Raw genomic sequence first — 141,533 nt, forward strand, 5'->3', positions numbered from 1 at the left:
GAGGCTCACCCCTGTCACAGAGGGCTGAATAAGGTACTGAGAAGGTGTCAAGTGGCTGTAGCGCTGACTTGGATGGATCGGGTCCGCCCCTATTCGCTTCCGCCTGCCGAAGGTGCCAATGAGTACCCAGCAGTTCGAGTCTATACGGAAAAACTATAAAGCCCAGAAGTCAATGCGCGGGGAGTTAGTACACAAGCACCAATCTAGACTGGTAGGCCCCTCCCCTACAAGCCGAACTTCATTTCCCAGGAGGCTCCGGGGCTCTTCGATTTCTCCTTCCGCCCACTGCCCCGAGCCTCGCGCCAAGTCGGGGTGCGCGCGCGCTCGCGCGCGGGGCACGTAGCACGCGAGTGACGCATAATATGTGGGCCGCTCTGCATCTGTGGTCGCGCTGTGTGTGAGTGAGGGAGAGTGAGTGCGGGACCTGAGGCGGTGTGTGTGAACTGTGGCCGCTGGCGGGGTCAGGGGGGAGCGGCGGAGCCGCCCGGGAAGGTGAGTGGGGGAAGGAGACAGACGGCTCTCTGGGAAGGCCAAGAGAGGACAGGGCGTGTGGCCGGGCGGGAGAGAGAGTGGGCGCCGGACTGGGGGAGGGGCGGCACCTGCCTGGGCCGCCGGCGGGGAGGGGGCGGGCCGGGCCGGCGGGGAGGCTGGGTACGGGGCCTGACAGGACTTTTCCTTCTCCAGATTCTTGGTTCGGGGGCGGGGCCTCCACGGTCTCCCAGTCCTCAAAAGAAGCTCCCCGAGAGTAACTCTTCCGCCCGGATTGGGGGGCAGGGGTGTGCTTGCCCCTGCCTGGAGGAGGGATGCTTCTCATTCCCCTCGTCAACCTTTCTCCTTCCACTCTTTCCATTTGCCGTTCCGTACGGGCTGGGGGGCTCCATCTTCCCTGCCGTACGGCGGCCCCCTTCCCGTGCTGTGTCTCCGCCTCCAGCTCCAGTCACCTGGGCGGGCTCTCCCCTCCCTCGGCCTCGTGCCACCTCCCTTTGCACCCGTCCGGCTTTCTGACCGGGCGAGGGGGGCGGAGCTTTCCGGGCACTCCTCCCACCCCCACGGTGGAGGGGAGGGGTGGAGAGAGAGGTGTGTGGGTTTTGCAGCGTGGAACCAAACCTCAGAGTGCCCGCCAAGCTTCCCGGGAGCCTATTTCCGGGGATTATAGTCGTTTTCATCTGGGGTGACAGGCATTTGCTTAACTCTTCTCTTCCTAGACGGTTTCCGTCTCACTTCCTCTTACACAAGTGTTAGCGCTTGGGTTTCGCATTTGTTGATGAATAATTTTGGAGTGTGTAATGGTTCTTTTTGAGTCCAGAATGAATCGTCTTTGCATACGTCACATTGTCCTCAGTTTTTCTTTACTCTGCCTTTTCTGCGAAGCCTTTTAATTACTATACACGTTTAATTATTAGCATCATCTTCCTGTTCTACACGCTTTGTTAATGTACAGAGTGAGGGGTTCATTGGCAGTGTCGTCCTGTAATTTTCTTTTTCCTGTGTACTGGAGTTTACCTTTAAGGTTTATATAAGCTTGTATATGTAGACGCTTTAGGAATTGATTTGGTATTTTTTTGCTTGATGCTGTGAAGATTTTGGTATCTAACAGTATTATCTATTTTCGAGTCGTAATATATTTTGGATGTTAATAAATACAGAAAGTGGAGACTATAAAGGAAGTCCTCAAAATCTCTTGAGTAGTTGAGCACAGTGTTTTACTGTTCTACCTGTTGTACAGTTATAAACTTAATAGGGGAGGAATCTGGTAGAATGAACCACAGCATGGTTTGAAGTGAAAGAAATTGGGTTTATGTCAGTTTTATTATTATTATTATTTTGTTATTGTCATGGACACTAATAGAAAATTGTTATATGTGATTTTATATGTCATATTAATTATTGGGTAAGTTTTACTTGAAGTTCCAAACTTGGATTTCTCACCCCCTCCCCCGCCCTTTTTTTTTTTTTTTTTTTAAATAAAGAAGAATGCTTTCAGACATTTGTTTCATGATTTTAACCTTATGAGGTCTGTCCTTAACGTGGACTTGATTTTAGGCTTTGGTGTAGTTTATGCTGAATAGGCCATTAAGTATTATGTATTTGGGGAGTATAGACTTTATGATTTAAAGTTACAAAAGTTTACAAAAAATAACAAAAATGATAGAGCTGGGTTAATAACCTGTCCTGGAAAATCTTTATCCTACCATTACCCCTCAGAAAGCTGTTACCTGTGCAAGAGTAATAGGCATTATGTTTCTTGTGTGTTCTTCAGAGTTATTTTATTCCAGGGACAGGTGCATGCATGTGCCAACACACGTTTGGCTTTTCTCATTTGACATATATTTAAGAGCTGGTTCAAATTGGCAAGGAAATGCGTCTTAATTTTTTCAACTTCTTAATTATGGAAATTTTCAAATGGTTGAAAGAATAGTGAAATGAACAACTTGTTCATCCGTCCAGAGTTGATGATTATTGATATTTTGTTATATTTTCTCTATTGGTGTGGTGTGTATTTCTTATTTTGTGGAATCATTGGAAATCAGTTGCATACATATCACCCTTACATATTGGCAGGCAACCTTTAGGATAAGGACATTCCACATATTTTTTGTAGGGCTTTATATTATTTCATTGCATTTAACCCTCGCAACCCTCACAATAGCCATTTCCATTTTACAGATAAGGCAGTTGAGATTTGGAGAAGTTAAATAACTTGACCCCGATTTCACAGGTATTACCATTTGCAGAGTTGGCATATGAATGCTTGAAATCCTCTTCTACCAAGTACCAGTTGATTGGTCTTTGGGACTTCTCTCAGCCCATTCTGTCATCTGCAAAAAAGGGCAGGGTGGTTGTGAAAATTCAGAGTAACATAAGAAATTAGCCAAAATCTGTCCCATATTAATAATCAGTAATTGGTAACTATTGTGTCATTATTGGATAGGCCATAAATTCTGTGTACCACTTAAAGAGCTCACTTTAAAACATGGTGAATTGAGTAATGTACTTTCACTGTTCAATGCGCAGGGATGACTGAACCTTTAACATTTTATATAAATTGTCTTTCATTGATAATGAAATGAATTATCATTATTATTTTAGTCTGAGTTTATATTTTTCCTGGGCGAGTGATCATTCCCAAAGTTATAATTATTCTTAAGTGTAATTCATTGCAGGTTTTGTTTTTTTGTTTTAATTTTTTTTTTAAAGATTTTATTTATTTATTTGAGAGAGAGAGAGTGATAGAGAGCATGAGAGGGGAGAAGGTCAGAGGGAGAAGCAGACTCCCCGTGGAGCTGGGAGCCTGATGCGGGACTCGATCCCGGGACTCCAGGATCATGACCTGAGCTGAAGGCAGTTGCTTAACCAACTGAGCCACCCAGGCACCCTCGTTGCAGGTTTTGAAAATGATGCCAAAAGAATATGTTTTTAAATTGCACTCTAAAATTCTATTATTTAAATGCTCTTGAGTTGACCTTTATTAAACCTAATATTTTCTTTTAACTTCGGTGTTAACTATGTTGATCACTTAAGTTGTCCAAGAGGCATTTCCTCCTGATCTTCCTTTTTTTTTTTAAAGATTTTATTTTCTTTTATTTATTTGACAGACAGAAATCACAAGTAGGCAGAGAGGCAGGCAGAGAGAGAGGAGGAAGCAGGCTCCCTGCTGAGCAGAGAGCCCGATGCGGGGCTCGATCCCAGGACCCCGGGATCATGACCTGAGCCGAAGGCAGAGGCTTTAACCCGCTGAGCCACCCAGGCGCCCCTCCTTTTTTTTTTCTTTTTTTAAAGATTATTTATTTATTTATGAGAGAGAGAGAGAAAGTGCGTGCATGAGCTCTCAAGCTGGCAGAGGCAGAGAGAGAAGTAGGCTCCCTGATGAGCAAGGAGCCTGATGTGGGACTTGATCCCAGGGCCCTGGGATCATGACCTGAGCATAAGGCAGCGGCTTAACCGACTGAGCCACCCAGGCATCCCATCCTCCTCTTTTTTACACTTTATATTTTTATTTTTTATTCGACAGAGAAAGAGAGCAAGCACAAGCAGGGGGAGCAGCAGGGGGAGAAGTAGACTCCCCACTGAGAAGGAAGCCTGATGTGGGGCTCGATCCCAGAACCCTGGGATTGTGACCTGAGCAGAAGGCAGATACCCGACTGAGCCACCCAGGCACTGCTTTATTTTTTTATTTTTATTTTTAGCTTTTTAAAGTAGGCTCTGTGTTGCACATGGACCCCAGTGTGGGGCTTGAACTCACAACCCTGAGATCAAGACCTGAACTGAGATCAAGAGCTGGATGCTTAGCTGACTGAGCCACCTAGGCGCCCTTGTTTTTCTCCATTTAAAAAAAAAAATTTGTGGTGGGGCACCTGGGTCGCTCAGTGGTTGGGCATCTGCCTTCAGCTCAGGTCATGATCCCAGGGTCCTGGGATCAAGCCCCACATTGGGCTCCCTGCTTGGAGGGCAGCCTGCTTCTCCCTCTCCTACTCCTCCTGGTTGTGTTCCCTCTCTCACTGTCTCTCACTCTGTGTCAAATAAATAAATAAAATCTTTAAAAAAATTTGTGGTAAAATTCGCATACCATAAATTGACCACTAACCATTTTAAAATGTTCAATTCAGTGGCATTTAGTAGACTAATGATGTTGTGCAACCATTACCTCTTTTAGTTTCAAGACATTTTCATCACCCCATTTCCATCATTCCATATCTTCCCCTTTCCCAAGCCCTGGGCAACCAGGAGCCAGCTTTCTGATGGATTTACTTATTCTGGATGTTTCACATAAGTAGAATCCTACAACATATAACCTTTTGTGCCTGCCTGCTTTCACTTAGCATATTTTAAGTTTTCATTAGTGTTAACATGTATCAGTACTTAATTTCTTATTATGGCTGAATAATAGGGCATTGTATGAATGTAACTGTTTTGTTTATGCATTCATCCTTTGATGAACATCTTTTGGTTGTTGTTTCCATCTTTTGGCTATTGCAAATATGCTACTTTGAACATTTGTGTGTAAATATTTCTTTGAATGTCTGTTTTCAGTTCTTTTGGAGATATATATCTTGGTGTGGAATTGCTGGGTTATATGGTAATTCTGTATTTAACTTTTTCTTAAAACTTTCTGAGAAGGGGCCAGACTGTTGCCATAGTTGTGCCATTTTATGTTCCCACCAGTAGTGTGCATTCCAGTTTCTCCACATCCTGCCAGTGCTTGTTATTTTCTGGTTTTTTGGTTATAGTCATTCTAGTAGGTGTCAGTGGTATCTCATTGTGGTTTTGATTTTCATTTCTCTGGTGGCTTATGATGTTGAGCATATTTTCATGTACTTGTTAGCCATTTGTCTATCTTCGGAGAAGTGCCCATTCAGGATCTCTGCCCATTTTAATTGATTGATTGATTAATTATTGCGCGAGAGAGTGCGCACACATGAGCGTGAGCACTAGCTACGGGGAGGGGCAGAGGGAGAAGCTGACTCTTCTCTGAGTAGGGAACCTGATCCGGGACTTGATTCCAGGACCCTGGGATCATGACCTGAGCCGAAGGTGGAGGCTTAACCCACTGAGCCACCCAGGCGCCCATCTTCCTATTTTAAAATGAGGTTTGTTGTTGTAGTTGTTGTTGTTATGGAATTGTAGGAGTTCTTTATATATCCTATCCAGAGTCCTTATCAGATACATGATTTGTGAATACTTTCTCCCATTTCATGGTTTGTCTTTTCATTTTCTTGATAATGTCGTTTGATGCACGAAAGTTTTAAAGGTTGAAGTCCAATTTATCTGTTTGTTGTTTTGTTGCTTATTCTTTTGGTGTCACAAGTAAAAATCCCTTGCCAGTTTCAGGGTCATGAAGATTTACCCCTATGTTTACCTCTAAGAATTTTATAGTTTAAGCGTCTGCATTTAGGTCTTTGATTCATTTTGAACTGATTTTTTATGTGGTATGAGTCAAGGATTCAGCTTTATTCTTTTGCATGTGTATATCCAGTTTTCTCAGCACAATTTGTTGAAATACCATTAGACTTTCTACTAACAGTCTACTGGTCTTTCAGTAAATTCTTTCCCTATTGAATGTTCTGGCACACTTACTGAAAATTAGTTGGCCGTAAATGTGAGATTTTTATTTCTGGACTCAGAGTTCTTTTGCCGTGGTGTATGTGTCTTCTGTCCTAACACCTATACCATAGTGTTTTAATCACTGTAGCCTTGTACTAAGTTTTGAAATCAGAAGTGTGAATTCTTCAACTTTGTTCTTTTTAAAGAAGATAGTTTTGGTTTTCAGTGTGTTCATTTTTGCAAAAAAATATCATTAAGATTTTGATAGGGATTGCATTGACTATTGACAACTTTAGAGAGTATTGCCATTTTAACAATATTAAGTCTTCTAATCCATGAACATAGGATGTCTTTCCATATATTTATTTAGTTTTTCTCTGTTTTTTCCCAGCAGTGTGTTATAGTTTTCAGTGTATGTAAGTCTTGTGCTTTTTGGGGTTAAATTTATTCCATAATATTTTATTATTTTTGGTGTTATTATAAATGATATTGTTTTCTTTTTAAGTTTATTTTATTTTATTATTATTATTATTTTTTAGTAATCTCTGCATTCAGTGTGGGGTTCAAATTCACAACCCTGAGATCAAGAGTTGCATGCTCTTCTGACTGAGTCAGCCAGCTGCCCCAATGAAATTGTTTCCTTAATTTCACATTTGGAGTGTTCATTGCTGGTATATAGCAATATACCTGATTTCTGTGTGTTGATCTGTAGTCTGTAATTTTGCTAAAATTTCTTAATTAGCACTAGTAGTTGTTTTTTTTTTTTTGCAGTTTCTGTATAGAATCATGTTACATGTAAATAAGGTTAATTTTACTTCTTCTTTTCCAACTTGGATGCCTTTTCTTCCTTTTTCTTGCCTGATTCCTATGGCTAGAACTCTAGTACAATGTTCAGTACAAGTGTGAAAGCAGGTATCCTTGTCTTTTTTGTGATTTTGGGGGAGAAAGCTTTCAGTCTCACTGTTGAGTATAATGTTAGCTGGTTTTTTTTTTTTTTTTAATGCCCTCTACCACGTTGAGGAAGTTCTCTTCTATTCCCAGTTTGAGTGTTTCCCCCCTCCCCCTAAAGGGATAATGGATTTTATCAGATGCTTTTTCTATATCAGTCAGATGAACATGTATTTTTTTCCTTCATCCTATTATATTACATTAGTTGATTTTAAAAAAAGATTTTATTTATTTATTTATTTGACAGAGAGGGAGAAAGAGATCACAGGTAGGCAGAGCAGCAGGCAGAGAGAGAGGGAGAAGCAGGCTCCCTGCTGAGCAGAGAGCCTGATGCTGCCCGATCGATCCCAGGACCCTGAGATCATGACCTGAGCCGAAGGCAGACACTTAACCCACTGAGCCACCCAGGCACCCTCAGTAGTTGATTTTTGTATATCAAACCACCTTTGCATTTCTAGGATAAATCCCACTTGGTCATGATACATATTTCTATTAATGTGCTGCTGTATTCAGCTTGCTAGCATTTTGTTGAGATTTTTGCATCTGTATTGATAAAGAATATTTGTAGTTTTCTTGTGACAGCTTTATTTGGCTTAGGCATCAGGGTAATGCTGCCTTCATGGAATAGATTAGGAAGTGTCCTTCTATTTTGTGGAATAATTTGAGATTGATGTTAATTTTCTTTAAACATTAGAGTTCACCAGTAAAGCCATCTCTCTCTTACACTTTTAGGATGCGTCTTCAGAGCTTAATTTTGCTATTAACTGCTTTGCATGGTTTCTAGATCTTTATCATAAAATGCCCCCACTCTTCCCTCCCCTCCCCCCAGTATTCCTCAAGATTGTGAAGGTCATGAAAAACAAGGAACAACTCAAAAACTCATAGACCAGAGTACGTGAGGGAGACATGACACCTAAATGCAGTGTAGTATCCTGGATGAGATCTTGGAACAGAAAAAGGACGTGAATGGAAAAACTGGTGAAATCTAAATCAAGTTGAGTTTAGTTAATTAATATATCAATGTTGGGTTTCTTAATTTTGACATTATTCCACTTTAAAATAATATGGTGGCATTAGGGGAAACTGAACTGGGTGAGGGATATATGTGAATTCTTTCCAATATCTTGCAACTTTTTTTGTAAATCTAAAGTTATTCCAAATAAGGTTATTTTATTTTTTTTTTAAAGATTTTATTCATTTATTTGACAGAGATCACAAGTAGGCAGAGAGGCAGGCAGAGAGAAAGGAAGGGAAGCAGGCTCCCTGCTGAGCAGAGAGCCCGATGCGGGGCTCGATCCCAGGACCCTGGGATCATGACCTGAGCCGAAGGCAGAGGCTTTAACCCACTGAGCCACCCAGGCGCCCCCCAAATAAGGTTATTTTAAAAAATGCATAGTCAGTTGCAGTAAAAAATACAGCCTGGGTTTTTTTTGTTTTTGTTTTAAAGATTTTATTTATTTATTTGACAGACAGAGATCACAAGTAGGCAGAGAGGCAGGCAGAGAGAGAGGAGGAAGCAGGCTCCCTGCGGAGCAGAGAGCCCGATGTGGAGCTCGATCCTAGGACCCTGAGATCATGACCTGAGCGGAAGGCAGAGGCTTTAACCTACTGAGCCACCCAGGTGCCCCAGCCTGGGTTTTTAAGTTAAAGTCAGAGGTCCGTATTAGTCACACCTGCAGCATTTCCTTTTTGCGACTCTGGCTAGAAAGACTGAAAATGTGGATTCTTCTCTGTAGAAAAGTAGGCTTTAGGGGCGCCTGGGTGGCTCAGTGGGTTAAAGCCTTTGGCTTCAGCTCAGGTCATGATCCCAGGGTCCTGGAATTGAGCCCCACATTGGGCCCTCTGCTCCGCAGGGAGCCTGCTTCCCCCTCTCGCTCTCTGCCTGCCTCTCTGCTTACTTGTGATCTCTGTCTGTCAAATAAATAAATAAAAAATCTTTAGAAAAAAAAAAGTAGGCTTTAAATTAAAAAAAATTTTTTTGAAAAATTTGTTCTCCTTTGGTGACATGAATCACTATTCACTATTATTGCTTCTACTAGTATTGCCTCTACTTTATTAAAACACCGATGTTTACATTTTAGAGAGTTGATGGTATTTTTCACAAGTATTTCCTTTGGTCTTATGGTAGGTATCTTTAGAAGAGTCGATAATAATCCCAGATCAGTCAGTAATCTCTTTTTCGTGTTAGACTGTTTTTATAGAATTGTTGCTATTTCTGTGAAAATACAAATTTTGGATGGAATGTCTGACATTTTGATCCTAAGACTACTTTGGCAAAGAAGTTGATCTGTAAACCATCTAAACATTTGGGTCTTGTTTATCTCTTTTGGAGCCCCTTATAAATAAGCCTCTCTTCTTCATACAGCTTTCTCATGCAGCTCCTGCAAAGCTTGTCTCAGCTCCCTGTTCTGTATCCCTGGGCTGACCACTCAACCCAGCAACTTCTCTCTGTCTCCAGCCTCTCATGCTCCTAGGAAGTCAGCGATGAGAGATGTTAGGGAGCCTGAAGGTCAGATGGGCTTATTATAATGCTCCTTCCAAACTTTCATGTTGGTAATGATACCCACTTTAGTTCTTGGGTTTTTGTTAACAATTGACAGGGACAGGAGCACCTGGGTGGCTCAGTCAGTTAAATGTCTGCTTTTGGCTCAGGTCATGATCCCAGGATCCTGGGATGGAGCTGTGCATTAGACTCTCTGCTCAGTGGGGATCCTGCTTCTCCCTCTCCCGCTCCCCCTGCTTATGCTCTCATGTGCTTGCTCTCTCTCTCTCTCTTTTAAATAAATAAATTAATTAAAATTTTTTTTATTTACTTATTTGACAGAGAGAGACACAGTGAGAGAGTGAACACTGAGCCGAAAGCAGACACTTAATGACTAAGCCACCCAGGTACTTCTCAAATAAATAAATAAATTCTTAAAAAAAAAAAAAAAGAGGGGGGTGCCTGGGTGGCTCAGTGGGTTAAAGCCTCTGCCTTCTGCTCAGGTCATGATCTCAGGGTCCTGGGATCGAGGCCTGCATTGGGCTCTCCGCTCAGCGGGGAGCCTGCTTCCTCCCCTCTCTCTGCCTGCCTCTCTGCCTACTTGTGATCTCTGTCAAATAAATTAAAAAAAAAAATTAAAAAAAAGTATTGTCAGGGACACGTTATTTATCTTTCATAGACTTTTCCCCTGAAGACTTAGAAGAGAAAAATATTTTGGGAGTGATTTTTGCCACCTTTCCTGTTAAAAAACATAGCTTCAAAGTTTTAGACCTCAGAAAGCTAGAGTAGGGATTTGTGTGTGTGTGATATGTAGGTGTATGCATTTCTTTAAAAAAGATTTATTTATTTTTAGAGGGAGGGGGAGGGGCAGAGAGGGAAGAAAAGGGAGAGGGAGAGAGACTCTGAAGCCAACTCCTCAATGAGCCCAATGTGAGGCTTGATCCCATGACCCTGAGACCATGACCTGAGCTGAAACCAAGAGTCAGGTGCTTAACCCCCTGAGCCACCCAGGTGCCCCAGTTGTATGCATTTTTGAAGAGATAAAGGGACCCAGCTTTTTGTCTGTTTTTTAGAGGGGTTCCTGGTCCTAGAAGTGGTGAGAATCACAATTTTGATCCAGTTGCTTGTCTCATTTGACAGTTGAGCAAACCGAGCTTGGGAGGGGGTGAGGACTTGAAGAGTGTCCTGGCTCCCAATGCTAGGTTTCCCATTGTACCACAAATAAAATTATCTGAATGAAGGGTCTGGGAGTTAAGTTTTTGTTGTTTGCTCATCCCTTTTCTCTCCCCTTTTCAATTTTTGTGGGAAGTATGTCAGGTTTATTTGCCTGTGTTCATGTGCTATTTCTGTATATTTTTGATTCCTTAGGCCAAGCCATGACTACAGTAGCGGTGCATGTGGACTCCAAAGCTGAGCTCACTACCCTGCTGGAGCAGTGGGAAAAGGAACATGGCAGTGGGCAGGACATGGTACCTATTCTTACCAGGTAGGAACAATTATGTTTTTTTATAAATTCGTTTGAAAAAAAGGGACAAATTGGAGGCAAGTATGGGAACATTTTCATCTTGACTGCAAATTCTGAATCCATTTTTTCTTTCAGAACTAGTCTTTATCTCACTACTTCTTGAAACTCTACGTTTCTTCTCAGGCTGTTGGTCCTTATTCTCCTTTGTAGGTTCTTCTCTTGTCTGTGTTTCACCCTTAGGGTTTTGTTGGTGGTTCTTTTTTCTCTTCACCCTAGATAGTCCACCTAGATATTTTCATTCCTATCCATGATTTAAAACATTATTCTTAGGTTAACTTTCAGATCACTATTTCTACTTCAGATCTCTCTTTTTAAAAATTTCAGACCCTTTTCTCAGCTGCTTGGTGTATACATCTTTACCTGGCTGTTTGCAGACACCTGTACATACCCTGTCTACAATAGAGCTTACCATCTTCATCCTGCCTCCTTTCTCATTCACAGTTTGTGCTTTTGTTCTCTCCACTTTGGTGTACAGTGTCTTCTAACAGTTTAGTCCCCATGCCCTGAGGATTTTTGCTTTCTCTTTTTTCCCATTCCCCCTTCCCACTTCCTTCATTAGATACTGATCATGTTTTGACTAGCCTCTTAGGCAGTGTAAATTTTCTCTCCATCTCCAGTTTACCCTCCTCTAAATACATCCGCCTCTTTGCTGAAAGAGTCTTCTTCCTGACACACAAATCTGATTGTTATACCTTTGATCATACTTCTTCTCTGGCTCTATTTTCCCTACAGAATAAAATGTAAACTTTTTAGAGTGGCTTATGAAGCCATTTATGATTTGGCCTCTACCTCCTTTTTCTGCTTCATAGTATTAGTCTCCTTCAGTAAGGAATAGTACCATATTTTCTAATGCCTGTGTGTCTTTACACTTGGCTGTTCCTTTGGCCTGAAATGCCTTTCCTTGGTATGTCTGTCTGCCTGGCAAACTCACATCCTTTCAAGAAGCAGTTTGAGGGACGCCTGGGTGGCTCAGTTGGTTGGGCCGCTGCCTTCGGCTCGTGTCATGATCCCAGGGTCCTGGGATCGAGTCCCGCAACAGGTTCCTTGCTCCGCGGGGAGCCTGCTTCTCTTGCTGCCTCTGCCTGCCTCTCTGCCTGCTTGTGTGTACTCTCTGTCTCTCTCTCTCTGGCAAATAAATAAAATCTTAAAAAAAAAAAAAAAAAGAAGCAGTTTGAGAATCATGTCTATAAAACTCTGTGACTTTGACATCCGCAGGTAGGTTTGGGCACTCCTTTTCTTTTTTTTTTTTTTTTTTTTAAAGATTTTATTTATTTATTTGACAGACAGAGATCACAAGTAAGCAGAGAGACAGGCAGAGAGAGAGGGAGGAAGCAGGCTCCCTGCTGAGCAGAAAGCCCGATGCGGGGCTCGATCCCAGGACTCTGGGATCATCACCTGAGCCGAAGGCAGAGGCTTTAACCCACTGAGCCACCCAGGCGCCCCTTCTTTCTTTTTTTAATACTCCAGTCATTCTCGTGTGTGTGTGTGTGTGTGTGTGTGTGTGTGTGTGTGTGTATACACATGCAAATGTATATATCAAATCTGGTATAATTTTAATTCCCCCCATTTTCACTCTTAACCACATTGTACTATAATTTTTTTTTTTTTTGCATATGTTACTTCACTAAATTGTAAGGCTTTTTTTTTTCTTTGTTTTGTTTTTTTAAATTAAAAGTTTTTTAAAGACATGTACTACACCTTTTTATTGTTGTCTCCTCAAGACGGTGACTTGTGCATGCCTGGTACATAGTAACTGTATGGGACATAATTTTACTGAATGATGTGTGAAACAGGAGAGTGAAAAATAAAGGCTGAAGAGGGATGCCCATGGTTTTTCTAAGGAGGAGGTCACTGGAACATGAGGATCTTTAACATTTAATCTTTGATATAGCAAAGAAAAAAGCCTTTTGTTTGTGCAATGATGTATTCTATAGAAATAAAGAGAACTATGATCTTATGAAAGTTTAAGTGGGGATAAATGCTTTGTTGCTCTCAATATATTGGGAGCATGTGAAAAGCACAGTTTTTTAAGGAACAGTATTATTGCTGACTGGTGGAAAGTGGATTTTAATTTATAGAGTCATTGGAGATTAAGAACTACTAATCACAAGATACTTGGATGCAGCCACAATGAATTTAAAGAATCTAAGTATTGTGCAGTTAAAATGTGGATTATTGGTATAACTGTGAGAGGAGAGAGTCATAAATGGGGATGATAACATTAATGGTAGATTCACTTAATTGGAAAAAATATTTATTGAGTACATATACCAAAGAGAGTGTTTTATTTTCAAGATTATTTCCCATCCATAATCATATTTGACCCTCAGCTTTGTCCCTGTGCTTTGGTATTTAGTAATGTAAAGCCTAAACTAGAGGGGTTCTGTCTTCAAGGAGATAACCATCTGGGAGGCAACTAACAGATATGAAACAATGCAGAATAGTATAAATTAGTATATAATGAGGTGCTAAATTGGGCAGTATGATTCCGAAATATTGCATGAGTTATGAGAATGAAAAGAAGTTGAATGAGTCAGTTTCTTTTATTCACTCAGCAAATATATGAGGACCTTTTGTATGTGGGAACTGTTATATACGTCCCTGAACCTAATTTCCTCATTTGTCACTAAAAGTATCACTGGGAGCTACATTGTTAAATGATAGCTATCCTTGGAGCTATTTGCAAGAAACAACATAGCCAGATAGTGGAAAGCTAAGCTTAGAATGCAGGATGTGGTAAAGGTTTTTGGAATAGGGACTTGAAAGATGGTAGAATGTAGCTTTGGTGAAAAGCAGAGAGGGTTTTCTAGGAAAAGTGAAAAATGTGACCGAAAAAAAGCAATGACTGGAGAAGGAACTGGGACATGTTTTTGTGGCAGTGAAGAAATGGACCTCACCAGAGTGGAGGGTGAGTATAAGGTAGGAATGGAAAATAAAGTTACATGGAGCAAGATCTTTAAAAGGTCTTCAAGGTTAGACAGGAAGTGTTAAGAGACAGTAAAATGAATTAAAAGTATAGTTTATTTTAGAAAGGGGCAATTCCTATCATCCAGATTGTGGGTGTGTTAGTTCACTGAGTGTTTCCTAAAATTCTCTCACATGTCTATAGTCTCTCCCTTACCCGCTCCCACGCTGGCTGCAGGTATAAGTGTTTTGGTATATCCCGTGAAAAGTAGTGAATTTCAGGCTTGCCTCTTATTGGCTGCAGCTTTCATGATTTTTTGGCAGTTTTCCTAAGAAAAATATGTGTGACTTCTTATAACTTTGATTTTTTAATTTATTATTCATATTGTTATTTATTTATTATAATCAAGACTTTGACTTGATTCTGTGAAAAGGAACTGGCATTGGGCCAAGCTATTTGAGCATTACCCAGGTTCTGTGGTTTTTTTTTTTTTTTTTTTTTATATTATTGAGATGTATATTGTACAATACTCTTCTTGTTGGATTCGTTACTTGCAAAACTATCAACTACATCAAGTTAAAGAACTTTTGAATTCTGCCTCCAGAAGGCTTCTTCCTATCCTGTCCCAGTCAAATCTACCTTAAATTGTTTTTCTATTTGTTTTTGATTCTCAGTTTTCATTGTAGCAATACTTATCTAGCTCTTACATGTCAGGTTTTGTTTTAAGCAGAGAACATGTATTACCTTAAACCTCAAGGGAGCTCTATAAGATAGGGACTATTACCCTTATTTTACAGATGAGGCATAGAAAGGTTAAGTAACTTGACCAGAGTTACACATAGTGGAAGAAGTATGATTTGAACCCTGGCCAGCTGGCTCCAGAATCCATTAACTTCCACTGTGGAACATTACTTAGTTTCAGCAGAAGATAATAGTAGATCTTGTAATGCGTAATTTTTTTTATAATGTGTAATTTTAAACATATTTTATGTGGTAGCTCTTTGTGGCAAAGTGAATTTTCAGAGTTTAAAGGGAAGGATAGAAAAGTAGAAATATTTTTTTTTAAAATAAATATTTATTTATTAATAAAATAAAATTATTTGATAGAGAGATTATAATTAATTTATTACTAAAATAAAATAAATTATTTATTTATTTGATAGAGAAATCAGCAGGCAGAGCAGTAGGCAGAGAGAGGGGGAAGCAGGCTCCCCACTGAGCAGAGAGCCCAGTGCGGGGCTCGATTCCAGGACTCTGGGATCATGACCTAAGCCGAAAGCAGAGGCTTAGCCCACTCAGCCACCCAGGCGCCCCAAGTAGAAATATTTTTGAGCCTTAATGGGGAGAAATATGCCAGAGTAGGCAAGAGTTTTTGCAGGGAGCTTAGCTTTTGAGACTAGGACGTATCATTTTGTTTTTTGTTTTTTAAAGATTTTATTTATTTATTTGAGAGAGGGAGAGCACAGAGGGAGTATGAGAGGGAGAAAAAGACTCCCTGCTGAGCAGAGAGCCCAATGTGGGGCTCAATCCCAGGACCCTGAGATCATGATCTGAGCTGAAGGCAGGTGCTTAACCCACTGAGCCACCATAGGAAGTATGGTTTTGTGGACATAGAACATATAGGAGAGTTTGAGTCAGGACAGAGCATGGTAGATGTTGGAGAGGATAATAGCCTTGCATTTGATTGTCATATAATAGGTTAAGTTGTTATTCTTGCTTAGGGTATTCAAAATGTGATTTTTCTTGTTTCAAAAATGTGAATAAAAAAAGACTTGATACACGCAACAAACAACATGGATCACTCAAAATATGCTGAACTAAAGAAGCCAGTTATGAAAAGAGCATATATGATTCCATTTGTATGACATTTTAGAACAGGCAAAACTAATCTTTGGTGAGAGAAAGCAGATAATTGGTTGCTTGGGGTAGGGGTGGGAACTTAGGTGGGGGGAAGACTATTGTAGGCTGAAATAATAGTACTTAGGCCCTGAAACAGTTATGAACTTGGACTCTTCAAAGAGCAGAGAAGGCCATATGCCTGAAGCTTTATGAAGGGAGAATGGAGAGAAGTCCAGAGATGTAGACAGAAGCTGGGTTAGTGTAAGCCATGGTAGTACTTGGGTATAATTGAAGTCAGTGTGGTAAATCATTGGAAGTTGGATAATGAATTTTATGTCAAACATTGAAGCAAGAAGTTGAAGAAAAGGCTACTCTAAGTAGTTCAGGCAGTTGATGGTGTTCTGGGCAAGGATAAGAATCGTCAAGATTGAAAGAAATGATTGAAGTCAGGAAATACTTTGTAGGTAGAGCTAACAGGAATTATTGTTGTGGGGGGTGAGGAGAATAGGTTTTAATGATGACTCCTAGGTTCCTGAGGGGATGGTAGTGCTATCTTTTGGGACAGGAAAGTAGAGAGAAGAATGTGTTTGGGAGTGGACACTCTTTAATGAGATGGTTGTTTAGATCTCTGTGTTCATCGGGAAAATATCTTTTCTAACTTTTTGCTTTTATTTTACACCTTGATTGTTGAATTGACTTTTGTAGGTGGTGGTACATTTTTTTGTATGCTTGTCTAGAGTTGACCCTGTCTTCCCTTTGTGCTAGGATGTCTGAATTGATTGAAAAAGAAACTGAAGAATATCGTAAGGGAGATCCAGACCCATTTGATGACCGACATCCTGGTGAGACCTGTGTTCTCTTAAGCCTGGCTCTAATTTTCTTACAAAAGAAAGTAGCTTATAGGAAAATTTACAGTTGAAATAGCATCTTTCCTGCTAAGTTGTAAGATCATCTTATTGTTAAAATATTGCTCAAGGTGGGGGTAGTGAGGAAAAATCCTGGAAAAATGGAAATATTTGTAATATTTACATATCAAAGAGAAGTAACTAACTTCAAGGAGCTAAATTATGTAGGTATATCTTACTGACACCATTGCACCATTGGTATGTTACCTAAAAAGGGAAAATGTTCTGCCTTTCTGACTTTTTTTTTTTTTTAAGATTTTATTTATTTATTTGACAGAGATCACAAGTAGGCAGAGAGGCAGGCAGAGAGAGAGAGAGAGAGAGGAGGAAGCAGGATCCCTGCTGAACAGAGAGCCTGATGCGGGGCTTGATCCCAGGACCCTGGGATCATGACCTGAGCTGAAGGCAGAGGCTTTAACCCACTGAACCACCCAGGCGCCCCTGCCTTTCTGACTTTTAACCCCAAAGAGATTATCCATTGTGCCTTCATCTTTCAAAAAACAGTTTGAAACAGTTACAAACTTGGATTCTTTGAAGGAGAAAAAGGGATAATTATCCTTTTACTAATGAGGAAATGTAGTTGAAAATGCATTCAGTGCCTTGTTTTTAGTTATGAAATTGATACTTGGAACCTTGAATAACAAACAGGTTTCTTGATGTCTACTTTAGTATTTCAGCAGCTAAAGTGTGCCATCTCATAATAATTTGGCTTTGTTTTAGGCTAATTAGAGCCATGACAAGGCAGTCTGCTTTGGCATGGAATTTGGTATGATACAGAGTTATATGAGACTTGAGACTTTGCCATTTTATGTTGTCTCTAAGGTGGAGTACCAGTGGGCAAAGCTTAAATCATATGTGGGCCCATTGCTGCATATAAACGTCCTCTGTGTAAGATCAGAGGCAGTCCTTTGTGGAAAAAAGAGATACTGTATGTAGAGCGATATGAGAATGAGTGGGACTTACAAAAAAAAGAACATTGTATACCCACCTGAATGGTACAGGATTAATTTCTGTCTTAGACTTTTGTTCTCAAATGTAAGTAAGCTAGGCATTTCAGATTGAGTGTGCAATTATTTATGGGATACCTGTTGCTCTTGCTCTAGACATCCCCACTTGTGACGTTAGAGTATTATTCACCTATTTAATTCTTCAGTAAAGCAATCAGAGCATGAAGAAGTACGAATGTGAATGTGAAATAAGAAATCAGGTTAATGTATGGGGTTATGAAAAGAATTAAAAGAGAGATGATCATGCTTAATGACCTTGGAAAAGCCTTGGAAGGGATGAAATGGTAATGAGGAAAAAAGGGAGAAACAGAATGATACACTTTTTTTCAGCAGGAAATTTAAAGACTGTTTTTTCCTCCCTACCTCTTATGTTAAGCAATGTTTGTCATTAGGCATAATTTCTTTAAATAAAAATGAGGGTGTCAGTTTCATCATTTATAAACAGAGAAAGTTAGGTTATCTGAGGTCCTCATCTAGTTTTTATGATACCATTCTGCAACTTTTCTTTTTGTGATTTACTTTGGAATATTAATTACAGCTTGGTAGAAACTTCGAATCAGTAGCTCACATCTTTTCTTCATCCTAAATTGTATCCTTTGTCTAAATTTGCCACTCTAATGAACTTACAGGAAGATTAAAGTAGATGGTATCTGTTTTAAAAACCAATAATTGTCCCAATCATTAAGTAATTCCTTTACCTGTAGGCTGTGTGTTGAGTAGATTCTAGGTTTCTGGCCTTTCTTTCCTCAGGAACTTGGAAAGTTAAGATGTCCAAGGGTACTGTATCTTTAGAGTTGGTGATTGATTTTAGTGGAATTCCCCTCCTGAGCCCTGCCCCTACAACCTCAGGTATCATTACAGGTTTGAGGATGCATCTCTGGTATTGTTGGCATTATAGTTGAAAGGAAGGTTGGACTTGGAGTCTTTTCTCCTCCAGACCACCCATCAAAAGATGTTTTGCTTCCTACCTTATTCTGGCTTGGAAATCAGGGTTGTTCTTTCTCTTAAGTCTCCTTTATGATTCTTTTTTAGATCTTGTGTACTCTTAGTGATGCTGGGGTGGGTCTAGCGCACATTTATTTAATTTAGCATTGCTGTGTAGGCAATGTGCTGGGTGATGGGGAAGTTAGAGAGCAATGTCTCAGAGTTTTTATATTGTCACTTTTAATTTTAGAGCATGTTTCTTAAGAAATCTAATTCATCAAAAGAATCTTTTCTTTGTTTCCATTTATTTTTATAGCATTTTAATAGTACTTGTACCAATCAGGTGCCTTTCCAGAGGTTTAACTTGCTTGACTGGGATGACTTACTTATTCCTTGTTTGTTCCTCCCCTCTTCTTTTTGGTAGGTCGAGCTGATCCAGAGTGTATGCTGGGCCACTTGCTGAGAATACTCTTCAAGAATGATGATTTCATGAATGCAGTAGGTTTGCTTCTTACTTTTCTCCAGAGATTATCATTAGCAGATGCTATTACTTTATTGTTTGTAAATAGTTTACTTTCTCCTAAGGTCTTGACAGAATTGGGAATAGATTGCATAGATTTTTTTTGGTTTGGTATTAGTTCATTGGGATATGCATCCTGGATTTCTTTCTTACCAAAGTCCTGGTTTTAGCCAAGGTGTTTTCTTTTTGGTGCCTACTTTGTTCAGTTGAATATTGACAAGGACTCACAAGGCATCTGTGCTCATCCCTGGGCAAGAATGATTTTAAGTTTGGGAATATAGACATTTTCTTGGGCTTCTGAATAGAAAACTAAGAGTGATATATGAGGCATGATTCTGCATCAACACTGTGGTGTGTGCATTGGGTATGTGAAGGGAGAGAAAGATACCTTCCCTAACTCTGGGCTGTTGAGAAGTTAATGAGTGGGGAAAATACACCCAGTATACACAGCTCCTTTAACATAGTAATTATTCAGTAAGTAGTAGCTGTTAGGTTTGTTTTTGGAGGCCGGAGTGCATGATGCTTCAGAGTGTAGGTTTTGGGGTCCATGTTTTGGGTTTAAATACAGCTCCACTGATCTTGAGGCAACTTAAGCCTCTAACAACCTTCATTTTCTCCAGGCTTTATTTTCTTTATCTATAAAATAGGGATGATAGCTCTTATCTGTAAAATGATTTTGTAATCTTTGAAATTAATCATGAAAAGCGCTTAGCACAGAACCTGGCAGATGAAAGCTCAGTAAGTATTAGCTATTATTATTGTCTGTATTATATTAACTCCTGGATTTATTTCTCAGTTACTGTTGTCTCTTTTGTACCGCAGATCATTTCCAACTGCCTTCTAGGTATTTCCACCTGGATATCCTCCACAGTCACCTTGAACTGTCTAATTGTTTGCTCTATTATCTGTTTCTTTTGTTCTCTAGCTCAGTAGTGATGTCCTTGTCTAGAAGTTATCCTTTGTTTTTCCAAGCTCTCTTATTCAGTGAACTTACAGGTCTTATTCCCATTCGATTAACCTTTACAAATCCCTCCACTTCTTTCCGCCCTTTTTGCCAGACCTTAGTTTAGCCACTGCCATCTCTCTCTTGGCTATTATAGTCACCTCTTAACTGATTTATGATCTTGTCTTGTTCTCCTCCAACCTATTCACTCTATAGCCCAGAAATATTTCGAAATATTTCTAAAATGCAAGAAGTGATGACACCTTTTTGGTTACAGTCCATTAGTGGTTTCCCGTTGCTCTCAAGATAAATTTTAAATTCCTAGGTTTGAAATATAAACCCAATCTGTCTCTGGCCTTTGTCCTCTCAATTTTAAGTTCTTGCCCTTTGGTTCTCCTCTTGTCCCTACTACACCTCGGCTACTCCTACTTGTCATTTACATTCTGGCCTAGAATCCCTTCCCTTCTAAAATCTTCTCTGATTCTTCTGCAGGAGTTGTGTGGCCTCCTATAGGCTTCTATAGCATCCTTTACTCAATGATATTTGTTTTTCCAGCTGTCACCTCTGTTGGATTATGAACCCTTTGATGGTGGGACTGCGTCTTATTCACTGATGTATACCCAGCACAGAACACAGTGCCACTTAGTAGTGGAGACTGAGTAGTATTTGAATGCTAAAATGAAAGTTTTATTTATACGTTTTCTTACAATTTATGTGTAATATTAAATGTATTTATAGTGTAAGTACGAAATTCAAGTTTACATTAACCATTGCCAAGAATCTTGCCTTATCCTTCTGAAAAAGTGTATGTAAGAATGAAGGGTAAAGAAAAAAATAGGGAGTGATTTCTTCTTGATACTCTAAGCTTTAATTCTGTTGTTGCTGGTTTGTTGTTTTGGGGGGATTTGATTTTAAAGATACAGAAGAAATAATATATGATCCCATCATGGCTCAGAAGGATTATAACGGTTTATAATAAAGGTTTAATTAGTAATCATTGGTTCTTAATACCCCTGAGGTGAGTGATGGGAATTTATTAAGGGTTTATTAGACTTCATTAATTCGGCTGGGTTGAATTTCAGATGAATAGAAGTATTTCTCCGTTTTTTTATAGCTGGTGAACGCATATGTGATGACAAGCCGAGAGCCCCCTTTAAACACTGCAGCTTGCAGACTCCTACTTGACATCATGCCAGGGCTGGAAACTGCTGTTGTCTTTCAAGAAAAGGTATTTAATAAAAAGAAAAGTCATCATTTTATTTTTAAATTGAAGGTTGATCTGTTTGATTTGTCTTTGTTAAGGTAATTATAGATTTTTATAATAGTCATATGTTGTAGAAATGTAAGAAATAAAGATAAGCAATAAAAAAATTTAAGAATAACTTTTTGTGCTGCTTAGGTGCTACAGTGTATCTTAAAATCTTAAGATCATATGTTTTTAGAATGGTTTTATGATCTTACTCAAACTCGTATTCTTGATGAGTTGTCTTCCTTAGTGAGGAAGGAATTTCTGCCCTGAGGAAGCCCATTCTCTTGATGTTATTTATTTTTTATTTTCTTTTCTTCTGGTTGGTATTTCATGTTTAGTTAATATTTGAAGACGTGTTTTGTGCTGTGTTTTATGCTATGTGTTGGTAATATTTTGTCAGCAAGATGGGAACTTACATTCACATAATATATTTGGGAAGGCAGACACAAATAAACTGATAGTTTCAAATAAGGATAACTACTATGAAGACCAGAAAGTGATAATTTGATAGTGACTGTGTATGTCAAAGATTAGTTGATCTATTTTTAGAAGTAATATGGGTGTTTTGTTTTCAGCATTAAGAATTTGTACGTGGCTTTCTTTTTTTTTTCCCAAAGATACTAAAACTTAATTTTCTGAAACAGTCTGGAAGTCTTAATATAGTTAAATATATAAGCCAAATGAAAGATCTAGAAATAGATTTTCATTTAACTTTTAAAGTTTTATTACAGAATTGTATTACATAAAGTCTTTTAGAAAATAACATTGTGTAATTAATGCTATAATTTGCAATATTGTATACAGTATATATAATTTGCAGTATTGTATACAGACTAAATTAAAAAATCTCCAGTTAGTTTACCATTGTGGGAGACCAAAAATATCTATATGCTTGTGAGAAATATTTTAATATGAATTCTTTTGAAAACCGGGATGAAAGTGAAGCATTTGTAGCAGTGTATTTGTATATACAAGATTTGTAGAAGATTACAGATGATTTTACTCTGCTTTGTAAAAGTTTCCTGGTTGTCATTGTAGGAAAATCAACTCTGGTTCTTTATAGTTTCATCATTGTATATTTAGAATTAAGTGAATACCCTTTGGATGTCAGAAACACTAATGGATGTTTTGAATAATAAAGCTTTCTGCAGTTTAAGAACAGCTTTGTTTCTTTCTTTTTTATTTTTATTTTTTTTTCTTAGAGACGGGGAGGAAGGGGAAAGGGGAGGATGGAGAGAAAGAATCCCAGGCAGGCTCCACGCTAGGCATGGAGCCTGATGCAGGGCTTGATCTCACAACCCTGAGATCATTACCTGAGCTGATATCAAGAGCCCAATCGAATGAGCCACCCAGGCACCCCAGCAGTTTTATTAATAACTAATTTCTTTTGGGAGAAGTGAATTATTAAGGAAAATTAGATAGGAAATAACATAACCTTGAATCCAGTGTCCTCGGACGCAGATTACAAACTTCTTTGACATTGTGAGACTTTCCTGTTGGATTACATGATGATCATTATCCTTCAGAAGTATACTATGCAAATTTTCGGTGTGAATCGATATTTTACTTCTTTGAAAAACATCTAATTATATAGTGTTTCTCAAACTTTGTGAAACATGTTTTTACATGCAGCCCATTACATATATGTATGAAAAAGAAGTTTCTTGAGCATTGCTTACTCTTTATGCAGTGCATTCTGATATTTTCTATTTCATTTCCTTTTTATATTTTCTGTTTCATTTCCTTTTTATTTTAGAGGTGGTTGCAAGTTATTAAATTGATTTTATTACTTCTAGCCACTTATTTTATTTTATGTATTTTTTATTTTTTTTTTTTTAAAGATTTTATTTATTTATTTGACAGATCACAAGTAGGCAGAGAGGCAGGCAGAGAGAGAGGAGGAAGCAGGCTCCCTGCTGAGCAGAGAGCCTGATTCGGGGCTCAATCCCAGGACCCTGGGATCATGACCTGAGCCGAAGGCAGAGGCTTTAACCCACTGAGCCACCCAGGCGCCCCTATTTTATGTATTTTTTAAAAGATTTTATTTATTTGAGAGAGAGAATGAGAGGAAGAGCATGAGAAGGGGAGGATCAGAGGGAGAAGGAGACTCCCTGCTGAGCAGTGAGCCTGATGCGGGACTCGATCCCAGGACTCCATGATCATGACCTGAGCCAAAGGCAGTCGCTTAACCAACTGAGCCACCCAGGCACCCCTCGCCACTATTTTAAAAAGTTAATTTTTTAACTTTTTAAAGCAATAGAAATAATCAAATAGCTTTAAATTTTATTTTTGTTTACAATTATTTATGTAGTTTTCTTCAGAACTGGGTACTTTAATATTGTTTGTGTACTAGGTTTTTCATATTGTTAAGTTTGTCAGTATATGCTACTAATCCAGTCAGATCAGGACCTTTGGGGTTATTTTTTGAGTATTGCTTTAACATTTTCCTCTTTGAGGTTGTCTTAAAATATTGGTAGTGGAAGGGATAAAATCAGAACGAGGTCTCAAAGTATCATCTCTAAGTGAGTGTTTCCCAGATTTTAACTCTGCAACAATGATTCCTCTAAACATTTTTTTAAAGATTATTTATTTATTTATTTGACAAAGAGAGACACACAGAGAGAGAGGGAACACAAGCAGGGGGAGTGGGAGAGGAAGAAATAGACTTCCCACTGAGCAGGGAGCCCCATTTGGGCCTCCATCCTAGGACCCTGGGATCATGACCTGAGCTGAAGGCAGACGCTTAACGACTGAGCCACCCAGGCACCCTCCTCTAAAATGTTAATAGGTGCTTTATGAAAAAAGTCATTTAGCTGAATGCCTACTGTTTATTGAGTGTGAGCCCTGTGCTAAGCATTTGTTTTGTATCGTATATTAATCCTCACAGTATTCCATGAGAGGTGGGAAGAAAACCGTGAATATAGGTTTTTCAGAGGCAGAGAGAAAAAAGTGGTTTCAAGAGAGATGGGAGGAGGAGACCTAGATCTATCTTATTGACCGGCCAGGATAACTGGTCAGCTTTCCTGTGGCATGCACATATGAATTCTGGGTAAATTGAATAAACTCTTAGAAATCCCTGTGTGCTCTCTGCTAGGCAGGGAGTCTGCTTCCCCCTCTCTCTCTGTCTGCCTCTCTGCCTACTTGTGATCTCTCTCTGTCAAATAAATAAAATCTTAAAAAAAAAAAAATCCCTGTGTGCCAGAAATGAAGAGGTAATTGTAAAAACAATGTGATAATTGAGGACAGGAGACAAAACCTTGGCTGAAGAGTTGGAACTGGGATCCTTGATCCCTGCATAAAACTGGTACCCCAAAGGACCCTCACTGAAACAGTGCAAAAGAGAAATACCTGCTTACCACCTTGGGGAGATGACAGGTTTCTCAGTTTCTGACTCCACACTAAGGGGTAGGGGTGGATAAATCTCTGAGAAACTCTGGGCATGACTTTTTTTTGGTGCATGTTTGAAATTTCTACCATATGATTAGGAACCCCAAAGCCAAAAAATGAATAACAAAATACTTTGTGATATTCCTTGAGTGGCAAAAGCAAATGTAAAATCACTCTGGGGGGAAGCTCTCATAATCCAGGTTACCAGGGTTTCTCATAGAAAAAGCAATTTCCGGGTGAAATGAGTTCACAAAAACATTACAAAACACACCAGGAATTAGTTCTCCATGATTAGGAGTTAACAATACAATAAAGAGGAGAATTAAATGGAATAGCTATCTGAAAGATATTAGAAAGCAAATATTTTTTAAATGATTGGATGTATTTCCTTTTTGGCTTTTTCATCACTAGTGTATAGGAATGAAACTGATTTTGTATGCTGTAACTTTTTGCTGAATTCATTAGCTCTAACATTGTGGAATCTTAAAGAGTTTTCTATGTATAAGATCATGTCGTCTGTTAACAGATAATTTTATTTCTTCTTTTCCAACATTAATGCCTTTAATTTCTTTTTCTTGGCCTATTCTGGCTAGAACTTACAGTACTGTGTTGAATAGAAGTGGTGAAAGCAGACATCTTTGTCTTGTTCTTGGTCTTGGGGGAAAAAGCCTGTCAGTCTTTGACTGTTGAGTATGATGATGGGTGTGGGTGGGTTTTTCTTACCTGACTTTTATGATGCTAAGAAAGTTTCCTTCTATTCCTAATTTATTAAGTATTTTTTAATGAAAGTGTGTTGATTTTTAGTAGATTCTTTTTGTTGTTACTGTTATCATTTGATATGGTCAGATGGTTTTCTATTCACAGTGATTTCACACTAATTTTATTAGTGTACTACGTTGATTTTTGTATGTTGAACCATATTCCATTCCTGGATAAATCCATTGGTCATGGTGTATAATCCTTTGACTGTGCTGCTGAATTCAGTTTGCTGGTATTTTATGGAGGTTTTTTGCATCACTATTCATAGGGGATATTGATCTGTAGTTACCTTGTAGGGTTTTGGTATCAGGATAATGTTTTGGCTTCATAGAATGAGTTTGAAGTGTTCCCTTACTAATTTTTTGGAAGAGTTTGAGAAAAAATATTAATTCATTTGATACACAAAAATATTTTTTGTGTAGAATTCACCAGTGAATCCATCTGGTCCTGAGTTTTTCTGTCTTGGGAGGTTTTTGATGACTGATTCAATCTCCTTACTACTCATAGATCTATTCAATTTTTCTATTTCTTTATGAATCAGTTCTGGTTGGTTGTGTTTCTAGGAATTTGTTCATTTTATCATTTATATTACTCATTTTGTTGGTGTACAGTAGTTAATAGTATTTTATAATCTTTTTTATTTATGCTAAATTGGTAATAATGTCCCCTGTTTCCGTCTTTTTTTTGGGGGGGGGTCTAGTTAAAGGTTTGTTATTTTTTTTGATCTTCTCAAAAAAACAACATTTGGTTTCATTTTCTTTTTTTTTTTTTTTCCTATTTGCTGTTTTACTTGTCTCCACTCTAATCTTTATTATTGCCTTACTTCTACTAGCTTTGAGTTTCATTTGCTCTTTTTCTAGTTCCTTAAAAACACTGCTTTTGCTACATGGCATAAATTTTGGTATGTTGTGTTTTTCTTTTCATTTATTGCAAGGAATTTTCTAATTTCTGTGTGATTTCTTCTTTGACCCCTTGGTTGTTTAAAAGTTTGTTAATTTCCACGTATGAATCGTCCATTTTCCCTTGGGTTGTTGATTTCTCATTTCATTCCTTTATGATTGGAGAAAAAAAATTTTTAAAGATTTTTTTACTTCATTTATTTGAGAGAAAGAGAGAATGAGTGGGGTGAGGGGCAGAGAGAGAAGCAGGCTCTCTGTTGGCTGGGAGCCCAGTGTGGGGTTTGATCCTGGGACTCCGAGATCATAACCTGAGCCAAAGGTAGACGCCCAACCAACTGAGCTACCCAGGTGCCCTGAGAAAATTCTTTATAAAAGTTTATTCTTTTTTAATTTATTAACCATGGTATTGCCTAACATGATCTATCCTGGAAAACGTTCCATGTTTACTTAAGAAAGTATATTTGGTTTTGTTGCATTGAGTATTCTCAATATGTCTATTTGGTCTAATTGTTTTATTGTGTTTAACTCTTCTATTTCTGTACTGATCTTTTGTTTGGTTGTTCTGTCCATTATTGAAAGTAGGGGTACAGAGTTTCTGTTTGGGATAATAAGTTGTGGAAATATATAGTGGTGATGGTTATGCAACATTGTGAATGTACTTAATCCCAATGAATTGTACACTTAAGAATGGTTTGATAAGGTTTAAAATGATTGGATGTAAAAGAATCAGAACTTTTAAAAAAAGATTTTATTTATTTATTTGAGAGAGAGAGAGCAAGCACAAGTTGGGGGCAAGGAGAGAGGGAGAAGCAGGCTCCCTGCTGAGCAGTCTCAATCCCAGGACTCTGGTATCATGACCTTACGTGAAGGCAGATACTTAACAAACTGAACCACCCAGATGCCCCAAGTATCAGAACTCTTTTTTTTTTTTTTAAATATTTTATTTATTTATTTGACAGACAGAGATCACAAGTAGGCAGAGAGGCAGGCAGAGAGAGAGAGGAGAAAGCAGGCTCTCCATGGAGCAGAGAGCCCGATGTGGGGCTCGATCCCAGGACCCTGGGATCATGACTTGAGCTGAAGGCAGAGGCTTTAACCCACTGAGCCACCCAGGCACCCCAAGTATCAGAACTCTTAAAGTCCAAGACTGTGGGGAAGAATGGCCATTTGGGAAAGGAACCAGAGAACTACTGGGTATAAAAATTAGAGTTCCTGAATTTAAAAGATTAGTAGATGAGTTAGAGTTAAGTTTAGACACAGCTAAAGATAGAATTAGTGAACTGGGAGATCTGATAGGATAGCCAATAATAAAGCCTCTAGAAATAAGAGCTGAAGAATAGGAAAGAATTTGAAATATAGAGATTAGAATTAGAAAGTTCAAAGTGTATCTAAAAGGAGTTTTAGGAGGAGAGAATAGAAAAGAAAAGGGAAAGGCAGTATTCAGGGAGATGAGGTTAGAATTTTACAAATTAATGAAACACATGTCCACTCAAGATTCAGGAAGGCCAAAAGAAATACCAAAGACGGAGGAGATCTTGAAAGCAACCAGAGTAAAAAAGATTCCTACAAATAATCAAACAGAGCAAACTCTGATACAACAGTAATAGAGGCTGGGTAATAGAAGAAAATGTCTTCAGAGTACCTCTGTAAACATAGAAGTATTGACCAAATAAACAAAAGCGGGGACAAAAATTCTGGGTAACATATAGATAGGAGCTCGTTGGAGTTCGTATTTTAAGGTTCTTAGACTGTTTGGGAAGAGGGGAAATAAAAGGCTATTGAATATATTTTAATATATATATAATATATAATAATATAATATAGAATATATAATAATAGAATATAATATATAATATATACATTAAATATATTTTCATGTCAAATATTTTATTAGAGAGAGAGATCTCAAGTAGGCAGAGAAGCAGGCAGAGGGGAGGGGAAGCAGGCTCCCTGCTGAGTAGAGAGCCCGATGCGGGGCTCGATCCCAGGACCCTGAGATCATGACCTGAGCTGAAGGCAGAGGCTTAACCCACTGAGCCACCCAGGTGCCCTTTGTGTCAAATATTTAAAAACAAATTTCTCAAAATGTACTTTTCAGTGTTAATTTTTTTGAAAAGAGATTAAATGTTTAGAAACGTATGGGATAATGACTCCATGACCCTAGAGAAGAGTAAGATACAAAATGCACAAAGTTTAAAAAAAAATATTGTTAAGTCTGATTACATAAAAAGTAAGAACTTGTGTTTATCATAAAACACTGGTAAAAGATGTGTATTTCATAGCAGTGGAAGCCTGAATGGTCAGCAGACATAAAAAATATGCCTAACCTTATTTAATGAGGAAATTCAAATAAATGCATTGTCCCCCCCCTCCTTTCTTTAAGAGAGCACATGAGTGGGGATGGGGGTGAATAGGGGTAGGGAGTGAGGGAGAGAGAGAATCTGAAGCAGGCTCCACACCTAGTGTGGAGCCCAACATGAGGCTTCATCTCATGACCCCGAGACTGTAGCTTGAGCTGAAATCAAGAGTCAGACACTTTACCGACTGAGCCACCCAGGTACCCCTGCAATGTTATTTTTATACCCACCAGACTATGGAAAATAAAAATTGTGACAGTGGCCAGGTTTTGGTAAAGATGTAGAAAAAAAGAACTATTCACTGTTGGTGGAATTGTGAATTGTTGCAGTTACTTTGGAAAATAGCCTAGCACCCTCTGGTAAAGTTGAGTATGCACATATCCTGTGATTTAGCAGTTCAGATCCTACATGTCCACCCTAGGGACATGCTTGTACAAAAATAGTTGTAGTTGCTTAAACTAACAAAATAGCAGTAAGAACATCTGGAGGTACGCTGCCAGCGATCAGACCCCAGCTCTGCAACTCATGTTACCTAAACTTACTGTGATTTGGTTTTCTCTTCTGCAAATAGTTATGCAATCATATCAGATTGTTATGAGAAATTATAAGTTATGTGTAAAGGCTATTTTATGTTGAATGCTCTTTGTGACGGTTACATGTAACTATAGGTGAGTGTAAAAAGCATAATGTTGAGTAATAAGTTGCAGAAAAATACTTATGGTACCATGTGGTTTATACGGTTCAGAGTATGTAACATTTAATAGAAGTTTAACAGGAAAATTGTTAAAATTAAGTAACTGTAGGTACTTTTTGGGGAGGGAGGATACAGGTGTACAAGGAGGAACACATGGAAGGTCTCTGTCAAGTTCAGTGGTAGATCGTGGGTGCTTTTCATTTTCTTTGGACTGTACATGTTTGTATTATTTCTTAACTCATTAAAAATAATTTTGGGATATGTGGAGTTAAGTACTTTTTGGTGGATAACTTCTCATTAATAATGTTAATTGTACATTATGAACTTCAAAGAAGGACATAGAATTTTTAGTGCTCCCTACTTGATTATTGAACATTTTGGGTCTTAAACATCTAAAGTGGGGCTATATTATGTGATTATTGATGGCTAAATAGGAATCTTTTTCACAGATGCACAGCTATTTTAACTAAACCACTTGGACACTTAGCTTACTTGCATTTTTTAATCTTACGAGCAACACTGAAATATTTTATTAAATTTTTTCATGAGACTGGAATCTTTGCTTTTATCTTTAAATATGAAAATGGTCTTTGTTGAACTGTACTATTTCATTTCCTTTACTATAGGAGGGAATTGTTGAGAATCTTTTCAAATGGGCCCGAGAGGCTGATCAGCCATTGAGGACATATTCTACTGGATTGTTAGGAGGTGCTATGGAGAATCAAGATATTGCTGCCAACTATAGGGATGAGAATTCACAGCTGGTAAGGACTACGTTAGAATTAGTTTCTGTATAAGATGGGAGAGTATTTGCAAGTTCTTTCTTGGTACCTGAACTCAAATAGGTAGATCTTATTCATTACCTTGTATTGGAGTGTAGCTATAATTTCGACATTTCGAGATTACTTTTTACAAGTTTTGATTTTACTTTTTTTTTTTTCTTAAAGATTTTATTTATTTATTTGACAGAGATCACAAGTAGGCAGAGAGGCAGGCAGAGAGAGAGGAGGAAGCAGGCTCACTGCTGAGCAGAGAGCCCGATGCGGGGCTCGATCCCAGGACCCTGGGATCATGACCTGAGCTGAAGGCAGAGGCTTAACCCACTGAGCCACCCAGGCGCCCCAATTTTACTTTTTTTAACTTGAAAATAACCATTTTTCATTCTGTCGAGGATCACGATAGTTTATACTTGGTAAAGAATAAGTACCATTCCCTTTCTTTTCCCAACATTTGGATTATGAAAATTTTCAAACATACAGCAAAACAGGATTTTACAGAGAACAGCTATATACGTACCACTTAAATTATTTGTGGACATTTTACTATACTTACTGTATACCCATCCATTCATCCATCCATCCACTTTTCCTCTTATTCATCCACCATTCCGGTTTTTTTTTTTATGTAGTTCAAAGTAAATTACAGATAACTTCTCTCTCTTTTTTTTTTTTTAAACTGAGCATAATACTACATATTAAATACTACATAAGTACTTAAAAAACGAAAAAGCGGTGAATTTGAAAAATAGATTATGTAACTATATTGGTGGCAGTGTCTAACAATATAGTTTACAACAGGTGCAAGTTTGAGAAACTTTTTTTTTTTAAGTCAGGTTTATTGGGGTATAATTTACATAAAGTAAAATAAACTCTTTTTTTCCCCCCTTCCTTAATGTCCATTACTCAGTTACCCCATTCCTTCATCTCTCTCCCCTCCAGGAACTCTCAGTTTGTTTCCTATGATTAAGAGACACTTATGGTTTGTTCCCTCTCTGATTTCATCTTGTTTTATTTTTTCCTCTCTTCCCCTATGATTATCTGTTTTGTTTCTTAAATCCCACATACTTCATGTTTTATTTTCAAAGACATTTTAAAAAAATCATGGATATGTCTGGTGTCTGCCTCTTCAGGTGTTGATGGTCCAGCGTAGCTTGATCCAGATAGATCAGTTGTGAATGATGTGTGATGTGCAAATGTGGTTTGGGTTTTTGGGATATTTTATGAGGAATGAGACTTTTAGCTATTGCTTATTTTATAAAGCTGTAGAAATCAGATAAAAATATTGATCAGATCTTTACCATTTCCAAATATTGGGGTAACTGCCTGAGGATTTAGTTGTCCTTAAAATGGAAATAAGATTTATTTATTAAGAATCATTTAATTAAGATGCAGAAGAAATAAAGCCTTTTATTCCAACATCTGTTGATAGGTGGCAATAGTACTTCGCAGACTGAGGGAGCTACAGCTTCAGGAAGTGGCTTTGCGGCAAGAAAGCAAGCGTCCCAGCCCACGAAAGCTCTCTTCTGAACCTCTTTTGCCTCTAGATGAAGAAGCTGTGGATATGGACTATGGTGACATGGCTGTAGATGTGGTGGATGGTGAACAAGAGGAAGCCTCTGGAGACATGGAGATCTCCTTTCATCTTGATTCAGGCCACAAGACCAGTAGTAGAGTGAACTCAGCAGCCAAACCCGAAGAAGGAGGATTGAGGAAAAATAAGGCAGCAAAACAGGGTGACAGAGAGAATTTTAGGAAAGCCAAGCAGAAGTTAGGTTTCTCAACATCTGATCCAGATCGCATGTTTGTTGAGCTGTCTAATAGCAGCTGGTCAGAAATGTCGCCTTGGGTGATTGGCACCAATTATACCCTTTATCCCATGACTCCTGCTATTGAGCAGCGGCTTATTCTCCAGTATCTGACCCCCCTAGGAGAATATCAGGAGGTGAGCTTATTGGAAAGAATACCGTTCACACTTTGGGACTGTTGTGCTTACTTCTGAGATATTTTATGGTAGCATTTTATATTTTGATGTGCTTTAACTATAACACAGAAGAGTCTTTGCCCCAAACTGGTGAAGTCTTATGCCATTGATAGTCTTAGGTCACTTCTGATGCAGGTCTTTTTTGATAAAAGTGTTTATGTTTTCTAAAGGAGGGAGAGGTACCTCATTTTTAAAAATCTTTTGTCCTCATAATGGAATAGGAAATACGCAAAAATAAAGCCAGTGTTAAGATTTATTTTTGTCTTCATTTCAGTTACTTCCCATTTTCATGCAACTTGGATCACGGGAATTGATGATGTTCTATATTGACCTGAAACAGACTAATGATGTCCTGCTTACGTTTGAGGCCCTTAAGGTAAAATTCTTTTTTTTTTTTCTTAAGATTTTATTTTTACATAATTTAAAAAAAAATTTTTTTATTTCTTTTCAGCGTAACAGTATTCGTCGTTTTTGCACCACACCCAGTGCTCCATGCAATACGTGCCCTCCCTAATACCCACCACCTGGTTCCCCTAACCTCCCACCCCCCATCCCTTCAAAACCCTCAGGTTGTTTTTCAGAGTCCATAGTCTCTCGTGGTTCACCTCCCCTTCCAGTTTCCCTCAACTCCCTTCTCCTCTCCATCTCCCCTTGTCCTCCATGTTATTTGTTATGCTCCACAAATAAGTGAAACCATATGATAATTGACTCTCTCTGCTTGACTTATTTCACTCAGCATAATCTCTTCCAGTCCTGTCCATGTTGCTACAAAAGTTTGGTATTCATCCTTTCTGATGGAGGCAGAATACTCCATAGTGTATATGGACCACATCTTCCTTATCCATTCGTCTGTTGAAGGGCATCTTGGTTCTTTCCACAGTTTGGCGACCGTGGCCATTGCTGCTATAAACATTGGGGTACAGATGGCCCTTCTTTTCACTCCATCTGTATCTTTGGGGTAAATACCCAGTAGTGCAGTTGCAGGGTCATAGGGAAGCTATTTTTACATAATTTCCGCAACTCAGTGTGGGGCTTAAACCCATAGCCCTGAGATCAGGAGTTGCGTGCTTCACTGACTGAGTCAACCAAGTGCCCCACTTGGGGTAAAATTCTTAAAAATATTATGTACTGACTGTTTTATTGACATGGACTCACCCATGTGTTTCTGTATGTAACATCTCTGGGTTTTATTGCTCAGGGCATTTCTGTTGCCAGATTTGTCAAAATAGTAACAAATGAAAATTTCTTATTTAGGTTAAAAAAAAAACTAAGGCTTACCAAATTCTTTCACAGAAATTCAGGGGTCAGTCCTAGGGGATTGAATATTAGTTGAATATTTAATTAATTGAATAATTGAATATTAATGTAGAACCTGGATCTAAATGTGGGAATCGCTTATCTTATATCCAACTACTTTGTAAATATTCCCCCTCTGAGCCAACACCACTTTTTCTGAATTCTTATTTATATATATATGTACATACACATATATATACACATATCCATATGTGTGTGTGTGTATATATATATATACACACACGCCCTGTGTGATGTTAGATCATCTAGCGTGAACAAAATACAAATCAGAAAATGAGTAAAGAAATAGAGGCAGGGCGCCTGGGTGGCTCAGTGGGTTAAGCCTCTGCTTTCAGCTCAGGGCGTGATCCCAGGGTCATGGGATTGAGCCCCGTATGGTTGGGGGGGGGGTCTCTGCTCAGCAGGGAGCCTGCTTCCTCCTCTCTCTCTGCCTGCTTCTCTGCCTACTTGTGATCTTTGTCCGTCAAATAAATAAATAAAATCTTAAAAAAGAAAAAAAAAAGAAATAGAGGCAGACCCCAGTTCAGTAGAGGTAAATGATTTCCTAGGTTGTAGAGGCACTAAATGTGGGAGGGCAGGTTAGTCTAGCCCACTATGATAATAAGGGAATCTGACTGGAGAGATAGAAGTTGAATGAATAACATTGTGGCTGTCATACAGTTCTACCAAGCAGGTAACTTCATGAACAGAGTACCTTTCTGTGCTGTTTACAGTATTAAGATAAATTAATCAAGTCTTTATAGTTTGGTTAAGAGAGGCCATCTATGATTTCTTTTAGATATTTATAGATGTTGTGGAAAAATGTGTGGGGTACAAAGGAAGGGGTGGTTTCTTCTTCCTGAGAAATGTTTCCAGAAAACACCTCTGAAAAAGAAGTGATGCTCCTTCTGGCTCTTTAAAAAGTTACAACTTTAAGGGGGGAAAAAAAAGCTACAGCTTTATTCATGATATTCCAGAGCTGTGCTGTCCAATAGAAGTTTTAGTAATAGGGGCGTCTGGGTGGCTCAGTGGGTTAAGACCTCTGCCTTCGGCTCAGGTCGTGATTCCAGGGTCCTGGGATTGAGCCCGGCATCGGGCTCTCTGCTCAGCAGGGAGCCTGCTTCCCTTCCTCTCTCTCTGCCGGCCTCTCTGCCTACCTGTGATCTCTGTCTGTCAAATAAATAAATAAAATCTTAAAAAAAAAAGTTTTAGTATTAATGGAAATTTTCTCTGTCTTTGCTGTTTAATACAGTGGCAACTGGCTGTATGAGCACTTAAAATGTAGCTAGTGCCACTGAGGTATTGAATTTTTATCTTAATTTTAATTTAATTAGCCACAATGTGGCCAGTGGCTATTGCACTGGACAGCACAGTTCCAGAGTATTTTGAAATGAAATAGAAATGAGAAAAATTGCCTTTCAGATCCTAGAAATTTTAAATTTGGAGGAGGTCCAGTATATAGTGGAGTAACATATATTTCTTTGTGTGGATGCAGTGTGTGTGTGTGTGTGAGTGTGTGTGTAAATTCATTATATATATATATTTTTTAAAGATTTTATTTATTTATTTGACAGAGAGAGATCACAAGCAGGCAGAGAGGCAGGCAGAGAGAGAGGGGGAAGCAGGCTCCCTGCTGAGCAGAGAGCCCGACTCGGGGCTCGATCCCAGGACCCTGGGATCATGACCCGAGCTGAAAGCAGAGGCCTTAACCCACTGAGCCACCCATGCGCCCCGTAAATTCATTATATTTTGAACAATGAAATGAAGCTGGAGGTCAGAATTCTCTCCAGTCCAAAGGTTTTGCTTTTCAGTGCAGCATCCTGTTCTAAATAGGATATAATGGAAGAAAGGATTTGGACAGTTGCTATATCTATAGGTTATGTGTGAGGAATTATAATGGGTGTCATTCATTATTCAACTGTTTCCATGCAGAGTCTTAATAAGGGATTAAAGAAAATGAAATAAGGGTGAATAGGGAAAAATGACAAAAGAGATCTTTCTTATGGGGAAATAATAATGTAGATGGGGCATCTGGGTGGCTGATGACTCTATTTCAGCTCAGGTTGTGATCTCAGGGTTGTGAGATCCAGCCTTGTGTTGGTTCTACACTCAGTGTAGTGTCTGTTGGAGATTCTCTCCCCCTGCTCCCACTCCTCTCCCTGCTTGGGCTCTCTTTCTTTTTCTCAAGTAAGTAAGTAAACAAATAAAATCTTAAAAAAATAATGTAGAAAGATGTGTACTCTTTTATTCAAAAGGAAGACTCAGTTGTATACGAAGAGGGATAGGTGCTGAAGTTAGTAGAAACAAAATGGATTAAAATAGTAATTTGAAGAACCCGCTCTTAAATGGAGATACAACATAAGGAAAGAAAATAGAATCTTTGCTTACACTAGTGAAGTGATCTAGGTCATAGGCTTTGTATTGGTAAAGGTTGAACCTGCTTACTCTGTTTTCCCACCTGCCTATCCTGGCAGTGGAACTGCCACTTAATGGTAGTGACGTGTGAAAAACTACACTCAGTGGCCTAAGGGTTGGAGGGAAACCATATGTGGTTTAGCTACTTCTTGGGGGATTGACTTGTGTAACAGAGAAAAGTAAAGAGGGAGAGGATTTGAAATTACATATAAGGATTAGTCTGAGTATGGGTGTTGAGAAAACTTCTGAAGAAGGTACATGCCTTTTGTTTTTGCCATTGACCTTGGCAAGGTTTGTATCAAATTCCATACTTGTCTTGTTGTACTGTACAACTAGACAACTCTGTGTTGTCTATACTTTGTGCTTTTGTCACCACCCAGAAGACACCTTGGTAAGAGAAACAGGAGGGGGAGCTCTAGTTCTTCTGAGGCTCTGTCCACATTAGCCTGGGTTCAGAGTCATCAAATGTAGCCTGCTGCTCACATTGTACTTCCTGCCTTTCAAATTGCCCAGAAGATCAGGTCCACCTGGGGAGGCTAGTGGGACTTAAACAGGAAGTTAACAAAGCTTTAAAGATAACAAACTTTTCTTTTTTTTAAGATTTGTTTATTTGAGAGAGAGAAAGAACGAGAGTGCCCGAGAGGGCGAGCAGGGGGAGGGGCAGAGAGACGGAGAGAAGCAAACTCCCCGCTGAGCAGGGAGCAAGACATGGGGCCTCTATCCCATGAGAGCCTGAGATCATGACCTGAGCCAAAATCAAGAGTCGATCCTTAACCTACTGAGCCATCCAGACATCCCTAAAGACGACAAACTTTTAAAGGTCAATTTAAGGTGTCTTCTGATAAAGTTCAAAAATTTACTAGTTTTGGTAATTTGCTGAAGATGGAGTCATACATATTTAGGGGTCAGTATAAAAGAAGGCAAAGTTTGTCATTATATTAGATGATGAGTCAGTGACTTAGCCAAAACTAGAACATAGAGCTGATTATGTTCAAAAGAATTGAAATAGAAAGGTTAAAAATTCTTTAGGGAAGCTATGTACTAATAAAGTGGCAATGGAATTATGTTATTATTTATAGCAGTATTTTTCGTTTCTTATTTTTCACCTTTACAAAAACCTTTGGTATTAGAAGGGAATGTTAAGAAATCTTAAGAGTTCTTTGGGTTTTTTGTTTCCCTTAAGCAGTACTAGTTTTACTTCTGTTTTGAGGGAGCGGTTGTCTACTTCAGAGGATTCCTTTTATTTAGCAGCTTGATTTAATGTTTTGTGAAGAGATTTTGTGGTTATTCTAGATTGTTTCACAATGACATGTGTCCTTTTTGCTTAGCACCTTGCATCTCTCCTGCTCCACAACAAGTTTGCCACAGAATTTGTTGCACATGGTGGAGTACAGAAATTACTGGAAATTCCTCGTCCTTCTATGGCTGCAACTGGTGTATCCATGTGCTTGTATTACCTGTCCTACAACCAAGATGCCATGGAAAGAGTAAGTCCAGTGCATTTAGAGTTTGGGAACGGAATTGGGTGGGGAGACACTCTAGCTCATTCACAGAATGACTTTTGGGTAAGAAGGAAATGAGTAGTTGGAGTAAATTTTATTTTGTTTTTATTTTTTTAAAGAGTTATCCATTTATATTAGAGAGTATATGCGAGGGGGAGGAGGGACAGAGGTAAAGGGAGAGAGAATCCTGAAGCAGACTTCCTGGTGAGCTTGGAGCCTGCTGCGGGGCTCAATCCCAGGACCCTGAGATCATGACCTAAGCTGAAATCAAGAGTTGGACGCTTAACTGACTGAGCCACCCAGGTGTTCTTCCTTCTCATCTTTCAAGGGGGAGAACTTAATACCTATGGAACCAAGCCCTGAGAGCATTAAAGGATGTAAATATTTGCAGAATTTGGCACTCAGTAAATATAGCTCAGATTTGAGTATGTATCTAAGTTTAGGTTTTCAGGTTTGGAATAGATTGTTACAGAATTTCATTTGTTAAACTTTAAGCTTTAAACTCAGAATGACTGAATCAGTAATGATTGTTGAATTCTGCAAAGATACCTAGTTATACTGGTGAATATTTTATGTCTTTTGAAGGTTTCTTTGCCTGAAATTTTTAAAAATTATGATTTATTTATTTTTTTGCAGGTTTGTATGCATCCCCACAATGTTCTGTCTGATGTGGTGAACTATACCCTATGGTTAATGGAATGTTCTCATGCCTCAGGGTGCTGCCACGCTACCATGTTTTTCTCAATTTGCTTCTCCTTCCGGGCTGTGTTGGAGCTCTTTGACCGCTATGATGGTCTTCGTCGTCTGGTGAATTTGGTGAGGTTCTCAGTGGCTTCTGCTTGTGAGGAATAGGGGTCTTGCTTCTCTTTGCTGCCTTTCAGTAGTATTGTGGGGAGGAAGCTTTTTTTCCTTTTCTTTTTTTTTTTAAGATTTTATTTGTAAGTAATCTCTGTACACATTGTGGGACTTGATCATATGCTCCACCAACTGAGCCAGCCAGGTACCCTGAGAGGAAGCTTCTGACTGGAGGAATTTTGCTGTCATTGTTTGTTTGTTTGTTTGTTTTTTAAGATTTTATTTATTTATTTGTCAGAGAGAGAGGGAGAGAGAGCAGAAGCAGGGGGAGCAGCAGGCAGAGGGAGAAGCAGGCTTCGTTGCTGAGCAAGGAGCCCGATGTAGGACTCGATCCCAGGACCCTGAGATTATGACCTGAGCCGAAGGCAGATGCTTAACCATCTGAGCCACCCAGGCGTCCCTGTCATTCTTTGTGAATGAAGTTTTTTTTTCCTCCCTGTTTTCACAAGTTTCTCTTCCTCTTAAGTGGTTAGAGAACTCTGCCTTTGTAGACTTGTTTTGAATATAGTAATCTCATAGGGGAGTTGTGTTGATAATCTTGATCTTCCTAAAATCAACGGTTTTGTGACTGAATGTCTTTCAACATGTTTAAAAACTATGTAATCTTTCTTTCTCGCTCTCTCTTTCTTTCTTTCAGGATTTATTTATTTATTTAATTTAGAGAGAGAGAGATTTGTGTGTGCAGTAGGGGGAGGGACAGAGGGAGAGAGAGAGAATCCCAACAGGACCCTGCTGAGCACAGAGCCCAACATGGGGCTCATTCTCCCGACTCAAGAGATTATGACCTGAGCTGAAACTAAGAGTCAGATGCTTAACCGACTGAGCGGCCCATGCGTCCCAAGCTGTGTAATATTTCAGTAACTGTTTATTTCCAGTAACTGGTTTGCTTTTATATGGCTACTCTTAGCATGTTGTATAGACAGATAAGCTTCGATATTGGTCAGTGTTGTTGAGCATAAACGTTTATTGTAATCCTTTTCTTCCTTTTACTTTTCTCTTTTTGTTTTTCCCTTGCTTCCCTTTTGCCCCATTTTATCTCTTTCTTAATAGATCAGTACTTTGGAGATTCTAAATTTGGAAGACCAGGGTGCACTTCTGAGCGATGATGAAATATTTGCCAGCCGCCAAACTGGGAAACACACCTGCATGGCCTTGCGCAAGTACTTTGAGGCCCACCTGGCCATTAAATTGGAACAAGTGAAGCAGTCACTTCAGAGGACTGAGGGTGGCATTCTCGTCCATCCTCAACCCCCATACAAGGTGAGAGAACCTTGTCTTAAAAGGGAAAGTTGTTAGCTCTCCATAGCTAAGTTTCTTAGGCCTGAAACTTGTTCGATCAGTGGTATGTCCAGTATCCAATGTGGATGGCCGATGTTTGATTATACTTGCACTGTGTGGAGGCAGAATACCTGAAAATGGGTGTACCAGGGACTTGTTTTGCTCCCTGTTGTAAGTTGCTACTTCTCTGGGGTATTAGAACTAAAAGATGAAGTGGAGTATGTATAAAAGGGTTTTCTTTTATGAAAAGTACTAGATATTTTACCTCCTCCTGTGTGGAATTTTTTTTTCTGAAAGGATACATCTGTTACTCCACTTCTCTATCATGTTTGAACTTACTTGCTGTGTTTTGGAGTATAGATTAATATCTGCATGTCTTAAAAATCACAAATTGAAATCAGTTTTATGTGGTGCTTCTTTCTTTAGCTGTGAAACATGTACACCAACAGATCGAACGTTTTGTCATATTTGGGGCAAAATGTATTGTAAGTCTGATTATAAATAAAAGGTTACATGTATGTTCATTATTTCACATGTGGGTTGTTGACTCAGTTGTGGAATTTGAAAGCTATTATTACTTAGCTTTATTAAAACCTATTGGCCATTGAACTGTGATGGAGAATTAGTGGGCAGGTGATAGAGTTCTTTAATAATATGTTTCTCTCCTTATAGGCGTGTTCATATACTCATGAACAGATTGTGGAAATGATGGAATTTTTGATAGAGTATGGCCCAGCGCAACTGTACTGGGAACCAGCTGAAGTCTTCCTCAAGCTTTCTTGTGTTCAACTCTTGTTGCAGCTTATTTCTATTGCCTGTAATTGGAAGACCTATTATGCAAGGTGGGATCAGAGAACGGTTTTAAATGAAATTAGATTTTGCTTTTTGGTAAAGTTGATGTTGGTTTGTGTATAGCATATGCTTAGCAAACATTTGTTGAACTGAATTGAAAGTTTGGGCATGAATCTGAGAAACTAGATTAAGAAGGATTTTTTTTTCTTTTTTTTTTTAAAGATTTCATTTATTTGAGAGAGAGAGAGTGGCAAACACAAGTTGGGGGTGGGGAGAGGGAGTAGCAGGCTCAATCTGGGAGAGAGAGCCCAGTGCGGGGCTTGACCCCAGGATCCTGGGATCATGACCTGAGCAGAAGGCAGACGCTTAACTGACTAAGCCACCCAGGTGTCCCAGGAGCATAATATTTTTAATTTATAGAGTACTTGTTTATGGTTGATGATGAATACTACATAATAGGCAGATATCAACATCTGTACTCTCAGAAGTTGTATGATTTAAATAGCTGCAGAGGTGGGGTTGAAGTCCTGTCTTGAGACTGCAGTTCGATATTTTTTGGTATTTGGACTTTAAATATCTCTCTACTGCTTAACAGCCACATGTGATGTTTATCTTCCTCTCATATAAAACTGTATTTTGTTCTGTGAATATCCTAAAGACCATCACATCGTACACTTTAAATAGGTGAATTGTGTAGTATGTGAATTACAGCTCAATAAAGCTGTTTTTTTTAAATAGGAAAAAAACCCTATTTTGTGCTTTTGTTATGATTTTCACAATTAAGTTAAGAGCTGTTAAGACAGAGCAGGATGAGGCTCAGAAAAGGACAGTTGATAGAATCAGGAGGTTGGGTGGGTTCTATTTGAGGATGATGTACAAGAATGAAAATTGTATTTTGGAAATGATAGAATCTGGAAACAACATAGCAACAAAGTTTATAAAGAGTGGTTCTTTACCTTTTTTTCTCTATCTAGCCATTGCCATTAAAGCCAAGACGGGCTTATTTAGGGTGCATATGGCTTGTTTGAGAAATGTCAGGATATTAAATCTAGGGAGATATTTTAGAGCAGCCATTTTTAAACTTTTTGGTCTCAGGACACCTTTACTGTATTAAAAATTTTTGAGAACCTCAAAGACCTTTTTTGTGTTAAATCTATTGATATTTAACAGAAAATAAAACTGAGAAAATATAAAATTATTTATGAATTTACTTAATAATTTGAACTCATTACATATTTAGCATTTTTATGAAAAATTTCCAGAATAAAACCAGATAATTTCGGCAGAGTGTTTTTTTTTTTTTTTAAGATTTTATTTATTTATTTGACAAAGAGAGACCACAAGCAGGCAGAGAGGTAGGCAGGCAGAGAGAGAGGGGGGAAGCAGGCTCCCCACTGAGCAGGAAGCCCGATGCGGGGCTCGATCCCAGGACCCTGAGACCATGACCCGAATTGAAGGCAGAGGCCTAACCCACTGCCACCCAGGCGCCCCTCGGCAGGGTTTTTAAATGTTTACTCAATATCTCATATCTGCTTCTGTATTCATTCTTTTGTGACTTCACACATGACCCAGCCTCTGGAAAGCTCCAGTATCTACTCATGAGAGAATGAGAGTGAGAAAGGAAAATAACATTTTAGTGTTAATATGAAAATAGTTTTTACATCACAGGACCTTCTGAAAGGGCCTCAGAGATCCCTGGGGTCCCCTAAGCACACTTTGTGAACCACTGTTTTTTTAAATTTTTTTTTTGTGAGCCACTGTTTTATTAGAGTATTAAAGTAGGTTATTATATTTACTTGAATTTTGCTGAAAATGATAAAAGCTCTAAATAGAGAACTAGGAAGATTATAAATACATTTTTGAGTGGTAAATCATTATCTGGATTACTAAGAAAATATAAATATGTTTGGAATATATCCTTCAAAAGTTGTTTTTTTTTTTTAAGATTTTATTTATTTATATGCCAGAGAGAGAGAGAGAGAGAGAGGGAGAGAAAAAAACACAACCAGGGGGAGCAGGAGGCAAAGGGAGAAGCAGTCTCCCTGCTAAGCAAGGAACCTGATGCAGGACTTGATCCCAGGACCCTGGGATCATGACCTGAGCCGAAGGCAGATGCTTAATTGATTGAGCCACCCAGGCATTCCTAAATTTGTTTTTAAAAATGAATACTTGTTTCTGTTTAGAATATACAGAACCTTAGAAAAGAAAATTATTCTTAGCCACTGTTAATTTCTCCAGTCTTTTTTTCCATAATGTATGTAAGTATACATAATTGAGATCATAGCATTTAACCAAATTCACGTTTTTAATGAAATAATTCAAAATACAAAAGGGTACAGAGACTACTCAGTACTCAGGGTTGGCACGTGGTGGCATTTCTTCTTTCTCAGTTCCTTTTCCTGCCTCCCCACAGTGACTAGTCTTACTAAGTGCATTCTCTTCATGTTTTTATATTATACATATGTGTATATGTAAACAATAATGTACTTCTTTATGTTTTTAACTTATATAAATGTTATCCTATATGCATCTTTTGCAGTTGCTTTTTTCACCCTTATGTTTCTGAGATTTATATGTGGTATTTATTTGAACTCTTGTATTTCTTTCTTTCTTTTTTTTTTTTTTAAAGATTTTATTTCTTTCTTTGACAGATAGAGATCACAAGTAGGCAGAGAGGCAGGCAGAGAGAGAGGAAGGGAAGCAGGCTCCCTGCTGAGCAGAGAGCCCGATGTGGGGCTCGATCCCAGGACCCTGGGATCATGACCTGAGCCGAAGGCAGAGGCTTTAACCCACTGAGCCACCCAGGCGCCCCTGAACTCTTGTATTTCTGTACTAGTTTATTATCCTATTGATAGACGTTTAGACGTTTAAGTGCTTGTTAATTCTTTTTTTTTTGCTATCAAGTGAATGGTACCACAGACCTCTTTTTCAAGTCTCTTTGAGGATATGACGTATATAATCTGGATTGTAGGGCACCTGCATTTCATATTTAGTAGATGTTGCATATCATTTTCAGGAGGGTATGGGAGTTTTCATTCTCTACCTTTTTCCCAATAATTGGTATTGCCCAACATAAAATTATATCTTATGTTTTGTGTTTCATTAATGTTGTATTCTGAGCCTTTCCCTTTGTCCTTTAGAGTTCTTTGAAAACACCTGTCTGTAGCTGCAGAGTAGTTCATCATATAAGTGTATCATAATTTAACGAACACATATTCGTATTGTCTTTGTAGATTTTCTAATTCTTTTGTTATTTTAAATGATGCGATAATGGACATCATAGCACATAAATGCTTGTTTGTACTTTTAATTAGGACAGATTCCTCCAGGTGAAATTCCTGGGCTAAAGCTTATGCATATTTAAAGAATCTTGTTTCCTGTTTTTAGATTATTTTCTCAAAAGAGGGTCCTATTTCTGTTCCCACCAAAAGTTTGAGAGTTGTTTTTTTTTTTAAAGATTTTATTTATTTATTTGACAGACAGAGATCACAAATAGGCAGAGAGGCAGGCAGAGAGAGAGAAGAGGAAGCAGGCTCCCTGTTGAGCAGAGAGCCCAATGTGGGGCTTGATCCCAAGGCCCTGGGATCATGACCTGAACCAAAGGCAGATGCTTTAACCCACTGAGCCATCCAGGCACCCCGAGAGCGTTTGTTTTTATACATCCTTACCAGCATTGAGGATTATCCTTTGTTTTTAATCTTAGTAGTTTGTGTGTGAAAATCCCATCCCAATTGTTTTGGAAGTAATATCATGGTAACTTACAAATCCTTTCTTGATGTCATGGCTAGGGACAGAGCTACACACGTAGTTCTGATCCTTTGTGTCTCTCTCTCTAACTGTTGTTTTTATTGGCTGTATCCTAGTTTCCATTTGAGTAATTATTTCTCCTGTCCAGGAATGACACTGTGCGCTTTGCCTTGGATGTCCTGGCTATTCTCACTGTTGTGCCAAAAATCCAGCTCCAGTTGGCAGAATCAGTGGATGTGCTGGATGAGGCTGGCTCCACTGTCTCCACTGTAGGTAGGTTGTACCTTTTCGTTTTTGTGATTGCTTTGTCTGGATTTGTTTTTATTTACTATTCTGGCCATGTCTGTTTACTTAATTTGCAATATTAGTACAGAAAGTAGTGATGGAGGGTGCCTTGTCCCATCTAAGTTGTGTGCTGCACACTTTTATATAAGGGAGTTGTGTTAGTGAACTCAGATTTCCTGAATGGTACATTGCTATGATGGGACGTAGTCATTCTTGAAAACCTTGTACTTTGCAGGGTCTTGTGTTAAAATAAAGTTTATGGGAAAAATGGGTTGGGGCAGACAATAAAAAACTTAAAGCAGATTTGTAATCTAAGCCCTAACAAAATCAGTAATTGGCAAGTCACTCAGAATGGACAAAAACTATCATACACAAGAACAAAAGGAAAGTATGGTTTGTTTGAAAATATACTTTATTAAGAACAGGACTGGTAATGGCTCCTGCTAAGGTGAGCATGCAAAGTGGTGTGACTGGCTGTGGGTTTTGGGGTGCACCACCACTTTGGGGGAGAAAGCCTGAGGTGTGCAGCTGCTTTTTTTTTAAACTTTCTTCATATAGCAGAAAGGGTTCCTGATGCCATTGTGGCAATCAGGCTGAGGGCTTTTCCCTTTTCTGCTAAAGGTTTTAATTTATTCCTGCTATTTTTGCTCCCCTTACCAGGAAAAATTGCACATGACCCTTGGTGACTTCCACATATTTCTGACATCATTCCCCTATTTAACAACTGCATATGAGGTATTGCATCATGAAGATATAGTGTAGTAGAATTGATAATATTTTATTCAAGTAATTCCTTGTTCTCTAATAAATAAAAAGGTATAGTAATTTTAAGTGGAATAAAATGAATAGAAGTCTGCATTTTGACTCTGGAACAATGAAGTTGGCTGTTAGTTTTATGAGGAATAATATAAAATGTTTTGAATTTCTCCCCCGTAGGTATCAGCATTATTTTGGGAGTGGCTGAGGGTGAGTTCTTTATCCATGATGCTGAAATTCAGAAGTCAGCACTTCAGATTATCATCAATTGTGTGTGTGGCCCAGATAACAGAATATCCAGTATTGGCAAATTTATCTCTGGAACTCCTCGGAGAAAGCTGCCTCAGACTCCCAAAAGCAGCGAGCACACCCTGGCCAAGATGTGGAATGTGGTCCAGTCCAACAATGGCATCAAGGTGCTCCTGTCCTTACTGTCCATCAAGATGCCTATCACCGATGCAGACCAGATAAGGGCTCTGGCCTGCAAGGCCCTAGTGGGCCTGTCACGCAGTAGCACTGTCCGGCAGATCATCAGCAAACTGCCTCTTTTCAGCAGCTGCCAGATCCAGCAGCTGATGAAGGAGCCTGTCCTGCAGGACAAGCGCAGTGACCATGTCAAGTTCTGCAAGTATGCCGCTGAGCTCATTGAACGAGTATCAGGAAAGCCACTTCTCATTGGCACTGACGTGTCTCTGGCACGACTGCAAAAAGCAGATGTTGTTGCCCAATCAAGGATTTCCTTCCCTGAGAAAGAGCTGCTTCTGTTGATACGAAACCATCTCATTTCTAAAGGGCTTGGGGAGACAGCAACTGTGCTGACGAAAGAGGCTGACTTGCCCATGACTGCTGCCTCTCATTCATCTGCCTTCACCCCAGTCACTGCTGCTGCTTCTCCTGTCTCTCTTCCCCGAACCCCTCGCATCGCCAATGGCATTGCAACTCGACTGGGCAGCCATGCTGCTGTGGGTGCCTCCGCCCCTCCTGCCCCTGCCCATCCTCAGCCACGGCCCCCCCAGGGTTCACTAGCTTTGCCTGGCCCATCTTATGCAGGCAATTCCCCCTTGATTGGTAGGATCAGTTTTATCAGAGAGAGGCCATCACCCTGCAATGGCAGGAAAATCAGAGTGTTGCGGCAGAAGTCGGACCATGGCGCCTACAGCCAAAGCCCAGCCATAAAAAAGCAGTTGGACAGACATCTTCCTTCCCCACCTACGCTGGACAGTATCATCACAGAGTATCTTAGAGAGCAGCATGCTCGCTGCAAGAACCCAGTTGCCACCTGCCCACCTTTCTCTCTCTTTACTCCTCATCAGTGTCCTGAGCCAAAACAGAGGCGGCAAGCGCCAATAAACTTTACCTCAAGGCTAAACCGCAGGGCATCATTTCCAAAGTATGGAGGGGTGGATGGCGGATGCTTTGATAGGCACCTTATCTTTAGCAGGTAAGGAGGGGCCACCTCCTTGGGAAATGGAATGATTCTTCTATTTAAATCAAAGTGTGTGGGTGATACCAGCATAGAGTGATGAATCCAGAAAGCCAGACTATTTCTTGACCTGAAATACCAATGATTGTCACTTTGTGTGAACACGAGTAATGTGGCTGTACCCCCTTTTGCCAACCATGGAGTCCTTGTGTGATTGTTGTATGTTGTTAAGACACTCTGTGTTCTTGTTACAACTAGTATTTTTTTTAGAACCCATGCACCATGCTGTGCCTAACCAGACTCCCAAACTTGTTTTTATGCTGGTCCAAGTTGTCTCCTATTCTGATTCTTCACAAATCTCATATAAAGATGATGGAATTGCAGGTGTTAAACATGGGGATTTTTGTTACTGTTTGAATTTGAGAGTAGAGGTCCTTTTCTCTCGCTTAAAATGGAAATGAACCACTGAAGGTCACTGTGATACTTTGGAAGAACCCATTTGAAATATAAATGCTTTGCGTTTTTTTCTTTCATCCTAGCAAAGTTTTCTTTTTTTCAGAGTCCTTGTGCATTCTTTGTCTCTGATTCTCTTTTGCTTAGGTTCCGTCCTATTTCAGTGTTCAGGGAAGCCAATGAGGATGAGAGTGGCTTCACTTGTTGTGCATTCTCAGCACGGGAGCGGTTCCTGATGCTTGGCACCTGCACTGGGCAGTTGAAGCTCTATAATGTGTTTAGTGGACAGGAGGAGGCCAGCTATAACTGTCACAACTCGGCTATCACACATCTTGAACCTTCCAGGGTAAGGGTCCCCAGGTTGTTTTCACTTATTCTTCTTAGATGGGTTGGTGAACTATCAGCTTGTGGGTTGGCTGTTTATTTGTATATAAACTTCTACTGGAACATAGCCATGCTCATCCGCATGGTCTGTGGCTGCTTCTGTGCTACAATGGCAGAGCTGAATAGTTGTGACACAGACCATATGGCTTACAAAGCCTAATGTATTTACCATTTGGACCTTCAAGTAAAAGTTTACCAATTCTCTTCTAAGAAGGGGAGGTGTGTGTGGATGTGATTTTTTTTTTTTTTTTTTAATTTGCCTCAGATGGAAACAGAGTCTATCAACTATGATTACAGAAGTTTTCCTTTTGTGTCAGGAATAGATTTCAAAGTACTGTGAGTTTTTAGAAAAAAAGCATTATAGGATTCTAGTGGGTCATGGTTTATTAGTATTATTCTGTGGATGGAATTGATACCTTTGTTATTTCTAAAAGTCAGGACTATTAAGATGACAAGGATAATTTTCCTGATTTTCGAGTAAAGAAGACTCAGTTTTTATTTTATTTTATTTTTTTTTTGTTTTTGTTTTTTAATTTTAAGAGTTTTAAGCTAAGAAAGTCTAGCAAATGTTTTCAGTTGACTGATACTTCACGTGAGGGGAGACTGAGGAATATGGCCAAATATTAAGAAAGGAGGAACCACACCGCCAGCTTTGCGCTTCAGCGCTCCGAGCCCGGCTTGGCTTTCATGCCCCCCTCTCGCTGTTACCCGGGGCCGGGTGCAGCGCTGTCCGAGCCGCAGGGCTGGCTCAGGTGGCCCTAAGGGAGCCCCCGAGGGAGGGAGAAGAGGATAACAGCACATGCTTCCTGGCCCTCTCCCCCTTCCTGTCCATCCTCCTTTCTGAAATTACATTCTAGAAGCTCCCCTAAAAAAAAAAAAAAAAAAAAAAGAAAGGAGGAACCACCTTTGATATCTTTCCAAGTTTTTTCTTCCCCTACCCTTGGAACTATTGTATTTTTTGTTACTAGGTCAGGAGAATTTAGTATTTTTTTAAAATTCAGGTATTTTTAGGACATTGCATGTGCACATACTTAAATTCTAGCAGCTTCAACCATTTCTTGGTTCTTTGGAGCTTTTCTATTTTCTATATGATATGACAATATTTTTTAAGCTTGTATTTTAAAATGCTAAGGGCAAATAGCCTTTATATAAATATGTGATTACCCACTGTGGGCCTCCTCCTTCTTTTAGGATGGTTCCTTACTCCTGACATCTGCTACTTGGAGCCAGCCTCTGTCTGCACTTTGGGGAATGAAATCAGTATTTGATATGAAGTATGTAACTACTTTTATAACTTTAGTCTTTCTGTTCTGCAATTTACCTAATTTATATTCCCTTCATCCAATTCTTCAACTTGAAGCCTTTTGGGAAAAGATGAATGCTGTGAGTTATTGCTAATTTCTTTCTTCCTCATCTGTGGCTTATGTTTAATAAGACTGTATCCTTTTTAGTTCCAGGATATTCTTAACAAGTATTCTTACCACTCCCATCACACAACTGACCCTTCACTAATCCAGAATGGCACATTTGTGTATTTTCTCATGTTCACATATGATAGTGGCACTTTTTGCTGGGGCATGTTTCAAAGACATGTGTGGCCTATTAGCCATTTTTTTTTAAACCAAGTAACTCCTGTTAATTACTTACAATTAATTATTTTGGATCTTCTTGGTCAAACATGGAGGAAATTTTTTTTTTTTTAATCTTAAGTATACAGTCTTTCCTCTTTGGTTGTTGGGAATCCTCAGATGGGTATGGTCAGGCAGCAGGGTGAGAATCATGTTTATTTTCAGTCAGTTGAGTATGTTCTAAGGGTCCATCACTTAGGTACTTCTATTGTTTGTCTATAGGCATTCCTTCACAGAAGATCACTATGTTGAGTTCAGTAAGCATTCTCAGGATCGGGTCATAGGTACAAAAGGAGACATTGCCCACGTAAGTACTTAAGAATCCATTGCTTTCAAGCTAATTATGCCCATTTGTTTGTACTCAAAGCTTCTGGACTGAAGGACAGTCCTAAGGGCAACAACAAATTATCTAGTGATATTTTTTTAAATAGAATCTAGCAGTGTAATAAAGTAATTCTAAGCTACATGGGACCAAACATGAACTAATCTGGCAACTTGGGAGAGATGTCATTAGCATAGCAGTTATTTTCAAATACTTAGTTTTAGGTGAAATGTAAGTCCGTGCCTCTATGAAGCCTCACCGGGGAGACAGTTAATAGAGAAGCAAATATATGGTATGTTAGATGTCGGTGCTGCCAAGCAAAAGAAGCAGGGTAAGAGGTAGGAAGTGGCGGTGGTGGTGTGGAGGGCTTGTGTGTTTTATCTAGGATAATCAGTATCACTGATTGGGTGATTTGAAGGAAGTGTGGGTGTCATGTAGCTGTTTGGGAGGAAAGTGTTTTAAGATACAGGGAATGTCAAGGGAAAAGCCCTTAATTGGGAGGTGGGAGAGAGAGGAGGGGAGAACAGGTCAGTGTTGGGAAAGGGGGCGACACATATCATAGTAGCATCTTACAGGGTGTTGTTAGGACCTCTGACTTTTCCTCTGAGATGCAGATACTGGAGGGTGAGCAGAGGACACATGATTAGATGTAAAGTTCCTGAAGTGTGATCCTGGCTTCTGTGAGAGAAGCAAGAGCAGGCCTTGAGAAGCAAGAGCAGGCCTTCCAGTTAGGATGTTGTGTCAGCACACATGTGAGGGCTGCAGGGGGGCTGGGCCCAGGTGGTCATGGCACAGGTGATGAGAAGTGATACAGCTGGGCCCTGGGATTCTGGACACATGCAGTTTGTTATTCTATTAGACATTCAAGTAGGGAATGGGCAGTTGACTATACAAAATGGGAGTTCGGGAGAGAGGTCTGGGATAGGAGATACAAATACAGAAGTTATCTACATGTCGATAGTCTTTAGAGCCATGAACCTGGATGAGATCATTAAGGAGGCTAGGGAAGAGAACTGTAGGGACAGTCCTGGGATGTGCCAATATTTCAGATTTGCCACATGAGGAGGGACTTGGGAAGGAGACCAGGGGGAATGGCCAGTAAGAGAGAAGACCTTAGGAAAAAGATGTGCCACAGAAGGCGAGGGATTATTCTTTTGAGGAATACTTGATCAGCTGAGTCAGAAACTATTGATGGGTATGTAAGATGAGAATTGAGAGGTACTGTTGATTGAATAATATGGAGCTTACTGTTAACTACATGAGGAGCTAGTTCTGTGCACCAGAGTGACAGTCTGATTAGAGTAGGTTCATGTGAGAACAGGGAAGTGGAGACAGTGAGTAGAGACAGATTTTATAAGTGTGTTTGCTGAAAAGCAGAATTGGGGTGTAGTAGCTTGGAAAGGGGGGTGTGGGGAATATGGGAGTGTGAAGGGAGGGTTTCTCTCTTTAATATTTGAAAATATTAAAATAAATAAAGTTGAAAGAGTAGTGCATATACCTACTACCTAGATTCAGCAGTGTAATGTTTTACCATTTTCTGTCTAAATACGTATGTTTGTGTTTCTGAATCATTTGAAAGTAAGTTGCAGATATCATGACATTTTATCTCTGAGTCTTACAGAATGCATATTCTAGCAATAAGGACATTTTACTGCATAATCACACTCTATTACCAAATATAAGAAAATTATACTAATTCCCAAATATCATCTGATATCCATTTCATACTCAGTTTTCCCCATTGTTCCTGATATGTTTGGTTTCAAATGCTTTTTGTTTTTTTTGAACCAGGATCCAGCCAAGATTCACATATTGCATTTGGTTGTTATGTCTCACTAATGTTTTAAAGCCAAGAACCATTTCTCCAGTTTTCATGACACTGACTTTTGAAGAGACCAGGCTAGTTGTCTTGTCCCATGATCTCGATTTGTTTGTTTTCTTGTGGTGTCTCCTTATTTGTTCCTACATTAAAGGAGGATTTTTTTTTTTTTTAAAGATTGGAAATATTACAGCATATGTGTAAGCTGATGGGAAAGATCTGGTCTCTGCATGGGTTGCACATTGTAGACTTTGGAACTTCTGATATTGCAGGGCTAAAATATTGGGAGATTTTAAGGAGAAAGGGTATTTCATTGATGCCTTTTTTCAAAAAGTGGTCCTTTAATAGTATTTCATGAGTAATTATTGGTCAATCCATATGAATTTCTCCATTTCAATCATAGAAACATTTTCTGTTTATTGAAAGGGGTAGATGTAGAAGAGGGTTTTTGTATCTATTGCATTCTCTCTTTTCATTTTCTTGTGGGAAAGAGACTTTTCAAACCTTGAATGGGAACCAAAGCACTTAAACTTTGCTTGGATTGGTATAGTCTTCCTACTTTTCAGATATTTTATAATATTAGGGCTTTCATGATTTTGGTGGGATTTGGAAAGCATGGAGAGATATTTTACACAACTTCTCTGTGAATTGTCAATGGATGGATTGGTCTGATTTTTCTCTTCCCACCCCTTCTTCTCTAAAGATTTATGATATTCAGACTGGCAACAAGCTGTTGACTCTGTTTAACCCAGATCTTGCCAACAACTACAAGAGGAACTGTGCCACCTTTAATCCTACAGATGATCTTGTCTTAAATGATGGCGTCCTCTGGGATGTCCGCTCTGCACAGGCCATCCACAAGTTTGACAAGTTCAACATGAATATCAGTGGCGTTTTCCATCCGAATGGACTGGAGGTCATCATTAATACTGAGATTGTATCCTTTACACCTGTGTCTTACTTTCAATTTGTTAGCTTTTTTTTTTAAGATATTATTTATATATTTGACAGACAGAGATCAGAAGTAGGCAGAGAGGCAGAGAGAGAGAGAGAGGAGGAAGCAGGCTCCCCGCTGAGCAGAGAGCCGGATGCGGGACTCGATCCCAGGACCCTGAGATCATGACCTGAGCCGAAGGCAGAGGCTTAACCCACTGAGCCACCCAGGCGCCCCTGTTAGCTGGTTTTTGATGCAGAAATTATCTTTCTACCAACATCCTCTCAAAGTATCCACACAGGTAATAATTTGGTGCCTCTCCTTTGACGTGTTAGTTAATCTCCAGTGATTGATAATTACCAATGACTTTGACTAGCATGTTTTTCTTTGTACTGAGAAAAGTGAGCAGATTCCTGCCTTGTGCTTCTTTCAAGTATCAAACTGGCTTTTATGTCTTGAGGATTTTACTTTTGCAACACAAATCAATTGCTAAACGTAAGAGCAAGATGAAGTGTTGCTATTGAGAGGATGGGAATTTGTGTTGCTTTCATGTATAAGAGGATACCATAGGAGATTTTCAGAGACATTATTCTATAATACACATTCTACATGCTTTTGTTTTACTTTGAAAGCATTTTTATTTTACCTCTTTAAAAAAAAAAACTTACCTTCAAAACATTCATATCTCACACAGAGGGGAAAAAAGTAATATTTCAGAATTTCCCCAGTGAGGTTCCTTAAGAAATTTTGTATAAAATAATTTTCCTTGACTGCTCTCCTCCTAGTGGGATCTTCGTACTTTCCATCTTTTACACACAGTTCCTGCTCTGGATCAGTGTCGTGTGGTGTTTAACCACACGGGGACAGTGATGTATGGAGGTAATAAACTTTTTACTTTTCTACATTCTTTTTCTTCCTTCTTTTTCCCCTCATTAATTTGATATTTTTGGTTTGGAAATGCCTCTGAAATGTGAATTGGAAAACATTTGAAGGTTGTAACATAAAAGACAAAATGAGAGCACAAATGGTGACAAAGTTTGTTAATGAAAATAATGTTGATTTAGGGTGAAAGGCCACTGACTTTGAAGATAACAAGTAAATCTTGTATAGAAAGAAATTTCTTGCATTAATTTCCCATCCCTGTCATCATCCTCTCAGTATCATTATGAACTTGAAGAATCTTTGCTTTTGTGGTCTTGTGATGTTATAAGCCTGTTGCTGTAACACTTATTGAGAGCTAGAGGAGAGGTTGAGGATACTGTTTGGGGTATGCAAGGAGGATGCATTGAGAGGAACGAACTAGACAGTGGATTTACTGCAAAGAAACTGAAGTCTTGATTGTCCATTAATATTTCCGCACTTGTGAATAGGGGATGTTTCTGATTTCTAATAGTGTTTTGCTCCTTGGCTACCTTTCCCCTTTCCTCCCCATTAGCTATGCTGCAGGCAGATGATGAAGATGACTTAATGGAAGAGAGGATGAAAAGCCCTTTTGGATCATCCTTTCGAACATTTAATGCAACTGACTACAAACCTATAGGTATGCATGAAGGAGCAGACATTGTTCATCTTGTCCTGTTTTGGTTTTCCTTATTTAAGATCCTCCCCTTTCTGTAATTTTTCACTGAAAGGCCGAGAAGTTATGGAAATGTATGTGAACAATCACCTTGAAATTCCTTTAGAGGAAAAGCTGGTTTTAAGGTCATAGCAAGAGTCCAGTCCTGAGCCTTGTCACATTCTGTTTTCCAGCAACTATTGATGTGAAACGGAACATCTTTGACCTGTGTACAGACACCAAAGACTGCTATCTTGCTGTCATTGAGGTAAAGGGAGCCGACTGAAGCCCTGCTGTTTTGTTCTGATCTTTAGGATCATTTTCAAGTTATACAACAAGCATTTTGTCTGATCTAAGATACGTTCTAAAGTTGATGCATTTCTGAAGGTAGTTATTGATAGCCTACTCATTTGATGGGGAGATGTGTATTGTAAGAGAAATAATAAAATCCCAATATAAAACAACGTGGACAGTCCGTCCCATTTTCTAATATCTCGGGTTCACTGTCATCCCTTTCTTAGAGGAGTCTGAATCTCTTGCCAGAGCAAGATCGTTCATTCCAAGGATGGTGGTCTCTTTTTTGCCTATATCCCTTGCTCTGGGATCAGCCTTCTCATCTTGCTTTCTTTCCCTTTCTGTGTCCCAGGCATAACATTTTGGGTATCAGAAGCTCTGACAGTTACAGAGTCAAGGTGCATGGGTGCCAGTCCTAACTGAGATGTAGATGTGGGCCTTCTGAAAACTAACTGCTCTTCATGCATTGGGTATTTTCTTTCAGAACCAAGGCAGCATGGATGCTCTGAATATGGACACAGTGTGCAGGCTGTATGAAGTGGGCAGGCAACGTTTGGCAGAGGATGAGGATGAAGAGGAGGACCAGGTCAGTAGTCTTGGAGATATCTTGTTGCTGAACAATGCTTTATAGAACAATATCTTGTGCTTTTCTTTTTTTGCTATAAAGATTTTTTAATATCAGCCTTTGTTCCCTGTTGCCATATTGTACAGGCGTATCATCCATAAAATTACTAAAATAACTAAAACGAAATAACTATAAATAACTATAAAACTAAATAAGTAAAACTAAAACTCAGGAGAAAGCAGATATTTGTTACTATAAACCTTTAACCCCAGTACCTGATGGTCCTGTGAGTTCCATTTGTAGATTAATTAGCAATCACAGAAATTGTTTTGGAGGTTTCCTTGAACTCACTTTTGGGACCAGTGCCCTGTGTGGTTTTAGGATGAGGAGCCCCCATATTCCCAGGGTCAGTACAAAATAGAAAAGTCAGCCTGCTGAGATGGGTCCTAGAAATGGCTTTAGCTTTATAAAGGTCTGGTTTGCATTTTCTCAGTTTTATGGTGTAGTCTCTTTTCACAGTAATGGATTTGTAAGTAAAGATTTTGACACTTCGGGAAATTAAGCATTTATTAAATGTGGGTAGATAGTATGTCTCAAAGAATCTTAGTCTTTTTTTCATAGAGGATTTTAAGTTACGGTCATATTCTAGGTGCTTGCCTATGTGGTGTGTCAGTATCCGTTCTGAGGAGTTTCTTAAACTTCTGACTTTCAGCAGATCTTTCCTATTACCTGGGGTCACACCACATTCTCTATGCATAAAGCTCCTATGAACATCCATGTATAGGCTTTTCTGTAGACATACATTTCAACTCATTTGGGTAAATACTAAGGAGTGCTGTTGCTAGATTGTATGGGACGAGTTCTATTTAATTTCTTAAGAAAATGACAAGCTTTCTGCCAAAGAGGCTATATAACGTTTTGCATTTTTACCATCAGTAAATAAGAATTCTTGTTGTTTCACATCCTTACCAGCATTTGGTGTTGTCAGTGTTTTGGATTTTGGACATTCTAATAGGTATGTAGTAGTATATATCACTATTTAATTAAATTAAAAAATTAATAGACTTTCCTTTAGTTGAACTGTCTCTACACATAACCAAAAATGTGTCATTTGATTTTTTTGGAGTAGGCAAGAACTAAGGTCTTGCAGTTTTATGAGCCTGCTACAAATGTTTTCTGAAAATGATTTAACTGAACCTGCTGACACCCTTCCTGATGGCTGGTACAAGACCAAAAGAAAGGAGACTTTCTCCACAGTCCTTCTGGGCTCCTCCCCCATTTCAGGAAGCTTCTTTCTAAGTGGAAGGCTCTATTGTTATTTTAATTTGCATCTCCCCGCTGGCATATCTTGTGGAGCTACTTTCCACATGCTTAATTGCCATTTATAGATCTTTGGTGAGGTGTCGAAGCCATTGGCTTATTTTTAAATTAGGTTGCTTGTGTTTTTATTGAGCTTTAAGAGTTCTTTGAATACTTTGGCTAATAGTATTTTATATGATATGATATTTTCAAATATTTCCTCTTAGTTTGTGGTTTATCTTCTCATTCTCTTGACTGTGTCTTTCACAGAGCAGAAGTTTTTGTCTTCATGAAGTCCAGCTAATCAATTGTTTCTTTCATGATTGTACCTTTGAGGTTGCATCTATAAAGTCTTCAAACTCAGGATCATCTAGATTTTCTCCTGTTATTTTTTAGGAGTTTTGTACTTTTGCATTTCACACTTAGGTCTGTGATTCTTTTTGAGTTAATTTTTGTGAAGGGTGTAAGGTCTGTGTCTAGACTTACTTATTCTTTTTTTTTTTTTTTTGCTTATAAATGTCCAGTTTAGGGGCACCTGGCTCAGTGGGTTAAAGCCTCTGCCTTTGGCTTAGGACATGATCCCAGAGTTCTGGGATCGAGCCCCGCATCAGGCTCTCTGCTCAGCGGGGAGCCTGCCTCCCCACCTCTCTCTGCCTGCCTCTCTGCCTACTTGTGATCTGTCTGTCAAATAAATAAATAAAATCCTTAAAAAAAAAAGTCCAGTTCAAATTCCATTTGTTGAAGACTTTTTTCCCATTGTATTGCCCCTGCTCTTTTGTTCAGGATCATTTAACTATTTGGGGTGGTGGAGGAGGGCAGGAGGAGAGGGAGAGAATCTTAAGCAGGCTCCATGCCCCACGTAGAGCCCAACAGAGGGCTCTATCTCACAACCCTGAGATGACTTGAGCTGAAATCAAGAGTTGGAGGCTTGACTGACTGAGCCACCCAGGTACCCTCAAATGACTATTTTTTTTTTTTTTTTTTTTAAAGATTTTATTTATTTATTCGACACAGAGAGAGATCACAAGTAGGCAGAGAGGCAGGCAGAGAGAGAGGGGGAAGCAGGCTCCCTGCTAAGCAGAGAGTCCGATGCGGGGCTCGATCCCAGGACCCCGAGATCATGACCTGAGCCGAAGGCAGAGGCTTAACCCACTGAGCCACCCAGGTGCCCCTCAAATGACTATTTTTATGTGGATCTATTTCTAGGCTCTCTATTGTTCTGTTGATCTGTCTATATTCTAAAATACCTCACTGTCTTGGTTACTGTCACTTTATAGTAAGTTTTGAAGTTGTGTAATGCCAGTCCCCCAACTTTGTTCTGGGTTGTTTTCTTCTCCATATAAACTTTTTTTTTTTTTTAAAAGATTATTTATTTTTTTATTTGGTAGAAGAGACACAGCGAGAAAGGGAACACAAGCAGGTGGAGTGGGAGAGGGAGAAGCAGGCTTCCCGCTGAGCAGAGAGCCCGATGCAGGGCTCGATACCAGGACCCTGGGATCATGACCTGAGCTGAAGGCAGACATCTAATGACTGAGCAACCCAGGCGCCCCCATATAAACTTTTGAATCAGTTTGTTGATATCTGCAACATAGCTGCTGGGATTTTGAATGGGAGTGCCTTATATTTATTTATAGATCAGTTTAGGAAGATCTGACATCTTGACAGTATTGAGTCTTCCTGTCCATGAACATGGACTCTGTTCATTTATTTAGTTCTCTGATTTCTTTCATCAGAGTAATACAGTTTTCCTCCTATAGATCTTTTACGTATTTTATTACGTTTATACCTAAGTATTAAATTTTGAGAGGTGGGGCTAATGTAAGGCGATACTGTGTTTTTAATTTTAGTTTCCACTTGTTCATTGCTGGGGTGCAGGAAAGCTGTTATACAGGAAAGATTGTGGATTACTTTTGTGTCCTGCAGCACTGCTATAATTGTTTAATTCAGTTTTCAGGATCAGTTCTTTGGGATTTTCTGCATAGTCATATCATCTGCAAACATTGACAGTTTTTTTTTTTTTTTTAAAGATTTTTTATTTATTTAACAGACAGTTCACAAGTAGGCAGAGAGGCAGGCAGAGAGAGAAGGGAGGAAGCAGGCTCCCTGCTGAGCAGAGAGCCCGATACGGGGCTCGATCCCAGGACCTTGGGATCATGACCTGAGCCGAAGGCAGCGGCTTTAACCCACTGAGCCACCCAGGCGCCCCAACATTGACAGTTTTATTTCTTCTTTCCTAGTCTGTACCCTTTTTCCCCTCTTCTTACCTATTGTATTAGCTAGGACTTCCAGTATGATGTTGAAAAGTAGTGATCTTGATTCTGATCTTAGCAGGGAAGTTCTCAGTTTCTCACCATTAAGTATGGTGTTAGCTGTGGTTTCTTAACAGTCCTTTATCTGGTTGAAGAAAGCTCCCCTCCATTCCTGTTTTACTCAGAGTTTTCAGTTATGGGTGTTGGGTTTTGTTAGTCTTTTTCTGAATCTGTTGATGCAATCTTTTTTCTATAGCCTGTTAAAGTAATGAATTACATTAATTGATTTTAAAATGTGAACCATCCTTGTGTAGCTGTAATACATCTATTTGGTTGTGGTGTATAATTCTTTCTATACAGTGTGCAATATGATTTGCTAATATTTCATTGAGGATTTTTACATCTGTGTTCATGAAAGAGGTTGGACTGTAGTTTTCATTTCTTGTGCAGTATTCCCCCCTCCCTCCCTTCCAGCCCCCCATTTGTAGTTTCACTTTTGTGGTTTCACTTTCCATGGTTGCAGTTACCTGCAGTCAACTCCAGTTTGGAAACAGGTGATCCTCTTTCTGATGTATGGTCAGAAGGTCAGTAATAGCCTGCATCACAGTACCTCATTCACTTCACTGCGTCTTACCATGTAGGTATTTTATCATCTCACATCATCACAAGAATACAGTCAGATTTTGAAAGAGAGACCATATTCACATAAGTTACTAATTTCTTACTGTGCCTAATTTATAAACTAAACTTTATCATAGGCATGCATGTTTAGCAAAAAAACATATATGTAGGATTTGGTACTATCCTTATTTTCAGGCATCCACTGGGGATGGGTGTCTTGGAACATATGCCTGTTGGATAAGGAGCGGGCATGCTACTATAATGTCTTTGGGGTTGGTATTAGGATAATGCTGGACTCATATGATGAATCAGAAAGTATTTTATCTGCTTCTGTCTTGTAGAAGAGATTTTAGACAATTGATACACTTTTTTATGTTTAGTAGAATTCATCAGTGAACCCCTGTGAGCCTGGTGCTTTCTGTTTTGGAAGGTTATTAATTATTGATTAAATTTCTTTAATAGCTAAGCGCCTATTCAGATCATCTGTGCATTTTGGAAAATGGTGTCTGTCTTTCAAGGAGTTGGTCTGTTTCATCAGGTTATCAAATTTGTGGGCATACAGTTGTTCATAGAATTCTTTTTTTTTTTTTTTTTAAGATTTTATTTATTTATTTGACAGAGATCACAAGTAGGCAGAGAGGCAGGCAGAGAGAGAGGAAGGGAAGCAGGCTCCCCTCTGAGCAGAGAGCCCAATGCGGGGCTCAATCCCAGGACCCTGGGACCATGACCTGAGCTGAAGGCAGAGGCTTTAACCCACCGAGCCACCGAGGCACCCCTCATAGAATTCTTTTATCATTTTTTAATTTAAAGATTTAATTAATTAGTTTTTTTGAGAGAGAGGGAGAGTGCTCATGTGTGAGCAGGGAGAAGGGCAGTGGAATGTGGAGCCCAATGTGGGGCTTGGTTCCATGACCCTGAGATCATGACCTGAGCTGAGAGGCCAACCTCAGCTCAACTGACTGAGCCACCAGGTGCCCCAGAATTCTTTTATCTTTTTATTGTCCGTGGGGTCTATACTGATTTGTCCTCTCTTTCATTTCTGATATTAGTAATTTGTGTCTTCTTTTTTTCTTAGCCTGGCTAGAGGCTTATCAATTTTATCAGTCTTTTTTTTTTTTTAAACATTTATTTATTTGAGAGAGAGCAACAGAGAGCTTGAGTAGGGGAGGGGCAGAGGGAGAGGGAAAAGCAGGATCTGCACTGAGCAGGGAGCCTGATACGGGGCTCCATCCCAGGACCGTGGGATCACGACCTGAGCCGAAGGTAGATGCTTAACTGACTGAGCCCCCCAGGTGCCCCTAATTTTTTTTTTTTAAAAGATTTTATTTATTTATTTGACAGAGATCACAAGTAGGCAGAGAGGCAGGCAGAGAGAGAGGAGAAAGCAGGCTCTCCACGGAGCAGAGAGCCCGATGCGGGGCTCGATCCCAGGACCCTGGGATCACCACCCGAGCCGAAGGCAGAGGCTTTAACCCACTGAGCTACCGAGGCGCCCCACCCCTAATTTTATCAATCTTTTTAAAGAACCAGCTTTGACTGCATTGATTTCTCTATTAATTTCCTGTTTTCAATTTCATTGATATCTACTCTTGATTTCTATTCTTCTCTTCTGCTTGCTTTGGATTTGATTTGCTCGTCTATTTCTAGTTTTCTAAGGTGGAAGCTTAGCTTAGACAAGCTATTCTTGTCTAATAATATGCATTCAATACTGTAATTTTCCCTCTATGCACTAGTTGCACTGAACCCCACAGATTTTATAAGTGTGTGTTCATTTTCATTTAGTTCAAAGCATTTTTTGAGATTTCTTTGACTCATGCTATTCAGAAGTGTGTTTTTTAATCTCCAAGTATTTGGGGTTTTTATATTTCTGTTACTAATTTTTAGTTTAACGCCATTGTGGTCTGAGAGCAAATATTATATGATTTCTATTTTAAATTTGTTAAGGTGTGCTTCATGGCCCAGAATGTGTCTATCTTGGTGAATATTTCATGTGAGTTTGAGAAGAATGTGTATTGAGTTGTTGGACAAAGTTGTCAATAGATATCCATTATATTCAGTTGATAGATGGTTTGATCACTTCAGCCATGTCCTTACTGATTTTCTGCCTGCTGTATCTTTCCATTTCTTTCTCTGTCTCTCTTTTTTTTTTTTCAAAGATTTTATTTATTTATTTGAGTGAGAGAGAGTTCAAGCGCTCAAGCTAGGGGGAGAAGCAGAGGGAGAAGGACAAGCAGACACTGTGCTAAGCTTGGAGCCTGATGTGGGGCTCAATCCTAGGACCCCCAAGATCATGATCTGAGCTGAAATCAAGAGTCGGATGCTTAAGCCACTGAGCCACTTAGGCAGTCCCTGTATCTTTTCTTTTCTGATAGAGGGGTATTAAAGTCTCCAGTTACAGTAAATGGATTCATCTGTTCTGTCAGTTTTTGCCTCCTGTTTTTTTTTTTTTTTCCCTCCTGTATCTTGATGCTCTGTGTTAGGCATGTATATGTTAAGGATTGTTATGTTTCCTTGGAAAATTGACCCCTTTATCATCATATAATGCCCTTCTTTATTCCTGATAACCTTCCTTGGTCTGAAGTGTGCTTTGTCTGAAAATAATATAGTTACTTGGCTTTTTAAATTCATGTTAGCAGGGTATCTCTTTCTCCATGCATTTATTTTTGAAATGTATATGTGTTTTTATTTAAAGTGGGTTTCTAGTGCACAACATGTAGTCGGTTGGGTCTTGTTTCTTTTCTTTTTTCTTTTTTTTTTTAGACATTTTATTTATTTATTTGACAGAGATCACAAGTAGGCGGAGAGGCAGGCAGAGAGAGAGAGGAGGAAGCAGGCTCCTTGCTGAGCAGAGAGCCCGATGTGGTGCTCGATCCCAGGACCCTGAGATCATGACCTGAGCCGAAGGCAGAGGCTATTTTTTTTTTAATTTATTTATTTTATTTTATTTTTTAATTTTTTTATTTTTTTAAAGATTTTATTTTTTTATTTGACAGACAGAGATCACAAGTAGGCAGAGAGGCAGGCAGAGAAAGAGGAAGGGAAGCAGGCTCCCCGCTGAGCAGAGAGCCCGATATGGGGCTCGATCCCACAACCCTGGGATCATGACCTGAGCTGAAGGCAGAGGCTTTAACCCACCGAGCCACCCAGGTGCCCCTTAAATTTATTTATTTTAATAAACATATAATGTATTTTTATCCCCAGGGGTACAGGTATGTGAATCGCCAGGTTTACACATTTCACAGCAATCATCATAGCACATACCCTCCCCAGTGTCCATATCCCCACCACCCTCTCCTGTGCCCCCTCCCCACAGCAACCCTCAGTCTGTTTTTTGAGATTGAGTCTTCTATGGTTTGTCTCCCTTCCAATCCCATCTTCTTTCATTTTTTCTTTTCCTACCTCCCCCAAACCCCCCACATTGCATCTCCACTTCCTCATATCAAAGAGATCAAATGATAGTTGTCTTTCTCCGATTGACTTATTTTGCTAAGCATAATACCCTCTAGTTCCATCCATGTCGTTGCAAATGGCAAGATTTCATTTCTTTTGATGGCTGAAGGCAGAGGCTTTAACCCACTGAGCCACCCAGGCACCCCTGGGTCTTGCTTCTTGATCCACATGGATAATGTCTTTTAATTGATGTGTTTGGAGTATTGACGTTCCCAGTGATTATTGGTATAGTTGGCTTCATTTCTGTACTTGTTACTGATTTCTCTTTGTTGCCCTCGTTTTTTGTTCCTGTTTTTGTCTGCTACTCTTTGTGGTTTTTTTTTATTTTTAATTTTATTTATTTATTTGTCAGAGAGAGAGTACACACAAGCAGGCAGAGTGGCAGGCAGAGGCAGCGAGAGAAGCAGGCTCCCTGCCAAGCTCCCTGCCAAGCAAGGAGCCCGATGCAGGACTCGATCCCAGGACACCGGGATCATGACCTGAGCCAAAGGCAGTGGCCCAACCACCTGAGCCACCCAGGCATCCCTGTTTTGTGGTTTTAATTGAGCATTTTTCTAGGTTTCTACTCTCTTCTTTATTAGCATATTAGTTACACTTTTTTTAGGGTTCTCCTAGAGGTTGCTATATATATATCTTTACATGTAATCCAAGTCCACTTTCAAATGATACTACCTCTTTAGGTAGTACAAGTACCTTAAGATAGAATAATCCTAATCCTTCTCTCCTTTCCCTTGTTTTATTGCTATCCTTCATTATATTTATGTATAAGCATACATAAGCATATGTGTGTGTGTGTGTGTGTGTGTGTGTGTGTGTATATATGTACACACCCTTAATCTTATATAATCACACATTATTGGTGCTATTTTGGATGAACTATTATCTTGTACAAAGATCCATTAAGAAAAATAGGGGCTCCTTGGTGGCTCAGTTGGTTAAGCATCTACCTTTGGCTCAGGTCCTGATCTTAGGGTCCTGGGATTGAGCCTGAGTCCGGCTCCCTGCTCAGCAGGGAGTCTGCTTCTCCCTCTCCCTTTTGCCCCTCCCTCCTGCTCATGCTTACACCCACACTCGCTCTTTCCTCTCTAAATAAATAAATAAATAAATAAATAAATAAATTCTTAAAAAAAAAGAAAAATAAAATGTTTATTCGACCTATACTTTTTTCTTCTCCACTGCTCTTCTTTTATATAGATTGGAGTTTCTGACCTTGATCATTATCCTTCCCTCTGAAGAATTTCTTTTAACATTTCTTGCAAGATAGGTCCATTGGCAACAGATGCCCTCAATTTTTGTTTGTCTGAAGAAGAGTTGATTTCTCCATTTTTGAAGGATACTTTCACAGGACAAGATTATGAAATTCTAGGTTGGTGGTTTTTGTCTCTCAACATTTTAAGTATTTCACTTCCCTCTCTCCTTGCTTGCATGGTTTCTGAGGAGGTGTGTGGTACAATTGTTTTTATCTTTTTTACCTCTGGAGGTAAGGTCTATTCCCCCACTGGCTTCATAAGGATTTTTTTTTTAATCTTTGATTTTCTGTAGTTTGAAAATGATGTACCTATGTGTAGGTTTTTTTGGGGGGCATTTAACTTACTCAGTGTTCTTAGAGCTTCCCGGATCTGTGGTGTGGTGTGTGACTTTAATTTTGGCAAAATTTTCAGTCATCATTGATTCAAATATTTCTTCTCCTCCTCCTCCTCCTCTTCCTTTTTAGTCCTCTTCTTCCTCTTCTTCTTTTGCGGGGCGGGGGGGAGAGGGAGAGAGAATCTTTTTTTTTTTCTAAGATTTATTTATTTATTTGACAGGTCACAAGTAGGCAGAGAGGCAGGCGGGGGTGAGGGGAAGCAGGCTCCCTGCTGAGCAGAGAGACTGATGTGGGGCTCGATCCCAGGACCCCGAGATCATGACCTGAGCCGAAGGCAGAGGCTTAACCCACTGAGCCAACCAGGTGCCCCTCAAGGCTTTTTTCATTACATACTGACCACCACTGTACTTAGGGATTATCTGGTGCATTTCATATTTAAAGGATCTCCTTAGAGAACTGGTTTTACTCTTAAGCCCTTGGCATTTTGATTTTGATTTAGAGGTATTTTAGTGGAATATACCATATCTGTCTAAGCACATTTCCTTTGTATTCTGATTTCTGTTGATTCACACATCCTCCTGGAACCTTGCAGTAGTGTTTGCAATATTTACTATCTCCATTAGATTTCTCTCTTCCCTGTGCCAGCTTGATTTTATTTTTAACTCACTTTCCTTTGTGTGCTTCACCTAATTTTAAAATTAGAGATTTAATTTTCTTACAAGTCATTTGCCATTCAAAGTTTTGTCCTAGTCTAGATATCTGCTCTCAGGTCTTCTCAGATGTCCCAGGTATGCCTTATACGGCTCAGGGATGCCAGCACCTGTGACTGACGCCTTTGGATTTGCCTTTTCACCTTAGCAAAATAAAATTAGAAGTATGAATAGTCAGCTGCCACCTGATGAAATGGTCCAGTATAAAGTGCCTATATAAATATATATTTATTTAGAAAGCTTTATTGAGATATAATTTACATACCCCAAAAATGGTTGTCTTTTACCCTTATGTTTCAGTAAGTTTGGAGATTAATAAGAAGGGATGAATGGAATCAACATATTGTTGAATGAAGACATATATGATGTATTTGACATCCATAAATATTTGGTTCCTAAGGTTGCTGGTTCTCCAGCCTTCAGGTGTTTGATGAAAGCAGAGATAAGCCAGTCATTTATCAAAGCTCATATTATCCATTGGAATTTTGGTATCTGTAGGAAAATTATAAAACCAAAGATTAGTTAATTGATCATTATTCGTAGATTTTGAAAAGGCAGTACATTTCAACTAATTATAGTTAACCTTCAATTAAAAAAGCAAAAACAAGGGAATAATGCTCTCTTTTCTCTACTCCATTTTGGAATCTGGGACACACTGTGTGCTGTGCTTCCTGTGTGTTCTCCACTGCCTAGAAGCGGATGGTAAGAATCTTTACTGATTACACACCTGCTATAAGCCTGGACATTGATTCCTGAAAGGTCTTTTTCTCTCCCCTAAATTTTTTTTTTAACTTTTTAAAAAAAACACTTTATTTATTTATTTGACAGAGGAGAGAGAGAGATCACAAGCAGGCACAGAGGCAGGCAGAGAGAGAGGAAAAACAGGCTCCCCACTGAGCAGAGAGCCTGATGCAGGGCTTGATCCCAGGACCCTGAGATCATGGCCCGAGCAAAGGCAGAGACTTAACCCACTGAGCCATCCAGGCGCCCCCACCCCCCGAAATTTTTAAAGTATCTCTGAATTAGATTCTGTCTGTGAGGAGAAAGATACAAGTGTTTATGACTCTGAAATGAGCCTTTTAATGATTGTTAACACCAGGAACAAGTGTCAGAAGGAGAAGCAGGAGTTTACCTTTTATAAAATATGACATGTTGAATGAATTGTCAAGAGAGTATGCTCAGGTTTTATTATTTATTTACTTGAGAGAGAGAGCACAAACCGGGGGGCTGCAGGCAGAGGAAGAGAGAGAAGCAGGCCCTCCACGGAGCAGGGAGCCCTGTGTGGGGCTTGAACTCAGGACCCTGGGATCATGACCTGAGCTGAAGGCAGACGCTCAACTGACTGAGCCATCCAGGTGCCCTTAGGCTCAGGTTTTAATTACATTTTTATAAAGCTGTCATAGTTTTTAGATTAACAGTTCTTAAAGCATGACCAGAGGTTTTTCTAAGAGGTTGGTTGTATTTTTGAAGGTAATGTAAGCTAAAAGCTATTTCTCTTGAAAATGAGACATGTATTCAAGAATTTTGAATGGTCTAGAAACAAATGCACTAATTAAAAAAAATCACATTGTTTAAGTCCTAGAGAACAAGACAGTTGGATCTAGCAGAGAAGGTCAGTGGAGTACCTGGAATCAGCTTTTTGGTTCTGTCACTGGGAGTCTGTGGCTAGGGTATATTACAGAAAAGGAGAACTTTAGAACCAGAAGGTACTCAGAGGACATCTTCATTAGGGTTGCCTTCACAGTTCCTGGGCAAACTTTCTGAAATTCACTTGGGTGAGCTTCACTTAGAAAGGTTGGTTCTGTCAACCTGGACCCTGGGTGTGGTTTAGGAATATTTTGGAAAACTTTTTCCCAGGTGCTTCTGATGATCACATCTGAGTAGGAGCCACTGATTGAATTAAATCACCTCTTTAACAAGAAATTGAGTTTCACGGAAGTTGGCATTAGATCAGTAAATAGTGCTTCTGCTGTATTTCTGGAATATGGGCCATGTTGATGGAGCTCCTGGGGTTTTGGATCTGGAAATGGATAAGACCATAGAGAGCTGGAGAGACTGGAGACGAGGAAGAGAAGAGAGAATGTGCCTGAGGAGGGAGCATTCAGTGAGTGTAATGGGAGTGGACAGGAGGGAGTCCTGGGGACCTTACATTTGTGGGAAACAGTAGTGAACTGGCTGTGAAGCCACTGGAGTGGGAGAAGTGAAACGTGTGAGATTTTCACCTGGTAACTGGGAGAAGTATTGAAAAGTTACTGGCTTTAAAGGTGCTTTAAGTTCAGTTTTAGAATTAAGAGATTTTAAGTTTCTGTGGTACAAATGGGTGGAGCCATCTGAGAGTTCAAAGATTCAGAAATTAGCGGAAGTTATGAAGGCAGAAATTAAAATTGTAGGAACCTCTGTGCAAAGGAGATCCGCAAGAGACCAGGTACAGATGAGCCCGTGTGGAGGCCAGGATTGTTGTCACCAGGGAGAAGCCCCCTGGTTGGCCTCCAGGCCTGCCTGTTCCTTTAGGAAGGTTGCAGTCCTTGTAACAGGAACAGCAAACTTTTGTTGAACACTTCGTATATGCTAGCTGCTTTCCAAAGAGATTATGTACATACACGCATACACGTTTTCCCCCCCTTTAAATGCTAACAACAACCCTATGAGGCAAAGGAAATCATCCCTAAGTTAGTTATTGTATCAGTAGAGCTCAGTGGCAGCATCCTGGCTCTGGAGCAAACACTGTTAATTGCTGCCCTGTGGAGTGCTGTGGGCAAAGGCCAGACTGTCCAGTGTTGGGAGAAGAGAGAGAGAGGGATTGAGTGAGCAAGTGGCGGCGGGTCCCTGGAGGTGGGGAATAGGGTTTGGGTGGAAGCAATGTGGAGCCTGTGTGGATGGGAAGTGCTTAGGTTTGGGCAGCCTGGCCCTCCTCAGAGAAGATGAGAAGCCAGTGGGGAGAAGTGTGAAGGTGGGTGTGTGGGAGGTGTGGTGGGTGGCTGAGGTAATAACATCCGGAGAGGACTGCGGCTCAGAGCATGAGTGGAAGGTTGGCTTCCTACTCAGACCAGGGCTAAGTAAGTTTTAGATGTGGAGATGGGACCAGAGGGCAGCTGAGGGAGCTCATGCCAGTTGACTTCTCTGTATAGGAGGGGAGTGGGTTGGTTAATCTGCAGGGCTTTGGGGCTTTGGACAACCATGAAATTGACTTAGCAGTGGAATTGGGAAGAGTTTTGGAATTCTTCCTGTAGGAGAATTTATTAGAAGTTCAAAACATCCTGGCCCTGCATCCCTCTAATTCTGTTTGCAAGGCCTTAAAGTCTTAGAGAATTTTTAAAAACCCCATAATATTCCTAGATCTAAAACCTTATTTAAATGTTGTTGGAAATGATTCTGGATTTTAGCAAGATTTTTTTTCATTAAGTAATCATTTCTAGTTTCTTTTTTTTTTTTTTTAAACCACTGTTTGACCACTCCTTAAATCTTTAGATATGAAAGGAAGGGGTTCATGTTGCCAGTCAGGTACTTAAACCAGCAAAGAATCCTCCTAAAATTACTTCCTAGACTCTCTTCTGAGTTCAGCTACAGAATTAGACCCTACAGTATTTTGTTTTCCCTCCCTCCCTCCTTCTCCTTTTTTCTTTCTTTCATGGTTTTTTTTTTTTTTTTTTTTTTTTTTTTTTTTTTTTTTTTAATCTGAGAGAGAGAGAGCACTACTGGAGGGAGGGACAGAGGGAGAGGGAGAAGCAGAATCCCCACTGAGCGGGGAGCCCAATGGGGAGCTTAATCCCAGGACCCTGAGATCATGACCTGAGCTGAAGGCAGATGCCCAACCGACTGAGCCACCCAGGTGCCCCAGATTGTACAGTATTTTGGACAGATCTTGTGAGTGCGTTTCATGATTCAGGTTTCAGATTTAAAATTTAGAAAGTAAGTTTATGGCCATATCCATGTGTAACAAAATACATGTTAAACCAGTATTGATCATTAACCATAGAGTTTAAATGATGGTGTGATATATTTTACTTGAGATTCAGGTAGAGCCTCCCCTTCCTACTCATTTCTCTTACCTTGTCATGGTAACATAAATTCTCATGGTCTTCTAGGATGAACATATATAAACTATTTCTTCTACTACAAAATTAAGTAAAGGTTTTGAATTTGTAGTCTTCTGGAAGAATTTGGAACGTTATCTGTAGTTCAGAGCTCAGACCCTGATTGACCTATTTTTCTAGGATTGCTTTTGATTTAGGACCTTCTTTGCATTTCTCCTGGATCAGGTAGGCTTTGATGTTTTTAGAAATGAAAAAGAATGGTTTTCCTAAATCTGTTGGCTAAGAGATGTCTGTTTGGACCATGTAACCTGTTACATACCTACTCAACTGTGGACCTTTAAAAGTTATGGGACATTGAAAATTTATGTTAATTGCCCAGGTTCTCATGCCATGTAATTGGCAGAGCTAGGATTCTAACCCAGGCGTGTTTGATCCCAAAGCCTGGGCATTTCCTCTTGTCCCACTCTTTAAATAATGCCATATGTGCAATCAGTAACTATGTATTAATTTCAGGATCAAAACTAAAAATAAAAAAGTTATGTCATCTTAAATTCTAAATGAATAATTATATTGTCCCATAGAGGCTTAAGAAACATAGGGCTTTGGATACTTTTTTCTTTAATGTACTCGTTTTTAACTGTGGTACTTTATTAATGGATTAGAACTAATTTTGGTCAAGGCCAGGAAAATATGCCTGGAAAAAAGAGGCAAAAATTGTAATCTGGTAAGCACTTTGAATTTTTCCCTGAATGTTGACCCTTCTCCCTTTTTCCAATATTTGTATGAGCTGATAAGCTTGTAGGGGTTAAGGAGCTTGTCTGTGTCTCAGTTTGTCATTACTGCCTCCAAGCACTGTTAACACCTTTCTAGTAGGTGAATGCTTAGTAGCCATCTGTATGGAGGAGATAATGTGGCCTAGGCTGTAGAACAGTGGTTTTAGGCGTCATATGTGTTTTCATATTCAAGCATGTGCAAGCTCTGGTCTAGGCCGTAGACACATTTGTACAAGTCTTAGGTTTACTGAGTAAAGGGGTTAGTCTTTCCCATATAGCTGCTGGAAATTGTTAAAAAGTCTTAAGTCAAACAGCATATCAAAAAGTCTCTAAAGGGTGGTTCCAAAATTATCAAAAGTCCATAAAGGCATGGCTACTCTAATAAACACGAGTGTACTTTATATTATAGCTGACGAACACTAGTGGCCAAATAAGGACAAAATTTTAGGTTTTATGTGATTGGCGTGCAGCAACACTTAAAAATGTATTTTACGCTTTTTTTTTTTTTTCTGCATATGTTGGGCTTTTTCTTTCTTGACTTTCATTAGGCTGATGTTTTAAATGAATTTTATATTTTATTGTTGCAGGAATTAGAATCCTTTTGCTACTAGTAAGGTTGACACTTGGTGTTCAAGCAGAAGGAAAAGTGAATGATGGTCACATTTACTTGGGAACACCTGTTATCCTTATCAAAACAGAGGGGTCTTTATTTCCTTTCAAGCAGGAAAGAACATAATTTGGATTCTAGTGCAAAGTTGAAATTTGTGGCAGAGACTAGAATGTACCCTTTTAAAAGCCCAGGGTACCCAGAGCCAGTAATATATTTCATTAGTTTTTTGGGTAGTTTTCCTGATTTTGGAAAGATCTCTTAAGAATGGAGGGAAGGACAGTTTCTCTAGCACACTTTGTGTGTGTTTTCGTGTGTGTGGCTTGTAACAGAAATTGTAGGTATCTGTTACGTTCTCTGTATTTCACAGTCAGTTTTGTTGGACAGTTAGATCATTGGATACTTATGATAGCGCTGTTAGAGGTTTACTCACTTCCTTGGTTATAAGATGAAGGGCAAGACCTTGAAGGGCTTTGGAGCTGACTCAGCAGCTGTGTTCTTCGTCTGTCTTGTTAAAGCATTGCTTTTTTGTTCCAGTGGCCCAACTGATTTCAATTGGCTTGGTTGATGCAGGAGAAGAGAGAAGAGCTCCCTTGGTTTTATTAGTTATTCAGGAATCTAAAATATTGATGGCTGAGACATCTGTGAATGAATTTTGTGTTTCTTGGATAAGGACTGTGTGACCAGTAATGCCTTTGTGGAGTGATCAGTAATCCTTGTCTGAGATGTGCTTTGAGTATCTTGAGGAACTTGTGTCTGTCTCGGTCTTCATTAGATTACCTAGATTATCACTCTCTTTACTGACAGTTTCTCCCCGGTTCTTTGGGAAGAAGGGAAAGACTTCCCATGTGGCCCACATGGGTGTTAGGTCTCTGTGTTTTTCCTAATGGACCTCATGCTCTCTTACCAGGAAGAGGAAGAACAGGAGGAAGAAGATGATGATGAAGATGATGACGACACTGATGACCTAGATGAGCTTGACACTGACCAGTTGCTGGAGGCGGAGTTGGAGGAGGATGACAACAACGAGAACGCAGGGGAGGATGGGGACAATGACTTTTCTCCCTCTGATGAGGAGCTAGCAAACCTTCTAGAGGAGGGAGAGGATGGGGAGGATGAAGACTCTGATGCAGACGAGGAAGTGGAACTGATCCTGGGGGACAGTAAGTCTAGGGCCGACCCTGAGACTGAGCCTTGGCACCCAGGGGAAGGTCCCTTCCCTATACCCTCCCAGCAGGCAAGCCCCACCAGAGTTCTGTGCCCCATATCTGTAGGTTCACCACTCTGGTCCCTTGAGAAAAAGCAGTTTCACATCTCTGATCCTCTGCTCTCTCACCAGACTATGTTACTAAAAGGCTGTTATCTCATCTTTAAAATAGAGGTTGGCAAACTTTTTCTGTAAAGGTCGGACAGTTAAATATTTTACGCTTTGTGGGCCATATGTGTCTCTTGTAACACCTCAGCTCTGCTGTTACGATGTCAAAGCAGCCAGAGACCAGGTGTAAGTTGGTGATCATGGCTGTGTCTTAAAAGTAAAACTTTACTTATAAGAATGCGTGGTACGCTTGGTTTGGCCCATGGGCCGCAGTTTGTTGACTACTGTTTTAGAGGATTAGCCTTAGAATGGAAGGCCAAAGGTAGTTCTTCCTGAGGGGCAGAGCTGGAATGGGCAGCTGCTTACGGGGTGCTGTGCCTGCTCCTTTCTAAAGTTACAAAGTAAAAGCCCTCTTGTGGAGGAGTCTTTTCCTGTGTTTTTGCCTGAGGCCTCTTAAAGGCCAGGTGACAAATGTTTCTCTTTGGCTTGTTTTGTCATCCTTGCTTCCTCTAAGTTATGAAGTACAAGCTCTAATTTTTCTAGTAATTTCCCTTTAGGACAAGTTTCTGAGGTCAGGTTTTCTCCTGACTGTGCTAACGAATCCTGAATAAATCAGCTACTAGTTCTAAGAGTCTTTTAGCTCTGCAGTTACATTCTGCCCACTTCAAGAGGATCTGTCTGGCAGCATCACAGATGTATGTCACTGTTGACAGACGTGTGCTTGCTGTGGTCCTGGTTCTTGTGCTGCCCTAACTGGGGAATAATCCCTGTGATACCCAGCCATTTTCATGTAGCTAACCAGGCCAGTGTGCTCACAACTATGGCAGATATGATGCCTAACGTGGTAGCCAGTAACTGTATGTGGCCATTAAAATTTAAGTTAAAAATTCATGTCCTCATTTCATGTCCACATTTGACGTATTTGGTAGCCGTGTGTGGTTACCATATTGAACAGCACATTTGATATAGAACATTGATATAGAACGTTTGTGGTATAGAACGTTTAAATGCAATTCATTTACAGGATTTCTTTGTGCTGGCCTAGGCCCACCTTATGCCAAGCCTCTTCATTGTAGAGCTTGGTTTTTATAATCACTGGTGTTTGGTGGTAGGAGGAGTGTGCGCACACATGTGTGTGGTATCAGAGGGTGGGCGACAGTACTTTGTGTAAAACATTCTGTTCCACAGTGACCCAAATGCATTTTCTTTGGGATAAATCGTGTATGTGCTTGTAGCCCTCAAATTGAAGGCAGGATGTCTTAGGGGAGACTTTTCTTAAATAAGTCCTCTTGCCAAAGTTGTGTACTGAGGAAGCTCTGTGGAGGCTGTGCCTTCTGTCTGTTCATCTGCTGCTTACCAGCTTCCACACTTGGAGGTTGAGGTGATTCAGTGGGGGAGGACTTGCCTTTGTCCTAGCTGTGGTCAGAGAGCCAGGGCAGAGGGATTAAAGGGCAAGGCCACATATGACAGTATCAAGAGTAAAGGGGCAGTTTTTACTGACCCTTTTTGTCATCTGTGAATAGGGCCACGTGGGGTACGAGTTCTGTTTCCTTCCAAGTAGCAAGGTAGGCCGGGAGAGCTACTGGTGCTGGTTTGCCTGGTATGAGAGTAGCACCAACTTTTTTATTCTTAATTTGAATATCAAGCCACTAAATTTGTATTTGGCCTGTAAAATTACTGCCTCCTTTAACTGTTTAGGAAATTCCTTCTTTTAGGCCTAAGAGGTACTGGAAAAACCGTAATTCATTAGCAACGAGGATATGCCTTTATTGTGGTAGGAATATTTATGATGTGAAAATGCCCTAATAGTTGACAACTTGAAGACTTTCCAGCTTGGGCTCTAGAATTGAGGTGGCGATGCAGAGGTAGCACGAATAGCGTGTCCTGCACTGCTGTTTGAGAGCGGCCTCCAGGAGCTTACATTGGAGCAGGCAGAGGGAAATTCTCTGTACCCTTGGTTTGCTGATATTTTGCTTCAGTAATCATCTAGACCATTAGCTCTTAACCTTTCTGAGTTTACGGAGCCTTTTAGGATGTGATGAGAATCCCTGGGACTATAGAAAACCACACCCCTGTGCCACCCCGTAACTGTGTAAGGCCCCGGATCCCATAGAGACCCAGTGATTGGTTGCAGATGCAGAATCCCGGCCCTAGGAAGAGAAAACACCTTGACCCTGAGGTCTTTTGTGTGTACTCTGTTCCAGTCAGTTCTACCGTCCCCAAAGCCTGGATGTTACGGAGCAGCAGGTTAAACATTGTAGGGATTGGTTGTTGCCTTTGCCTCAAAGGGCCTTTCAGGAGAGGTCCTGACCAGGGTCTGGGATCCGGTCTCTTCAATACTTGAGGATGCGGAAAGGCTGAGGAAGGTAGAGAGAGAGGAGCCCTGTGACCACCAAGTGGGAGTCTCTGCCCAGGCCCTGAAGGTTTTCTCAAACACTGCACCCGACAGTTGCTTATGTAAAGATTGTGTTCCTGTCCTCTTCCAGCGGCATTTATACTCTGTATGTGTGATGCAGAGTTGTTAAGACTCTTAGCAGCTGCACAGCTGGTGGCCAGGTCTCAGGCCAGTGGTGTGCATTGTGAATCTCAGATTGCAGGAGCACTGGGGGAGTCTCTGGAGGTCTGCCACGGCCCAGGACACTACGCCAGGCTCGGCTTTGGGGGGTGGGGGGCAGACCCTACCTTTCCTTGTTGGCAGTTCCTTCTCGAGGTCTTGCAGCAAGGACGTTGACGACGCTGTTCAGCTCAGCTCGTCAGGTGTTCCTTCTTCCCACTCCTCACCAGTAGTCAGGCTGTGCTTGCATCCTTTTACACCCAGAAGCACTTTTTCCAGAGCTCTCTTTTGTTACATTCAAGACTTTCTTGTGTCATAGCCATGCGGTCGTTGATTTTCCTTTATCCACTTCAGTTTTCTTTGTGAAGGGGATTATAGTGAACGAAAGAAGGCTTGGGAACATGGGTAGTTCTCGCCTCAGCTTTCCTGAGAGTTGATTCTCGGGTGCCTGGGAGAGGCTGATGGGGAGTGCTGTGGAACCACTGGTGTCCCTCTCCAATGGGAGGCCCACACACAGCCTGGGGGCTCAGTCTGTCTGCCCACTTCCTTGGAAACCTTGTTAAAATGGTTTCGCAGCTTCCTGAGCTGTCATCAAAAGGGGGCACCAAGACCTTTCCCTTATCTTCACTCGGCAAATACCAGCATCCTTAGGAGCTAGGTAACTATGTTTCTTTCCAGTTTCGATCAGCCAGACATAGTGTACCTCATTTTTTTTTTTAAAGATTTTATTTGTTTACTTGACAGACAGAGATCACAAGTAGGCAGAGAGGCAGGCAGAGAGAGAGAGGAAGAAGCAGGCTCCCCGTGGAGCAGAGAGCCCGATGTGGGGCTCGATCCCAGGACCCTGAGATCATGACCTGAGCAGAAGGCAGAGGCTTTAACCCACTGAGCCACCCACGTGCCCCCATAGTGTACCTCATTTTGAAGGTTCCTTTGCCTAGTTTCATTCCTCAATGGATCCTTCCAGAGGTGTTACTTAATGTGGTCTATTCACTGCCTGAGAAGGCAGATAGTCCAGCAGAGGGCTTCTCCTGTGCAGGAGACATGGTGCCACCTTCTAGGATGTCCTGGCTGCTCCTTGCTGGCCTCCGGCCTCAAGTTTCTAGGTACTTGTCCTCTGTTATTGCTACATGCTGGCCTGTACCTTTTTGGGAACTTGTTCCCCACTGATTATATTCAGAGGCATAAATCCTGGGTTGACAGCCTCTGTCTTTATTAGGTCTTCTGATAAGAGTGTTGTTGAGGAGTTTAAAAGAAATCTCATTCTTGCTTGGGCTCAGCCTGCCTTTTTAGTGGCCCTGGGTGTGGGTGTGTGTGCACGTGCACACGCATGTGGGGGCCAGGCAGGCCTGTGCACCCGTCCCGGAAGAATGTGAAGGGCGTGAGGCCGAAGGGCTGCAGAGGTTCACTTGTTTCTCCTTCAGCCATGCCCCTTCAGCGCCCCCCAATTAGGAAGAACCTCTAGAAGGCAGAGAGCATTGCATCCAGGCCCTGTGAAAGGTGCAGGAGCAACAGGTCCCAGGCATGGCCGCTGTTGGCAACAAGTATATTCTCCAGAGCCAGCTCCAAGGAGTTAATTGGTGTGTTTTCTTTTTCCTGGAAACAGGTGATTAACTTTGCTCAGGTCTAAATGTATGTATATGTAGGGGCTTCCTTCCTGAAAGCTTCCTCTAAGCCTGGTGCATAATCTAGTCTCTCCCTCTTACCTTTCAGCGGACAGCTCTGACAACTCTGATTTGGAAGATGACATCATCTTATCTCTGAATGAGTGAGGAGCCATCACCATGTGGAAGACATTCTTGACAGGCGAGAAACTGAGTCAGATGAATTGAGAACACCTTCCTTTCCCTTTATCTCCCAGGGCTGGCTTTTAAGGAACTGCATGCCCTGCATTCAGAGGATTATGGCTTAGAGAGCCTCACTGGAATCTGAGGGTCCTTCTAAAACAATAACAACCACAAAAAAGACAACAGGGGTTAGGCCCTATTCTGCTTCCCCCTTCTCCTAGGACGGACAGCTCTTTCCTCAAGGGGAAAAAAAAATGTCTCTGGGGTTATTTCACAATATATTTTCTTTGTATAACGTTCTTTACTTAAAGAACAAGAAATAGTTTTTTATAAAATTTGAAAAGGAAAAAAAAAAAAACACCAGGCATTTATAACTGAGGGTGTGAACTTATATCCACCAGGTCTCTTGTCCCTGCACTTCATTTTCTATGGAAGAAAATGGTGTCTAAAGAACAATATAGAGGCATTTTTACATACGTATTTAAATGAAAAGGAAAATCGTGGTTTCTTAAATTGATAAGGATTAAGAATATTTTATTATAAATATAATATATGATTTTTTAACCTGTTCTGTTGCCTCACATGCTGTCAGGTTAAGTGGTTTTCCTTCGTGCCAGAGGTGGGGAGGAAGGCATTGCTTATTTGCTGAGTAAATGCCTAGATTCACCCACCTTCATGGTTTGGGGGCAGCAAGGTCGTTGTGGATATTGGTTTTGTGGAGTTGAGGATATAAGTTCACTCCCTCTCTTTTTCTTTGTGATTCAGTTTTTCAAAAATTTTTTTCTTCCCTTTCTCCCCAATGTGGAAATTACAAATCAAAGGCCTTTTTCTTTAATGTAAAGTGTATTTATTTAAAAAAAATACAAAATAAACTACAAGTCTGTCTTTGTTTGTTTATGGCCTTTCCCTGTTCTCTTTTACCAAAGAGTGGTGGTCCCTACTCCTGCAGCTCTAGCCAGCTGGTGGAGAAGAGGCCTTCTGAGAGAGGAGTCCAGGATGGTGGGAACTTATTCTGCCCAAATAAAGCACTCTGGGGAGAAAAGTAGCTTAGTCACAGTGTCTAACCCTGGTCTGCTGCCCTCCCCCGAGGGAGTATCCGTCAGTGCCCGAGAAGCACACTGGGGTAGGGGAGGAGGTGTTCGGGCATGGTCCCCTGTGGATACATCTGTCTGTCCTGGGTTCTGACCTAAGAAGGCGGCTCTGCAGTACAGATTTGGCGGAGCTGGGGAGTTGTGGAGGAACATGCTGGCAAAGCTGAGGAGCGGTCACCGCTGTAGTTGGTTGGGTGACCGTCATAACTCTCCCTTGAGGAAACAGTAAACAGCGCATGAGAGCTGTCCTTCACGCTGGGCAATTTGGGGCAGCGGGGGCTCAGGCAGGCTGCGTGTAGAGACTGGGCTCTGGCCTCCAAAATCAGCCTGCGGTTGTGGAACTGGGATACTGCCAGGGGGAGTGCCACGTGCTCTGACCTTTTCACTTAACCCACCTCGCCCTGCTTTCCTCCCACGATGAAGAGGAGACGACAAGTTGCCCAAATAACAGCTTCTTGGTTTCTGTTGTGTAGTTATCAAATAGCTAGAGACTTTTCTCCCTTTGGCGAGAGAAGAGGGGACAAATCTGGTTGTGAAGTAAACAAGCAAGACAAGGCGGCTGAAACTCACCAGGGGCTGGCAAAGCCCTGCTGGGCTCGGAGCACCATACAGTTGGTCACACACCAAAGCGGGCTCGTGTCACACAGGTAGCTCTCGGTCCTTTAGAGAGCAGAGGGCTCAGCCCTTAATGCTGCTTCATGCCTCGGCTTAAATGGGCTGCTGACACCCAGCGTGGAGTAGCCTGGGCTGCTGGTGCTGGATGCATCAAAAGGAAGCGGGTTAAAAGTCACGAAGTGAGAATACTATTCTAGTTGTGAACTCAGCTGAGCTGGTGGCGGGCTCCCTCGCCTCTACCAGCAGCTCTTGGGAGTGCCGCCGGTCTCTGGGGTGGAGATGAGGACCTTCGACAGGGAAGCCGAGTTCTGGTTGGCTTGACAACACGCCCTGAGAGGCTCGGGAGACATCAGCCCTCTTTCTTACTATACCAGGGCTTAATTAAGATCGGAGTGACTTAGAAACATGTACAATACCAGCTAACAATGAGGCAAAATTTGCTGTAGATGTTTTTTTTGCCTTTAAGTGACATGTCAGACAGGACCCGAACCCCCAATTGGAAGCTCTGGACGCCTGCAGTGCAACTGCTCGCTCTCTGGGGCAGGCGGAAATCAATCAGAGCCTTGACCACCCGCCCTGCTAGTCTGTCAGAGAGTTCACAGAACCTGCTGTGTCTTAAGAGCCAGAGGAAGGGGGCGCCTGGGTGGCTCAGTGGTTAAAGCCTCTGCCTTCGGCTTGGGTCATGATCCCAGGGTCCTGGGATCGAGCCCCGCATTGGGCTCTCTGCTCAGCAGGGAGCCTGCTTCCCTTCCTCTCTCTCTGCCTCTCTGCCTACTTGTGATCTCTGTCAAATAAATAAATAAATAAAATCTTAAAAAAAAAAAAAAACAAAACAAAAAAACCCAGAGGAAGGAGGTGGTTGAGAAGAGGGTCCAAGGAAGAGGAGCAGGAGGAAGGTCACCCAGCGGGCCGTGGTTGGTTCTTTACCAAAACTAATTCTTCTGGGGACCAGAGAACACCTATCCCTGAGGAGTAGACAAGGCAAGGTTTGAAGTGTCTTCAACCAGATTTCCTAGCAGGTTTACATCTGGGGATGCTGCCGGGCGGTGTAGGATTCTGGGTTCTGAGCACCCACTCTGAACAGCCCAGAGAAGTCTTGGACTGCATAGGCAAGGCGACTCTGGCCTGTGTAGGACCCAGGCGTTTCTCGAAGAACGCAGGGAGCCCTGCAACGTGCCTTCAAGCCAGCCCTGCCTCGCTCTCTCTGAGTGAGGCCCCCTCCAGACTCTGGTAGTATGGGCTTCCCTGGGATGGCGGAGCTGTGCTCGGCCGAGTCCCCCACGGACTTGCTCAGACCCCTAGCAGTTGTGGCCACAGCGCAAGCACAAACTCAAATAAACGCACTTAACGCTTCCTTCCTTCATGGTTTCTCTTGTGAACGTGCCTCATGAGCACGAGCTGTGGCCCAGTGAGCAGTACCTCCCCAGGCACCTTCCCCTGTTGATTTAAAATCTCCAAGGTCTCAAAAAGCCACCTCTTTCCCTGTAGAGGCAGGTATCCTCCAGGCAGTCCACACAGCTTCAACCTCCACCTCAGGATAGTTTCTCTCAAAGCATCCCAGCTGTCACCCGTGTTCCTTTGCATGGGCTGGGCCGGGGACCAGGCCCAAGAGAGTGGTGTGCCCAGCAGAACCTGGAGTTCCTGGCCAGTTGCCTCATTTCTCTTACTGAGGCTGCTGTTGGCCCCCAGCTCTGACAGCGATCCTCACGAACACTCTGAACAGTGTATCTGGACTCTGTTCTATGTGACAACTGCTTATGACTGACTGGGTTCCCTCCCTGGTCCCCAATGGTGCTGGCTTCATTTGCCTTCTGACCTCATTAGGGACCAGGGATGACCGTATTTTACTCTTTCCAGCCATCTTTCCCTCCCAGCTGGAGGATGCCTCCATATTCCTCCCCAGCTTGGCTTGATTGGCGCTGACTAGCACTGCCCCCAACACCTTGGCACCTGTGACTTCATTTCCCCACGGAAACACCTTCTCCCAGTGGTCCCGCCTCGGCAGCAGGGCAAGAGGCCAAGGCACACGTTCCCACCTTATGCCTGGGAAACAGGTACGTCAGGTAAGAGCATCTTCCTAACCTACTGTGCTCCCTTACAGTGTTGCAACAATTCTTCAGTGCAGGGGTTCAGTGTCCCCTAAAAAGCTTAGCCCCCAAACAAGAAAGGAAGAACCGGAATTCACAAACACTGGGTAAATTTCAAGAATTAGCCAAAAGCAGCTTCTTCCCACCCTCTGTTCTGGCATCTGGCCTCCAGCGTCTCCAGGAGTCCGAGGCAGCTCTGCCTCCAGCTGGGTGTTCCTGCGCTGCCACAACAGCCACATTAAGGCTGAACAAGAGGGGCAGCCTGCGTCCGATCTGTGACCCTGTGGCATCCGTACTGTACTGGTCTTCCCCCTGGCTACAAGACCACACGACTGCTCAACACTACCTGCTTGCAAAAGGCCTCAAGATTGGGCATGGTGGGACAGTCACAGCTCAAAACGGATGAACAGACAGCGCAGGAAACAAAAACTCTGAAACTACCAAAGGCTATAGTTAGGCTCACGGGCTCTGCTCAGGCAGGCAGGGCAGGGTCCAGAGGCAAAGTGAACCTGCTCTCAGCCAAGGCTAAAAACAAATGTGAATGTAGTCCTGACTGGGCCCAAAGAGCTGAGGGACTGAGCCACCAATGCAGCAGGACTCGGGGCTATACCTGGGCTGCAAAGCTGATGTAGGGCATTTGTCTGCATGCAGTGGGGAAAAGTCTTCCATTCACGAGGAAAAACTTGATTAAACCAGGACTCTGAACAGGATTAAAAATCCATCCTCTGACAAAGGCTTTACTGACAACTTTCCATACAGTTAGTCAAAAAATAAAAAAAATACAGAACACAGCAGACAGTATCTTGTACACTAGAAATCAACGTGACAGGAGTCCCTTTCTCATTGCTGTAAAAAAACAAAACAAAACAAAAAAACAAACAACCTCCCCCCCCCCCCCAAAAACTAAGAACTTAGTTTTGGTGGGGGTCAGGACTCTGGTCCCCCATCCAATGAACCAAAATAACCCAGCAGAGAATTCAAACCAAGGGGTTAGGATGTGGGGAGGGAGTGGTGATCAGATTTTTAAAATAACTGCTTTTTGTGACACAAATGCGGAGCTGCAAATAGGTCTGGGCTAGGCAGTGTCTCTTACTATAACTATCACCATGTGTTCTTCTTCTAGCTTGCCCAATGTCCTCAGTGCTGACTGGAGGTACTGCTGTGAAAAGTCGCAGGGTGGGAAGGCATAGAGCATTCCCGTGCTGTCTCTGCCCTTGGACCCACCCACTGGCAGGCTGATCACCCCCGCTGCCTGCTTCTGTTTCAAGTAGGAGACCAGGTTCCTGAGAAGCCGCCTCTGTAGGCCTGGCTCCACCGCGGGCATCCCCTCCGTGCCAGGCCCGCTGGGGGTCGCCTGGGTGGCTAGGAGCACCGCATAGCCATTGGGGCTCCCCTGCTTGATACGACGCGTGACCTCATCGAGCTTGGGCTGGTCCAGTCGCAGACGCTGCGCAATCTTCAGCTGGGTCAGCTTGCTCCCGGAAGTGTGGTCTTTGAGGAGGCCAGTGATAACCCCCTGGTCCCCCTCTAGGATGTGCATAGATGTCGGGAAGCAGCTGTTTTTCAACACCAGGAGCCCATTCCAACCCAGCTGCAGGGTCTGGGCATACTCGGAAAGATTCTTGAGCTTTTTGGTCTCATGTTTTGGCTCTTCCAGAGGCTTGGCCTCAGCCTCAGCGGTCCGATGATTGCGCTCGCTCTCTCGTGTCTTCTTCCCATGAGAAGAGTCTGGAGCCTCGTGGTGGTGGTGGTGGCTCCGCTCCTCAGCCCCATGTCTACTGTTGCTGAGGGAGTTGCTGCTGGACTCCTTGGTCCCGTCACTGGAGTGGTTCTCCTTACGGCTGCGCTCAGGAGTGCGGTCAGAGCCCCGGTCCACCTGCGGCCCACCACCCTTGGTCCTGCTCCGTTCCTCGTAAGGGGAGTGGGCTGTCCTCCCTCGGTCACTGGAAAGGCTCCTCCGCTTCCGCCTCTCCTCCCAGGGCTTGGGCAGGCCCCGGTCCCCATCTCCCCAGCGCTCCCCACTCCGGCTGCGCACAGACCGGCTGTAGCCCTCCAGGCTGTTCCGGCGGTCAGAGCTTTTACTAGGGCTGGTCCAGTCCCCTTCCAAAAAGGTCCGGTCTCGGTCTGAGTACAGGAGGTGTGGGGGGGTCCTATCCCGCACCCGTAGGTCTGCATCCAGGTTTCGGTGCCGGGTATATCCGTCTGGCAGCAGCTCATAATGCACAGGGAGGGGTGAGGGCTGGTACTGCTGGGGATACCGAGTCTCCTCTGCTTTGGCAAAATCCACGCGCAGCCTCCTGTCTGGACCACCCAAGGGAAAGCCCCTCATTTTTGCACAGGCGGCCTGAGCTGCATCCAAGCTCTCATACTGGATGTAAGCAAAGCTATCTCCCTTGACGTGATCAATGGTCCGAATGCTCCCAAAGCGGTCAAACTCCCGGGCCAGAGCAGCCAGTGAGGTGTTAGGTCCCAGGCCGCCCACCCAGAGGCGAGTGGTGGGGTTGGCCTTGCCATAGCCTATCTTAATGGGGTTTCGGCCAATCACCCGGCCCGACATGGCCACCTTAGCCCTGTGGGCCATGTCTAGGTTCTGGAACTTGAGGAAGGCATACGCACCACCCTGGCCACGGGCAGGTCTCTTAATGACCACTTCCTCAATGATGCCGTACTTCTCAAAGGCCCGCCGCAACTCCACCTCAGACACGCTGTGGTCCAGGTTCCCGATGAAGAGGTTGCGCGTGGCCCGCTGGTCATCTTCAGGCATCAGGTCCTCCTCGCACACAGCAGGGTAGCCGTAGGGGCGCCCGCGGTCGTCATACAGCCCGTAGTAGTCCAGGGCCCGCTCCCGGGATAGTCCCACTGCGGCGGCAGCGGCAGCATCCAGGGCAAAGGCTGCTGCAGCGTGGCGGGCGCGGGGCTCTCGCAGCGGCGGGGCGGCTACTGGGGACAGCGAGCGCTGCTTGTACTGGTAGCCGCCGTGCAGGGGTAGGTAGCCGAGCGGGTCGGCGGGCGCAGGCGGCCCCGGGGGCGGCGTGGAGGCGGCAGCGCTGCTGCTGCTGCTTCGCCGGCTGCTACCGCCGCCGCCACCGCCGCCGCCACGCAGGTACACGGGCTCCACCTTGAGCGGCCGGTCGTAGAGCAGCAGCTGGCGGGCTAGGGCGTGCTGGCGGGCCTCGCGTGCGTCCTGCGGGTGCCGGAAGTTCACGTAGGCCACGCGGCCCAGCTCCGGTGTGTGCGACAGGCGCAGGCTGATCTCGCCGAAGCGCTTGAACTGGTGGAAGAGCCGGTCCTCGAGGTGCTCGGCGGGCAGCGCGGGGCTGAGGCTGCTGATGAGCAGTGTCTTGTACTCGGGCGCGGCCGCTGACGAGCCGGGACCCGCGGGCTCGGCCCCGGGAGGTGGCGGAGGTGGCGGCAGTGGAGACGCGCGGGGTGAAGCACCTGAAGCGCCTGGGTCCCCGGAGGCCTTGCCGCCGCGTCCCCCGCCGCCGGCGCCCGAGCCTGAGGAGCGGCCGCTACTGGCACGGTGATTTGCGTCCCCGGCGCCGCGGCCGTCACGATGCCCACCCCCGCCGCCCCCACTACCGCGGGGTTTGTCTCGGGCCCTCGTTGGAACGGGATGCTTGGCGCCGCCCGAGGCCTTGTGCGCCGCCCGCCGCCCGCCCGCCTCCGCCTCCCGTTCGCGCTCCCGCGGCCGCTTGGCCGACGATGACGAGCCGCGCCCGCTCGGGCTTGAGTCTCGCTCGCTCTGCCTCTTCATGGCGCCGGCGCGGCGGGCGGGCGGGCGGCCCGCAGGCCCCTCACAGCGGCGGCGGCGGCGGCCGAGGAGGTAGCGCCCCCGGCGCCGCCATCTTGGACAAAAGGACTCGGCGCGGCGGTGGCAGCGGGGCGGGGCGGGAGCGGCGCCCAGGGGCTGGGCGTCGCGTTATCAGGCTGCGCCGGACTGTCACGTGACCCCGCGCGGGCGGAGCGGAGCTGCGCCGGGCTAGCGTCATCGGAATGCGCCGCCCCATGTCACGTGACCCCCCCCCCCCCGGGCGCGCGAGCAAGAGTTGCCTGACAGCGAGCTCTGGCGCCACCGCGCGGCTAAGGGGCCGGGCTACGCGGAGATCCGGGACCTCGCGAGAACCTGGCTGGTTCGCTCTGTCCCCGACCCCAGCTGACTGCAGGCCCTAGTCTTCCCGCTTCCGGCTCGGGGGTCCGTGCTGCGTGGAATGGGAGTGGCAGCGTCTTTGGGCGCCGGGCTCCCTCGTCTTGACCTAGCGCGGCCTCTTTACGTGGCATCTTCCCAACCCGGCACCTCCACGGCATCTCCCGACTGCGGTCGGGGATAGACAGGCGAGAGGACCTAAGCACGCCGCTTCCTAGGCCCGGTCCAGGACCCACACCCCGCAAAGCAGACATCCTCCGCGTTTAAATATCACGCAGCAGCCCCCGGAAAGGCCCCGACGACCACTATGAGTGCAAAAGGCGAGGCCCGTCTGGGTTCAGACACAGAAACCCGAGCCAACAAACCTGCCGTTTACCGAATGGGAATGGTCTCCTTGGTGCCACAGGGTCCACCCTCTGCTGCGGCCTCCTGAGCAGATAGTGGGCTGTAAGGGCAGCGCCAACGGAGCCAAGGGCGAGGAGGCCAAATCCAGTAGTTACCACAGCTTGCACGCTTACCTCTCACTGGCTAGTGCCTCTCTATCCACCTCCAGGGCCAGGACCTCTTCTCCAGAGGTGAGGCGCGACGGCGGGGAGAATGCTGCCCAGTTGCCCAAGCCCCGTTGGGAACGTGTCATCTCCAGAGAGCTGCTGGGCGCATCGCAGAACCTGACCCAACTTCTGCAAGGAAACCGTAGGGGGAGCGGAAAGAGCCTACCAGTTCTTTCTCCTCCCACGGTCATAAATAAAGCTGCTCCTGGAGCAGCTGAGGCAGATGCAAGGGGAAAGCTCTTATAAGAAACACCTGTTAACAGTTGCCTGATCTGAACACTTCCAGAATGAGTTAACCCTTTGTAGATTGCCTTGGGGGTCAGCCCTAGAGCAGTACTGGTTGGGTGGTTTTCCCTGTGCCTGTGTACAGTGTGGCCTGTAGGCAACGGCTATCCGCGTCCTAAGACTTCTGTCTTGAGGTGTGGATTTTCTCAGTACCTGGCGGGGCCTCAGGGCACTGCACTTGTCAGATCTTAATGGCCCACTTAATTCCTCCAAAGGAAGTCTTGGCCTGAGAGGTAGCTCAACCTTCTTGCCTCCCTCCTAGAAACCTGGTGTTGAAGATATGAAATGTGGGACTGCTGCTGGCTCTCCTTAGTGGATGCCACAGCAGGTGGTAACAAGGGCTATGGAGGCAGACTGAATTTAGCAGCATAAACATGTGATCTGAGATCTTCTTGGGAAGCAGTGCTCTAGTCCTTCCCTTCAGGTGGTCTCCGCAGACCCAAGAAGCAGAGGAGTCTCCACCAAGTCAGAGCTCATGCTGATAACTGGGTTTCCCAAAGCCAGCCCTGGAGAGGAACTGAAAAACCAGACTCTGGGGACAAGACTTCATTGGTTGGACTTCTCTTGATCAACAAGGCAAAAGGCAGCCTCTCACTGACTTTGTATAAACCAACCCCTGTAAGTCTTGCAAAACCCCAACTAGGCATCAGAAGCTTGGGACGCCAGACCACAAACCAAGTGGACAGCCAGATCTGGATAGTGGTGGGTGGAGGTAGCCAGGCCAAGAGCATGTCTAGAAAGGAGGGTACTGAACACTGGCAGTTACTGAGGTCATCCTCTGAGAAGGCCCCATGAAAGCCCCTCCCTCGTACACCAGATTCAACCCCCTGTGCTCTGCATGAAGCCCCACAGCTTGACTCCTCTCCTGCGAATCCCACTTGAATTCACCTCAGGGTGGCGCATCAGGCATAGCCTCCTCCCGGGCTCGCCTCCCCCTGCCCCTGACGCCTCAGCCCGTGTCCTGCCCTGGCGTCTGCAGCCCTGGTTGCCGACGGATGAATGTGACGATATCGGACAATTCTTTGTGAACTGGAAAGCATAAACTGGTGGGATCTTCGATAGTGTTGAAATCCCATTTCAGATTCACTTTAATTCTCCAAGGACAGCTAGAAATTTTCTTCCTTTAATAAAAAATTCCCAGACACACTTTGAAGTCCTAGAGTAAACCAGCAACAGAACAAAGTGAATCCCCCCAGGGGGGCGCTGGAGAGCCAGCTTCGTCGGAAAGCTCCAGGCTTCACGCCTGACATTGTCAGGAGCCCGCCTAAAAAATAAATTACAAAAAGGCTGTGGGGAAGATGCAGGTGAGCTGCTTTCCCCTCAGGTGCAGCAGGGACCAGGCCGACTACAAATCAGTCCGTGAACTGGCTGCCTTGGGGGCATATTTAGGCATCAGTTCGTTAATCTTCCGGATGTAGTCAGACTTCTCCGCGCAGCCTTTGCACGTCTCCCCCCAGTCGTCCAGGATCTTCTTCAGCTCTTTGACCCGGAGCTTCTTCAGGTCCACCGTGCTCAGGTCGATCTGCTTGTCTGGAGGAGAAAGCAGGGAGAGCTGGTGGGAACGGCCGCAGATACCCCCATCCCGCCCCCAGCCCCAGTGCCAGGAAGGGTCACCCCTGCACAGCCCCCCAAGCCCTTAAAAGAAGCAGCCCTACTGGTTGGAGGGGGACAGACATTTCAGACACCTGCAGTTGCATGTCCGTGCTTACCGCCCCGACCTGGGGGAACTGGCCTGAGGCCCCTTCACCAGAAGGCCGGTCTCACCCTGGCAGTGTCCACCTGGACATGCAGTGCTGCCCAGGACTGGGACAGAGGCCACGTGGTCCTTATAGGACGAACCTTACAGAAGAAATGTGGTGTTGCTCCGCACTCCCCCCTCCGCCCAAGTGCCTTGACAACTAGTCACAGTAGAGATGAAGTCACTGCAGAGTGACAGCTCCAGGGTGACAGAACAGACAGATCCCTTAGTTCCAATTTCCCCACACAGGCCCTGGTTAGGAGTTTACTCCCCATGACTTGTGAGCACAGAGAGACTGTGAGTCAACTGCTCCTGCCCCAGGTCCCTCTCAGGAGACTAGGCATCCTTGACACAAGTGGGCAAACACAGGCCCTTGGACACTCGAGTCACAATAAAATGTTGGTTTTATAGAGAAGGATAACTATTCCTGGTCCTGACTCTGAGGACCTGGCCTGCTTTTTTCCACCAGAGATCCGTTTGACAAGAGGAGTGCCGCAGCGCCTGGAACTCTTAGGCCTGCCTGTCTGCACACAGCATTTCTCTTCAAAATAATAAAGATCACTGGGCCTTCAGCAGGATGAGCCAATTAAACCCAGGTCAGGCCACATCCCTTCTCTGCTCAAAAAGCCATGTTGCCAGGGCCTGGGTGGCTCAGCTGGTTGAGCGTCCGACTCCCGATTTCGGCTCAGGTAATGATTTCGGGGGTCGTGGGACCAAGCCCCACATAGGGCTCTACACCAGTGGGGAGCCAGCTGGAGATTTTCCCCCTGTTCCCCCCTTCTCTAAAATAAATCATTCTTGGCGGGGAAAAAACCTCTCTGTGCCCCTGCAAACCAAAGCCAAATAAAACCACGTTCCCAACTTCACTCAGATTAAAGACCTAAAGCCAAATGTTCACCAGCCTGCGAGGCCCTGTGCCCTGCCCACCCGCCCTACACTGTGTCCTCTGCCTGGAACGCTCTTAGCTCCTCTCGGCTGATCTGCCGCCTTTGAAGTCTGCTGAGTGTCATCTCCTCCATGAGGCCTCTCCTGCCAGATCTGTACCCCCGACCCCTCACTTGGCACCACCGGTCTACTACACAGCTCACTGGCCTCGCTCTTGTCTCTCACCCGCCTCTCCCAGCTAGAAAGTCAGCTCCGTGAAGCTTGAGTGTGGAGGCTCTGTGCTGATTCAGTAAGGACTGGCCACACTCACCATACTTGAGCTCACAGATCTGGCTGTCCTTCTTCTTGAGCTTCTCACAGACCTTCTCCACAGGGATGTGGTGAGCCAGGGGCTTGGACACCTCATTGATGATCTTAGTGGCAGCGTCATCTGTGGCCCCGATGTAGTAGCACTGCAGCGAGAGAGGACAGCGGCCTTCAGGCGGTTCCACCGGAGGGCCTTCTCCTCCGCAACACACTGACCGCTCAAAACCTCTCTCTCTGGCAGGGCCTCATGCTCCCATGCCCTGCCTGTACTGGCAGTCAGGTTCGGTCAGTGTAAACCCTGGGCTCTTAATACATGCCTGGTTCCGGAGCTGAACAGCCTCCAAATAAGTTTATGAGTCACCAGGATTCAGACCTTTAAACAGAGACAGACAAACCAGCGACTGCCAGGGAAATTAAAGCTACAAAAGTCCTTGGTTCATTAGTAAGGCTCTTGTCCTCAATTCAGCCCTAGCCCCCTCATGCCCAGTTTGTTATCTTCTTGTGTCCTTGCACATGGCCTCTCCTACTCACAATGGCTGTTCCCTCTGCCAGGGATGCTCTTCCTCAGAGTCTTGACTATTCTACCTGCATCTACATCTGCCCTCTCTGCCACAGCACCCTGGTCATTTTCTCCAGTACACTCATCCCATGGCATCATTTGCCCAACTGTCATTTCTCCCCACTGATCCCACCAGTGCCTGGCACACAGTAGGTGCTTAGTCAATACTAACATGATAAAAAATAGCCCAACTCCAGAATGCACTCGAGACCCACACCAGCACACTGACACAACAGCACACCTCTTGAGCACAAGTGGGCAGGGCCAGCCAGGGAGGGGAACCAGCTACTCACCAACCGATTCTCTTTGCCTCTTGCTTCCCGGCAGAATTTTAGAAGTTCTTTTTCAATAGAGGACGGTGAGAATGTGACATCTCTGTCTTTGAGGTCCTGATAAAATCTTCCCAGATAGGAGATACAGACTGGAAAAGAGAGGGAAGGGAGATGCTCAGCAATCACCAAGTTGCACCCCAATCCGCCAGGAGGGAACACTGTCGGCAATTTTAATAGGAGACACGGAGGTGAATTTTTCCATCACCGCGGTTTCTCAGGTGCCCACAGGCCGATAGAACCCGGCTCCGGGTTGCTGGGGTCCCCTGGTACACCCAGGGCACGCGGGGAACGAGCATCACCAAATGACCCACACACGGCTCCTCCCTGCTCCTTCCACAAAGTTTAAGCCGAGACTGAACACGTGTCCTTGAAATGGGCTCACTGTGACCTCATAAGAGGCCAATCCGGAGAGCGAAGACAAAAACGATCCAAATGCTTCTCATTTCCAAACACAACACCGAACCCCGAGGTGCGGCTCCGCAAGCCCACCGGACCCGGCGCGGTGCTCAAGGCTGGCCCTAGGGGCTCCAGACTTGAGCCAGGGAGAGTCTCTGCCCCAGAGATGGGAAAGGACAAAAACTCCGGCGTTATCGCAATGTCAAGCCAAGTTTTCTGCACGATCTGGTCCCAACTTTTTCTTGTCGGACTAGCTTCCTAGGCCGGCGTCTGCCCCTTCTCGGGCGGACCCCGCTGGCACCGGCCGCCGCCCCCTCCCGTTCCAGCCCCGGCCTCCCGGCCGTTCGGTGATGTTCAGCGCCGCCAAGCCAGCCTTGGCGCGAGGACCCCGGCCCCGCCGCACCTTCGCAGTCGCCCGGCCGCAACGTCCGGCCGCCCGGCAACACGCTCAGAGCAAGCGCCACAGCCAGCCCGTGCGTGGCCCACATCCTCCACCACCACCTCCTCCTCCGCCGCCGCCGCCGCTGCCGCCCGACTGAACCGCGCCCGCCGTCAGGCGCTACCTCCAGGTCCCGGCCGCGCGCCGTAGTTCCCCATTGGCGGGCGGCCCCCGCGCCCTCCCACACGCCGCGTTCCTACTGGTCCACGCGCCTGGGAGCCCAGACGGGCGGCTCCACGCTGCCCTTCCCTATTGGCTGATAGCGTCACCCGCCCTTAGCCTTAGACAGTTGTCGGCCGCTGATTGAACCAGGGCGTCCGGCCGGAAGCGGCCGCGGGGGCGGCGGAAGCGGCCCTGGCCGCCATCTTGAGTAGGGGCAGCGGCGGTGTCTGAAGCCGGAAGCCTCGGGCTGGAGTGGGATTCGGCGGCGGCTCCGCGCCTCCAGAATTATCCCCAGTACGCCCTGCTCTGGGCCCTACGCTGGCCCGAGAAGCCCCGAGGACTTCCCCTTCCGGGGTCCCGACTCGTGGCGCAGGCTAGCATCTCTGGCGTCAATCGCTGCCCAAAGGGCAGGCTTCGGGTGACGGTCCTTTCCATTTTTTCAAACGATCCCCTGAGTGGGGGAGGTGTGCATTAGGCTGGAGGCCGCCTTTTTCAGGCTGACCGGACACCAGCTTGGGTGGACAGACGCTGGGCTGGAGGATTTCCCATAGGAAGCACCCCCCCCCCACCCCCCCGCAAAGCTGCGGTCCCAGGCCCCAGGGAAGCGCCTGGCCTGGTTAGGCGCTGTTGGTGTGCGATCCGAGCTGGCCCGCGTCGGTGGGGAGCTAAAAGGCTGGACTGCCGCGGGTGGCGGCGACCCTCCGGGGGATCCCTGGTTGCCGGAAGAGCCTCTTGAGTAGGTAGGGGCCCACCAGTCAGCGAACAGGCACCGGAGAGGGTTTCCTCTTTGGCTGTCCTCCTTTCAGCTTCTGTCTCAAGGCAGGACTTTGGAAAGGTTGGCTCTGTGCTCTGGGCAGAGAGATTTCTATGGGGCTAAAGGGCTTGGAGCCCAGCGACGAGGATTGGAGAGGGGGCACTTGGGCTGCTCCCATTCAGTGAATTCAGTGGGTCAGTATCAGGTATTCATCTTTAATTCACATCACAGCAGTCAAGGGAGTGGGGAAAGGGGAAAAAAATCAAGTGGCAGATATTTACATCTAAAATTCACATTACTTGTTGGATTTAGAACATGCTACCACAATATATACAGTAAAATACCTCTTGGGACACTAGTACAAATTTTTTTTTCTTTTAACTTTGCTTTCTGGTACAGGTAAGATCATTTTTAAATCACTTTTTTAAACATAAATACATAAAAGAAATGGTTAGAAGTCTTATTTTAAATAAGCACAGAATGCTGGAGGTTAAAAACACATTTATAGGGCTGAATACCAATTGGACATCACACTCTATACATTTTTTGCTCAAATTCCTGTACAAATACACAGCATTCAAATAAGTATTTACAAATAAGCTTGAAAGAATGAAAATCAGTGTTTCACAATCTTTTCGGAGGATTCTCATTTCTGGCCTCCCACTTCCCCTCAGACTGGCGTTCTCCAACAAAAGGGATTTGGATTATGTCCTTTTCATCCAGTTGGGGAAAATGGAAAGGGAAAACAAACCTCCTCACCTTGCATGAAAATGCAAGGCCAAACCAACCCACACTCCCTGCCCTACCATCCTGTGCCACCAGGTGGAGAAGGTCGATGTTCTTATGCAATGACTGCCTTGTCCAGGGATTGATGTTCAGAAGTGCCCTAAACTCTAAAGTTGCCCTCCCACCGAAGTCTCACACCCAGAGCTAGCCCCTGACCCGCGATAACACTTGTGAACACCAGATGCTCCAGGCCTGCCCTCTGAGGTTGGGGCTGTGATGACTGATCCACTCTGCCTGGAGCCATCCTTACAGTATCGGGAAGGACCCACACTGGTGAGAAGCACCCCCCAGATGCCCTGAGGGTAATGCGCCCCTCCATCTTTCCCAATAGGTTACTTGCTGGCATTCCTGTTCAGTAAGCTGCCGTTTGTGTACAAGAGAAGAACACCCTGACCGGTCTTGTCTGTTTGGAAAGAGGGACTGTAGGGAAGGGGTGGGGGTCTAGGGCCCGGGGCCTGGCCACGGAGTCAGGCCTGCAGAAGAGAACTACAGGAGAATACACCTGCTCAACAAGGAGAAGGCCGCCTTGTGACCATCAAAGTTGTGAACTCAGGCAAATGAAAGAAAAATACTGTAGACTATTTTTTTTTTTAAAGTAACTTAGAAGCACCCTGGTAAGATACTATTCCCGTCCCACCCTATCCCCCCAAATAATGAACCAAGAGGAAAATCAGTGCCCTGACCTGAAAGAGTTTCCTATAAAGACACCACTGCCCTCTGCCCAACAGACTGGGGAGGCTGGAGAAAGTAGCCTCATGCCCGCCCCGAACCCTGAGTGGTGGTCCCTGTGGGCCTGGAGTATGTTGGGGGTGGGGGAGGGAGGTGCAGCAGGACAAGGGGCAGGGGCTGAGACGACAACTGCACTTGGCCACTTGGGAGAGGATAATTCAACCTGCTTGGCTCTCTGCTTCCAAAAGTGGGAGCTCCCTCCCACCCTCTTTACCCAGGAGCTTGCTGAACCTGACCACGAGTCCTCAGGGCTGGAAGCCTGGCTGGGCAGCCAGCCCCACTGCTCAGAGGTAGTGCTGAAAATCCCTGATTCAGGAGCTGGACGACAGGCATTCTGGCCACTTCTGAAAGCTCAGAGGATTTCCGGCCCCTGCCACACCCCAGCCTCATTCCCATGCCAGCTCTTCTCTCAACATTTGGCCTCCTGGACCCCAGGGAGAAAGGTGCCTAGGGCAGTCCCTCTGGCTCCATACCCCCACTCAAACCCCAGAGGGTGGGAGATAACCTTTGCAGATCCATTCGCCAGGGGGGCTCCTGCAGGGCATGAGGTGTGTTGAGAGTGGAAGTGAGCAAATGGTCAGAAATAAAAGCGATGGAGGGAAAAATCCAAGGTAGAGGGGAAGGCAGGGCTGGCCCACGGAAGCCTGGCAGTGTGCCCTGGGCGTGCCTTAGGCCAGGTCACATGCCTGAGCTGGCAGGTTGGCCCAAGCAGCCCCTCAGGTGCACACTCCTGGATGGAAGAGTGGGCGGGTGGGTAGGCTTTTGTGCAAAACGGCTTGTAGCTCCCTTGTCCACCTGTGACATGTAGTCCACGTGGTCCTGGCAATCCCTGAATACAACCATGAGCTCTTCTGTCCATGCAGCAGCGGAAGAAGTCCCTAGTGCAATTTCCATTCTTCTGTGCCTCTCTGCCCTGGAGGGAGGGCCTGGGCTCCGACCCCTGGGCCCTGCAAAGCTGCAAAGCAATTCTGTCTGTGCAATATCTCCGTATAGCTCCACGTGGTCTGGAACTGCAGGAGGAAGAAAGCATCTACTGCACAAAGGAAAGAAAGGAAAACCCATAGAAATGGAAACGTAGAAAATGAACTAAAAAGAGAAGCCACAACCCTTCATGCTGCTGTGGCCTCTGTACATGGCAACACACGAGTTCACGGCAGTAGAACGTAGACTCGGGGTGGCTCTCTCCTGAGTGCCGGGCCTCTCTGGCTCCCTGGGGTAGGGGGGACTTGCTTTTCAGACCTGGAGTGGCTGGGCAAGCTGCTCACCGCGGGCGGCGTCCCCGCCGCCTCCTGGCCCCTCACTGTTCCCCGCGGCTGTGCTCCCAGGCCAAGCGGGCCTGCTCTTCCTTGGCACTCCCAGGGGGCAGCGAGGCCTTGCGGTGTAGGCCCCGGGGCCGGTCAGCGTCTTCGCGAAGCAGCACGCCCTCCTCGTGCTCCAGGGCTGGCAGGCGGCTGTGGTAGGGCTTGGGTGGCAGCGCGGGTGGGTCCATGGGGTCCTGAGGGACGACGCACCCGGGGGCTGAGTGGCTTCGGCATGGCTGGGCCTTGATGGAGTCCAGGACGGCGGACTCGGAGAGGCTGTAGTGGACAGGGAGGTAGGGTGGCTCGAGATCTTCGTCGGCGTTCCAGGCCTGGCTCGGCATGGAGTCCATGGTGTCGGTCCGAGGCGGGGCCTCCGAGGAGTGCCCAAAGTTACTCTCACTCAGGGAGGACACGCCGCTGCTGGCGCTGCCCGACAGGGTAGAGTTGCTGCCATCCAGACCCGACTGGGGGCTCGTGGGGGAGGCCGGGATAGGGTGGAGAGGAGACTGCAAAGCAAAGGGTGTGCGGCATGTTAGAACTTCTCCTGTGGACGGGCTGGTGGCTTGCTGCGTGGAGAAAGGGCCAGGTGCTCGCACTCATTGGCTGCCCACTGGTCTCTTCGGCAGCCACCTCCCAGCAAGCCAGGGGAGCCCCAGAATCAGCAGCATCTCTGTGGGCAGAAATGGCTCTGCCCTGAGCACTAGGCACTTGTACCCCGTGGCTCTGGGGTGCTGACAGAAAGGCTGGGTCAGCAGGCCAGTGGGCAGAGCAGAAAGAACCCACAGGACCATGGGCCAGATGAATGGGCTCTGCTGCTAAAAACCTGTGACTGAGTCCATCTTTTCCAATGTGCAGAAAAGTGAGTGAGTTTTCATGAGACTTTGCTGCCTCCTGCCTCTTGCTTTTGACTGGACTCTAGTTTAAAATAATCTACCATCTACCATGGGAATATTTCTTGCCTTCTTGAATTGTGGTGTGCCGTTACCTGGTGACACCAGCAGGAGCCCCCCAGCCCTTCACTACCCCTTGCCCGTGCATCCTGGGCACCGTGTGTCACTGTCCCCCTGGCCTCCCTGGCCCCCTCACACTGGTTCCAGGACACATCAGTAATCTGCATCTCAAGCGTGGCCCTGGGCACCCCTAGCTTCCGTCCGGCTGGGCGCTCCGGGAGGGAGTAGGGAGGGCTGTGGCTCATTTCGTAGAGCTGATTCCAGAGCAGACCAGAAGGTTCTGCTCACCACCCCCACCCCCGCTGGGGTTGTTGCTTCAGTACATTACCTTGCGCAGAGTCCGGGCAGGCAGGGCCGGGGGGGTGTCGCCCAGGGGGTGGTGGAAGGCGTCGAAGTGTAGGGAGTAATGACCTGCAAAGGGAATAGAACCAGAGCCTCAGCTGGGACTCCTCCGGGGCTGTGTGGGCACATCTTGCTGGGCCAACTGGGCAGCCGTGGGAAGAGGCTCCTGGGGACCTCTCAGTGTTGAAGGCCACAGGAAAACCTCTCTTTTCACTGGAGTTCTCCAAAACAGGCTGCTGGAGTAAAAGACACCTGTGCCACACAAAAAGTCAAGAAGGTCGAGTACATCAGAACCCACAGGATGACAGGCCGCCGCCAACTGGCAGCCCTCCGGCAAGCTGGTGGGTAGCAGGCTTGGCACAGTCGGTTCCATTGTCTTCGGCCCCTCTGGCTGGGAAGGCCTGACTGAGCTCACCTGCTGTACTTGGAAACCTCACAGACCCCAAAGCCCAGCAGGATCCTTCCTGTGGTGGGGATGGTTTTTCCTTGGCTGAGTCAGCCCAGAGAATGGCCCATCTTCTTAGTTTGGAGGGCTGCTGCCCTTGCCCCTGAGTAGAGTCTGAAACCAGGGACTATCTGGGGGACCCGCTGGAGGTCTTCTTACCATGCAGCAGGCTTCGGGGAGGCACTGGGGGGGCCAGGATGTGCCCCATGTGGGCAGACGGGAAGGGCTGGGCCTCTTGGGCTCCACTATCCAGGCTCCAGCTGCTGGGGGCTGCTGGCACCGCTGAAGGGTGGAAACAGATGGCAGGAAGGGAGGTTACTTCTTGAGCCATCCTCGGGGAGAAGCCCATTCTATGGCCTTTGGCTTCTCCAGGTGTGCACTATGTACCCAGCACGTGTAGGAGTGACACGCCAGCCCCCCAAAAAGCTGGCCAAGTGAGATGCTGTGGCCCACAGGAGAGGGACAGAAGCTGCTTACGAGGATGGCACTAGAGGGAGTGGGCATCTGAAGAATACTTAGGGGGAGGCAAGCTGAGAGGACAGCAAGGAATGAATGTCTGCAGCCTGTGGGACTTGCCAGGAAGAGGATAGAGAACAGAAGAAATGAGCAGAGCAGAGTGGAACGGGCTGAGGAGACAGAATGTAGAAGAGGGCAGGCCACAGAGCTCCTCCCCAGAGCCATGTCAGGGCTCTCTGACTGCCCTGGCTCAGTGGGAAAACCAGGGAGCACTGAGGGCAGGAGGCAGACACCGCTCCTCCTAGAGCTAGTGCCCGGCTGGGGGGCTGGGCAGGGGCTGGATCCCAGAGGGCCTGTAGTAGCAAGCAAGCTCTGCCCACTGACTGGGTTTGGAAAGTGCAAGGGGTTTTCAGGCAGGAACCGGTGTTCAGTGTGCCTGCTGGAGGAAAGAGTATACAGCCCAAGAGTTGTAGCTCAGGTCTGGCTGGACCGGTGGCTTCCCAAGAAGGGGGAGGACTGTGGAACCAATGGTGCTTTGAGGCCTTAGAGAAAGGTCCCGTTCCTGGCACCCACATGCCACAGACGCAAGGTAGAGTGGCCTTGGACAAAGGGAAACAAAGAGTGTCCACCTGTGCTAAGGAAGGCGTTCAGTGCCAGAATACTTGCTCCCCGTCCCCCAGCCATGGCTGGGAGGAGTGACTTTGCAGGAAGGAGATGAAACGAGGAATGGCTAGACCTCAGGCTCCGAGGGGCCCTGTGCCAGAGCAGAGCAGCAGAGGACATGTGAATCCTGTTAGCCAGCTCCTCCTGGAGACCCGACCACCGACAAGAAATGTGCCTTTACTCCAGTGGAGCCAGGAAGCATAATCTCCCTTTTGGGCTGTCAGGGGCAGAGCAGCAGCTCAGAACCTGCGCACTTGGCCGCTGGCTTTGTACTCAGGCAGTTGTAGCTAAACTGGGCCCCAGGAGTCTGGGGTCTGGGCTCTCCTTGCTCCAGGTACCGAGCAGGGAAAGCTAGGGCCTGAGAAGCTCTGGAAGGGAAGAAGATGGAATCCAGCCTTCAAGAAGGATGTGGTCAGGAGGGGCCCGGCCCCTCCTGAGATAAAGTGGTGATGTCCTTCCTCTTCCTCCCCACTGGTCTGGAACTGGAGTGGGGGCCTGCAGCAGAGCACAAGGCAGAACTCCACTGTCTGAACAGACTCAGTTCTCAGGACTGCACAGTCCCGTGGGATGATGGACGGCTGGTGGCAGGAGGGGTGAGGCAGCGACCGAGTGGACGGGCACTCAGCTGTTGCCTAAAAGGAGGAAAGAATTCTGAATCTGATGAACAGCACCAGGTGGATTCTACCAGAAGTCCTCCTCAGGGAGCCCAAGGCTCCTGAAGAACAGGACAGGCCCATTCTCCCACAGGCTCTCCACAGGATGGGGCAGGAGCTTCTGGGTCCTCAGCACTGAAAAGAACCACCGAATCTTAGAAATTAAGAAGACTGGAGGTAGGTCTGGGTGCTTCCCCAAAAGGGTGCTGACAGCCCATGCTCTCCATGCACATCAAGGCCCTAGAAGAACTGTGGGGCTGCAGAAGTTCACCCAAGAACCCAAAGTAACCTGCGGGCAGGGAGGCTCTGGGGGAAGAAAGCCAGCAACAAAGCGCGCCTGCCTGAGCCCATCCATGCGACCTAGAAGCCATCCAGTTCCCCCTGCAGCCTGATGTCCGGGAGCTGCAAGGCGCATGGATCTTTGCTGCGTGGCCCAGGTGCACTGGGGCTAGTGAAAAATCGAAGCTGGAGTGACTCAGCCTAGGAGGAGGGGGCAACCCCTGCTGTGGCCTGGCCATTCCTCTTTCTCTCTGTCCTGTTAACAGAGGTCCAGGGCTGGCCTGAGGTCCCCGCTGCACAGCCGATAGCCCCGAGGGCAGGCTTGTCTGGGCTGAAAGTTGCTGGTAAAGAGAGATGACCACGAGTGAGAGAGGTGGAGTCCTTGTGGGACTCAGGATCCTGATGACAAGAGAATGGTGACAAGTGCGTGCCGCTCCTGCCCTGGAGGATCCTGGCAGAGGCTACGGGAGTCATCGCTCTGGCCCGTGTGCTCCTACTAGGTGGATGTCTCAGTTGCTGCCTCGAAGCACTGGCGTGGGCGGGCCCGCGGGGGGCTCAGCCCCTTTCCTTCCCACACCTGGGGGCGGGCGTGCCCAGCTTCCTGCTGCAGCCTGGTCTGAAGCCTGATGCTCTTCTGTGTTCAGCTGGCGTAGGGCCCAGCTCTGTCCCCCGGCACCCATTTGAGTTCTGAGCCCGTCTGTGCTCTCGGCTAGCTGTCAGATGGCTCCACATCTCAGGGGAAGAAAAGGCACAGTGGATTTTGGCCCCAGAGGCCTCTGTAACAGGGGCAGGGTCCAAGGGGCTGCATGTTTCGGGGACACGCTGCCTTGAGGCTGGGGAGACATCTTCAGCTGGAAATCTCCATGGCTTTTGTGGTTGAGCACCTGGTGCTGATGCCCACCAGCCACTGAGGCTGTGGACCCCATGTCTGGTCTCCTTAATGAAGACACAGAGGCCTGTCCTCTGTGGTGAGTGACAGAGGAACAATGACAGTGGGGACAGCAGACAGCAGTTGGTGAGGAGGTGCAATGACAACATGATGACGGCTTTGGAGGGACAAGTTCTGATGGGACAGCAGGTTGTACTCCCAGGGACTGAGTGTGCCCTGAAGCCCAACAGAGGGAGGCGAAGGAGGGGACGCTACAGGGAGGAGGGCCAGGATGGGGCCGGGGCTAGGGGGCAGGTGGGGTAGCACAGTCCTCGGATAGGTATTGCTCTGTGTTAAACTGCACTCTGATTCCCATCTGTGGGCCTTTGGGCCAGAGCCTTGTGGGTCCGAGCCTGCTGCTTGCAGCGGCTTGCTGTGGCAGAACACTGGGTCGAAGTCCACAAGCCAAGCAGCCTCTGTTCTAACTGCCTAGTATCATGCCCATGCTGATGGGCTCACAATGGAGAAGATAGATTCACAGCAGCCGCCGGCCCAAGTGGCTGCAGGAGGACTGGACTCAGAGGACCCAGGGCTCCCCTGGAGAACACTGTCTCTGGGGAAGTTCACTTTACCACAGCTGGTTCTTCCCATTCTTCTAGGGGCTTGTTCGGCCATATGCCTATTCTGAGCAACAAGGAGAGGTTCCTGAGGGCCCAAGTTGTGACCAAAGAGGCCGTAGGGCCTGCTGAATTCTGGGGCTGGTTGGGAGGAGCCCAGGGGAGTGACGGCCCACAGTCTGAACAGCCTGTGTCCATAATGGTGGGCTCAGGGCAGGCAGCAGCTGGGGCCTCTCAGAGGGTGGGCCCTGGGGAGGGAGAGCCACAAACTAACAGGATCCAAATGTAGCATCACGCCAGACGTCGGTTTAACAGTGAGCACAGGAGTTGGTCAGGACTTTGGACAGACAGACAGGCCTGGGTGTTGAAGTATGGTGCAGCCTCGGCCAGGTGGTACTTGGGGACAAGAGTCAGACGCTCAGGATGGGGACAGACATGGGGGGAGGCCACCTGGGAAGGGGAACAATACCTTTTTCAGCCACAGACAGATTGGGATCACTGCAGGGTTTGCAGGATCCGACCACTTGCTGGAACAGGGCCCGCTGGAAATTTGGCAGCTGAGGGAAGGAGAGAAATATCAAAGAGGGTGAAAACAACCAGTTATACCTTGGGGGGCAGTGCTGTGGGCCCAGGAGCCGGGACATTTGAAGAGAAGACAGGGAAGTCAAAGCAGTGGTACCGCTCATGCTGGAGATGTGTTGGGAAGCTCAGGCCGGCCCCAGGAAGACTGGCCCTCGCTACCAGGCTCCGAGGGCTGCCATGTCAGCATTGGAGGCCATTCCCAACCATGTCTGGCTGGGCTCCAGACTGTCTCGGGTGTGGCCAAGAGAAAGGACGCGGGCACTTGAGGTTATCTAACTGCATCCTTCTGTCCTGCCCCGGAGGCCCACAGGCAGAAAGGATGAAGGACACTTCACCCCTAAGCACTGGCAGACCTAGCCTCCCAGAGGCGCCCTCATAGGCCCAAGCCTGCACTGAGGGTAAGGGCAGCATTCAAGCCCAGAAAGTCATGGACAGGACCCACTGATCTGATAGGTGACTGCAGAGCAGGCCTGCTCCCTCCACTGGCACAGCCCCCGGAGGTACCACCGAGAAACTGCTGGCATTCTGGACTAGGTGACAGCTGCTTGAAGGTGACTCTCATGGACTCTGATAGAAGGGCAGGTGGACCAGGCAGGGCAAGGAGCTAATCCCTACAGCTTTTGGTTTAAGGCCCCCAGGGAAGGTGTCTGGAGAGCTGTGCAGACGGTGGGGAGCAGTCCCAGCAGGCAGCGAGGGGCTTCGGCTAGATGGAGGTATGGATGCAAGAGGCAGAGTTTGCCTGAGTGAGGGTGCCCTTCACATACACAGGGAGGAAAGTCATCCTCCAGACCTGTGTCCACCATGGCCTTCCCAGGACAGGAAAGAACTGGTTCCCTCTGCTAGACTATTTTGGGCTGAGGAGTCCAGGAGGCAGGCAAGAAGGACAGATAGCTACCAGAGCAATGGTGGCTCCAACCTGCCACCATTCTCCCCACAGCTGTACTCCGTCTGGGCTGCTGGTCCTCAGAGCCACCACAGTCCCTGTCCAGGGGCCCAGCAGCCTTCTGAGGGTCTCAAGGCACAATGAAGGAGGCTGGGATGACAGCACAGAAAGCCTAGCAGATGCAATGAGAGAAGCCCAGGCCGACACACTTGCAGCAGAGGGCAGTCAGGAGTCTGGGTCTACTACCTGTCCGTTCTCCAGGATGGCTGCCGGATACATGGCGCTGCTCGGGCGGTCCCGGTGCGTGGGCAGCAGCAACATCATTTCCCGGGCGTGGCGGTACTTATCTGGCAGAGAGGGAGAGCCTGTAACCAAGTGAGAACAATCACGCACAGATGACAAGCCACAGATGGAGGGCCCAGTGGGCAAGCATCCTGGGGGCCAGGGAATGCAGGTCAGCATCCCCTTGCGGCTGGGGGAAGGATGAGCTCAGCAAGCACAGGAGGAATGAAGCAGAGCCTGCTGGTGAGATGGTGTGGGGGGGGGGGTTGCCCCTGCTGTCCCGGCCGTGGTAGGCACACTGCAGATGGCGGGGGCAACACAGGCCCACTGATGGAGCCCCCTCACCACGCTCAGAGACAGATCATGAGGAGAACTGAGGACAGGAGCCAGGACCCAGAGGGCCCCCAGCACCTGGGGGATGGGTGTGGCCTGGGTGTGGGCTCTCTCAGGGGGCCCAGGCATGGGCACAGGCCGGCTGGCAATGAAGCCATCACACAAAGACAGAGACACTCGGGTAACACAGTGGCACAGCTCCTATGATGCCCGGTGTCTCCATATACTTACCGCCTCTGGATCCCACTGGCCCTGCTCTCACCTGGCTCCCTAGCACTTTTGCACAGAAGCTTCTTCTTCCCAGATTCTGGTCCTCTAGAGCCTGGCCCCTGGCTTCCTGGCTATCCTACTGCAGCTCCAGAGCCAGAATGGCAGGGGTTCCAGGGCCCTGTATTCAGGGGGCTCTCCAGGGATTCTCACTCTGACACTCCCCCTTCAGTGAACTCGGGGGTCATGGAGCTATTCTGGGACTTGTGGGCCTTGAACCCAGGCTCCTGAGTTGATGTGGTTCATGCTCTTCTCTTGTGAGGCTTCTGTAGTGATCTCTGGCCCAAGGGGCTGTTACAGAGGGCAGATGGCATGAGACACGGTATGGCTGGGTCCCCATCCATGCAGCCCATAGCTGCTGGCCCAGGAACCTGTCACCCATGGTCCATGAGGGGGCCTTCCACAGAAACAGACAGAATAACTTGCTAGATTTCCTTGGGAATGGATAACTTGGAAGGCCCTCCACATGTGCCCCACACATCGTGCCAGATGCCAGCAAGTCCATGAGGAACTAGCCTCCTGGCAGACTATGGCTGGCTCCAGTGGTAGAAGGCCTTCTGTGGTGTGTTCTCAGTGACACCGGTTGGCCCCGGGCTCCATCTGGGAGGTGAATCTGCAGCTCCAGAGGCTCTGTCCCTGAAGCCCAGGGTCCCTGGGGCCTTCCTTAGAGCATGTGGTTCTCCCACCTTCAGGGACAACTGACAAAGGTCTCTGCACTCAGCCTGCCCTTGGGCGCTACCCCTCTTGTGCCCATTTAGACCCAGAAGATAAGGCTTACACACTTTGCAGAAGTCAATATAACAAAAATTTGTAGGGGTTGTTTAGAGACAAATGGAAAAGAGCTCCTAATTTCACCAATTTCTATAGTGCCTTTCCAGCAAGGAACTGGATGCTCCCTGAGCCCCAGCAGCCACAGCTCTGGACAGGGCTCCCCTCCACTTGTGTGCACAGAGGAGACCTATAACCTGACACCACACAGTTGGAGTTGACTCTAACACGCATCACACACCAGGCAGGCAGCTGGGACACGGCAGGCAGACTGCCGACCTCGTGCAGCTTGCCGCCTGGCTCACAAGGCCAAACTCAGCTCTGCACACTTGAGGTCCTGCTATGGGTCTGGGTGCTAGGATGGGCGGACAGCAGCCTGAAGGCCCCAGGTGCTCCGCTGAGGATCTGAACCCACAGGATGGAGGCCCCTCTGGTGCTATAACAAAGGGGTGCTCGGTGTTACTGCTGAGATTTTCAACTCTGCCATCCACTGCTCTCTCGACTGCCCTCAGCCCTGGGCAGTCAATCCCACGGGAGCAGAGACTGACGGCTACTTTTCATGAAAATATTTAAACACCACAAGGGCTTCTGTGTCACAGGACTTTTGTACTGCTTGTGTGGTAGCCTGGCTAAACCAAAGGCTAAGTTCCCGCACCACGGAGTTACTCAAGGAGGACCAATCAGAATGCCCGTTCCCTAGGCCCAATCAGTCTTTTCACCACTAGAGGGAGCTGCGTACTCACAAGAGTTGAGAAAGAGGGCAATCGTTTAGAAAGGCCTTGCAGGCCTTTCTTCTGAAGGTTTCCAAATCCACAGGGACTATAGCAGACAGTGTCACTGGGCCTGGTGGGGAAGGCCACTGGTGTCATGACCACTCCTGGGTTGGGGGGGAAATGCCTCCAATGCAAAGGACCCTCCAGAACCCCTTCTCCATGAAAGCCTTCCCTTCACCCATAACCCCAGAAACAGCGTGGACTTCTCTCTTTCTTCTGTGCCCCTAGGGCATCGCTTACTGCATCTCCCATATTTATCTGAAAATATCAGTCTTCCTCTGCGATGCTGGGTCCAGACCTCTCCATCTTCTCTCACAGGCCTGCTGCTGGTAGGCTCCCTACGGGGCCCATGGTTTTCTCCAAATAGGCCTGCACACAACTTGCGTGGATGGTGTAGCCCGCCAGGGAATGAATCCCTGCTCTTTTTTCATTGCCTCTGCCCTCGTCTGCACTTTGGGCCCAGTTCCATTTAGCCCTTTTGTTTACTTTTGTACTTAATGTCTACTCCAGAAAGGGCAGGGGCTTCTGTCAGCCTTTCTCCCTGAAGTTTGGCTCCTGTGATAGCTTGCCTCCAGAGATGGCAACCTGCAATGCCTTCCCTCCAAAAACACACACGCCTCTCCTCACACCGTGAGGTGAAGTCTCATTCCCCACCCCGGTATCTAAGTTGGCCTTAGGGACTTGACCAGACAATGGAATGGGCCAAAAGGGACATTATGGGATTTCCAAGCCTGGGTGATAAGCCCAGGTTGCAGGGAAAGGCCCTACACAGGGACTCAGGTCCATAGCCCCAGCTGAGCTCCCAGGTGACAGTTGCTACCAGCTGTATGAATGAGCCAGCCTAGTTGAACCTTTAGATGCCTCCAGCCTCACGGAACTCAGACTATGGGCTCACGACAGCAACAGCCAGCACCAGGCCAGGCTGGTGAGCTCAGACCGCTCCCTCTGTCACCGTCCCGCACAGCCATCCTGGGAAGCACCAAGTCCGAGTTCCCACAGCCAACTGCCCTTCCACCGCAAACACTTCTGTCTAAAAGGACAGAGGACCAGATTTCACTGTGAGAACTAGGATCAGACTGTAAAAAAGATGCAGGCTCTCAGAGAACGAGACTTTAGCAGACTGGTAAGAAATCAGGCAATAACTGGCAAAGTACACAGTTTTTCACAGAGCCATTTCTCCTGATTAAGCCTTTCTCAACTGAACAAGGTCTTTTTGATTGTTGTTACTTTTTAGAATAACATTTTCCAGGGTTAAGTTCAGCCTTCAAATTGAATTTTCACACTGTGCAGTCATGCTCAATTCCTCAAGACAAGACTCACTGGTACCTTAACTTTTTTATTCTTGTAGATATTTCAACGGAAAAGAACTGAGCTTTCTCATGGACTGTGCGTCGTCTTACTGAGGTGGAGATGTGACAGCCGGCCCCCTCTTTGGCATCCACTGCTCAGAGCAGGGTCTGAAGCCAGCCAGAGAGAGAGCCAGGGCTAAGAACCCTCAAGTCCTTAGTGCTGAAAGGGAACATTCTCTAAGTCACAGGGCCACTTTCAAAGACAGAGCCACAGATGAGAGGAGGACTAGTGGGGCTCATGAGGCCCTGTCCTCTCCCTTCTACAAGCAGCGCCCTGCCCTCCTTACCTCGGGCACTGGAGGGGGCAGAGGTAATCATCTGGGATGGTGCTGAGTGAGTGGAACTCAGGCTGGAGGAAGAAGGGCTTGCCTGGGACGAGGACAGAACAGAGACGTTGGTGACTGAGCCCTGGTACCTGGGGTTGGGATACGCGAGCTGCAAAGGGAGAAAAATCAGCAGGATAGAGGTCTGAATGGCCGGGATTGTGGGACTGGCCCAGAGTTGGCTTCTTCATGCCATGAGGTACCCAGACCCAGTGTCGGATGTGGTAGCCTGGGTCCTGATGGAGGCCAGGCTGGTGGCTGACAATAAGGGTCACCCACGCCACCCGTGGAGCAGGATTGTTGGGTCGACTCTAATGATGATGCCCATAGAGGATGCAGGACTTAACCATCAGGAATGCCAGGAAGGAGGGCAATTTGGAGGAGGGTCTGTCCCACGGAATCTTGAAGAGCAACCAGGAATGAAGCTAGATTTCCTTCTTGGGAAATAAAGCCTAGGAACTGTGATGCAGGATGGTGTGAGGGGAAGGCAGTTTTACTGGCTCGGGGTGTTCTGAATTCAGAAACTGGAGAACTGATGCCAGCCCTCAGACCAGACCAGCCAGCAGAGAGGCGAATCCTCACGGTGCCCTGGCCATTCTCTTCGGGCAGCTCTGGTACCTGCATATGGTGGTATAGGTCCTCGGGAGCCTCGCCCACGGAGCTGTCCCCCAGCATCACCACATTTCCCGCTTCGCTAGATGCGTGTGAGGAGAGAGAGGATGATGAATGGCGGCCTGTGCCCATCAAGTTCATGGGGCTGTGAACGAGAGTGGGAAATAGGGACGAGTCAGGCTGGGAGCTGAGAAAGCTTGCTAGGTGGAAGAGGATGGTATAAAGGGCTGTATGCCAAGCCTCAGCCAACACTGGCTTGGAGGGCTTCATAGCTAATGCTTATATCCATCGGAGGCCTGTGACAGCTGGGAACCCTCACCTGCTGCTCAGGCTTCCCCTGGTTTGTGAAGGCCAGAGGTAGACTGGCAAAGTCTCTACCGGGAGTTTGGTGCTTTATGGCCACTCAGTCTGATGACACCAGCAGTTTCTCAGTTAGGATGACTGAAATGATATGCTGAATCTGGTCAAAGATTCCAGGTCCCCTTGCCATGCGGGGTTGGTCTGAGCCAGCAGCCACCCCCTGCTGGGATCGGCTCCTAGGCCAGGGGTGTCTTCCCATTAGGGGCAAGCTACCAAAATAGCTGACTGGCAACCTCTGTTGGTTTCCCTCCACATCTGGGGTCACAGGTTCGCCAACACTCTCTCAATAGTAGACAGCTCTCATTCACTCCTTCCTTCTCCTTTGTGGAGGCGTGGTCTGTGCTGACTTACTGCTTCCATCGGAAGACAAACCCGGGGGGAGAGGCTCCTCTCCCTCCCTCCTCCTCTGACTGGGCCTTCGTGCCCCTGAGGCTTGGCGCATCTCCCCCTGAGCTCGGATAGACCAGCCATGACCTGGTATGCTTCCACCTCACCATGTGGTTCTCTTCCTTAAGCCAACTGGGGATCCTCATTCCCCTTGGGACGGGGACAGAAGGCCTGAAGGAAGGAGGCCCCTCCAGAGCTGGCACTGGCCCCCTTCCGTGCCCCGAAACCCTGCACTCCAGCCACAAGGCTCTGCTGGTGGGGCTGACCAGGCCAGCCTGGCCGCCTCCTGGGGTGCCTGCACATGGCGGTCCCTTTGCCGGATCCTGTTCCATCGCCCTCCTCACCCCAGCTTGTTTCTGCCTCACAGACTTCTACTTATCATTTAAGACTTACCCCAAATGCCCCCTCCTCTGTGTTCTCACGGTACCATGCACACTCCTCTGTCACCCTGGATGACTGGCTGTGAGCGTGGGTCCTGTGGTGGGAGCGTGTGCTGGCCGTGTGCATGTGTGAGAGGGCACGGGAGCGAGTACACACTCCTACTATCTCAGACTTCCTTGCTCTGACCTTTGCAATCCGGACTGACCTCTGTGGAGGGGACCCTCCCCACCCTACCTGCCATACCTGTGGCGGTGGGTCATCTTGATGCTCTCAGGGCTCATGGGACTATGGGACGCTAGGACGTTTCCCCGTGGGGTGCTGGTGCCTGAACATGCGGGACTGAGCTTGTCCAAACCTGGAAACTCCTGTTGAGACATGAAGGTCCCTTCATCAGAGGAAAGAAAGCGTCAATATGGGCTGAGAGGGAAGAGTGGGCTGGTGGTAAAAATGTCAGAGAGAAAGAACCTGATACTGCTGGCTGAGCCTGCTCTGCTGACATTGCGGGCAACGGCCCCTTCACGACTAAACAGCCCCCCAACCGCACCCGAGTCTAGACCAGAGGCTGAGAGGCCCGCGGATGACCCCACGAAGAGAGCACATCTGGAAGAGCCCGATGCTCTGTGTTCACGGGAGTGTGTTACCGGCATTCTCAGGGCAGAAGAGGAATAAGAGCGGAGGGAGCTGAAGAGGAAGAGCTGACCATCAGCTATCAGTCAGTGGGCCCCTCTTCTGTAAGCAGGGTTTCTTGGATTGCTAAACGGTCCAGCTCTTAGTGATCTGGGTTAAGTTCCCTGTGACATGGTCTGTGTGGAGAGATCGGACCCCAGATCCTGACATTAGTCATTGAAAAACACTACAGTTCTATTTTAACATGATTACATTCTTATTAAGTAGATGGATATCTTGGCAGAAATTTTTGAACCCAAACCCTCCTGGGTGATAGTACATTGGTCTGGGTCCTTGTCTGTGGACTCTGGAGAAACAAAGCACAACTGTCCAGGGTTCTTCAATCCTTCACCATCTGTGGGCCCTAAGTCCTACTGGGGATGCTTCTGAGCTTGGCCTGAAGAAACAGCAGGTTTTCTACCCCCTTCTTCCAAAACACGTGGAAATGAAAAAGAAGGGTAAACTGCAGAGGACACCTCCGTGTGTGCTCTGGAGACACTGATGTATGCGGGTGAGTATTTTCTGCTTTTTGCTGCTGTGGCCCAACAGCCTTGCATGGCGGAGGACATCCCTTGCCCCATTGGTCAGGCTCTAGCCTACCTGGGTCACCTGCTGCAACAGGGAAGTTTGCACACAGCAGAGACCAGCCAAGAATGAGAGATAATGGAATACCCACCAGACTTTCACTTTCTCTGCAATGTTTCACCCTGAAATACCGTGGGAGAATCATTACAGAAAGGGGAGATCTCAGGCTCTGTGGACTTCCCTCTGGAAAATGTGCCCACCTGTCAAACTATGGACAAGCTGCTTCTTTTTTTTACATTTCATGCTATCTATACCTGTGCAGGAATGCTGAGACCTGCACTGGGGGCCTGACATGACCAGAAGCTCCAGCATCAAGAACAAGGCAAGTGAACCCCGATAGGCCAGATCCGCTGAATCTGAGTGGTCCAGCCTCCCTCAGGCCAGTGATCATCCCTGAAGAGGAACCTCTTGTCCGTGATGGCCTTGGCCCACACCAAACAGCCCTGCTTCCCTTGCCATAGGAACTGGGTTCACACCCCTTGAGATCTGGCAGCCAACCTGTTTAGCAGATAAGTTTCTCCAGAAAACACTTGGAATCAGCCTCATGGTTGAAAATGGGGTGAGGGCATATAAAAGGGGGCTCAAGACCATTGAACCCTAGTCCTGGAACACAGGCTCTCCTTTTGCTTGCATGCATCAGTCCTTGGGCTGAACCCTGCTGTGGAGGCTAAGAGGCAGGTTAGAGTCCGAGGGAACTTCTGGAGCTTGGGGCAGGCTCAGAGCCTGGCTGACCCCTCTAAGAGCAGCCAGTACAGAAATGCTACTCACTCTAGGCTTTTGTCAGATGTGAGTCTGAGTCGCCAGATGGGTCTGAGGAAGAGAGAGGGAGGGATGGAAAGGAGGTAGAGGGGAAGGGTAAAGAGAAGGAAGAGGGATGGGGGAGGAGAGGGCATAAAGATGGGAAGGAAAAGAGGAGAAAGGGGGAGATGGGGAGAGGGGGCTGGCTCAGACTATTTCTTATCTCTGTAGGTTCTCAGGATGGAAAATATCTCCAAAGAGATGTCTACATGTGGGCCATATATTTTAGCTCTTTCCTCCTCATATGAAAACCTTTCTTCACCAGCACAGTACCTTGGAAAACATCCTTTGCCCTTGAATCTGACTCCTCCTCAGGGAGGGGAGTGAATGAGGGGATCCAGGGCAACCTTTGCCTGGATACAGCACTCACCTCTGCCTCCTGGCTCTCTGTGGCAGGAGCAGCTTTTCATCCACACCACCCCCCCAACCCCCCCAAAGGCCTGCTGCGCTGGCTTGCTCACTGGGCAAGAAAGGCTGGTTCTGTGCAGCACGGGCCCCTGTAGGGTCGCTTACATGGTAGAGGCTGGCCCGCATCATCTGGAACTGGTCAATCAGCTTCTTATGCAGAGGACGCATCTCTGGGTGCACAAACTTCTCATGAACGGCCAGCCCGACTCCAAGGACATGGACCTATTAGGGAGACAGACGAGGCCACTCTGCAAGCCAGGGGGTAGCCCTTGAGAACTGCCCTGGTCCTGTGGTGCCTAGCTTTTCCCTCCTGGCCACCGGCCCCAAAGCCCCACATGACATACCTGCTCCTGCATGAGCTCCTTGAGCTGAGTGATCTTCTCTGCGTCTCCCGGGTGCTTGGTGATATAATCTTTATCAAAGAAGGCCTGTGAAAGGAAAGGCTAAGTCGGGAGACTCCTTCCAGGACTGCCTCTGAGGTGGAGACTGCCACTTGAAAGGCAGGTTCTGCCTCCTTGGCAGGTGCTCACACCATCTCTAGCCTGGCCTCCTTGAACCTCCTGCAGTCACAGGGGTGGTTTTGGTGCCTAAGAAGAACTGAAGGTAGCCAAATAATCTAAGCCTGGACGCTGGTCCCAGCCCCTCAGGGAGCCTGGATGGCTTGGGGAGAGCAGGCCAGGCTGGTGGCCAGGGTGTGGCGCCAGGCTCTTAGCCACCCGCAACTCCTTGTGAAGGGCTGGGCTCCAGGGCTCCTCCTGGAGGCCACTTAACACCTTCCATAATCAGACGGATTACCCATCTGTCCAAGCTCAAAGAATAAAAAAGAGAAGGTCCAGTGGGAGAGCTAAGCCACAGAAAGGGGAGTAGGAGGGAGCTTGAAGCCTCACCCCAGGACCATTCTGAGTCAGCTGAGGCACCGCCCAGAGAGGGCAGTTGGGAAGGTTGCCCTGGGAGGCTGGAGTCTCAAGAAGAGAGCCCCAAGAAGCACCTTCCCTGCTGGGCCGCCTGCTGCGGGTGTGGTCTGGGCCGCTCACCTCTTGGTAGCGCGCGATGCCCCCGTTGACAGCCGCGTCGATGACGCCGTTCAGGCACATGCTGAGCAGGTTGATGTTGCCGTGCACCTGTTTGTGCTGATACTGGCTGATCAGCGCCCGCAGCTCCTGGTTCTTATTCTCAACTACCTGGATGGCATTCTCCAGAGGGCTCACCTCCACCTGTGGGCACACAGCATACGCTGTCATCCCAGGCACAGTGACAACCCCTCCCCCAGGACAGTCCTGAGAATGCAGGCCCAAGACCAGTGATGCTGATTCCCACCCTTGTTCCCATGGACCTCAGACTTCCTGACTTCTTTCAAATTTTCTCTTCTGATCTGTAGGCACTCAGAAGCACAGTAAATAGTGAAGAACACCAGTTCTGAAGTCAGAGAGCTCTGGCTTTCTGAGCTTCAGAGAACAGCTTCCACATTTGTAAACAGGGAGATTAAAAATCTCTGCTGCCTAGGGGTGTGGTGAGGTTTCAAAGAGAGAGGGTGTACAAAGCCCCTGGCACAGGACTGGCCCGTGGCAGCCTCCGCCACGCAGGAGGCTGAGTCTGGCTTTCTGTCTTCAATCCTTAGAGAAAGGTCCCCAAAGCTGGGGCTGGGGATCAGCCCCCTCTGAAACATGTCTCACCAATTCCCTCCTCTCCACTTCGAACCACCGAGAGATGCCAGGCAAGCTGTGGGTGAGGGTCAGTGTGGTGCGCTCGATCCACAGGCTCTGCAAGGAGGGCACAGGCGGTTACAGGCCGGTGAGTGGTTTCTGCCACACCTGCCTGCCTCAAGGATGACATAGTGGCGAGACCCCGAGAAAGTGGGGCCTCCCCCTGGCCTCACTAGAAGCACCACCCCGGCTTTCCTAGAGTTGTTCACCTTGAATTCGTTCTCCTTGTCCTTGGGGCCTTTGTGAAAAGGCCTGTCATACCGGAACTTCCTCACATTGTTGACACGGTAGAAGCTCTTGACGCGATCCGGGACCCTATCCATCTGCAGGACATCCACGTAATCTGGAATGGGCGTCACCGCATAGATCTGCAAGTCTGGGCAGGAAGTGAAGGGAAAACCCAGACTTGCCAGAAAGGCGGATCTGAGTACTGACTTCAGTCATCCCCTGAAGGAGAAAAGAGCACCCCAGCCCCTGTTCCCGACTGTCAGCAGCGGCTGCATCCCAAGGGCCAGACAAGACCCAAGCACCGTTAGACTGAACTTCCCTGTCTGCCCACTCTCTGGACTTCCCTGTCTGCCCACTCTCTGCCCACCGTTAGACTGAACTTCCCTGTCTGCCCACTCTCTGGCTGGAGAGAGTGCATCTCCTGAACACTCAGCCAAGGTGAGATGTCAATAGCCAAGAAAGCAGGGAGAGGGGTCAGGAGAAGGCAGGTGCCCACCGTGCAGGAGCAAGAAAGTTATAAGGGCCAGGGTTTGTCCACATCACTAAACTATTTCCTGCAGAACAATCTTTTGATAAAAATACTTTTCGGGGTTTTTGTGGAGAAATAACATGGGGGTCCGCCTGCCCTTCCCTCTCTGGAACAAGCCTGTACAGACATGGTGACTGTCATGAGGCCTCCCAGGAAGCTGTGTGAGGGGGTGAGGGGCAGGCCAGTCTTTGTGCCTGGAGACTCCCAAGTGCCACCAAAACCACAGGTGTTCCCTATCTCCTTCCCCACGCCCTCCACACCCACTCCCTGGGCTGTGCCTCCATCTTCCTGACAAACAGGAGTGCAGCAGGGCACAGAGTGGTGGTTATCCCTGGGGCGAAAGTCCTATGGAACCCCAAATCACCCTGCTGAGTGACTGCTCCTGGATGCCTAGGCAGCTCCTTCGCAGGGCAAGGCAGGGACTAAGGTCACAGTAGCAGCCAGCCTAGGTGTAGAGGTCCCCCCGAAGCCCTGCTTCAGGCCCTCCACGGCTAAGAGCATGCCATGGCTGTCTCCGTGAGGTATGAAGGTCCCGCTGAGTGTGATCCGATGTGATGAGGACACACTCCATTCAGGACTGATGGGTAACCTAGCCTGTAAGGCCAACATTACAGCAGAGGGACAGTCGACTGGGTGGGCCTCACCTCCCGGACCCCAGCCCACCTCCCCCAACCAAGCATCAAAAGATACACTGGGCATCACACTGCAGGATGGCGTCGTCGGGGTGGTTTGGGTGCTGCATGGCAACGGCCTGCGGGAACTCGCTGAGCATCCTCTGCTGGAAGGCCTCCAGCCTCTCGTAATCATGGCCACGGCACACGTATTCTTTGTTCTGCCGCGAACAAGAGAGTCTGCTCTCTGCCTTGCCTCTGGCCCCCACCTCCTCAGGGGTGTCAACAGCTACTCATGTCACAAGCATGTCCTAGGGGCCCCTGCGACAGGCATGGGGCGCACAGCACTCAGTCCCAGCCAAGGGGAAGTGGTGATCCAAAAGGGAGAGGGACAGGAAAAGGGAGACTTGGACTGTGATGCAGCAGCCTGGAGGCAGGCCACAGGCTGTGGGAAGCTTGGAGGAGGGAGAGCACCTTACCCAGGAAGGGGTATGAGGTGGGGGGCAGTGGGATTTAGAAAAAGTCATGCCTGAACAGAGTCCTGAAAGGCCCGTCTGGGCCAGCTCCGAGAGAGGAGTAGGTAAGGGTGCTCTGGAGGCTATGGTGTCAACCAGGGCAGCAACAGCCTGGACAAGACAAGGTGCTGAGGGAGGAAGGTATGTGTGGAGAGCTAGTAGGAGGGTGCGGAAGGTACCTGCAGTGGTGTGCCAAGGAGTGATGGCTAGCGGTGCCACCACAGAAGTCTTAACAGGGGGAGCAGTGACCAGATGGGTGCTTTTGAAGGACCACTTTTATTAGCTGGGAGAAAGAGTCCAAATGTGGCCCAGGGTCCAGCAGGTGTTCAGTCATTACTTACTGATGGGCAGTACATCTTTGCAATCGCATCAGCTGGATGAAGTGACATCATCTGAACCACACATTTCCTAAAACCTTGTGTTGTATCATATTTGCTTTGAGTTGGGGCTCAGGTTTTCTCCTAGTGGGCTGAGGACATGATGAGGAGCCCTCCGCCCTGCTGCTCTGCCCACCTCACAGCTGGTCCCGAGGGAATGGGACACACATCTAGACCTCTGGTGACATGTGTCTGCCTGCCTGACTGCCTCACTAGGGCCACTCTGACAAAGCAGCATCACCACCAGGGTATGGCGCCAGGCTCTTAGCCAGCCGCAACTCCTCGTGAAGGAGTTGCACTGGCAGCCCTGCCCCCTCCCCACCGTCACCAGCCCCCTTACCGCCCCCCACCCCATGTGTCTTCAGAGGAAGAGAGACAGAGAGGTCCACGGGGCCAGCTGGACACCCACCGGCACAGGGATGATCACAGACAAGGCTTTGGAGGACCTTAGATTTTTTTTGGGAAAGAATATCTGCCCCCCTTCCACTTCTCTTTTTACTATGGGAGAACTCAGCTAAGTCCCTTGCTTGAGAAGCAGAACTGACAAAAAAGATAATTATAAGGAATTGGTCTTTCCATATCAACTCACAAATGTACAATCCTCACCAGTAGCTGTTTGTGGGTCAAATGAAGAGAAACAGAAATTCCTGCAAGAAGGGAGGGCTGGATGTTTTCCTGTCTCTGTGCAGATTAGTAGATAATCACATTTGTGAAGCGAGGGAGGCAGATGGTCCAGAGAAACCAAGCTGACAGAGCTAAAGTAATAGATGGCCTGTGTGTTCAAGGAAGGTGGGGGACCAGCCTAGCTTTCTGGGGGAGACCCAGCAGGAAGAAGGCACACAGCGTTGACCTTGAGGCTGGTTGTCAGTTTCTAGTTTGCTTGTGTGAAAGCCCCAGCATCCTCACGTGAGACAGATCTGGCTGCCACTGCTTTGTTCTTGGTTCTTGTCATCTATAAGACAAACACCTACTTCCACTGGGACTCACTCCATTTGCCAAAGCTGAACTGAACAGCTGAGGGAAGGGAAGGCAGCATGTGGCTCAGCAAGGCAGATCTGTATGCATGAAACATAGCCCCTAGGGATGGCGCCTTGTGTGGAGATGAGGACGTGCTGATGGGTGACATTTCCTAACACCCACTCTTATTTTTCCTCCATTACTGGTACCACTGAAACCCCATTTGAACATTCAGACCATTGTTTGCAAGCATTGTTTGGAAGGGCCAGAGGCAGGTCCCACACTAAGTCCTACTTGCCAGAAATTGTGAAGTTTCCTGAGACGCTGAGATGCCTTGTGACATGAGCATGTGGGGTGGAAGCCAGGGCAAACTGTGACAGAGACTTCCTGTTTGGCAGGGACAGAAATGGGACATACAAGGGCCTGATTCTATAATATCCAAAATAATGATGTTTTAGAGTAAAATCTGGTTTCTGATATAGAAATTATGGGGCAAAACAAAGAAAATAAAATGACAATAAAGCAGCATTTGCAGACAAAATGAGAAAGAAGGAAGTCACAAGGCCAGAACCATTGGTTTGTCCAAGGACTTTCTAGAGATGATTCTGGTTTCTGATTCTTGTGTGATTCCATCTTTCCCTTCTGCCGACCTCCACTTCCATGGCTTTTGCATGATCTATGCTGGTGGGGGCAACAAAGATGCCACTTCTGAAATGCTTGAGGGGATGGTCCCTCGGTAATGAGCAAGTGCCCCCCTCCTGAGGAGACCCTTTCCTCTTTCACATTCTGCTTCTAGAAATGCTACTGTGGAATGGAACTGGAGCCTTCCTGAGGATCACAATTAGGCAGAGTGGGCTTGCTATCCCTGTCAGGATTACTTGTTTCTATAGAAGTCAATTTTCTTTTTAGCATAGAATGGTTACTGCCTAGGAAATGTGCAAGTTGACCTGCCTTACATCTGAAATGTGGTTAGCCTGGACTCTGTTGCTAGCAGACTGGCTTTAAAAAAAAAAACAACATTTTTTTTTAAGGAGTCATTAAGGCCAACTGATCTGTCGATGTGATATCAAGCTCATCATTGCTCACTGGCTAAAGCAATTTTTCTGCTAAGACAGGATCCCAAACACATCAAAGAGATTCTATGAATGTTCGCAGCTGCTTGTTGAGACTTGTAGACACGGAACTTTAGTGATACATTGGAACTGGGGACAGTCAGAGCCAGTCTTATGTCTCAACTGCAGCCCAAGGCCCTTTCATCAGCACAGCCTCACTGAGGTCCCCGGCACAGTGAAGCCCTCTGGGCTACAGCCCACAAGCCCAGGCTGACTTCTCCTGGAGCCTCTGGCTTTTGTGAAATAAAGAAGAAAATCACAGCTATTCAGCTGGTAGGTCTGCACATCTGTGCTCAGTCATTCCTTCCGCTTTGTTGGTATCCCAACTTAGCTTTCCAGGAAGCAATGGAGAGAAATCGCTGTCACTATCCTGGGCCAGAGAGCTGGCGGCCTAGAAAAGGTTTTCCACAGACAGATCCTATTTGACAGCTCCCACAAATTTCTTTCAAATCCACAGGTTCTCCACCCTGGCTGCAGAGCCTCTAGGGCAGCCAGGGGGAAGAGCCAACATCTTCCATGACAAACCTCACGAAGTCAGTCTACGTCAGGGCTGTACTGGTGTCCTATCTGGTTGAGAATAATCACAATGGAGGATTCCAGGCAGTGGAACTTGAAGTTGGAAGGTTTCTAGAAATACCTATGGGACATTCTCAGACCCTGGTCGTTTCCTGCAGGAATTTGGGTTGGTAAGAAAATCACCCTCATGTATTGCAGACAGCTACAAAATAGTACAGCAGAGTCAAACAAAGTCTAAAGTTGGCAGTCAGTCCAATCAAATAAAGCCAAATGCCTTTTGTTGACTAGTTAGTCCTTCAAAAAGTAGTATTCAGTAGAATAGGGAAAAAGGTTAAAAAAACAGGTTATAGGGGGTGCCTGGGTGGCTCAGTGGGTTAAAGCCTCTGCCTTCGGCTCAGGTCATGATCTCAGGGTCCTGGGATCGAGCCCCGCGTCGGGCTCTCTGCTCAGCGGGGAGCCTGCTTCCCTTCTGCTCTCTCTGCCTGCCTCTCTGCCTACTTGTGATCTCTGTCTCTCAAATAAATGGATAAAATCTTAAAAAAAAACAGGTTATAAATGAATTAGGTGTAGAATATAAGTTCTTGTGACTACCTGAATGGACTCACCCGAAGGAAGAAAGGAAACTTCCTGCCATAGAAGCCAACCCGAAAGAACTCAGGCTCCAGGCGTTGCTGCTCCATGATGTTGTCATAGTAGCTGGCCTCCATTTTCTGTGAATGAGAAAGGCAGTTGCCTTCAGGTTGGCCTGACTGCTAGTGGTGTCCCAAGCAAGTTCTCCCAGGCCCCAGTAGATACCGTCTTTTGGAAACAGAACATGGCAACACAGACTGTGTAGAAGTGAGCCCCTGGCCATGATCAACCTCTCCCCAGGTTGCTGCCTGATGGAAGGGGAAGCCCTCCTACGCAGCGGGTGGACCCAACCCCACACAGATCCAGGATTCTTGGTTTTTGGTCTTTCGGGGGCACACACTGAGCATGGACTCCTCCCACCCCCAAAGATTTCTGGTTTTGGTTGATACTCACTACACCAAGTGACTTTTGGCTAGTTCTAGTTATAGTTGGCTAATAGCTATTCTCAGCACCATTTTCCATCAGCCCAACTGCATTGCTCTTGTTCATCATCTAACTAAGGAGGCTAATAGTCACAGAAAGTCTCAGTTGCCAGCATCATTGGTATTGTTCCAATTTAAGAGATTTTAAACTTTAAAAGTTGAAGTAATAGCTATGATATCTAGCATTACTAAGGTCAGTATGTTTCTTAGTATGGGCTGTCCTGGCTTCACATTCAGAAAAACTCACTGAATTTTGACTGGGAAGACAGCTCTAATGCACTCAATCAAGCCAGCTTGCTGGGGAGCAGGGGCCTTCAAAGATCAGTCATTAAGCTACTTCTAGATAACCACATCTATTACATAGACCCAAATCCCCACCTGGAGGAGGAAACATGGCAGGGAACATAGCCACACTGACTGGGTGGAAGAGGAGGGGAGACTTCTGACTTCTCTTTGCTAATGTAGTCTGCAGCTACTATGACTCAGAACCCAGCACCAGCAACCAAGAAAATTTGGTGGAGACCTTCAAAGTCTATGGGACATTTCACTTAATTTTTGAGTATTTTGCATCAAAGAAGGGAGTATGAACAAGGTGCTTAAAAGTGACCACAAGCCAAAGCATGCAAAGATCTTATCAAGTTTTCAGATCTTACAAAATTTTCCTGAACAAAATCCTTCAGGAAAGGTTTCTTCATAAAGTTGAGCTGCTACCTCCTCCTTGGACCCGCCATCTTATCCTGCATACATGCTTCTCCCTTTCTTGAGCACCAGTGGCTCTCGGGGTCTGGATCATATCATTTTTTTAGTTCCCCAGTCAGACTGCAAGGGTCTTGAGGGCAGGAACCATGGCCTCTGCTTCTCCTGTACTGTCCACAGCACTTAAACAAGGGCTAGGCCCGCAGTGAATGTTCACTCCGAAACTGGTGCCACGAAAGTGCTCACACCTCCAGGCAGGGTTGGGCTGGGGAAGGGGCAAAGCTCACCCGAATCCAGCTGAGGCTCTGATAATCGTAGAGGCTCTCATACTGACATGCCAGCTCCCTGCACAACGGGATCCCGAACTCCCAGCTCTGCGTCAGAAAGAAAAAGGCTTCAGCACCTCAGGCCTCCTCAGAACAGCCCAACTCACATGGAACACATCAGAAGGCACAACCGAAGGCCCCCCTGAGTGGATGTTCTGTCACAAAGAACATCCACTCAAGATGAGTCTGTGGACAACACGCGGTGCTGTGGCTTTCTAGCTCAAGGCGTAGCTTTCAGGTTTCTCCTCAAATGTCTCTACCTCCAAGAGGTCTTTTTCTGACTACCTCATTAAGGATGGGAACTTCCTGACCCCTTCTCTGTTTCATTACTCTCCAGTTATCTTTAAAAAAGTATTTACTTTTTTGTTGTATTAGTCTCGATTGGATGATAAGCTACATGAAGGCAGGAACCCTATTTATTTACTTTATCCTCAGAGCCTAGAGCACTGCCAGGCATGAGCAGGTACTCAATAAAGATTTACTTAGTAAATTCATGAAGGTAATAATGACTTTTGTTATTTTTTAAGCTTTTATTTAAATCCCAGTTAGTTAACATTCAGTGTAATATTAGATTCTGGCATACAATATGGTGATTCAGCCCTCCCACACAACACCCAGTGCTCATCAGAACTAGTGCCCTCCTTCATCTCCATCCCATATTTCAACCCTTCCCCCAGCCCCCTTCCCTCTGGCATCTGTCAGTCATACTCTGAAACTGGTGCCAGGAATGTGCACCAGCATCTGTTTCTTGGTTTGTCTCTTTTCTTCCCTTTAATCATTTGTTTTGTTTCTTAAATTCTACATACAAGTGAAATCATAAGGTATTTGTCTTTCTCTGCCTGATTTATTTCGCTTAGCATGATACCCTCTAGCTCCATCCATGTTGTTGCAAATGGCAAGATTTCATTCTTTTTGACGGCTGAGTAGTGTTCCATTATATCTCTATATACCACCTTGTCTTTATTCATTCATCTGTCAATGGAAACTTGGGTGGAAACAATGACTTTTTTTTAAAAACAATGACTTTTTAAAAAAATTTATTAGACAGATCAAAAGTAGGCAGAGAGGCAGGCAGAGAGAGGGGGAAGTAGGCTCCCTGCCAAGCAGGGAGCCGATGTGGGGTTCAATCCCAGGATCCTGGGATTATGACCTGAGCCTGAGCAGATACTTAATGAGCCACCCAGGCACCCCTCAAAGGGAATTTTGAAATAGACTCTGGCTCCCTGAGTTAATATGATGCCTCTGCCTTAGTGGGCTAGGAAACCTCTTATACCCCACATTGCATCTTTCAAGAGGGAAGTGTCAGCCCTCTTTCTGGCTCCTAGTGCCACTTGGGCAGGTCTCAGACAAGGACCCACCGCAGGGCCTGCCTGGCAGGCTGCTCCATGGGGGCTGGCTAAGCAGCTGAACTGTGCACAGATTTCTGGCCAACTTGCCATGAGCATCCTGTGGGGTACTGCTCATTTGGGTGATGAGAGCCCCACGTGGGACTAAAGGCACTTGGTCTGCTGACAGCAGCTCCCAGTAAAACAGGTCTTCTCCCCTCCTGGGATCAATGCTCATCTACCTTGCTGGCATTTCTGCCCTACTTTGTGTAATCTGCCCTTCTGCTCTAAACTCTCCTCCCACCTACACCTTAGTTATCTTTAGAGTGAGCTAGGACCAAGAGTTTGAAGACATTCTGTCAGCCTTCAGGGACTGTGCCGGAACCTGGTGGGTCTGCCTCTCAACACAGGTAAGAAACATGCTGCAGGTACACCACACCCCCGCTATAGCTTTTCTCTGGTCTCCTTCCTTTGGGTAGGAGGCAAAGCTAACTCTAAAACTCCTACCAATGTCTGAAATCCAATTATTTCCACCAGCTCTGGCAGATGTGTGCTATGACACATCTTTGTGGCCCCTCTGACAGGGATGGCCTGGAAGTTACACTGACTCAGGGCTTATTCTAATCAAACTGGGAAGGCAGGTGTAGGCCCGGGACTCCAGACAGTCTTTGTAATTCTGTTTACACACAGCCTATTAGAAGCAACAGATTCATCATTCCTTCAGAGGAGGATAGGCAACAGTAACCCTCTGTCAGGAGAACCCAAGCCCAGCTCCACAGAGAAGGCTGCTCTAGTACTGATGGTCTGTTTTTCAGGTAAGCAAGGGTCTGAGACCTTTGTCCAGCTGCACTTTCTGTTTGCTCCCTCTGCCCTGTGGTGAAAGACCAGTTCCCATCTTCACACCTCTCCTTCCTTCTTTCAACTCCCACTCTGCCAAGCCCTTTGAGTGCTCCTCTCCTGGTCTGGTCTGGGAATGCTGACCCTCTGTGGACTGGAGCCCAGTCCAGCTTGAGGCAGATTTCCAGGCTAACCACCTCACCACTGGTGAGAATGGCCCTGGGTTAGACTATGACCAGGATTTGAACTTCTTTTTTTTTTTTTTTAAAGATTTTATTTATTTGAGAGAGAGACAGTGAGAGAGAGCATGAGAGGGGAGAAAGTCAGAGAGAGAAGCAGACTCTCCAAGGAGCAGGGAGCCCAATGTTGGACTCGATCCCAGGACTCTGGGATCATGACCTGAGCTGAAAGCAGTCGCTTAATCAACTGAGGCACCCAGGCGCCCCCAGGATTTGAACTTCTGACTCTATCCTTCTGGGTGCTCATGAAATACGCACGAGACCACAGAATGTTGGGATGTCTGTACCAGGCAGATGACAGAGGTTGGTGTGTGTGTGTAAGAAAAGCAGAGAGCCTGCCTTGTGAGGCAGAGTGTGTTGGCAGTGCTGAGGACTAGAACCCCTCTACCTGTCCTTCCCCAGAGTCTTCTTTTCTGCCTTCCTCCTGCTGCCAAGGTAGCTTTTCTCCTGGCACCAAGAATCCTACAGGAACACTTTTTCTGCAACAGCCAGGTTTTGCTTTTTTGAGGTCAATAATAATAAAAAAAAAACCCAAACCCCAAACCTGAAGGCTTTCAAGAACTGGTTAGCCTTTTCCACTGGTTCTATCACTGGTTCTATCCACTGGTTTCTGTACTGAGGAAGAGAAACACAGAAGTTGGGTCTTCTGTATGAACCCAAGAGAATGAATCTGATAAATACCTCTTTGAGGATGATCTTATGAAAGGGTTCACTCAGTGGTCTGCACTCAGCACAGAACCTATCCCCCCCAGCAACTCACAGCAAAAAACAGGGTTGCCGGAAGAAGTGGGAGAGCCTCAAGAAGGTGGCCTCCAGAGCCTCTGGTCCTTCCCCCTGTCCTGCTCATCTACAATACTTGGGCACGTTTTGCATTTTGATTCTCTTGTCTATACTAGGCTGTAAACCTCCTTTTGCAAACACTAGTGTAGAGTGGAGTAAAGACGGGAACTATTGTCCTGCTGGTAAGCTCCATCAGATTGGGTTAACTCTCCACTCCATCCTCTGTGCCCAAGGAAAGAAAAGAGAACAACTACACTAAAGGTACTCATGCACTAGGTGCCTGGGTGGCTCAAAGGGTTAAGCATCTGCCTTCGGCTCAGGTCATCCCAGAGTCCTGGGATCGGGCCCTGCATCAGGCTCCCTGCTCAATGGAGAGTATGCTTGTCCCCCTGCTCCTTATCCTGTTCATGCTCTCTCTTTCTTGTTCTCTCTCAATCTTAAAAAACAAAACAAAGTGCTCACGCTGCCCCCTCCGAGCTGGCCAGGCTTGCTGGGCATGTGGGTGGATGGCAGCTCCAGGTGGGCTGGGCGCCAGAAGGGCAGGCCTGAAAGTGCACTGGTGTGGGGCTCTGCGTCCTTGGCCTGGACGGGCAAGGAGAGGAGGCTTCGGGATGGCACTGGGGCTCAGTCATATGGGGCTGCCCAAGCACTGAGCATGGGCCTCCTTACTGGACTAGGCTGAGAGCTCCTGAGGGTTTGGAAAGCTTCCTGCATGGGTAAATTCTTTTGACAAAGATTTCTCCTATGTTATATAAAACTGGCCAATGTTTTCTGATTTATGGACGAAAGGCATTAATGTTTAAATCTTTCTTTTTAATGATGAAAAAACTCCTTAAAAAACCTTAATTTCCATTCAAGTCAGGGGTTCAGCCATGATAGTTCCTGGAGTGATTCAAATTCAGCTTTTTACGAATGGATAAGGAAGATGTAGTCCATATACTGTGGATTATTATGCCATATATATATGGCATATATATATGCGCCATATAGTCCATATACTATGGAGTATTATGCCTCTGTCAGAAAGGATGAATACCATGACGTGTGTGAGAACGCCTTTACGTTTGTATCCCACCCGTGGCCCTCCCGGGCAGATGGCACCATCTGAGGCACAGGTAGCTTTCTCGTTAACCTTCCAGACAGGTGACCTCTAACTTGTGGCCTGCCCAGGGACTGAGCGTTTTCCACGCGTCATGTGAAGGGCTGAGGTGCTGAGACTGCTCTCTGGGCCGGGTGCTCCCAGTGACAGCCCCACTCATCATCCGAAGCTTCACTTCCTCATTGCTTTTTCCTTGATGCATCTATTCTCACCACAATTTTAGCCAGATCCTTCCTGAGGAGGCCCAAACCCCACAGCTGCCACACATGGTATTCCTGGGCATGTAACCGGAGCTCCCTGGGATCCGTTCATGGAAACAAGGCTGGAGAATCCAGACTTCAGGAACCAGTGCCCATAGCACGTGGCTCCCATGACCCCAGTCCACATGCTGGGGGCCCAGCGAAACCACACTGGACAGTTGGTTTTGTTCACTCCAGCCACATTTGGTTTTGTTCACTCCAGCCACACAGGGACAAAAGGGATCTTTTGCATTACAGAGATTATATATATATATATATGTGTATATATATATATATAAAAGATATATTTATATATATTATTTTATATATATAATATATATAATATAATATATATAATATAATATAATACATTTATTGAGAATGGCTCATTACAAATAATATATATATGTGTATATATATACAAACTATATATATGTATATATATGTATATATATATGTGTGTATATATATGTATATATATTGTTTGTAATGAGTCATTCTCAATCAAAATCAAAAAAAATAAAAAAAAAGAAAGGATGAATACCCAACTTTTGTATCAACATGGATGGGACTGGAAGAGATTATGCTGAGTGAAATAAGTCAAGCAGAGAGAGTCAATTATCATATGGTTTCACTTATTTGTGGAGCATGAGGAATAACATGGAGGACATGGGGAGATGGAGAGGAGAAGGGAGTTGGGGGAAATTGGAGGGGGAGATGAACCATGAGAGACTGTGGACTCTGAAAAACAATCTGAGGGTTTTGGAGGGGCAGGGGGTGGGAGGTTGGGTGAGCCTGGTGGTGGCTGTTATGGAGGGCACGTATTACACGGAGCACTGGGTGTGGTGCATAAACAATGAATTCTGGAACACTGAAAAGAAATTAAAAAAATAAATAAAAATTAAAAAAAAATTCAGCTTTTTAAAGCATACTCAAAGCTGAATAATGAGCAAACAGCATCAACAAGCCACCCAACCAGCCTTTGCAGTACGTGGGCCACAGCCTACTGTAGGCGGTCAGAGGGCCCCACGAGGAGCCCTCTTGGGGTTGGGAGTAGGATGGCAGGGGTCCCCAGGAGGCTTAAACCAATGCTGACAGTGCCTGCCAATCCCACAGATTTGAGTTTGATGGGGAAGAACACCAGTGAGACAGTCCAGTCTGTGCTGGGAGGGACAGAAATCCAAGATAAGATGTGCCACCACTGAGAAGCAGGACAGGCCTCCTTTGACCAAGGTTAAAATCCACTCATTGTTACAACTCATATTTTCTACAGCAGAATAGGAAAACAACATCAGTTCTTGAAGTAAATCTAATACATGTCAGTGGGGGCCCAGAAGCCCCTGCGGTAGGAGCGTCAGCATGTGCCAAGCTGCTAGGTGGGGTTGTCTCTCACACCTTCAACCTGGAATTGGCTTCCAAGCCACAGAATTAAACTGTTATATATATATATATTTTTTTTCCCAGAAAAAATTCATGCTGCCTCCAAAGGTAACACCCACACGGGGGTGTCCATGAGCTTACTGCCCCCCATGCCCTCTGTAGCCTCTGCCCGGCCCATCAGAGTTGAGACAGTGGAAGCATCGTGGTGGAAGCCGAAGAGCTGAAAGCCTTGGCTAATGACCCTACCTTGCCTTTGTTGAAGTAGTGGATGATCTTGCGGCACAGTCCCTCTTTCCGCTGCCACTCGGTCTGCGACGGGTAGTGCAGAAATTCCCGCAGCGGCCGTTCCTCCCACTGCAGCAGCTCACAGTAGAGGAGCAGAGTGAATGCAGCCTCTGTGGGGACAGGCAACATGGAGGTCCAGGGGCTTCTCCTCAGGGGCTTGGGAGTAGCCTGGTGCCAGGGGATGAGGCTAAGTACCACGCGAGGGCAAGCCATGTGCAGCCCAGGTCCGGGACACTGGATACCAAAGGTGACATAGAGGGGCTGCCCATAGCATTAAGGGGCCTAAGATCCTGGCAGGCACCTTCCTCCCACAGTTGTTCACTTACGCTGGGCTCCAGCACGGCCTGGTTACCTGAGTTTGTGTACAGGCTGCCTTGTTTTGGGAGATGCTGACATGTCAGACAGTTCTTGGGTTCCTTTTCGGTCAACTGACTACAGCATCCTCTCCATCCTTCTCAGACTGGCTCTTGTGGGTGGGCACTGACCCAGGTTTCTCTCAGCACCCCCTCCAAGCTAGCCCCAGTGGCTCCAGAACCATTTTCTGACCTTAGCATGGCCCTCATCTCTACTATTTCTAAAAGGACCAGAGAGGAGTGTAAGTGGTGGTAAATGGAATAGAGCCGAAAGCTTTGCTGGACCCAGGCCCGAGGACCAGTGGCACCTTACCCTATATGTACAACTGTTGGAGAAGCTTATGTCAAACAACACCACCAGGGCGCCTGGGTGGCTCACTGGGTTAAGCCTCTGCCTTTGGCTCAGGTCATGATCTCGGGGTCCTGAGATTGAGCCCCGTGTCAAGGTCTCTGCTCAGTGGGGAGCCTGCTCCCCCCCCATCTACTTGTGATCACTCTCTTTCTCTGTCAAATAAATAAATAAAATCTTAAAAAAACAAACAAACAATAACACCGAAATACTATGGTTCCCTCAATTCTAAGGCATGTGTCACACTGAATTACAACCACCACTCATTCCTGTTCTATTTGCTCATTTTCAGTGGGCATTTCCTACTGGCAAGGTAGGTAGTTCTAGCTTCTGCCTGGCCTTCAAGGCCCTACTCAAGTCTGCTCCCCATGACTGTGAAGAATCTCATCTCAAACTAGTCCAGAACCCACTTCCAGTTTTAGCCAGATATGCCTGCCTGCAGCCACTCTCCGGGCTCCTCGTCATTGCCTCTCTGCCTGTGCTCTGGCCACTGGACCTTCCTGTCCAGGGATGCACAAGCCTCCTTACTGGATCAGGATGAGGAGTCCTTTCTTTCTGGGGACAAGACCCTGATGCACTAGAGGCCTCCCTCTGAAACTTAGGAAACCAGGAGAAATCTTCTTCTTTCTGACTATATCCTTTTAGATGTTACTCCTGAGGCCACCAGAGACACAGCTTAGCACCCTCTCTCTGTCCAGATCCCTGACCTGGCCTCTTCGTCATGGCCCAGTCCTCAAGGAGTTAGTAAAAGCCTCTATAGGACATGAAATTTATCAAAGTCTATGACTTCACCCCTTTCTCAGAGGGTTGCTGGAATCATGGGTGGAAGCAGACACTGAGAATGGCAGGTTCAGCCCAGTCATTTCAGATTTTAATTCCTGCCAACCTGTGTGGTCAGGAAAGGTGGCATCTATAGCAAACAATCTCTTACATCTTGAGATGAGGAGGGAGGATTCTGAGTTTCTACAGATCCAGCTAATTCTAGTCATGTTTATGGACAAGGATAGCTTGAATTTCCTGGTTTGTCACACAAATTCAAGTCCTGCCGCTCGAGAGGTAGGGTGTGGTGGCTGGTCACCACAGTGAGGAAGGTGGCTATCTGGGGGGAACAATGGCACACGGTGATCAGGCAGGAGCCCTGTGCATGCATACGCTCTCCTGATTCAGCATAGTGCTCAGTAAACAGTGTGACAGGCAGGTTGACGTGCTATTCAATTTGTTCCATTAGAAAAGGCCTTTGGGCGCCCGGGTGGCTCAGTTAAGCATCTAACCCTTGATTTTGGCTCAGGTAATGATCTCAGGGTCGTGAGATTGAGCCCTGTTTTGGGCCCTGTGCTCAGTGGGGAGTCTGCTTAAGATTCTCTTTCTCTTTCCTCCTGTGCCCATCTTCCACAAAAAAAAAAAAAAAGAAAAAGAAAAAGAAAAAAGAAAGAAAGAAAGAAAAGAAAAAAGCACGGGCCTTAGTTTGGATTAAATTGTACACACACTGAAAGCACCCCCATCTGGCCTGTCAGGAAGCCACTCTCCGCACTCGGCATGCTCTCCATTGGGAGCTCGAAGTGGGGCTGCTCTGTGCAGCTGCAGAAGGGAGAGCCTAGGGTGCAAGGCAGTTCTGCCAGTGAGCTCTGGAAGGCCCAGGGTTAGGTGGCTATTTCTGTGTTGTGGCCTCACTTAGCTTTGGCCGTGGAGGTCTTCAGGAAGGCTGTGCTCATGGAGAGTGACACTGAGCTCAGGATGCCTGAACCTAGCACGTCAGAACTTGGAGGTTACCCTTGAGGCCGCAGAGTTGGTGGACTGGAGGCAGAGAGAGAACAGAGCGGCCTCACACAGCAGAGGACAGGCGTGTTGGCAGGGAGGAATTTCTGCCTGCTTTCTCTCCACCACATGTTACAAAGTTGCTGAGGGAAAGGAGCCAGGTGAGGGTGCAGCCCAGGCCCCACCACTGTGCTAAGATCGGGCAGGCACCAGTTCAGAGCCTTCTCCTGCCTGCTGTGCATTCCTGTCCTGTCTGTCCTCAGGGGAAGGCACGGCTGGCCCCCCTGCCACGCACCCGTGTAGTTTTCAGCCTGCAAGTGCATGTCACAAAGCTTGTGGATGTAGCGGATATACATCTCTTCTTTGTTGATCTCAGATTTGTAAAAATTCTGTAAGAGAGAAGGAAATACACATCAAGATGAGAAAGGCTTCCCCCTGTAGCAGCCATACCTGAGCTCCAGGTGGCTGGACAAAGCCCTGGGTGCATTGGGTGGGAGAAGGAGGGCAGGCCGTGGAGGCCCCCGGCACCAGAAAGAGAAAGAATCAGCTACAAGGCACACCTGCTCCCCAGGTGTGGTACAGCCAGTGGCAGACCTGGGGGAGTCGTAGGTGGTGAGAAAGGGGACGAGGGCCAAGGCAGAGTGGGATGTAGGGTATGTCAGGGTTGACTGGACCTTGCCAAGAGGCCAGTGTGGAGTTCTGTTGAAAGAGAAGCTCATGTCATTCCTTTCCCAAGTGGGAATGTGACTGAGGAGTTGCAGACCTCCAAGATACCAGTGACAGAGCTGATATCCTGACTCAAACCCTTAGGCTTACAGCCACTATAGAAGGGCCAAGCCCATCACACTGTAGGACAGATTCCACTGGGCAGATAGGAGGAAGGGCCCATGTCCTCTCACCATCAGGTTAACAGTACAGCCAATCTTCTTATTCTCTGTTTCCTCTCCTTTCATGCAGTCCCTGGATGGGAGAAGACAAATAAATGTCCCATGACACGAAGTGCTGCCTCTGGCACAATGCATAGGACTCCAGGGTCATGGAGGCATTAGCATGACTAGACACGAAATTAGGATGCTCTCCAACAGAAAAGGCTTCCACAGATGGGGACTGTACAGGGAACTCCCCTTGAGCTTTGGACCCACTTTCAGGGTTCAGAGGTCTTTGTTCAGCTGAACCTCTCATTCTGGTGGCAGAGTGTAGAGACCAGATAGTACATTAGGGCATAAAGCAGCACCAACCAGTATCCTCAGCACAGAAGAGGGTATCGGTAAAGTAGAATGTTAAATCCCCAAGTCCTCAGAAGGAGAGGCACAGAGCTTTCCTGACAGGGAAAGCTCCCTTTGTAGGACAGTGTTCAACAGAAGCCAAGATGCTGCGCTCCGGGGGCCTAGCCTCAGGACCCTGTGGCTATAGCAACCATGGCGTGGTCATCATGGTAGCCGCCTCACTGGCTTTTCTCCCTATGCTGTCCTTCCTGCACACTAAAAAGAAATGCATGTTTGAAGTTTCTTTCTGGTGTGAGGGTAGCTTCAGCCAGGGCTTGGCTACGTTCATGCTAGACTGAGCCAGGCAGGGCTGGATGGAGGAGGGGTCAGGGCTGGCCTGTGAGACACAATGGGAACACTGAAGATGGTGCTCCTTCCCTAGGGAGAGAGGGGAGAGGGAGAGGGCAAAACCAAGCTCCTCTGGAAGGAGCAGAGGCTTGGCACAAGGAGACAGAGGAGAAGAAGAACCAGATTGGTGAATCCGGCAAGAAGCCTCCTGTACGCACAGCCAGTCAGAGTCCCATCTGTCTGTTGCGCCCCGTTCCGTGGCACCCCATGCTGCTCTGGTGTGTAGATGCAGCTCCTCAGGCAGCTGGGCATAGGTGGGTTTGTGGAGCACTAAGATTGGGGGGAGAGAGCGTCTTGGCTTTGCTCCACTGACAGGCATGCGGCCTAGGGAGAAACCTCATAGCTGGGAGTCAGGAGCCCTAGTCCAAGTCCCTGAACTTCTGGGTGATCGTTGGACAAACTCAGTTATCCCCACCTTCCCAGCTGCAATCCAGCTCCCAGAGGGATGACTTCTTTGAAAGAAAGGAATACTGAACGATCTACACAGCAATCATGGTATTCCACAAAGTCAAATGTCCTTCCTTCTGTAGAGGGCTACTATCAGAGCAGGCAACAATGTGGGATTTGAAACCAAGGTCCTCCTTTTTGGGTTCCCTCTCAGGCATGGGCATTTGGTTCATTTGTAGCTGGACAAGGGGTTCCTGCACAGGCCACTGCAGAGCCTGTCTTTTGGAGCTACCAGGGACAGGAAACTGCTGTGACTTTTCAAGAGGAGGGTCAGATGGCCAAATTGTTACAAGCAACACAAAAAGTGGCACGAGGCATCTGTCTCTCCAATAAGTTGGCCCCAGAGAGGGCAGTGACATCTCAACTAGCTACTTTGGCATTAAATGGTTGTTTTTTTTCTAGAAAGCATCTGAAACACTTACCAGGCATCACCTTCTGTTTGGCCTTAACTAGAACCTTACTGTCAAGTCAATTAAACAAAAAGCATTGGCTTCAACCGGTTGATAGCAGGGGCATTCCCCACCCACCTTTGTGCACTATGACTGCCTCTCCCATGCACTGCTAACAACCGACTCTTCTCTTCTCTGTGGTTTTGTATCACTTCCTTGTGGCTACTCCACAGAGAGGACACGTTTTAAAGCCTCTGACTTGGGTGCGGTCGTTGCTCTCCAGCACTTTCTCTGGAGGAGGAATAGGGAAGACTCTCCTAAACAGGCTTCTGGAACACGTGGGTGGAGCATGGTGCTCGTGCTGAGCAAGACCATGGCCCAGGCAGCCCCGAGGTGGGGCGGGGTGGGGGGGACTGGAAGGCTCCATAACTTCCAGTTCCTCTTCTAGATAGAGCGCTCCAATTAAATCCGCAAGGGCTTGGCAACTCTAGCTCTGTCCCTGCATGTTCCAGGGCACTAAGAACTACTCCCCCCACCCGCAACCCCAGGGGCTCTGCTTCCTTGCCTGGGAAATACCAAAGCCACCAGTGAGCACCTCTGTATCTGACACAGAGTACTGTTCTCACAGAAGATGGAGACATTAGTGCAAACACAGAAGAGGTGCCCAGAGGAGGTTCATGCTAAAATGGAGTCTCACACTCCAGGGTCAGTCATTCTGGAGTATAAACTATTAATTAATTGTGTAATCAATGTGTACATATTTAACTGTCAACAACTATTTTCTTAGTAGGTCCTTGATGAACTAAACTGCACTGGAATTGAAGAGACTTTCTTGGTTCCTCCGTGGTCTTCCAGTCAATCAGTATGTACTATACACCTGCCTGGACCATCAAAACTCCATGCAGGGAACCGGGGAGATAAGGACAAGGTCCCTGTCCTCAGGGAGTTACCCTCTTCAACTGAATGAGTCAGAAAGGTGACAAATGATCATCATCCAAGGGGCTTTGGATGCTTTGGAAGAAGTATGTGCAAAGATCCAGGTGAGCTCCTATCTGGGAAATCCTCCTTGATGGGACTTGGTAGGAAGGGCACTCTTGGGAGAAGACAGCACATAGAGAAGAAAGAAGGGAAAGACGTGAGTGGGGACAACATGGGTGAGGGGAGAAGGCATGGCTCTTGAGTCAGATGTGGGTTCAGATCCTAGTAATGGCATTTCCTACCAATGGTGTTTCTTCACTGATGAAAACAAGGATAAATCTTTCAGGGCTGCATATGGGACTAGAGACAGTGTTTGTAAAGCCCAGAGCATGTGGTATATTTTTAACAGATAAGAGCCATCATAAGGATTGTGGTGTTTCCTTTTGTGTTAACAAAGAACAACACTAGGAGGTTAGGGTATGCACATGGCTAGTGGGGACTGTCAGGGGACAGGGCTGAATAAGTGGGCAAAGGCTAGTTTATGAAGGGGCTTTGACGCCACATGAAAGAATATGAACTTTGTTTTTTAGGAACCATTCTTGAGATGAAAAATGGAAGAGAATGAAATTGGTTTTGGCCATGAGTTTGAATTGTTTGTACAAGGTAGGTACAAAAATCAAACAGGCAGCTAGAACTAGGCTAGGAAATTAATTTTGGCTCTTTCTAGCAGGCCGCGGAATAGAGATGACCTTTAGTAAATGTTTCAGTGAGGGGGAGGTTACAGAATTTTGTCCACCCTTCCCTGTCTGATGGCAGGTACAGAAAAGGCTGGGGATGTGGCATGAGCAAGGGGGTTCACTATTCTAAAAGAGGTCCCCAAAAGGCCACTGTGACCTCATAAGGCACAGTTGTGCTACAGGAAAAGGGGATGCTTAAGACATGAGCCCATTTCTCAGGAATTCCATTTCCAAGCCCAGCTAGTGCACAGGATGGACACCTGCAAAGCAGAAGTCTTGGCATAGCAATACACACTATTCAGCAGCAGCTGGAGGTGGCCTAAACTCCCTAATTTCCTGATACATTGGTTGCAAGTACTCTCCCTTCGTGTTTGCACATCTTGTAGCACAGAGGAGATAACTATTGCTTGGCGATGGGTTTACTCTGTCATTCTTCCTCATTCCCTATCACCTTCCTCTAGCCACCACATGAACTCTGCTGAGAGAATAAGCCTGTAACAGGGGCTTCACTGCCACTTGTGGAGTAATTCAAAAGCCATGATATGACAGAAGGCAAGACTTCATGTAAAAACAAATTTTACATGAACTCTCAGACTGAACGCAGCATAAAGATCTCTGAGCTCACATCTGCTTCCTCTAATCTATTCATGGCCAGGACGAAGGGACAGAAATAAGCAGACTTTAGGCAAAGAATAGAGGTATGGAAAAGTAGGGTCTCCAGTGTCTGGAAAAACCAACTGGAAGTCCTATAAGGTCCCACTTTTGCACCAGGTGACATCTCCCTGCCCATCTGCTCTCAGGAACATCTGCACAAAGGACCCTGTTTCCTGCATTGTTCTGCTGTGGCCATTTCTCTGAGCCTTGATTTTTCTGGATGGAAAGCCAGATGCCAGCATGTCCCTGGAATATCCCCTGGGGGCACATATTAGGGAATCCCAGGAAGCCCTGGCCCACCCTTGAGAGAAGGCTCTTTCTCTTTCTCTCCTTGGCCATCAGTAGATTCCTCATGACTAGTGATGGCACCCCCAAACCAGAGCAGTCCTCCCCCTGAAGGCCACATGGTCTTAATTTTACAGTCGGGGATGTCCTTGCTGAGGAGAGCATCCTGATCAGAGAAGAGGTCAGGTAGGTCAGTGTCTGAGAAGATACCTGTAGTCAAGAAGGCGTTCCATGAGGCGGGTGACTGAGGTCACAAAGGAAATGCCGGTTTCACGCCAGGTTTCCTGTTCAACCTTCTCCAGCAGGCTATTGGTAGGAGGTAGGGGAAACAAACACAATGTACAATTCATGAGCTTTTCCTGGGCACCAGAGTGAGGTCCCAGAGCCCGTGGGGCCTGCGATGGATCTGGAGACGGCAGACTTACCACACTGCAGTCTTACCTGGGGTAGGGCCCAAACAGCTGGGTTCTACTCCATGCAGCAGAAAGCAAAGACAAGGTGATTACTGAACTGGCAGGAACAGATGAGCATATTTTCCATTTTCCTGTGTAAGTTCCTAAGGGTGTCAATGAACTGAGGAAGGGGTTTTGAAGCCCCAGCCCTTTAGGTGTATGCTGTGAGGTTTGTTCTGAAACAGCAGCTGAGTGAGAGCCCTCTGAGGATGGCCTTGCAGTTGGCCGTCTACCTCTATCACTGCTCGAGAGGCATCCTCAGAGAACATACAGACTAACCTTTCTATGTAAACCAAGAAAAATGTTCCGGCTAGTCTGGACAGTCCAGTATGAAGGGCAGTAAGTGAGTCCAGGAGCTAGACCTGGTCATCTCCACTGTCAAGGGATGCTTCCATGTGAAACGTAGCAAAGCCAAGAGCTAAATGCCCAGGTCCTTTTCTCATTTGCCGGCCCCTGCTCCTGGTACCTCGGGGCAGCCTCTGGCTTCTCTGCCTTCTCACAGATCTCTCCTAGGGGATGATGACCTGGACACTCTGCTTGCTTCAGTAATAAGCCCAGGTCCAGGTCTCACCCCTGATTCCTTTCCACACTGTCCCTCATTCCCTGAAAGTAGTGAAAGTCAACTGGAATGGCAGGCCCAGCTAGAGACCCAGCCTGGCTGCTGTTCATGCTTCCATGATGGTGATGGTCTTCCCTACACAGTGCGTGGCCTGAGCTGAGACTCCTGGGAAAGTGAGGTTTCCCATGTGACCCATGTTACTAGAGAGTGAGGGCAGCACCATTGCTCTGGGCTCTGAGCTGTGTGGATGAAGCCACTGTGTCAGGATTTCCCACACTATTCTATAGAGCTCTGCTGTCCTGGAGGGCTGAGAAAGGTATTCTGTGAGCAAACAAGCCCGTGAAATGCTGGTCACACTCCTGTTGGAGAGATTTCACAACTTTCTTTGTATTGTAGGCTTTGAGAAGTCCTACAGTACAGAGGTCCGTTCAATTTTGATTGAATCTTTTCTAAACTGATTAGCCCATGATCCACTTATTTTATTCCCCAGCATCTTCCCCAAAACACAAATTGGGAAATGCTGTTCCATGGTCCTCTGCAGCTTTCAGCCCTCAGACATGATTTAGAAGAGTTTATGAAACCCTATTTGGTCAGGTAATTAGTAACTGCAAGTTATTTGTGTGCTTTTTCCTTTGCAGTAAAATCATCTGTTAGTGACTTCGGAAGAGATTTCTCTGTATTATTTCCACAATTAGAAACAACTTCAGCTAAAAGAACAATACTAAAGTATGGATTCATTTTCACAGATAATAATTATTTACATTTCAAATAAATTCGTATTTTATATATGACTCATCAAGGAACAAAGTGGGCAGGATTTATAGCCGAAAGATCACCCTCTCTTGAAACAGGAAGATCTGGGGCTTCCCCCCACAGACCTGCTTCTCACTGTTCATTCAACTGAGGGCAGGCTAACACTTCCCTGAGCTCAGTTTTATCACCTCTATTCATCAAGATAACTTCTGCCCTGCCCACTTCATAGGCATGTATACAGTATACATCTTGTATACTGTAAAGTTCTAAGTAAATGTACAGTATTATTACTGGAAAAATATGTTACAGGCTTATCTTCAAAATGGCACTTAAACAAAGAAAAGTATTAAAGCTGGAAATAATGAGTAAGATGGAAAGGGACTCTCTACCTGTAAGAGTCTTAAGATTTTGTTTTTTAGGAAAGTAAAGTGTCCACCATCACTATTTATCTAGGAGGACCATGGCATCCTTGAGTCCCTCCTTTGGACTTAGCCCTGTGGCAAGTCCTGTAAGGTCTCTTGGCCTCCGTCAGTTCAAGACAGAAGCTATGAATGGTGGACCTGGGAGAACCCCTAACATCATTCAGCACAACCGCCCGGTTTTACAAATAGGGAAACTGGCCTGGAGAGCGGGTACAGCTTGTTAAAATCACAATACCCACGGTAGTGTTTTTCCCAAGCTGACTGAACCATCTTACAAACCAGGGATTAACTTTTTTCCTCTTAGAAATGCCAACACTGAGCCCTCACTGAATCCCCATGGGTTGTTTGCCCAGGATACAGTGCATGCTACGAAGACACATGATTTCCCTTTTCCTACCAGCAAATCTAAGAGCTCAGAGTTATCACCTGTCTCTACTTCTTTAGTCAACTATGGCAATCCCTGAGCGAACTTACTGCCATAAGGCCATCTTCTTGTTGACTAGGAATGATCCAGTTCTCTCCTGATACCCACCCTCTGAAGCCTGCCCACCAGCGTGGGTTGCACCCCTACCCTTCATCAGACCACTTCACCCCCTCCCCCAGCATGGGGTGCCAGGGGCAAAAACAGCTTACAGCAGGCCGAAGAGCTCCCTGTAGCTCTCGTCGCCTTTCCCTTCTGACACCATGCTGTCCAGCTTGTCAATCAGCTCGGCCTCCACCTAGAGGGAAGCAGAGACTTAGTAAACCTGAGCTGACCTCAGAGGAAGGATGGGAAATTCAGCTCCTGCCATAGGTAAGGATGATGCTTCCTGATTTTTTCCTTGTAAGAAATAAATCCTAGGGAAGGCAGGATCTCATCTATGGCACCAAGAAGCCACCCTGCCTCCCCTGATTAGGAAGGCCTCTCACTCCAGTGACTTAAATAAAATTTGGAACTTAGACACCTTAGATACTCTTTTCCCGGTCTAGGGACAAAAAGCAAGGATTCCCTGGAAAGAAAAGTATTTTGAATCCAGAAGAGGCCTTTGCCAATTTTTTTCCTTTTTTCTTAAAAAAAAGCTAATTCAAAAGAAATTGTGTGAGTAAAATACATTTGGTTAGAACTTTACTCTCTAGTCAGCCAGTCACAAAGGAAGCCTGCTGCTGGGCTAGCCCTCACTGTAATGGCTGACATGATTCTGAGTTGAGCAAGTAGGAGTCTTTCCTTCAGATTCTCCTTCAGGGTAAAATGCTCCACTGTCGTCCTCATAGGACCTAAAGCCCTTGGGGCTGCTGCCTCTGCCACTGCCTCATCACTGGGGCCCTTGCATTTGTTATTGGATTCCTAAACTGTAAGGGGCAAGACGGTACTTGTTCCCACCCACTGATCTGCAAAGAACTCAGCAGTGCTCAGCCACTTTTCTAATAAGGTTCCCTGGATTTATTCTGAGGTGAGAAATTAGTTGTAAGTGATGCGAGATAAATATCTTTTAAACCCCTAATTAGTCTATAAAAAATGTGGTATTTGGTATTTATACAGATATTTCACGTAAACAAAAATGGCATGGCTGCTTTTAATGATGAGCTGTAACAGAAGCATTTTCTCATTTCGCATAGGACCAATGAGTCCGAAGGCAATGAAATAATAAAAAAAATAATTGGATTAGGAAATTCATTGAAGGCAATTATGGCTTCTGAAATCCCTTCAGCAGAAAATGAGAATGGATGCATAAATACGATCCTGTTTATAGTAGTCTACTATGTAGCCATGATGGACACTGTCATTCATCTATGTTTGGCCTGATGAGTCAGCTGCTTGAATACGCATTTCAGAGAAAAGAGAAAATCTGAGACCAAGGGTCCTTAGGGATCCATGTCATCTGTCTTTCTCTGTGTGGAGAAGAGGCTTCAGCAGGGACTTGCCTGGGGTCCTGTAAAGTCAGGAAGAGCCAAGCCCAGAGGCCAAGGTCTCTTATTCTCAGTTCAGATCTTATCTTGTCTTACTGGGGTAATCAGCTAGCCACACTCCTCCCGGTGTAAGAAAAGTCTGTTTATAACAAGGGATCTCTTTTCACACATGCAGATACACATAGATTGCATTTTCCAGAATGGGGCAAAGCTAGGGAGGGGACCTGGAGCCGCAGTGAGTACAACAGTGCACACATGGGTGCAGCAGTTCCCTGGAGTTCTCAAAATGGGTCCCTGGGCCAGCAGCATCGGGCAGCAGCATCGGTCACTAGAAATGCACATTCTTGGAGAGCCTGGGTGGCTCAGCTGGTTACATGTCCAACTCTTGATTTGGGCTCAGGTCATGATCTCAGGGTCATGAGATTGAGCCCTGCTGGGTGATGAGCCTGCTTAAGATTCTCTCCCTCCCTCCGCCCCTCCCCCCACTTGCGTGAGTCCATCCTCTTTCTCTCAAATAAATAAATAAATCTTAAAAAAAATAGATACAAATTCTCAGTCTCTCAATGGATCAGAAACTTGGGAAGGAGAGAAGCAATCTGTTTCAAACAAGCCCTCCAGGTAGTTCTGATACCTATTTAAATGTTAGAACTTCTGTGTTAGGCAAAGGAGCTGGTGATGGAAGGCTCTGGGGACATGACTTCATTACTCTCTGCAGTACTGATAAAGGAAGAAGTTATTAGGAGAAACTGAGAAATCCAAAATACGGGAATGCTGAAGATCCATGTATGCACAACCAATGTCTTTAAGTCAAATGAAATGCTAAGTTCTGCAAATATATCGTATCATAATTGGTAATACTGACAATTTCAGGTTTGCAGAGTTACTTTTATCCTATGGAACCAATATTCCTAAAGTGACAAGTGACACCTTGTTACTCATTCATTCAACAAACATCTGTCCTGTGACAACCAGCTGCCTACTTCAGAACAAGATATTTCCCTCTCTCAGTCTACGTTTTCTTGCTTACAAAGCAGTAAGAGAGGTTAACAGTCCTCTTTGATATCCCTGTGTGCTAGCTAGCTCTTGGGAGCACTCCATGAATGTTAGTTTTGATTTTCATCTCCATGAATCTAGCATGTCTCAGGTACCACAATGGGTTCTAAGGAGTAAAAGCACAAGAAACAGCCCTGGCCCCCAAGAGCTAGCTCATCATCTCACAGAGGAGGCAGGGACAACAGCTGACTCATCTCAGCACACTCAGTGCTTGGGACAGCGTACACAGAGAGGGCGGCCTGCAGTTGAAAACATCAGTGGACAGCAGCATTTTGAGAGAAGAGGTGTTGTAAAAACTTAAGGAAAGCTTTTGCTCTTTAATCCAGCAATTTTAGGTGAAAAGTTCACCTAAGCAAATAATTAGGAATGGATATATTTTTTGCAATATTAGCAACAAAAATCTGGAATGAACCTAAGTTTCTAAAACTAGGAGCCTGACTAAAACCACAGCAGTCTAAGCCATGCAATGAAGAGTCTGTGGCCTCCGAACCGACAGTGTGGTACTGCGGAGCGTGAACTGGCAGGAAGAGACAGGGGTGACAAGACGCTACTAAAAATGGAGATTCAAAATCAATACACACAATGGTCCTTGAAACCACAATATACACAATGACTCCATCTTTTAACTTAAAAACTTTGATGTATGGAAAAAAAAAGTCTAAAAATTACATACGTTGCCCCCCACACAAGTTACTAGTTAGGGAGGTTATGGATTAGACTTTTTTTTTATTATAGCTTATTACAATTTTAATTTTTCTACATTAAATAACTACTACTTTTATAATTAGAAAAAATAATTTTAGTAGGTAGGAAGAAGTAGGGGAGTAGTTAACAGGGCCAAAGCTGTGGAAAGCACAATTGGAATCAAGACAAAAAAGTCATTGAATTTTGGTGATTAGAGGGTGATGGGTGATTTTGAAGACAGCAGCTTCAACAGAAGTGGGTACACACTAGACTGGACAGATAGGAGGGTGCAAAGTGGAAAGGGGGGGTGCAAAGACTAGACTACTTTTTAAAAATATCTGATAGGGGCATTTTTCAAAATTCTGGAACAAACAATCCTAAAATCTGTATGGAGCCAGAAAAGACCCTGAATTGCCAAGGAAATGTTGAAAAAGAAAAACAAAGCTGGGGGCATCACGTTGCCTGATTTCAAGCTATATTACAAAACTGTGATCACCAAGACAGCATAGTACTGGCACAAAAACAGATACACAGACCAATGGAACAGGGTAGAGAGCCCAGACATGGACTCTCAACTCTAAGGTCAAATAATCTTCGAGAAAGCAGGAAAAAATATCCAATGGAAAAGAGACAGTCTCTTCAATAAATGGTGCTGGGAAAATTGGACAGCTATATACAGAAGAGTGAAACTCGACCATTCTCTTACACCATACACAAAGATAAACACAAAATGGATGAAAGACCTCAACATGAAACAAGAATCCATCAAAATCCTGGAGGGGAACATAATCAGTAACCTCTCTGACATTGGCCAGAGCAACTTCTCTCAAAATATGCCTCCAAAGACAAAGGAAACAAAAGTACAAATGAACTTTTGGGACTCTCATCAAGATAAAAAGCTTCTGCACAGCAAAGGAAACAGTCAACAAACAAAGAGGCAACCCACGGAATGGGAGAAGATATTCGCAAGTGACACTACAGACAAAGGCCTGATATCCAAGATCTATAAAGAACTCCTCAAACTCAACACCCAAAAAACAAATTATCACATCAAAAAATGGGCAGAAGACCTTTAGAGATACTTCTCTAAAGAAGACATACAAATGGCTAACAGACATATGAAAAAGTGTTCATCACCATTAGCCATCAGGGAAATTCAAATCAAAACCACATCGAGACACCACCTTATACCATTTAGAATGGCAAAAATTAACAAAGCAAGAAACAACAAATGTTGGAGAAGTTGTGGAGAAAGGGGAGCCCTCTTACACTGTTGGTGTGAATGCAAGTTGGTGCAGCCACTTTGGAAAACAGTGTGGAGATTTCTCAAAAAATTAAAAATAGAGCTACCCTATGAGTGGGCAATTGCACTACTAGGAATTTACCCCAAAGATACAGATGTAGTGAAAAGAAGGGCCATGTGCATCCCAATGTTCATAGCAGGAATGTTCACAATAGACAAACTGTGGAAGGAGCCAAGATGTCCTTCAACAGACAAACGGATAAAGAAGATGGGGTCCATATATACAATGGAATATTACCCAGCCATCAGAAAGAAAGAGAATGAATACCCAACTTTTGTATCAACATGGATGGGACTAGAAGAGATTATGCTGAGTGAAATAAGTCAAGCAGAGAAAGTCAATTATCATGTGGTTTCACTTACTTGTGGAACATAAAGAATAGGAGAAGGAAGGGAAAAATGAAGGGAGGGTATCAGAGGGGAAACGAATCATGAGAGATTATGGATTCCAAGAAAGAAGCTGAGGGTTTTAGAGGGGAGGGGGGTGGGAGGATGGGTTGGCCTGGTGATGGATATTAAGGAGGACATGTATTGCATGGAACACTGGGTGTTATACTTAAACAATGAATCTTGGAACTCTACATCAAAAACTAATGACACACTGTATGGTGACTAAAATAACATGATCATCATCATCATCATCAATAAATAAATAAAACAAAGAATACGTGATAGGAAGGTAGCAGCAAGATTTTTCTAATCAGGGATAACAAGGTTTACATGGCTTGCTAGATAACAATTATTCACAATAGTCTTTTGGGGGGAAGGGGGATGGGAAGAGGGAGAGGGAGAGAGAGAACCTCCCCCTTTTAAAGGTTTTATTTATTTTTTTGAGGTGGCTAATTCTGAGACATAACAGGAAAAGGGACTAGAATAGCTAAGACAATATTGGGGGAAAAAAGAACAAATTTGGAGATTCACACCATTTGATTTTAAGAATAACTCTAAAACTACCACAATCAAGACACTCTGGTAATGGTAAAAGATAAGACTTAGATGGAAAGACTAGTGAATCCAGAAAGGGAACTTAACACATATGGTGAACTGATTTTTGACAAAGAATAGTATTTTTTTCAGCAAAAGGTGTTGAACAACCATGTGGGAAAAAGAAAAAAAAAGAGTCTGACCCATACTTCACATCTTATACAAGTGTTACCTCAAAATAGGTAATAGATCTAAATATAGAATTATAAAACCTCTAGAAGAAACACAGGAGAAAAAATTTTGTGGTCTTGGGTTAGGCAAAGAGTTCTCAGATATGACCCCAAAAGCACAGTTATAGAAACTGGACTGCATAAGAATTAAAAAATTTTTTCTGCAGGGTCATAGGGAAGCTCTATTTTTCATTTCTTGAAGAATCTCCACACTGTTCTCCAAAGTGGCTGCACCAGTTTGCATTCCCACCAACAGTGGAAGAGGGCTCCCCTTTCTCCACATCCTCTCCAACACACGTTGTTTCCTGTCTTGCTAATTTTGGCCATTCTCACTGGCGTAAGGTGGTATCTCAATGTAGTTTTAATTTGAATCTCCCTGATGGCTAGTGATGATGAACATTTTTTCATGTGTCTGGTAGCCATTTGTATGTCTTCATTGGAGAAGTGTCTGTTCATTTCTTCTGCCCAGTTTTTAATATGATTATCTGTTTTGTGTGTGTTGAGTTTGAGGAGTTCTTTATAGATCCTGGATATCAACCTTTTGTCTGTACTGTCATTTGCAAATACCTCTCCCATTCCATGGGTTGCCTCTTTGTTTTGACTTTTTTTTTTTTAATTTTTTATTTATTTTCAGCGTAACAGTATTCATTGTTTTTTCACCACACCCAGTGCTCCATGCAATCTGTGCCCTCCCTAATACCCACCACCTAGTTCCCCCACCCTCCCACCCCGCCCCTTCAAAACCCTCAGGTTGTTTTTCAGAGTCCATAGTCTCTCATGGTTCACCTCCCCTTCCAATTTCCCTCAACTCCCTTCTCCTCTCCATCTACCCTTGTCCTCTATATTATTTGTTATGCTCCACCAATAAGTGAAACCATATGATACTTGACTTTCTCTGTTTGACTTATTTCACTCAGCATAATCTCTTCCAGTCCTGTCCATGTTGCTACAAAAGTTGGGTATTCGTCCTTTCTGATGGAGGCATAATACTCCATAGTGTATATGGACCACATCTTCCTTATCCATTCATCCGTTGAAGGGCATCTTGGTTCTTTCCACAGTTTGGCGACCGTGGCCATTGCTGCTATAAACATTGGGGTACAGATGGCCCTTCTTTTCACTACATCTGTATCTTTGGGGTAAATACCCAGCAGTGCAATTGCAGGGTCATAGGGAAGATCTATTTTTAATTTCCTGAGGAATCTCCACACTGTTCTCCAAAGTGGCTGCACCAGTTTGCATTCCCACCAACAGTGGAAGAGGGTTCCCCTTTCTCCACATCCTCTCCAACACACGTTGTTTCCTGTCTTGCTAATTTTGGCCATTCTAACTGGTGTAAGGTGGTATCTCAATGTGGTTTTGATTTGAATCTCCCTGATGGCTAGTGATGATGAACATTTTTTCATGTGTCTGGTAGCCATTTGTATGTCTTCCTTGGAGAAGTGTCTGTTCATATCTTCTGCCCATTTTTTAATATGATTATCTGTTTTGTGTGTGTTGAGTTTGAGGAGTTCTTTATAGATCCTGGATATCAACCTTTTGTCTGTACTGTCATTTGCAAATACCTCTCCCATTCCATGGGTTGCCTCTTTGTTTTGTTGACTTTTTCCTTTGCTGTGCAGAAGCTTTTGATCTTGATGAAGTCCCAAAAGTTCATTTTCGCTTTTGTTTCCTTTGCCTTTGGAGACATATCTCAAAAGAAGTTGCTGTGGGTGATATCAAAGAGGTTACTGCCTATGTTCTCCTCTAGGATTCTGATGGATTCCTGTCTCACGTTGAGGTCTTTTATCCATTTTGAGTTTATCTTTGTGTATGGTGTAAGAGAATGGTCGAGTTTCATTCTTCTACATATAACTGTCCAATTTTCCCAGCACCATTTATTGAAGAGACTGTCTTTTTTCCACTGGATATTTTTTCCTGTTTTGTCGAAGATTATTTGACTGTAGAGTTGAGGGTCCATATCTGGGCTCTCTACTCTGTTCCACTGGTCTATGTGTCTGTTTTTATGCCAGTACCATGCTGTCTTGGTGATCACAGCTTTGTAGTAAAGCTTGAAATCAGGTAATGTGAATTGCACTACTGGGTATTTACCCCAAAGATACAGATGTAGTGAAAAGAAGGGCCATCTGTACCCCAATGTTTGTTTATAGCAGCAATAGCCACGGTCGCCAAACTGTGGAAAGAACCAAGATGCCCTTCAACAGACGATTGGATAAGGAAGATGTGGTCCATATACACTATGGAGTTTTATGCCTCCATCAGAAAGGATGAACACCCAACTTTTGTAGCAACATGGACGGGACTGGAAGAGATTATGCTGAATGAAATAAGTCAAGCAGAGAGAGTCAAGTATCATATGGTTTCACTTATTTGTGGAGCATAAGGGGTAACACGGAGGACATGGGGAGATGGAGAGGAGAAGAGAGTTGAGGGAAATTGGAAGGGGAGGTGAACCATGAGAGACTATGGACTCTGAAAAACAACCTGAGGGTTTTGAAGGGGCGGGGGGTGGGAGGTTGGGGGAACCAGGTGGTGGGTATTAGGGAGGGCACAGATTGCATGGAGCACTGGGTGTGGTGCAAAAACAATGAATACTGTTATGCTGAAAATAAAATAATAAAATAAAAAAATTTTTTTTCTGCAAAAGACACTGTGGTAAACGGAAGACAAGCTAAGTACTAGGAGGAAATATTTGTAAATCATATATTCAAAAAAGGGCTGACATCCAGAATACATATGGATGTATATATATATTAACAATAAGAAACTCAAAACTCAACAATAAGAAAACATAACCCAATTAAAAATGAACACAAGTTTTGCATAATCACTTCACCAAAGATTATATAAAGATGGTAAGCAAATACATTAAAAGATGCTCTTCATGTTGTTTCCTGTCTTGCTAATTTGGCCATTCTAACTGGTATAAGGTGGTATCTCAATGTGGTTTTGATTTGAATCTCCCTGATGGCTAGTGATGATGAACATTTTTTCATGTGTCTGATAGCCATTTGTATGTCCTCATTAGCAAGACAGGAAACAACATGTGTTGGAGAGGATGTGGAGAAAGGGGAACCCTCTTCCACTGTTGGTGGGAATGCAAGTTGGTGCAGTCACTTTGGAGAACAGTGTGGAGATTCCTCAAGAAGTTAAAAATAGAGCTTCTCTATGACCCTGCCATTGCACTACTGGGTATTTACCCCAAAGATACAGATGTAGTGAAAAGAAGGGCCATCTGTACCCCAATGTTTATAGCAGCAGTGGCCATGGTCGCCAAACTGTGGAAAGAACCAAGATACCCTTCAACGGATGAATGGATAAGGAAGATGTGGTCC

General features: G+C 45.4%; 4 protein-coding genes across 5 annotated transcripts in view; 1 reads left to right on the forward strand and 3 right to left on the reverse strand.

Moving 5' to 3' along the window:
• Positions 1 to 384: 384 nt before the first annotated feature.
• On the forward strand, positions 385 to 76,317 carry DCAF1 (DDB1 and CUL4 associated factor 1). 2 transcript variants are annotated; one of them, XM_080820772.1, is made up of 25 exons: positions 385 to 492; positions 9,815 to 9,879; positions 10,841 to 10,958; positions 16,507 to 16,583; positions 19,002 to 19,075; positions 21,155 to 21,268; positions 30,012 to 30,149; positions 31,594 to 32,106; positions 32,420 to 32,521; positions 37,185 to 37,343; positions 37,995 to 38,174; positions 39,264 to 39,473; positions 40,164 to 40,333; positions 44,179 to 44,303; positions 45,252 to 46,512; positions 47,095 to 47,293; positions 48,523 to 48,605; positions 49,182 to 49,266; positions 51,804 to 52,037; positions 52,820 to 52,913; positions 53,470 to 53,574; positions 53,784 to 53,857; positions 54,368 to 54,469; positions 70,687 to 70,939; positions 75,359 to 76,317. In XM_080820772.1, exons 3-25 carry the CDS (start codon positions 10,849 to 10,851, stop codon positions 75,415 to 75,417), a joined length of 4,521 nt encoding a protein of 1,506 aa, XP_080676898.1. In that variant the 5' UTR covers positions 385 to 492; positions 9,815 to 9,879; positions 10,841 to 10,848; the 3' UTR covers positions 75,418 to 76,317. The 2 variants fall into 2 exon arrangements, with proteins under 2 accessions (XP_080676898.1, XP_080676897.1); XM_080820771.1 differs by lacking the exon at positions 9,815 to 9,879.
• Positions 76,318 to 79,935: 3,618 nt separating this feature from the next.
• RBM15B (RNA binding motif protein 15B) lies at positions 79,936 to 83,111 on the reverse strand. Its single transcript, XM_080820792.1, has one exon. It carries the CDS (start codon positions 82,980 to 82,982, stop codon positions 80,301 to 80,303), a length of 2,682 nt encoding a protein of 893 aa, XP_080676918.1. The 5' UTR covers positions 82,983 to 83,111; the 3' UTR covers positions 79,936 to 80,300.
• Positions 83,112 to 85,309: 2,198 nt separating this feature from the next.
• Positions 85,310 to 88,977, reverse strand: MANF (mesencephalic astrocyte derived neurotrophic factor). The gene is made up of 4 exons (XM_080818125.1): positions 88,828 to 88,977; positions 87,990 to 88,117; positions 87,142 to 87,283; positions 85,310 to 85,738 (listed from the first exon to the last, which is right to left on the reverse strand). Exons 1-4 carry the CDS (start codon positions 88,910 to 88,912, stop codon positions 85,554 to 85,556), a joined length of 540 nt encoding a protein of 179 aa, XP_080674251.1. The 5' UTR covers positions 88,913 to 88,977; the 3' UTR covers positions 85,310 to 85,553.
• Positions 88,978 to 92,591: 3,614 nt separating this feature from the next.
• The window catches only part of DOCK3 (dedicator of cytokinesis 3), a gene marked incomplete at its 3' end in the record, with an annotated part of 615,312 nt that continues 566,370 nt past the window's right edge, over positions 92,592 to 141,533 (reverse strand). The window contains exons 33-53 of the mRNA XM_080804908.1: positions 132,751 to 132,836; positions 130,373 to 130,399; positions 130,142 to 130,237; positions 125,788 to 125,848; positions 125,184 to 125,277; positions 122,393 to 122,541; positions 116,209 to 116,295; positions 114,779 to 114,883; positions 110,776 to 110,917; positions 109,538 to 109,704; positions 109,299 to 109,385; positions 108,660 to 108,839; positions 107,970 to 108,053; positions 107,731 to 107,847; positions 105,412 to 105,533; positions 104,047 to 104,185; positions 103,393 to 103,540; positions 99,580 to 99,698; positions 98,338 to 98,425; positions 93,874 to 93,956; positions 92,592 to 93,101 (exon numbers count right to left, since the gene is read on the reverse strand). Of these exons, the coding sequence (XP_080661034.1) occupies positions 92,592 to 93,101; positions 93,874 to 93,956; positions 98,338 to 98,425; positions 99,580 to 99,698; positions 103,393 to 103,540; positions 104,047 to 104,185; positions 105,412 to 105,533; positions 107,731 to 107,847; positions 107,970 to 108,053; positions 108,660 to 108,839; positions 109,299 to 109,385; positions 109,538 to 109,704; positions 110,776 to 110,917; positions 114,779 to 114,883; positions 116,209 to 116,295; positions 122,393 to 122,541; positions 125,184 to 125,277; positions 125,788 to 125,848; positions 130,142 to 130,237; positions 130,373 to 130,399; positions 132,751 to 132,836 (2,691 nt within the window). The remainder of the gene's footprint in view (positions 93,102 to 93,873; positions 93,957 to 98,337; positions 98,426 to 99,579; positions 99,699 to 103,392; positions 103,541 to 104,046; positions 104,186 to 105,411; positions 105,534 to 107,730; positions 107,848 to 107,969; positions 108,054 to 108,659; positions 108,840 to 109,298; positions 109,386 to 109,537; positions 109,705 to 110,775; positions 110,918 to 114,778; positions 114,884 to 116,208; positions 116,296 to 122,392; positions 122,542 to 125,183; positions 125,278 to 125,787; positions 125,849 to 130,141; positions 130,238 to 130,372; positions 130,400 to 132,750; positions 132,837 to 141,533) is intronic.

This window comes from Martes martes (assembly GCF_963455335.1).
Source record: "Martes martes genome assembly, chromosome: 1".
In the NCBI taxonomy this organism is placed as follows: Eukaryota; Metazoa; Chordata; class Mammalia; order Carnivora; family Mustelidae; genus Martes; species Martes martes.

Excerpts from the sequence above, each read along its gene's own strand:
- DCAF1 (XM_080820772.1), top strand. The coding sequence starts at position 10,849 with ATGACTACAGTAGCGGTGCATGTGGACTCCAAAGCTGAGCTCACTACC. Across the intron at positions 39,474-40,163 it reads ATCCTCAACCCCCATACAAG|GCGTGTTCATATACTCATGA; the intron begins GTGAGAGAACCT and ends CTCTCCTTATAG. Across the intron at positions 54,470-70,686 it reads AGGATGAAGAGGAGGACCAG|GAAGAGGAAGAACAGGAGGA; the intron begins GTCAGTAGTCTT and ends CTCTCTTACCAG.
- RBM15B (XM_080820792.1), bottom strand. The coding sequence starts at position 82,982 with ATGAAGAGGCAGAGCGAGCGAGACTCAAGCCCGAGCGGGCGCGGCTCG.
- MANF (XM_080818125.1), bottom strand. The coding sequence starts at position 88,912 with ATGTGGGCCACGCACGGGCTGGCTGTGGCGCTTGCTCTGAGCGTGTTG. Across the intron at positions 87,284-87,989 it reads GAGGCAAAGAGAATCGGTTG|TGCTACTACATCGGGGCCAC; the intron begins GTGAGTAGCTGG and ends CTCTCGCTGCAG. Across the intron at positions 85,739-87,141 it reads GATCTGTGAGCTCAAGTATG|ACAAGCAGATCGACCTGAGC; the intron begins GTGAGTGTGGCC and ends TTTCTCCTCCAG.